This window comes from Equus caballus, chromosome 7, assembly GCF_041296265.1.
Source record: "Equus caballus isolate H_3958 breed thoroughbred chromosome 7, TB-T2T, whole genome shotgun sequence".
NCBI lineage: Eukaryota > Metazoa > Chordata > Mammalia > Perissodactyla > Equidae > Equus > Equus caballus.
The window spans coordinates 75,865,301-76,009,479 of NC_091690.1; the positions used below are offsets into that span (position 1 = coordinate 75,865,301).

The 144,179-nt window shown below is 37.2% G+C and overlaps 5 protein-coding genes and 8 pseudogenes across 5 annotated transcripts; 10 read left to right on the top strand and 3 right to left on the bottom strand.

Annotated features, from left to right (window-relative positions):
• On the top strand, positions 2,477-3,400 carry OR52AS1P (olfactory receptor family 52 subfamily AS member 1, pseudogene; annotated as a pseudogene).
• On the top strand, positions 8,206-9,150 carry OR51AJ6P (olfactory receptor family 51 subfamily AJ member 6, pseudogene; annotated as a pseudogene).
• OR52S23 (olfactory receptor family 52 subfamily S member 23) lies at positions 23,472-24,416 on the bottom strand. The gene has a single exon (NM_001391359.1). The coding sequence runs from the start codon at positions 24,414-24,416 to the stop codon at positions 23,472-23,474; it is 945 nt and encodes a 314-aa protein (NP_001378288.1).
• OR52S31P (olfactory receptor family 52 subfamily S member 31, pseudogene) lies at positions 38,144-39,093 on the top strand (annotated as a pseudogene).
• OR52S1DP (olfactory receptor family 52 subfamily S member 1D, pseudogene) lies at positions 43,880-44,242 on the top strand (annotated as a pseudogene).
• On the top strand, positions 46,104-47,057 carry OR51L28P (olfactory receptor family 51 subfamily L member 28, pseudogene; annotated as a pseudogene).
• On the top strand, positions 53,500-54,459 carry OR51L25 (olfactory receptor family 51 subfamily L member 25). Its single transcript, NM_001391360.1, has one exon. It carries the CDS (start codon positions 53,500-53,502, stop codon positions 54,457-54,459), a length of 960 nt encoding a protein of 319 aa, NP_001378289.1.
• OR51L26P (olfactory receptor family 51 subfamily L member 26, pseudogene) lies at positions 60,218-61,135 on the top strand (annotated as a pseudogene).
• OR51L4 (olfactory receptor family 51 subfamily L member 4) lies at positions 68,323-69,282 on the top strand. Its single transcript, NM_001391362.1, has one exon. The coding sequence runs from the start codon at positions 68,323-68,325 to the stop codon at positions 69,280-69,282; it is 960 nt and encodes a 319-aa protein (NP_001378291.1).
• Positions 84,306-85,009, bottom strand: OR51AJ7P (olfactory receptor family 51 subfamily AJ member 7, pseudogene; annotated as a pseudogene).
• On the top strand, positions 113,879-114,829 carry OR51V27 (olfactory receptor family 51 subfamily V member 27). Its single transcript, NM_001391668.1, has one exon. The coding sequence runs from the start codon at positions 113,879-113,881 to the stop codon at positions 114,827-114,829; it is 951 nt and encodes a 316-aa protein (NP_001378597.1).
• Positions 134,741-135,671, top strand: OR52AE15P (olfactory receptor family 52 subfamily AE member 15, pseudogene; annotated as a pseudogene).
• Positions 141,878-142,828, bottom strand: OR52A29 (olfactory receptor family 52 subfamily A member 29). Its single transcript, NM_001391363.1, has one exon. The coding sequence runs from the start codon at positions 142,826-142,828 to the stop codon at positions 141,878-141,880; it is 951 nt and encodes a 316-aa protein (NP_001378292.1).
• Between the last annotated feature and the right edge of the window lie 1,351 nt (positions 142,829-144,179).

Here is a 144,179-nt window from a genome sequence, read left to right on the forward strand (position 1 = left end):
AGCTCAGGGCTAATCTACCTAAAAAAAAAAAGGAAATTGTGCTGTTTATAACAACAGTAAAAACATAGATAAAGCTGGAGGACATTATGTAAAGTGAAATACACCAGATATAGAAAAACAAATAGACAAATACCTCATGAGCTCATATATGTGAAATCTAGAAAAGTTGGACTCATTAAAGCAGAGAGTAGAATGGTGGTTTCCAGGTGTGAGGGTTGGGGGAAATGCAGAGATGTCGGTCATGGGCCCGAAGTCTTAGTTATGGAAAATGAATAAGTCCCGGAGATCTAACGTACATGACGTATGTGTGATCTGTGTACATCACAGTAGTTAATACTACTCTATTGTATACTTGAAATTTACTAAGAGAAATCTTGTATTCTCACCACATAGAAAAATATGCAAACTATGTAAGACAATGAATGCTAATTAGCTTGATTGCAGTAATCATTTCACAATATATAAATATATCGAGTCATCATTTTGTACACCTTAAGTATATACAATTTTTATTTGTCAATTAAACATCAATAAAGCTGGAAAAAATATAAAAAGAAACAATATACATAGCTCAACACAACATGACAGAAAAAAAAAGCCATTCCACCATTCAGTCGAGCCAACTGCTTCAGGATGGTAGGGAATATGGTAAGACCATTGAATTCCATGACAAGTGGCCACCACTCCCACTTTATCAGCTGTGAAGTGAATTCCTTGATCAGAAGCAATGCTGTAGAATAACATACTGGTGGTTAGATATTCTGTGAGTCCACCGATGATAGTTTTGGCAGAAGCATTGTGTGCAGGGAACACAAACCTGTACCCAGAGTGTCTATTCCGGAAAGAACAAAGAGCTGCCCTTTCTATGATGGAAGTGGTCCAGTGTAATCAACCTACCACCCCATAGGTGTTTGATCACAATAGAGAATGATCCCATATCAGGTTCTCAAATATTGGTCTTGGCTACTAGCAAATTTGAAATTCAGCAGTGGCTGAAAGCGATAAAACCATGTTTAACTTGGTGAGTGGAAGTCCATGCATGACCTCCATCCCTGCCACCATGGCCACTTCATTCATGAGTCCATTGGCAAGAAGTGACTAGGGAAAGAGGCAAACTGGTATCCACAGAATGGGTCATCCTACCCATTTGATTATTAAAAATCCTCCTCTGCTGAGGTCATCATTTGGTGAATGATCACATGGTACACAAATATCTTCACTTTTTTGGAGGTCCTATTTCAAGAAATATATCCACAGAAATGTCCCTAAATCTTCTTATTACCAATTTTCCAATGATGTTTCTCCTAAGTTTTTGACCATTCATCCAAAACGATAACCACAGCTCATGAATGGGAAACGAATAGGACGTCTGGTCGTTTCCTTTTTCAAGCAAAATAAACAACCAGCACTCAAAGTTCTGCCCACTGGGGGAATTTCCCTTTACCACTGTCCTTCACTTATGTCCCAGAAAGTGGCTGTATTGCTGCAGCTTTTCCCTTTTGAGTAGTGCCTATGTGCATGTTGACACTTCCGTAAACGAGGTCTGAGTTTCTGTTGGTCAACTAATAGTAGGAAACTCCTCATGAGGCCATAGATGCAGACTGGAAGAAAGAAGGTGACATAGCAGAAGAGAGTGCCATGGGCATTTGTAGCTCTACCTCATGGAACTTACTTGTATCCGCATGGCCTGCTCAAACCCTGTCTCCTATATATTATTTCTATTTGATGAAGGTATGCTGTTGTATACTCTAGACTTTATGGCTTGTTACATCAGACAGCATCTAGTTCAACAGGCAGCCCAGGTTCATAGTAACTTGGTGAACCACCATTAAGCATTCAGTCTCTTCTAAAGTCAGTTAGCAAGCCAAAATTTGTTTCTCAAAAGGAGAGTAATTATCTGCAGAAGATGGTAGAGCTTTGTTCCCAAATCCTAAGGATTTATGTTGTGATTCACCTATAATGGTGTACTGAAGGTTCAAAGAGAATCTCTATCTGCCACTAATGCTTCAAGAACCATTGTATCTGTTGGATTATATGATCCAAGTCGTAGCCTGGACCTATTGAAGAGCCTTCTATTGCTCTGAACTCCACTCAAAACTAGCAGCTTTTCAGATCATTTGGTAAATGGACTGGAGTAGCACACCCCAGAGAAATATGTTGTCCCCCAAATCCAAACGTCCCTCTTTTTGGTAGTAGGAGGGTCAGATGCAACAATGTATTTACCTTAGAAGAGATATCTTGACATATTCCCACACCACTGGATCACTAGAAATTTCCCTGATCTAGAAAGCCCTTGAATTTTTGTTGGATTTATTTCCTCCCCTCTGATATGCAAGTGTCTAACCAATAAGTCTAGAGTAGTTTCTATATCTTGCTCGTTAGGTCCAATCAGCATGAATTCACCAATGTCATGGATGAGTGTGTTATCTTGTGGAAGAGAAAGATGATCAAAGTCCTTACAGGCTAATTTATGATCAGCCAATAAATCTCAGATTTCTCTAAAGAACTTCTTGCTGATGGGCCTCCCAGGACTAGAGCACCTGCATGTCTGGATCAGGATTTCCTTCTACTCTATATGCGTGGTGGCTGTGGTGCAGAATGTGATCATCCTGGCCATGATGAGGGAGAGTGAAGCCTTCATGAGCCTATGTTCCTTTTTCTGTGCATGTTGTCAGTCACTGACCTGGTGCTTTCCATATCTACATTGCCCCCACCACCCCCACGTACTTTGTCTCTTCTGGATCAGAGTTCATGACATCACCTTTGATGCTTGCCTAGCCCATATGTTCTTGATTCACAGCTATTGCCATGGAACTGGGCTTCTTCCTGCCAATAGCCATGGACCACAATGTGGACATCTGTGATCCCCTACACCATAACACCATTTTCATCCATGCTCACATTGTCAAAATGGTAGCATCTGTGGTATTCCAGGGAGTGGCTTTGTTTTCCCACATCCCATCCTGCTCATGCAGCTGCTCTTATCTGCAGGACTTTAAACATAGCCCACACATGCTATGAGTTCATAGCTGTAGTGAAGCTGGCATGCAGAGTCATGGAAGCCACCAAGCATTATAGTCTCAGTATGACCTCTGTGATTGGTTCCTGTGATGGCTTTTTCATTGCTGTCTCATTTCCTAATCCTACATGCACTCTTTTGTCCTCCATCATGGGAAGCAAGTTTTAGAGCTCTAGGCAAGTATGACACCTATGTTTGTGTCATCCTCATTTTCTACTCAAGCTGTCTTTACCTTCTTCACCTATCACTTTGACATAATGCCAACCCTTCCCCCCAAATTCATATCTTAATTGCCAACATGTACCAGTACCACCTTTTCTTTACCCCACTGTTTACAGTCTTAGGACCAAAATATCCAAGACCATGTCCTTAGTTTTGTAAGGGAATCTTATTTTAGGAAAACTGTTTTCAGAGATGGAATTAGAATTGGTGGTGGTCTAGGAAGTAAAAGGTGTAAATAATTGATCCCTTTCTCATAACTGACATGAAATTTTCTCCTATAAAAATCAGATATTTTATCAGATTTTAATGGGAAAGAGTGACTGCATGTAATAGAAATTCCATTAGTCTAGTAAAACTAGTAGGTATAGTACTATTTTTTGTGTACCTAATGATTAAGGAAATTTCTTAGAACTTGATTAATAGGAAAGACATTTCCTTCTATTCCTTGCCACTAGTGATCTTCTGCAGTGTAACTGAGGTTGGTAGTGTTTTCCAAATAGGAGTGATATGAAAAGGAAAGAAACCCAGGAAAACTCAAAAAATTCTCCAAGGAGATGCTGCAACTCAAAAATTAATAATCATCAACAATATTCTACACAAGAGGAAGTACAACAAGGGTAGTGTCCTCTAAAGACATTGAATAAGTTTGTATTGTAGGCACAAGAACTGACACTTAGGAAGAGCTGTCAAACAGAAAATGGAGAAGGAAACACATGAAAAATTTTAACATTGCAAATAAATCAATCCATAACTCTTTAAATACTGTATTGCTCATAAAATGTTTCCTCTCCTCAAACAAGAACTGGTACCTGCTATTGTTTTGCTACCTGAAATAACATAATATGGAATCAAGTTCCTTAGATTTATTGAACAATAAATTGTAGCAATAATATTACTTACCAGAATTGGTTATTTGGAGGACTAACTAAATTTATATATGAAGGACTTGGTACAAAGTATGAAGGAAAGTAACCACTCAATATATAATAGCAAGTGCTTGTCAGAACCTGTAGAGAACCTCTGTGAAAAGAGAAATCAGTACTTCCTTCTTGAGGAAATGTAAAAGAAAAACAGAGAAATTTAGGAAACTTCCTGAAGAAAGAACTGATAACAATGTCATTAAAAGAATTTTCTAGATCTGAATGACTTCTCTATATATCCTCATCCATAAGATTGCACATCCATGTAAGGATTAACATATGATCACTATCACTATAGAAATGTGACATCCCAATCATATACAGATCTTTTTGGAGTCAATAAATTTCACTTATTTAAATTAACCTTGCCTCTCCAACTGAGAAATTTTATCCTGCTTTAAAGATTGTGGGTAGATGAGAAATGTATGAATGGGACCATCAATTTTCTGAAAGAGTTTAAGTTCAAAATAGCTTCTGTGAAAGCAGAAGTATATATTTTGTGCAATGTAGCTCTCTCTGATACTCAGATAAGAAAATATTCATTCCTGTTCTTGAAGTGGAAGAAAAGAGTGGGATAGGGAGTTTTTGAATGAAGACACGGTAAAGTGTAATTAACTGAGATGTGTCCATTCAGTTTTCTTCATATGAAATTTAGATGATGGCATTAGATTATCTCTGCATTTCTTCTATCTCTAAATGATATGAGTCTGACTGACCTCTCATTTTACTGTTAAAGAAATCTGGGTACAGAGAAAGTAGTTGTCACGCCAAAGGACATTTTATTACTGAGAGATGCAGAATTAAGACGTTCTGATTCTCTGTCCTTTCTACTTTGCGTTAAAATTTACTACAATTAGAGACTTTCAATCATACGCAGGTCCTGGTTCATGGAAAAGAAACTTACCTAGAACGATTGATCACTAGCTGGAATGTAAGGACAACGAACAGAACAGTTCTTTTCTGCCAGACTTTGGATTTTGGAAAGGTATTAACAACTAAGTTTCTTTCATCCTCTGCTGTTAGCTTTCGCTTTTCTTGGGCTCTCTTAGAATCTGAGCTGACCCCAGGATGATAATACAGACCTGGCCCCTGCAGAGGTCATTATACTTTTGAGACGGAATAATAAAGAATTTGGATAGCTTTGTCCCAGGTTCCTAGGAAGTATACTCTAAACCCTAGGTGTTTCCCGAATGATAATAGTGTCTTTTCTATTCATGATGGACCCCTAGATAGTTTATGCTAATGAGATAACTCAAGAGGGGTCTGGTGATGCCAGAAAGCCCAAGCTTGTGAATAAAGGTTTAGGGCTTTTAGCAACATGATATCAGTCAATCACCACGGATGGAAAAAGGGCTGGAGATTGAGTCACCTGGATAATGATTCTATCAATCAGGCCTACATAATCAAACAAGGAAACAAAAACTACAGACACTGAAGCTTGGGTGAGTTTCCCTGTTTGGCAACGGTCTGAATTGTCACACATTGATAAGCTGGGTGAAGAACACATATCTGAGGATGACAGAAGTTTTGAGTTTGGTCCCCTCCTAGACTTCGGTCTGTGCATCTTTCCCTTTGGGGGGCTCTGTTTTATGTCCTTTTGCAATATTAAAACTTTAATCATAAGTATACCACTTACCTGAGTACTGAGTCATTCTAGCAAATTACTGAACTTGAGAGAGTTCATGGGGACCCCCAAATTCATAATCAGCTGGTTAGAAGTGAAAGTGGCATTGGAGTCCTATGACTGATTGTGACTGGTTTCTGAAGTCTAGGTCATATTTGGCAGCCTCGGAAGACTTGGCTCCTAACTCAAGTTTGTCAAACTCTGCGTAGAGACCCAGCCCTCCTTCGCAGGAAAAAGATAGCCTTTCCTAAGGACACATAGCAAAAAGGCACTCAGTTACCCAATGAGAAGTATGAGAACCAGAAAATCTCAGTCATGGACCACTTTCAGACCATGATGGATCTTAGATCGTTAGGAGTGGGAGAAAAGAAGATTTGAAAACTGGAGAATTCTTAGACTAGAAAAGATGTAAGACATTTAGTCAAGTTTCTGGCCTACGAACAGAGTGATAGCTTATGGTAAAAAACCAGTAATTACACTCTCCAGTGTGCCATATCCTTCTTAACCTCTATTATTGTATCTGAATATACTCACTACAGAAAGTAATGTTGCTGGTACCTGTTTTGATTTATACATTATAAGCGTGGCCCCAGTTCATGTAACTTTGATATGAATTAAGGAAACAAAGAGTGTATTCTCAATATGAATAAGACAGTTTCCTAGAATACTTTGATACATTAATTTTTAATTGGAAAAGCAATGTAAGCAAAATAACATTTCTACAGTTTTACCAAGTAGGAAACAAAAGCCCAGAGTTTACAAATAATGCACCAGTACCATAGAAAGAGTGGCCAAGACGCCAGAATTCTAATACAACTCTGAATGCTTACAAACTTCATGCTATTTCCATTATGACAACCTCAATCTATTACTGTTACAGACGTTAATTTCATAGCCAAATGTAACTGACAAATAATTAGCAACATTTTAAGATTTCTCGAGATAAGTAAATGATGAAAAAATTGGATTTCGCATTTACATTTGATAAATTGTTTTGTACCATTTTAGACAATACTTTAAAATATTTATTTTTTTATTTTATTTTTTTTCGAGGAAGATTAGCCCTGAGCTAACTGCTGCCAGTCCTCCTCTTTTTGCTGAGGAAGACTAGCCCTGAGATAACATCCGTGCCCATCTTCCTCTACTTTATATGTTGGACACCTACCACAGCATGGAACAATACTTTAAAATAATCATTATCATGTTTCTCTATTATTACTAAACATTTAGCACTGTTAATATTTTGAGTTTAATCATAGTGTTATCTGCTGACAAAGCCTGGCTCTGGTTTGTTCTTGCTCAAATGACCACCACAATAAAAAGACACATTTTTTTTTACCTGACTCCTAAATATTCTTCATCCTAGGAAAGTTGTCATGATTGACCAAAGTCTAATGCTGAATGGGAGGAAACTGAGCATTCTTTGCTTATAGCTATCTGACTCCAAAGCCTGTCTCGATCAAACAGCTTTATCCAATGCTATTTAAATTTTAATTTGAAGTGTCTATAAACCTACTCTCGCTATATTTAATCAACAACTAACTGCATTTCATCACTTATGAAAGAAAGTGTCCTTTTGTCCTTCGTAGTAAATATCTATGACCTTATTTTTTTTCAATTTTATTTATTTGTTTTAATTGCAGTAACATTGGGTTATAACACTATATAGCTTTTGGATGTACATCATAATATATTTCGAATTCTGTATGGATTACATCATGTTCACCACCCAAAAACTAATTATAGTCCATCCCCTCACATGTGAGCCTCATCACCCCTTTTGCCCTCCCTCCTTCCCCCATGGAAACCACCAATCCATTCTCCATTGCTATGTGTTTGTTTGTTGTTGTTTTTATCTTCTACTTATGAGTGAGATCATACAGTATTTGACTTTATCCCTCTGACTAATTTCACTCAGCATAATACTCTCAAGATCCATCCATGTTGTCACAAATGGCTGGATTTCATCATTTCTTATGGCTGAGTAGTATTCCATTGCGTTTAAATACCACATCTTCTTTATCCATTCGTCCCTTGATGGGCACCTAGGTTGCTTCCAAGTCTTGGCTACTGCATCAAATAGTTTTGCTTGCCATTACCTTAAATAGATAGTACAATATAGGGCTGTTTTTCAACATGGGTTTCTTAAGAAGGACCATATACCCCAAACTGTAAGTTATGATTTGTGATTAGATTTATACAATGTTTCTAAAACCAATGCTCATTTTTTAGTGTCAAGTCCCTTTGATGATAGATTGTATAGGTGTTATTATAAATTGATTTTAAGTAATCAGAATAAGGCAGACAGAACAAATAGAATAAAAAACGATAACGGTTTTTTATGATAATCATGATGATAATGTAACAGTCTATTCTTTGTAATTCTAAGGGTGAAGATTTAGTACTTCAGCACGTCTATTATGAGCCTTTTCAACAGCAGTGATTTCCAACATTTGCTGCTTTCTGGTTTCTCAGGCTTAGAAGCTTATCATCCTCACATTTCTGTCCTCTTTTGTATCATATACCTAATTGCCATTATGGGTAATAGTACCATATTGACAGTAATCTGGGTGGAACAATCACTTCATGAACCCATGTACATTTTTCTTTCCATGCTGGTAGTCAGTGACCTGGGTCTCTGTGCCACCACCTTACCTACAATGTTTAAGCTTTACTTGTTCAATGTTCGTGAAATAGACTTTGATGCATGCCTTGCCCAGATGTCCTTTATCCACATCTTCTCCATGATAGAGTCAGGTATCCTACTGTCTATGGCTTTTGACCGCTATATAGCCATATCCAATCCTCGCAGATACACTGCCATCCTGAACAGTTCTACCATTGTAAAAATTTCTGTAGGGTTTGTGTTCCAGGCCATCATTAATCTCATCCCAGCCCCTGTCCTCATTAAGCATCTCAAATTTTGTGAAGCCAATGTACTTTCCCATCCTTACTGTTTACACCCAGATATTATTAAGCTTTCCTGCTCTGACCACCATATTAACAGCTTCTTAGGACTCACTGTCATTATTATCACATTTGGAGTTGATTCTGTGCTTATCCTGTTCTCCTATGTGAAGATCCTGACAACAGTTGTGGGTATCGCCTCCCAGGAAGAATGAGTCAAGGCCCTTAACACCTGTGTCTCCCATACCTGTGCTGTGCTGCTGGTCTACGTCCCCATGCTGGAAGTGCCCATCATTCACCGCTTTGGGAAGCAGGCCCCACATTTGGTTCATGTCATCATGGGCTGTGTCTACTTGTTGGTGCCTCCTGTGCTCAACCCAGTTGTCTATTGCATCAAGACCCGTGAGATACAAACTCATCTTCTGGATATTTTTAAGAAAATATCGGAAAAAGTATAATAATTATGATTTATATTTATCCTTTACTGATTTTGAGACCTACTTCTAAGATACAACATCTCTACTAAACAACAATAAATGAAGAGATATTCAGGCCAAGAAAAAGTATCTTCATCTGTTAAGTCTGCGTACAAATGACTCAAAAAACCTGGAAAGGAAAAAAGTTATGGTAAAAAGAATAATATCTAATACTATGTACTCTGTTCTACAGAATCAATAATACAAAAAGTCAATATTCTAACAGAACTCTTCTTGTACTAACAATCTGATTGTCAGCAAAGACACCCACAACTGATCAAATTCTACTCTGATTCTCCAAGAGCAGTGGTTAAAACTCACCCTTAATTTAATTAAATGTGAACTTACTTGTCATGTCTTTTTAGATGTGAAAAGTTCTCTCTGCACTTGACTGCAAGATCTCCACAGGAAGGAGACACTAAATCATTATCCAGTAAACTTAATATTTTTCAAATTGCTAGCATTCATTCGACAATGATTCATCTCTTACGACTAGACACATTAAAAACACTAGAGTAGAACAATGTGAATAAAATAGGCAAAATCACTACTTTATTAACGCTATATTAAACTGAATTCAGAAAATATCTTGGAATTAAGTGTCAATGGCAAAAGTTCCTTGCTCTTTTGCCCTGCTCTGAATGAACACGGTGTCCAGGGTCACCTCAGAAGCAACAAATACGTCTGAGTTGGTTTGTGGTCAAGGCCAAACTGTGCATAGTTCCCAGCGTCAAGCCTGTGATATCTGAGGTTCTTCCAGACACGCTGGCAATGCTCTCTGGCCATCATGGGAATATTACTTGACTTTTTACACAGTTCAGTACTGTCCTCACTTATTAAAAGGCTAGGCTATTTTAGATTACCTAGTCTCAAGGACACAGCTTGCTAGAATACACACCAGAGTTAGGAAAAAAGTAGCATTCTGCTAAGTGTTTACTATGCAACAGCAGCCTTGGAAAGTGCTTTGAATTAGTTACTTTGTTTAAATGTGACCCCCAAATTGGTATGGTTTATCATACCCAATCAAGAGTAGAGGCAATTAAGTCTCAGAGGACCATTCATTCTTAAGCATACAGCTTTGATTACCCGTTATGTTTCTCAATTACAAAGTTTATTCTTTTTACACAAAAGCATGTTGAAACTAAGAAGTTATTTTTTATTATACTGGATTAGTTTAAGTCAGTGCCCAAGCAAAGTATGCTTTTTCCTACATATCTACTTAAAAATAAAATTCCTCATACAATATTTATTAAAATATTTAGAAAACTAGAGTACAATTAATGTTTAATGAAACTGAAATTCAAATATGAAGATGTGAATTTTTTTTGAGATAATTAGTACATTAGGCAAATGAACATGTGGCGCATAATGCAACCATTTTTGAAACTCTTAAAATGTAATTTCACAAGTGTAGAAGCTCTGGATGTTTTATTCACTTCTGCATATTCAGTACTTGAAACAGTGCATGGCTGGATATGACACCAAAAGCAGAAGCAACAAAAGAAAAAATGAGTAAACTGAACTTACAATTAAAACAGTTGAGTATCAAATGACACTATCAAGTGAGTGAAAAGACAATCCACAGAACGAGAGAAAATATTTGCAGAGTATAGTTCATAGGAGTTTAGTATCCAGACTATATAAACAATTCCTGAAGCTTAACAACAACAAAACAATTTGCATATTAACAATAGGCAAATGATCTAAGAATGTAAAATGGTGCATCTGCTGTGGAAAACATTTGGCAGTCCTTCAAAAGTTTAAAAATAGAATTAATATACGATCCAGAAATTTCACTTCTAGTTATATATTCAAAGGAATTGAATGCAAGGACTGGAACAGATGCTTGTATGTCAATTTTCATGGCAGCATTATTCACAATATCTAGAAGACAGACACAAACCAAGTGTCCATCAACAGATTAAAAATAAAGGTTATTTGGTATATACATACAACAGAAAATTATTCAATCATATAAATGAAGTTTTGATACATGCTACATCTTTGGATCTTTTAGACATTATGCTAAGTAAAATAAGCCAGACACAAAAAAACAAGTACTGTATGATTCCATTTATAGGAAGTACATAGAATAGACACATTTCATAGAGATGGAAAGTAGATTAGACGTTACAAAGGGGTGAGAGGGAGGGGGCATGGGGAGTTATTGCTTCAGGGCTACAGAAATTCTGTTTGGAGTAAGGACAGAATTTGGAAGTTGATAGTGATGATGTTGCACATTGTGTATGCAGTCATTTGCTGATGATGTGATCTTATATATAGAAAATCCTAAAGACTCAACAAAAAATGTGTTGGAACCAATAAAAGAATTCAGTAAAGTTGTAGGATACAAAATCAACATACAAAAATCAGTTGCATTTTTATACAGAAACAACAATATGTCTGAAAAAAAATAAAACTACCCCATTCACAATAGCATCAAAAATAATAAAATACTTAGGAATAAATTAACCAAGGAAGTGAAAGATCTGTATAAGAAAAACCATAAGACTTTGATGAAAGAAATTAAGGAAGACACAGCAAATGTAAAGCTATCTCATGTGCATAGATGGGAAGAATTAATATTACTAAAATGTATGTAATATCCAAGGCCATCAATAGATTCAAAGCAATTCTTATCAAAATTGCAATGGCATTTTCCACAGAAATAGAAAAGAACAATCCTAAAATTTGTATGGAACCACAAAAGACCCCACATAGCCAAAGCAATGCTGAGAAAAAAAGAACAAAGCCAGAGGCATCACACTTCCCATTTCAAACTATACTAAAATGCTATAACAAATTAATTAAAACAGTATGGTATTGGCATAAAAATAGACACACAGACTAATGACACATCATAGAAAGCCCAGAAATAAACTCTCACATATATGGTCAATTGATATTTGACAAAGGAGCCAAGAACACTACATGGGGAAAGAAAAGTCTCTTCAATTAATGGTGTTGGGAAAACTGGATAACCACACGCAGAAAAATGAAATTGGTTATCTATCCATTCACAAAAATTAACTCAAAATTGATTAAAGACTTAAACATAAGACCTAGATACCATAAAACTTCCAGAAGAAAACATAGGAAAGAAAGCCCTTGACATGGGTCATGGTAATGACTTTTTGGATATGACACCAAAAGCACAAACAATAAAAGCAAAAATTAACATGTAAGACTACACCAAACTAAAAAGCTTCTGCACTTCAAAAAGTATCAATCAATAAATTAAAATGGCAACCTACAGAATGGGAGAAAATATTTGCAAACCAGGTATAGGGTTAACATTCAAAATATATACCCATACAACTGAATGACAACAAAAAACATAAAACTAAACAAAGGGCTGAGGAACTGAATAGACAGTTTTCCAAATAAGACATCCAATTAGCCAACAGATACATGAAAAGATGCTCAACACCACAGATCATCAGGAAAATACAAATTAAAATGGCTTGAGATATCACCTCACACTTGTTAGAATGTCTATCATCAAGAAGGCAAGAGATAACAAATGTTGGCCAGGATGTAGAGAAAAGGGAAGTCATGTGCACCTTGTTGATGGAAACGCAAATTGGTTCAGCCACTATGGAAAACAGTATTGGGACTCCTCAAAAAATTAAAAATCCAACTATCATATGATCCAGAAATCCCCCTCCTGGATAACATCTAAAGGAAATGAAAACAGGACATCAAAAAGATATCTGCACTCTCATGTTTATTGCGGCATTATTCACAATAGCCAAGATAGGGAAACAAACTGTTTGTCAATGGATGAATGGAAAAAGATGTGGTATATGTATATACACAATGGAATATTACTCAGCCATGAGAAAGAACGAAATTCTATCATTTGTTACAACATGGATAGACCTTGAGGAAATTAGGCTTAGTGAGGTAAGCCGGAGAGAGAAAGACAGATACTGTATCATTTATATGTGGAATCTGAAAAAACTAACTCATAGAAAAAGAGTAGAATAGTCATTACCAGGGGTTGCTGGGGGTGGAGGGTGGGCAAACTGGGGAGATGTTGTTAAAGGGTACAAATTTGCAACTACAAGATCAATAAGTTCTAGAGATCTAATGCACAGCGCAGTGATTACAGTCAACAATATTGTATTACATACTTTTAAATTGCTAAGAGACTAGATCTTAAATGATCTCATCACAAAAAAAGGAATGTTAATTGTGTCACATGACAGAGGTATTAGCTAAATCTATGGTGATGATCACATTGCAATATATAAATGTATCAAATCAACAGGTTGTATACCTTAAACTAACACAATGTTACAGGTAAATTAAATCAATTTGAAAAAAAAGGAAGGAAGAGATTTCCCTCCCCTCCCTTTTCTTTGAGCACACACATTAGAAAACTTGTAATGTTATGTTCTTTCTCCATCTCTTTGAAATTTTTGTGGATCTTTTTAAAAGCTAGATAAGTCATTCACCAGCTTTAGGACCCAGGAATGTCTTTTTCAAGGACCAGGGAACCATCTCCCCATCTCCCAATTTCTCCGGACCTGTGGCGGGGGGGGGGGGGGGGGGGGGGGGGGGGGGGGGGGGGGGGAGGAGGGGGGGAGCTGGAGACTAACATCAGCTGGCTCCTGAAGCCAAGCAGCAAAACTACCTCCTGTCATAAACATGTGAAGAGTTTATTTTTCCTTTGAATAAAGCCAAATGACTAACACAGATGGTCACGCCAATAATCAAGTGAATTTAGACTGAATTATCTGTGACAAACAGTGCTGTCAAGTCCTCTTACCTAAGGACTAGTTACTGTTTACCTTGAGAACATGTATGTAATGGGTTGTATCTGCTTGGCTATGTAAAAGGGGGAAATTTCTCTCTATCTGCAATCTTTCTATCTTAGTTGATTGGCTGTGATGCACATCACATTCTGCTTTAATGCTTATTCAATAAGAAAATTGTTTCCTTTCTCTTCCACCTTTGTGGAGAGGTTTCCTGGGTTGGAAGGAGATTTTATTTTTAACTATATTTCCCAAACACTGAGAAAATTCTGCAGCCTGAATCTTTCTCTTCTTGGTTCTATTTCATCCTGAGCTTGTGCTTATTCGAGTATGAGTAATGTAAAAACTTTTGCATAGCACTTTAAATTTCAATGATATTTCAACCATTATCTTCAAGGGTTTGAATGAGAGTCAGATAAGTATAAAACTTTTTAAAATATTATTACCACATAAAAAATAGGCTATGGAACATACTCCTACATTCAGTATGAGGAGGAGAAATTGGAATTTTCATGCCGTCTCCCCTTATCCATCAGTCTACTGTGCAATCCATATTTTCTCCTTCATCTAGTCCACAGAAATTTGGCAAATTTATTTTCAGCCTTCTATTCAGTGTTATGGGGAAAAATAAGGAGAAATCACTTTTATAAATACTTTTAAATTTTAGGCTTGTTTTAGATTTGCAGAAAAGTTGCAACAACAGTAGTTTCCATATAGTCATCACCTAGGTTTTCATATTGTTTCTTTCTCCCCAGTTCTATTGAGACCTAAATGATATACAGCACTGTATAAGTTTACGTTGTATAGCATAATGATTTGACTTACATAAATTATGAAATGATTACCACAGTAAGTTTAACTAACATTCGCCATCTCATAAAGATACAAAAAAAAGGAGAAAACGTTTTTTCCTTGTGAGAAGTACTCTTGGGGTTTACTCTCTTAACAACTTTCAAATATACTATACAGCAGTGTTAACTACAGTCACCATGTTATACATTACATCCCTTACTTACTTATCTTATAACAGGAAGTTTGTACCTTTTTCCCACCTTCAGCTAATGATCCAGTTTTCCTCCACCCAGACTCCTGACCAGTTAGCCTTTCACAACTTCCTAGGAGTCTATATATAGTCTTACCTCAGGTGACTTTTTTTTTTTTTTAAAGATTTTATTTTTTTCCTTTTTCTCTCCAAAGCCCCCCAGTACATAGCTGTACATTCTTCGTTGTGGGTCCTTCTAGTTGTGGCATGTGGGACGCCGCCTCAGCGTGGTTTGATGAGCAGTGCCATGTCCGCACCCAGGATTCCAACCAACGAAACACTGGGCTGCCTGCAGCGGAGCGCCCGAACTTAACCACTCGGCCACGGGGCCAGCCCCCTCAGGTCACTTCTTTTGTAACGCAAAACAGATGATCAAGTACACCACTTGGAGCCATAAATATTGGGTGCATTTGCCTTTGCCAGAAGTTCCAAATATCAGGTAAATTTCCCTTCACTATTTCCCTTTACTGTAGCGTAAAGGTAGTCTATTTTAAGGTTGCACTGATATACTCAGTCGAGCTTTACTTGTTTCTTTTTCCTTCAGCTGGTCATTAGAAACCATCGTGCAGCAATAGGTGTGACTTGAAGGATAAGTGATGGTACCAGAGTGATAGGTGACATAGGGGCCTATGACACGGGCTTGTGGAGATTATTTGTGCCTTCTGGCCATGCTTGTAACTGATCCATGGTGAATGATTTCCATTTTACAATGAACTGTGATGGGCCACATGATTTTGTTGATCTGACAGAATATAGGTAACAATGGGCAGTCTGGCCCCCTAGTCACACTATACTCCATAGTCAGGTGCTCTGTACCTCTGTACATACCAGGGTTAAGTAAAATAACAAAAAAATGTTTCTTTGTTTCATGTTACAGTAACTCCTAGTTGAGTAAGGATTACTATATCTGTTTTTTTCCAGGTCAGCTTAGAAATTGCTTTAAATGAATCAGAAAATGGTGCCTATTTCCAAAATAGAGTACATGGGAAGGGAGATTCTTCTTGATGCAAATGACAAAATACCTTCTTAAGTCTCCCAACTCATTTTGTGATGGGGGAAACAAAAGAAAAACATCAGTAAAAGATTTCAAGAAGTAGGTAATGGAAAACATAGGGTGGAAACTTTGTTTCCTTACCACTAAAAATATACATATAAAGTAGAAAAACAGAACTAGGATCACAGCAAGAAATATCCGACCAGACCATCTGAAAACCCTTCTAACACATTCTCCACACTGTCACATTAAATAGCATGTTTAAACATGAATCTTTACTGACTCTCTTAAGAATCTTAAAATGCGTAAGTTTCTACAGTAGAACTCACTGAAACCTGGTAAATGCTGTTATCTAAAAGTCCAGCAATATAGAGGAAGAAGTTCCCAGGCTGGACGTAACGAGTAGGAGGGCAAGGTTGTTTCTTGCAGATTGGAGAATTTTGCCTGTGGTAAATTTTGCCTCATAGTCTAGGTCCTTGCTAGGCTGTGAACAGTAAGGGAAAGGCAATGAACAGAGTTGTACATCACAGGCCTCAGACATGCAGCTCCTGTAGCCCCACCACCTCTCCTCAGGCTGGCTTCAGAGAGGGCCAGATCCCTACTACAGGCAGAGCTGAGGGTGTGTGGGCACACTAGGAGCTGACTTGGAGGGGAACGTAGAACTGGCACTTACCTTCCTTGGCTCCTATTTTCTGTCACCTGTTTTAGCCATGTTTAGTCTTTTGCATGTGCCTGGAACATACCAGTAGCATAACAATGTGTCATTATTTACCCCCAACATGAACACTGTAACTTTACCAAGAGTAAGTTTAACTGAAAGTCTTGGCAAGAAAGGGGCCAGCTTGGGGCAAGCCCCATGGCATAGTTGGTTAAGTCTTGCTCACTCATCTTGAGCAGCCTGGGTTTGAGAGGTCAGATCCCTAGTGCAGACTTACACCACTTATCAAGGCATGTTGTGGCCATGACCCACATACAAGATAGAGGAAGACGGGCACAGATGTTAGCTGAGGGCTAATCTTCCTCATCCAAAACAAAAAACAAGAAAGGGGACATCCCACAGCCTTTGGAAATACAAAGTCAGCCAGCAAATGGCTGTTTTTGGGGAAAACCTACCGTAGACCTCTAGAAAGAGATTGAAAGTTCATTCACTGACCCTCGTCCCTCCTGTGCCCCTCCTACCTTTACCTCACATTACAGAAAATGTTGTAGGGGGGGAGAAGGGAACAATCTGGATGGTCCCGGCAGGAGAAAGGGTTCTAAGAAAGGTGCCCAGAAAGGGCAGTTTTAGGGGAGAGAGGTGGTTGAAGCAGACATGAAAGGGAAAGACAGAAGATAGTGCAGGGCCTGAGAGACGGGAGGGCAAGAGAGTGACAGCAGGGACGGGGCAGGGCTGGAGGAGGACAGCGGGCCAGAGCCTGAAACGAGGAGGCTCAGGAGGGTGATAGTCCAGGGTTGGATCCAATGGTGGTGACAGATGTGGAGTGAGGGTGGGACAGGGTCACGCTGGTAAGATGGGAAAAGGTATGTTGGCCAAGAAGAGTCAGAGAGTGAACAGAAAAGACCCAATTTTTAGCTTCACCATGCCTCAGTGCCACCCTCACTTGCCGGTAGTATCGCAGCCGCTCTGCCACTTCCACCGCCGCCATGGTTCTTGGCTGCCTCTAGCTTGCCTCCCCCATCTACCTCCCAGCACTTCCCGAAGTGCTAAGCGGCGCGGCCTCACCCTGCCATCCTGCCGCACCTCCTCATTGGTGGGCAGGATTATTTCCTCTAGCCAATCACTCGCCCTAACACCTGACTCCACCCTTCGATCCAAGTCCTGGGGACATGCCATTGGTCAGAAGTGAAAGAGCTCTTCCCCCTCTCACCTTAGCAGGTTCTGTAGGCTGAGGCGGGGCAAAAGCGTCTGACTTGGATACTGTATATTGAGCACACGCGAAAGATCCCGATAACCGGGACCCCTTGGCTACAGGTGCATCAAGGGCTTGTGTGTTTTGTTTTTGTGGGGTTTTTAGTTTTAATGGTGTATAAATCTCTGCTGCGTACGGCATGGCTTTGCTCTCGAGCTCTAGAGGTCTATGATGTGATTCTCGTGTTCTAGTTAACCATGAATTCTACGTGGTATCTTTTCATCACTAATATTCTAATAGCGCGGAGACTGCCAGGTCGTCTGACCCAAAGTGGTGGGCTGTGTACTCTGCAGCCAAGACCTGCTTTCTTGCATTGGATCAAAGTCAAAGCTGGAAGTCTTTCCTGTCACTTGATAAATGGTTTGGAGATGTAATTTTATTTTATTTATTTATTTGTTGATTTTTTGAGGAAGATTAGCCCTGAGCTAACATCTGCTACCAATCCTCCTCTTTTTGCTGAGGAAGACTGGCCCTGAGCTAAGATCCATGCCCATCTTCCTCCACTTTTTTATATGTGGGACACCTGCCACAGCATGGCTTGCCAAGCTATACCATGTCTGCACCCGGGATCCGAACCAGTGAACCCCGGGGCCACCGAAGCAGAATGTGCGCATTTAACTGCTGTGCCACTGGGGTGACCCCTGGAGGTGTAATTTCAAATACTACATACGTTGTCTCTAGTAGAGAGAAAGGTATGCTATACCACAAGTTGCGCTTCATTTTTGTGGTGGGAGATATGAGATGCACACATCCTTTATTTTGTAACATGTCTGGACCAACAGCCTCTTTAAAATTTTGCTGATGCAAGAGGCCACTTCTCTTTCATAAGGTTGATTTCCTACTCTTTGGGGCATACGTGGCTTACAAAGGCCTCCAACAAACTTTCCACTTATGGCTCAACTAGTCTCATTAAGTGAACCAATAGGATGTTCTCCAGAATATATGGATTTCCTGGGGTCTTTTGACCTATATGTGGACACTTGGAAAATTAACAATGTCCTAGGCATGACTGTATTTATATACCATTTTTATTGTTGTTGTGTTGTTCCATGTGAGTGTGAACTGTTTATGAACTTTCTTCATGATAGAATTGGAAAATAATGCGTCTACCAGATCAATGTCCGCGTCATGTACCTGAGGAATCTAGCTAGCAAAAAAACTAGCACAGCAGCTGCAATTGGTGCCATCAGTTGGTTGTTTTTCAGTAGTCTGCTAACCCATTGTTCACCTCCATGGTTTGCTTAAATAGAGACAAAACATTTAGCTACATTAGACTTGTGTAGGGGACAGATTGATGAATTAAGTGAGAATATAAAAGGGGTGATCACCTTTGCAGCCTTTGGATTTTTAGCGGTTGTTTTGCACTCTACCAATCCCAGCAAGAAGCAATATTGTTTTTATTTACTATCTGGAGGGCAGAGACAATTGGAAAGTCTCCCACTTAGCCTTCTCTTCTAAAATGCTCTTACCCTCTGGCCAAGAAATGAATGTGGAGTGTCTGCTAAATGCTATGTAGGTACTTTACAGTATACTTTTGAGAAGCAGATAAATTATTGTTGGATTTTGTTAAACCATTGTAAATCAAAGTTGAAACAGAACTCCATTTTAACCTCTCCCCCATTTTAACTCATTATAATAAGAGGATATCATGATACTTTGGGTTTCTGGTATTATGTCAATTTAGAACACAAGTCCAAATGTCTTTGTAGAAGGACTGGGAGATTAACTTCCAAATATACTTACAATGCTGTTGCAGTATTCTTCCTCTTGGGGAGAAGATTTCTCCTTTAGTCAGGGAATTCTGGATCTGAAAACTTGTCTCAAGTTGGAAACTGTGCAAAGTATCATGACTTTTCTATTGAGGTAGCTGCCCTCAACCTCCTGAGGACCTACCTTTGGTCTTTTTTTATTTGTATATATTGAGAAATGCGTTTGTTGGCTGACATTTGTCTGGGCCCCTAGAAATGCCATATTCTATTAACCATGTCATCTCTCTCTGTTCATCAGGCCTCTTGGCCGCTACTCTGGCCTTGACATTCATTACAAAAAGTCTTCTCACCTTTTCTCAGATGATTAAGTATTGTCACCCTATTCTGATTATTTTTGTGCCTTGTACTTCCCAATTCTATAACAGTACCTGCTACCTTTAGCCTAGGCTATGGAGGCCAGTCACCACCAGACTTCTCAATGGTGCTGGCACCTCTCTCATCAGGGCATTCCTTCTGTCTTCACTTAATAAAATGTCTTCTAGCGCCTTCTATGGAACATCGTTGGCTAGTGGTTTATTGGCATTTCATAATCTGTCCGTTCCATCATATCCAGCTCTCTGAGCATTTTGATAAATTCGTTGTATGATGTGAGAGGGCATTTCTAGCATTTTTATTTCACTTAGCGTGAATCCTCAGTTTACAAGCTTCAAAGAGTCAAACTAGACACATATTAGAATCACCTCCCAAAGTTCTTGCAAAATAGTTAAATCTTGTCATAAGGGATTGATCCCATATCAATAAACTTTTCCCATCTGACTTTCAATTCACTCCCACCATTGCTGTTGTCATCATTTTGTTTTCTAAACTGAGCTTTCAAAATTTTCAGGTGTGCCAACTCAGACGTCTCCCTTCTATGTCTCAGTGTCCCACTCTTTCCCAAGCGGGACCCTGAACGTGGCTAGAAGACTTACGAGGTTTGAGAATTTCACCTTTCTTGGAGCTTTACTACTCCTAAGTCTTCTCCGCTCTCCAAATGTGACAGATGATCATCAAGTACATTCTTCCAAGGAGATCCTCTGTCTTTTGAGCTATATCTTACATTAGTGGTTAATAATGGTCTCATTTCATTGTCTTTCTTAATTGTGTCAGTGGTCCCCAGCATGGTCGTAGAATTCTATGGTCTTGAGAATATGGGTACTGTTTTTGGTTTGTGAAGCCTTCTCCAAATGCATCTGTTATAATTTTCTCCTTTGTCCATTTTGTTCCAAACACACTGCTTTTCTAACTGTCCTTAAATAACCTGAGCTTTTATTTACCTACAAGATTTTTTTTTATTTACTCTGTCCTATGCATGGACTTTTCTTTCCCCAGCTTTTCAAAAAATGCTTTTATTATATTTCAGATCTCTACTCAGAGATAATATGATCACACTGTCTAAAGTAGCCCCCATCCTCTGTTCTCTCAGACTCCCTCATCCATTTTTAAATCACATTTTAAGAATGTGAAATTACTTGCTCAATTAATATGTTACTTTATTTTATACCACTTCCCAAATGCCCCCTCCCCACTAGATACACATTATATGAAGCAAGGGACTTATCAAACTTGTTTGTTACTGCATCCATCCTTGGCACCTTGTGTCATGCCTGGGCCATAATAGAATTCTAGTACACATTAATTGATTGAGTCTTTTTTTAATTAAGCAACTGGCTGAGCTATTGTGTGATTAGTAGCCTAGGTTCCTTACTACTTCAGAATATGGGTTGTCATTGGTCTAGAAATAATTGAAAATACTTCTTCACTATTAACTAAAATTTACATGCACAAAAAGTCTTTACCTATGAGAGTGGGACCATTAGCCAAAGGCATCACTTTTATCTTAACTAGGCCGGTGTAGACTCAGTATATACATAACTATGAAGATGATTCTCAGAACTCATCAATCTGGCTTAACTAATTAGATTCTTTTTTCTTTCTTAAATCTTTCTCCTTTCTATGTTCACTGACAGATCTTCATTATTTATCATCAGAATTAATGAAAATAGACATTTGACCTAAATGGTCAAATTTTTTTCATTTTACCCATCCAGATTCCAATTTAAACACCACCATTGTTGTTGTCGTCATTTTGTGGCTGCTGGATAATTCTTTAAATTCCAGGCTTTAACTTTCCAAGTTTCTGATAAAAGAACCCCAAAAGAACAAAATCAGATGTAGGAAATTATTTTTAAATTGTGAAATTTATTTTCTCAAGTTGCTACTATCAATATATTCATTTTGCCATTCAGGAAACTTAGGAAAAGATAACATAACTTGATGAGGATAAACACAGCTAGTCAGTGATTGCTTTGGGATTCAAAACTGAGCAGTAAGGCTTGGCAGCCAGTTGTCTTAAACATTACATTTTATTGCCTCTCTTAGAATTTTAGACATGTAAGTATATTCCATCTTAACTAGGGCAATGTGAAATAGAAGACTATAAAATAAGTTTAGGCTATCAGAAATATGAGCACACAGTTAACACTTTCCTTTCAAGGGAGAATGTGTGAAATCATATGGCCGTCAGCAAAAAAGGGGTCATGTAGTACCTAACACCTGACAACCCACTTGTCCAGAAAGAAGAAATAAAAAATTCAAAGGAAAAAGTGACATGATACTGTATAACTACATATTGAGAGAGATACTGTAGCGGTAGAAGAGATTGGTAAAATTTGCTGCTATGGCCTAATGACAAAACTATATTGGTCTGGAAATAGTGTAGATCTTAAAGAAACCAATCATTGTATTATATATCAAATATGACTTATCCTATACAATATTCCATACAAGTAAGAGTCACTGAACTTCCAAAAAAGAAAGAAAGGGCAATGTCACAGTCAAGAGTTGTTAGAAAGATGAATTATAAGGAAATACCAGAACAGAATGTTTTTCTCTTTTATAATATAGATTGGGAGAAGGTAGAATTAGAGTATGAAAGTCATCAGAAAATGAGAGTGGAAGCTGTAGATACTTTCAAAGAATCAACTGAATCAACTTGAACCACACTGAGGAAACAGAAAAAGGAAAAATGGTAGGATAATTGTGGATGTCATTAAGTCTTCTGGAGAAGTGTTCATGGGAATAGATATTATATAGAAACTTTAAGATAATGTTAGCTAGACAGAATAAAATAAGACTATGTCACGAAAAATTGCAGGAAGGCCGTTGGAAAGCATATCATGATGATTTGCTCAACTATCTATTCAGAGAACATTTTGCTAGAACCATCTCAATTTCCAGGTTACAAATTGAAAATTCTTTCAGTCTTAGCGTGCAGAAGATATAAACAATCCCACTAATTGAGACCTGAAAATGCACTGCACTCTAGTGAAAGTCAGAGAAAATGAGTCAATAAAACCACTGCTGGGCCAGCCCCAGTGGCCTAGTGATCGAGTTCAGTGTGCTCTATTTTGGGGGCCTGGATTCAGTTCCTGGGTGCAGACCTACACCACTCATCTATCAGTGGCCACATTGTGATGGTGGCTCATATGCAAAAAGAGGAAGATTTGCAGCATATGTTGACTCAGGACGAATCTTCCTCAGGAAAAAAGAATCTCTGATTAAGCTGATAAGACTGAACCACAGAATAGTCTTCTGGAAGTAAACATAATGAATAAGATCACATAACAGTAAAGATATTTTATCATCAAGCAAATATATTAAGAATAAATCACCTAAGTCAGCCATCTCCCCAGCAAGTTTCTGGAGAAGAACAAAATCTAATCAATGCTAATTAATATTTTAAATATTACAAATAGAAGATGTAGGGATTTAGGCTTCTAGAAAAAGGGTTAATGTCTTTTTCCCCCCATAAGTCATAAAAACTCGTTAAGTGAAGAGTTGTTTGTTTTAGAATTTGTGAGATGTCAAAACTTGGAGGAATCGTTCTCTGATCCTCTTAGTTCTTACGCCATAGATCATTGGGTTCACCATGGGTGGAACAAGGAGGTAGATGTTAGCCACGAAGATATGAATATGAGGAGCCACATGGTGCCCAAACCTGTGAATGAGGAAGGAGAAAAAGGCTGGAGTATAAGCCACTAAGATCACACACACATGGGATCCACAAGTGCCCAAGGTCTTGAGTTGAGCAGCCTTGGATGGAAGACGGAAGACTGTATAGAGGATGACAACGTAAGAACATAAGATTAGTATGAAATCTATACCTCCAGTAAGGAAGGCAGCAGTCAGGCTGTATATTCTGTAGGTCCTTGTCTCCGAACAAGCAAGCTTGATCAGAGCCATAAATTCACAGTAAGTGTGAGGGACGACATTAGTTCTGCAGTAAGGAAGCCAGCAAAGCATGAAGGGTTGAGGACTGAAGAGCAAAGCCCCACGGAAGACAATAGCCAGCCCCAAGTTCTTGATGACTCTATGTGTCAGGATAGTAGAATGTCTCAGAGGATTGCAGATTGCCACATATCGGTCAAAGGCCATGGCCAAGATGAACCCTGAGGCCATGCTGCAGAGGGAATGAATGAGAAACACTTGTACAAGGCAGGCTTCAAAATAGATCTCCCTGTCATGGAACCAAAAATTGCTGAGGATTTTGGGCATAGCAGTAGTGGAGATGATCAAGTCAGCCACAATGAGCATGCAAAGGAAGAAGTACATGGGCTCATGCAGGTTGGAATCTGTTCTGATAATAAATAAAATCGAGAAATTTCCCAGGAGAGCACTCAAGTAGATGAGGCAGAAGGGCACTGATAGCCAAGAGTGGATGGCCTCCATCCCTGGAATGCCAAGGAGAACAAATGTACTGGGATGAAGATTGGTATCATTTGACAAAGACATGATGAAAACTACTGGCTGCTTTCAGTTGTGCAGTGGTGTAGATTCTTTCATACCCATTTGTCCATTACTTTACTGATGCCTTTATCTACTGATTTACATAAAATGTTCAGCAATTTTTTACACCCTAAGGATACAATGATACATAGGACCCATCCCTAAATTTAGATATTAATATTCTAATAGGGGAGAAACTGATGCAAACCAGTGATTAAATTCCCAAGAGATTAATGCAGTAAAAGTTATATGAATAAACAGTTTTATGACTTTCATGACTCAATATGTAGGGAGATCTATTCCACTTGTATGAGTCAAAGGATTCACAGATAATCTTGGTTCTGAAGCATTCTGGACCTTTAAAATAAAGAGAATATTATAACTTAAATAAAGTTCGCAATCAGAAGACATCAGTGTCTGATGTCTGAGAAAGTTAAGGAATTTTGGGGGTTTGTATGTGGGAGAAGTTGGAATACGTATTTGAGAAATAAGCTTTTGTCTGTGACTGCCTTCTTGTGTTATAAAACACATAGGTGAGGCCCTCATGATATACTGTTAATTGATGAGAGAAAGTTCCCATTTATTATATGTTACTCTGGTAGCCTAAAAAATATCCTTTATACGTGTCTCTGCATGGTGTAAAGTCTGAATCATTACAAGCTCATCTGTTAGCAGAGATAGGGAGTCGCACATTAAGGGAAATAGAAACAAAATATTGCTTCTTTATAGCAATCTTTGGAAAAAATGTTTTATAACAAATGAGCATTGTTTTTCCTTGTTAAAAAAGTAGTGCTTTAGTATTTTCTCACTAATTCTAATATGTTTTGTTTCATTTTCACTCATTTCAAACTACTTTCTAGTGTTTCTTTTAATTTCTTGATCCATAGGCTATTTAGTAATATGTTAATATTTTTCAAATATTTGGGGGATTTTCAAAGAAAATTGCAATTGTATTTGAATGACCCTTGAAGAACTCTACATTTAATTGTCTCACCTAAGTATCAAATTTATCTTTTGAGTATTTTTAAAATATATTAAAATGGTAATGAAATTGTAGAATGAAGAGAACAGATGATTCTTTCCTAAATTTCACTTGAATGTCCACTATGCCACACCGAATTAGCATGTATGGATAAATAATTCTAATGGCACATATTTTAGATGATTTTTCCAAGAAATGAGAGCTATAAAAGTGAAAGCTGAAAATTTATTTTGAATAATAGCTTTACTTCAGCAGATCAAATAGAAGTTTATGAACTAGATATTTGTAGGCAAAGGGTAGGTAAAGCACACTCACAATTATGCAATTTGATTTGCTTTTTAGAACAACTCTTCTATTAATGATTAAGTCAAGCTCAAAGGAATACCCCCTTATAAAATTATAAAATATGAGAACATATGCCATTTGTGTGGCATAATTCTAATTCAAACTTTGCAGTAAATTTACAGACTGCTTTGCTTTTATTATATGAATGATAAAGAGAAAATCAACAAAGAAACTTTGAATTTAGAATTTTAAAATAACACCAACAATAATCCCTAGAAAAATAGAAGACAGGAAGTGATGAAAATAAGAAAAAAGTGGGATTTAGCAGAATAGTAAAAAAATAAGAGGATGCCATTTAAAAGAGGACAAAACCTAAGAAAATTCTACCAAATTAAAGAAAAACAATAGAGATAAACTAAGCAAATTTAGAAATGCAAAATAGCGAACAATGTACTTACAAAGGAATTTTGCATACGTTGCACATTGAGGGATTAACTGGCCCATACAATAGGCCCATTAACTCTTCTGCCAAGAGGACAACCTTTTGTGCAGAGACATTTTTTACAAGTTCGTCAGCACCTGGGCTCACTGTTCTTTGATCTTCACTTTCTTCTGGAGACTTAGTGACCAAGGCCTGAATTAGAAATTTAGATGGCCTTAGAGTTTTTTGCAGTATAGTGTAGCAAAGTGAAGGAGTCAGACAGCTTGAATCCTATTTGGGACACCATCCTTTAGTCTATTTCCCCAGAAGACACATGGGCACAATACTTGCCTGGAATTTCCTTCTCTTTGTCCCATTGCCACTACAGGAACTGACTTTTCTTCAGTAGGTCACAAAGCTCCTGCTTCTCACTTCAGCAACAATGATACATACTTCAGACATGACATGTGCAGGTAGCGTTCCTGAGTGTGCAGAAGTGGAAAGGAGAGTAAGCTCATGTAATCCCTCTCCTTCCAGGTGCTTCTTTCTGTACTTCAGCCTAGAACACTTCGCTCTCAGTTCCTTGATAAATATCTTAACCTGGGTTATCCTTGGGTCTTTTGTACATATCAAATGTCCTTTGCCCTAGGATTTGACTAAACAGGGGGTCAAAGGGTTGTTACTTTTATGTCTCCTCTTTTCACTGGCATTAGTTATTCTTAGAAAACCTCAATGGGTCGCATGCATTTCCTGGAGACAAGATCAGATGGGAAGACTATAAAGCTACTAGGAAAAGGGAAAATCCTAAAGAGAAGTAAGATCTGGTGGTTTGAGAAATATCACAGTTGATTCAGATCATGAATTGATAGAAATAAGAAGGATGTAATAAAAAAGATTTTATACATCTTGTCAATTTGGTGAGGTGGTTCCTTTATAGAAGATAGTAATCATTACCCCATCATTTCCTCACCGCCTGCTACCCTAGAGCACTCATTTTAATCTTCCAATGTCATTCTATTTTTTCATCCCTTTGGCCTTGATGAAGTATCCAGGGCCTCCTCCTCTGTATCTTTGGTGGTGAAGGGAGATATTCAGGAGATTCTGTTATCCTTGACCTCACCTGTCCTATATCACCAGAAGCTTCTGGCCTGTCTTTATTATAACCAGCTAACCTCAACTATATTAATAGTTCTAGAATGAAGTCTCCCAGGAGCCAAGAAAGTGGCCCAGGTGTGCATGGGTTCCCTGTGGAGCCCAGCATATGCCAGAGCAGAGGCTCTTTGGCAGAAGATAACACCAAACTCCTCAGAGTTGTTCTCCCACTGTTTTTATTAACAATCCAAGGACAGGGGAAGAAAACAGATAATTTCTTTAATGGAATCTGTCTCATTATAAAACTCTTTTCAATGGGGACATACTTGTTGGCCAAAACCACTTAGTCAACAGATACACTTCTTACACTAAAATCTTTCGAATTTATAACCACATTGGTTTTCCATAATGATTTTTGACTTGGTTAAGTATACATAATTCCCAATTTCCTAGAAAATATAGTGCAACAAAGACCTTTCTCTTAATGCTACACTTTTCATAATTATAACTTTAATGGTCACAAAAGGTATCGTTAATTTTATATTCCATAATTCACTTAAGACTTCTCCGGTTCCTGGATATATGTGTGATTTTCATTGCTCCATTGATTAGAAAAAGTATAAATGTCCATTCTATATGCATAATAATATTTTAGAATTAAAGAGAAAAATACATAAAACTATGCACACCTACTGTTCTGAACATTACCCTGCAAAGAAGCTTTATGATCCCTTACTATTCCACCATGCACGTGGAATTTTTTCACATTCCTAGATTTATTCATTAAATGAGCTCTGTCATCAAATTAACTCTTCTCTAGGAACTAGGTAATAGGTAATATTCTAGGGACTGGAAATGTAATAAACAAAGTAGACAAGATCCATGATGTTATGAATAATTGTTTTAGTGGGATAAATCAACAACAAACTTAAAAAACATAATGTTTCAGAAAATTAAAAAGTTCTTTGATGGAAGATAAGAGGTGGATGTGATGGATACTGACTAGAGGTAGGAAGAACTTAGAAAAAGGAGGTCAAGGAAGATCTCTGTGAGGAGATAATATTTGAATTAAGACCTGAATGGTAAGAATAAACCAGCAATTAAAAGAACTAAGGAAGAGTATTGCAAGAAAAAGATATCAGAACATGATCCAAAGACTATTTTCCACACTGGGAGAAAATTCTTGCTAAGTATTGAGGAAGAGAAAAAGGGTAAATTAGTTGGACAAGGTAAGCAAAGGGAAAGAGTGGTATAGAGAAGGTTAAAGAGCGGTGCAGACCAGGTCATTTAGGACCATATAGATCAATAAGAAAAGCTTAAATTCAGTCTAAGTGCCATAGGAAACTGTTATTTTCTGAACTTGGTAATTTGATCTCCTCTCTAGACAACTGTTGTAGAATGTCAAGATTGGAAACAAGGTCAATTCTAAGGCTATTTTCAAAGATAACATTTACGATGATGTCAGATTTTCTAAGGTAGCTAAAATATAAATAATGAAACAAGATTGGGTTATGCATATATTTTAGAGGTGAATTTATGAAATGATTGTGAAGAACAAAAAGGAACGAAAGATGACTACTATGTCTGCAGTAGGAGCAAATAGATAATTGACTCGTGGACTATGGCAGAAGAAATCTAATACTGGCTTGGATTCAGACTACGCTTATCAAGATAAAATGAATTAAAAGATTTCAGACGAATTAAAGGTAGAATCAGCAGAGCTTGCTCTTGGATGGATGTGGAGGGTGAGGATAATCAGGCCATCAGTGAAGATACTTTGTGTCATCTACTTCCTTACACGTTTCTCCAGTTTCTCCTTCTCTCTTGGATGTATTTTTTGTTCTACCATAATCTTCTGCACATTTATAGTCTCCCCTTCTATGATCACAATTATTCCTATGGCTACAAATAGAATGTATGTGCTGAAAATTTCCAATTTCCTATCACCATCCCTGCCCAATATACTAAATAAAACTTCTTTACACACTCAACAACTTGGTATCTCCGTCTGGGTGTTTAATATGAGTTTTAATTGAGTACTTCTAAAATAGAATTCTTAAACTCCAATCTCCTCAATCCTATTCTTTCTCTAGTTCTCTCCTTCTCAGTAGGTTGCATGAAAATATGCCAGCTGCACAAGAAATCATTATGGGAGTCAGGTCTGTTTGGAGGTAATCCAGGAGAATTTTTTGATAGGTAAGCACACATAATATTTATTGGAAAATAATGAAATTATTTGTATAGAATAATTCTGGAAGATGTAGTTCAAGGAAGATAAAAAACATCATTGTTTCATTGTCAATATTATGATTATATCATTGGAGCAAGCCCTCAAGAGGATTTGACCTCTGGTTGACATGCGAGCTAGACCTGGGCAATCACAGGCTCCTCACCCTATTCCCTGTCCTGGGAATGTATATTTCACTCACCATTCCCCCACTAGGATCTATTCCAAAGATGTAACCTTGAGAGAGCAATGCGTTGTTGAGGTCATTTGGACAGCAAACGAGACTGACCCCAATTAATGACTCTATATAAACATTTAGGATTCTGGCTGCTGGGTGCAGATATCTACTCATCTTGTGGGTGCCCAAAACAAACCTTGTATGTAAATTCCTCTGCTTATTAAGCCTGACACCTACTAATCTGGAGTGGTCTGCCTCTTTCTTCAGTCTCTCCCTGCCTTCCCTCTAAGTGGGCCAGTTTGGGAACCAACAATTGGCAAGCCAGCCATCAGACAGAAGAAACAAGCTTTGGAAAAGAGGCATCCATCGGCGAAATCCTGAGTAGGACATCGACCTCTACGTGGGGAGGGGTGACCTGTATGTTACATGCTTGTAGACCACCACATGAGTACAGGAACATGCTAAAAATTATGGCTGGTTTCATGGGTTTGTTTGAGGAAATGTCCATAGCGCACTGTGGCAAAGAAAGGAAATGAATGGTTGCCACAGTGGGCTGGCCTCTGTTGTGGGCAGTTCAGGTGGCCTCCAACAACCAACACAGAGGCCGAAGCTCAAGTTAGAAAGTTGCAAGAGCTAAGGTTAGAGAAGGGTGTGTAGTTGTCACTGTTCTGCTAACTTCGGGGCTGGCAGACAAGGTGGGAGAGCAGGATAATAAATTGGAGACCTTAGCATGCCGTTTGCCATTTTGCAAAACTAGGAGGGCAAGCCACCATGAATTAAGTTCAAAACATTTGTAACAAAGTCTGATTGAGACACTAAGTGTTGGAATCCTGGGAAACTGATAAGAACAAAGAGGAGGATGTTGTGGTGATTGACAATGAAATGGACATAGAGCCCCATTAAGTCCAACCCTTAATACAAAGGAAAAGTTAAAATAGTAATTAGACTTCTGATAATAAGTCAATAGGGCTATTCTAAAGGGATTAACCCTATGGTCTAGACAATGGAAAGCCAAAAAACTGATGATTATGAATAAACCCTTGAGGGCTCAGGCTATATGGAAAGACATTTGGGTTTGCCTGCAAGAGCCTGAGGCAGTCCTTGCAGTTTCCACCTCTCAGCTCATAACACCCCTGGCAATCAGGAAACTAATGCCCTAGTTCAGGTACAAACCTAACAATTGCCCCTTCAGTAGATACAACACGTAGGGTCCATAAGAAGAGCAGTCACCCTTGCATCCAGGTGGGATGGTGTATTGCCACTAATGCCAGAGTGTCCTTGAAAAATCGTTACCTGGTTGATACAGTAACAACATGTCCTGTGTGTTCTAAACAATATCCAATGCAGCTGCCAAAGGATTCTGGGGCCATCTACCTGAGAAGAGATTTTCACATATTAAGGTATATAGGGTAATTAGTTGGGTTCAAATCTGAGTCGGCTTGAACTAAAGAAGCCTGACTCATGGCCTATCAAACATACATTGTGCATCTGCTTTAACCTTTAGAGGAAGAATGTAGTCTCTTAAGATAAGAATCCTTACTTCCCCTCCGACACCCTATTAGTAAGCCCCTTTTTGTAAAACCCTGTTGGTAATGCCTTTATTAGTCCCTTTCCCAGCTTCAAGGTCATGTTTACCTGATAATGTGTAACTGACTACCTCTTTGAAACTTTGATGGAAATGTATCCTGGGCATGTTTAACGTATGTTCTCTGTTCTGAAAAGATATAAGAGTGTGCTGAAAACCAAGCTTCTCTGGAAAGCTCTCTTCCTTTCTGGAAAAGGCCTTCCTGGACTATAATCCTCGCTCTGGCTCAAGTAAAACTCTCCTATCTCCCTTATCTATAGAATGGTTTTTGGTTATTTCGTGTTGACACACTGGAGTTCCGGAACAGTGAGGGACTAACAAGTTTATTATATTTGACCCCTTCCTCTTAGTGAGGGTTCTAAATGTGCCTTCGTTCATATGGACCCTGCATCTGGCCTAACCCAAGCTTTCTCTTGTTGCAGTACAAACCAAGCTGCCACCATTAGGGGATTAAGGAAGCTGAGGACCATGTACAAATATCCTCATCAAATAGACAATGATCAGGTACCACATTTTAAAGGTCATGATATGGAAGACTAAACAAAAGAACATAACATTGAATAGAGATTCCAACTCCACTATAACCTGCAAGTAGCATGGTTGATCGAAAAGAAGAGTGGAATATTAAAACAGCAGATTAAATTATTAATAAGTGAAACCACCTTGGACAAGTGGACTAAAGTACTATCCTAAGCTTTAATACATTTGAGTAATCAACTAGCACGGCATGTTGCCCCATATGCCAGACTGAGGACCCCTGTCAAGACACCCAACACCAGGGGGCGGGCCCCGTGGCTCAGTGGTTAAGTGTGCGCATTCCGCTTTAGCTGCCCAGGGTTCAAAGTTTCAGATCCTGGGTGTGGACATGGCGCCACTTGGCAAGCCATGCTGTGGTAGGCATCCCACATATAAACTAGAGGAAGATGGGCGTGAATGTTAGCTCAGGGCCAGTCTTCCTCAGCAAAAGAGGAGGATTGGCAGCAGATGTTAGGTCAGGGCTGATCTTCCTCACAAAAAAGGAAAAGAAATGTGAAAAGAAAAAAAAGAGACACCCAACACCATAAAGGTTTGGAAATTGTAAGAGGCAGCTTCTGCCCCAATTCTCATGGAGGATCAATGTGCTATGCTGCTGAAAACGCCAAGCCTCTTCCAGCCTGGGAAATGTGTTTTCTGCTGGAATTTACAATGAGATGTCCCCCCAGGATGGGTGAGTTATTTTGTACCCCTGAGTGAAGGGGAACTACTCAATTTCCACTGGAATCCCATTGTCTTTCTGCAAGCCAGAACTGTTGAAACGTACGATCCCTGGAATGAAACTCCCACCACTGAAAGAAGGGTGAAAATGGGGGTCCTGGTCTGGCATATTCTGCCCGTAGTTCATCTCCTCACACCTGTGTTTGATATGCACAACCAGGTTAAGTTCCTAAAGTTGCCAACCTCCCTCTTCCCAAGACCCGGTGAGCACACTCTGTTTTCTACTGGTACAATCATTTGGCCACCATCTTTGTTTCCTCCATTGACCTGGAGGGCAGTATAACATCCATAGAAACCTTTACTAAATTCACCAAGCAAGCCTTAAATTAAAAAAAAAAAAAGCCAGCAAAGCTTGTCTTTACTGAGCACTGAAATGTCTCTAATGAGAAAAGCTGTCCTCCAAGATAAAATGGCTTTGGACATTCTTACTACCTTGCCAGGAGGTACCTGTGCAATTATCCAAGCAGAATATTGTGTGTTCATACCTGATGAGTCTGCTAATATATCATCTTTATCATATCACATGAAGCCACAAGTGAAGTCCCTGAGTGATCTGATCCCTAGTTTAGAGGAATTAACAAATCAATGGTTTGGATTGTGGGGCTCTTGGTGGAAAACATTGTTACTTATTTTGGGAAATACTATCTTAATCTGTGTTTTCTCTTGTATGTGAATGTAGTGTTGCTCTGGCATCTGCCTCCAATGCATCCAGCCAGTCACCAAAGGAGCTGCTTCCATGCTGGTAAACCCCTTGCTGACAGCTCAGGGCACGCTAAAGAAGGGGGAGGCATATAAGATTTTAACAGTCGGTCAAGAGGGATGGAATGTTGGAGGAGGTCATCAAGAGGACATGATTGCCTGCTGACCCTGCAGCTAGATCCAGGTGATCACAGGTTCCTTACCCCCTCCCCTGTCTTTGGAATGTATGTTCTGCTCATGATTCCCAGGTTAGGAGCTATTCCAAGGACGAAGCCTTTAGTGAGTAAGATGTTGTTAAGCCCATCTGGATGATGTACATGATTCAACACAGTTAAGGCCTCTACATAAACTTTTAAGATCCTGATGGGTGGGTGCAGACATCTACTGTACTAAAAATAAAAAGGATTATGTAAAACAAAGGGACTATTTTCCAATACACACATATGATATTTTTAAACACCTGAAATCCTGAGACTCAGACAATCCTGCTGAGAGGCAAATTCCAGAGACAGTTGAGGAAGACTCACTTCCCCAAGCCCCCCATCCTGGATACTACGTGTTGTTAAGATGTTAATAACTCTAAAGACTTAGAACCTGCGTTCTGAACGCAAATCTCCAATTCCCAATGGATTGATTCCCTTCCACCACAGGGAGGCCATGCCCATTCCATGCCCATGGGAACCTTAGACATCAGAAAACATGCCTATGACTGAGCTCATTTCGAAAAGCTGTAAGTCGTGAGAGAACTGAAGGCTTCCACAGGAGAGATGGGTGCTCCTCCTCACCCCCACAGAACCCCTGAGGTTTCAGGGCTCTAGTTAGAGCAGACAGGTTCTGAAAAACAGGCTCGTGCAAGATTTCTTGAAGTAACTGAACCCATTTGGAATTGTGGCCCCCGAAAAGATTGTCTGTCTTATAAGCTACAACATCACTACCCTGTCACAGGTTGGAACTAGGGTATACAACATTTTTTGAAAATAAATTTGTACGTGATCTTCTCTACTTAGTTCAGTTCATCGGAGGAAGGCTGATGAAGCAAAAATGGAAGTGTAGGTGTATCAGCCCTATAATCTGAAGAAACCTTAGAAATCTATGATATCCGAACAATGATTCATGCGGCTGAAAGCAGACTTAAATGCCTTATATCATCTTATATTTACAAAAGCCTGTGGAGTACTCATTTCCTAACGGTTAATATAAAGGTTACAAACTTTGTAATTATACTCAGGTTCAAATTCCAATGCAATGATTTCATAGTAGAATAGCTTTAGGCAAAGGAATGGAACATTTTTAACTTGCTTTCTATCTGTGTCTTGTATGATTACCTGCCCACAAACTTCCTTAAGGATTAAATGGCATAATGTCTGCAATGCCACTAATATAGTGCAAATACATGCTCAATTCATGTTTGTTTTTTTGTTTGCTTATTGTAAAGAGGTGGATAGAAGATGTAGGATTTAGCCAGAGACATCATAGGCCATTTATTTTATTTTTCCTAAAAAGCAGATCTGAGTTTCTTTCCTCTATTCCCCGTTTTTCCCCATCTTGTAGTCAAATAAGGAACAAAGTGTTGACAGAATTCAATTTTGTTGGAGACTGATTCCTAGGTGGGTCTTAAAAATTTAGTATCAAAATCAGGAAACTGTTGACACACTACAGTGTTTGGGGACTGGTGTAGATTATAATATATTTATAGTGATTCACTGTCTTAAATGTATATTGAAATTATTTACCAGAAAAATAATAACACTCCCTTCTTTTTTCTTTTATTTGCCTTTTTCTTCACTAGCTCATTGGAACAATAGCAAATATGTGAAAAGACATGATCACTGCCAAGTATCAGTGCAATATAATAAAGGAGAAAGACATGCAGAAGTATAAGATACAATACGACAAGACATAGAAGAGAGGTAAGTGCACGTGTCATAAAGACACTGAAGAGAGGCATCAATGGTGGTTCAAGGTAGCTAGAAAAGTAGTCTCAGAGGAGCTGGTATGTGAGTAGTCTTTAATACTAAGCAAGTTACTGAGAGTTTTTATGTGTGAAGAAATATCATGAAGAACAAAGACACAGGGTCAGCACCTTCATGAATTGAGTAGGTGACCAGTTCTCTAGGCAAATACATATGGGAAAAGGTATTTTGAGAGATTAGAAAACTTTCTTAATATTTTGTTTATTTATTTATTCATTTATTTATTTGTTTATTTATTCTTTGCTGAGGAAGTTTCACCCTGAGCTAACATCCACTGCCAATCTTCCTCTTTTTGTATGTGAGCCACTGCCACAGCAAGGCCGCTGACGAAGAAGTGGTTTAGGTCCATGCCCAGGAACCAAACCTGGGCCCCTGAAGCAGAGCTCACCAAAATTAACCACTAGGCCACTAGGGTTGACCCCCTTAATATTTTATTAATATGGAAGGTCAGATCTCATTTGTGTTTTATTGGTTTGTATTTTTTTTCTGATGAATACAATTGTAGCTCTGCATTATTTATTTCCTTAGTTAAACTATACAGATAACCCATAACTATATTGGGCACATTGGCACTGTTAAAAAGTCAAACCATAGTGATACAGCCCCATTATACTGTGTCTATATTCCTTTACATCTGTTATCCATTTTAGACTCTTAATTGGGTGTGAATCCTGTTTCTTTCTTTTTTCTTTTCTTTTAAAGAGTGCCCCTGAACTAACATCTGTTGCCAATCTTCCTTTTCTTTTTTTCCACCTTTCTCCCCAAAGCCCCAGTACATAGTTGTATACCCTAGTTGCAAGTCATTCTAGCTCTTTTATGTGCAATTTCACCACAACATGGCTTCATGAGCAGTGTGTAGGTCCTTGGCCAGGATCCAAACTGGTTGGTGACCCCTGGGCTGCCAAAGTGGAGTGTGCGAACTTAACCACTCAGCCACAGGGCCAAACCGCCTCAATGTGTTGTTTTTTTTTTTAAATTATGGTAACATTGGTTTATAATATTATATAAATTTCTAATGTACATCATTATATTTTGATTCCTGTGTAGATTACGTTATGTTCTCCACCCAAAGACTAATTATAATCCATCACCACACACATGTGCATAATCGCCCCTTTTGCCCTCCTACCTTTCCCCTTCCCCTCTGGTAACCACCAATCCAATCTCTGTCTCTAAGTGCTTGCTGTTGCTTTTATCTTCTGGTTATGAATGAGATCATACGGTATTTGACTTTTTCCCCCTGACTTATTTCACTTAGCATAATACCCAGTGGTCCAGATGATGGTGTTTTCTACCATTATGTCCAGAATAATCCCCATCCACTCTCTCACAGATACAAATCTGAAAAAACCGTCACATCATTAAGACAATTTGTCATAACAATTAAGAATGAGGGCTCTAGATTTAGTGTCTAGGGTAGAAACCAGGTCTACCACTTACCAGTTGTTTAACCTTATACAAGTTATCTTAATTATTAGGATTAAAATTTATGTGAAAAGTTCTCAGAAAAACAACTGACTCACAGTAAACATTTAGAAATTACAAATTATGACATAAATTCCCAATAATCTGGTTTCCTTGTATTCCTCATCTGTCCCAATTTATATCACCATTCAGAAATGTCATTCTCTAGAATTTTTAAAGTTCCTTGACTCACATATTCAGCTGTTTCCATGCTCAAAAGAGAACATATGTCTCTAGCGACCTTGAAGGCTAAAAAGACAAAGTAAGCAGAAATTGTGGGTATGAAACTTCAACAACAGATTAAGAGGCAAAAACGTGTTATCATTGTAATTCAGTATTGATGCCCAGTGTGCTATATATTGTCCAATCTCTACTTTAGTGGACATTGATTTAAGGATAATTTTTCCTGATCACAAAGACTGCATAATCGACAAGTATCTATAATAGTGGGTAAAGTAAAATGAGTGTCTCAGGAACAGCGTTAATTCTGTTTCTGAAAAGAAGAAAATGAAAAACAAACTGTTTATTAGGGTAGTAGTATTGACTTTTAAAACGTTGCTTTAATAGTCTTAAGAAATGGAACATGTATGATCAGCAAATCACATTATGACGCAGGACAAGGAATCAGTCAATACAGGAGAAGTATGTAGAGAAAAGGAAAGGTCATGCATGAAAGCTAGATGAAGTAGACTGTCTGTAGAGTGAACTTAATTGAGAGCAAGTCATAAAGTTATTTCACTAATTGGACACGTGTAAGGAAGTGAAGGAAGCTCAGAATGCAGGTTAGAGTCAGATTGTTGTAATTCTTGCTTGTAAGATCGGGAGTAAACACAAATTCTGGTCCAAATGCACAGTCATGGGCAATGCATTGAGCTGTTCATTTTCTGACACACTGAGTGGGTCATCAAACTTGCTCTTATCATCATCCTGAAAGAGTTCCACGTTGGTGTGCATGAAACTTCTTCTGGTCATTCCACAACAATCAACACTTCCTCCCATATTTTGGTATGTCAGTCTCAAAGCTATATCCTGTAACTTGGCATGTCCCCAAACTCTTATAAATAAAGTCTATTAAGTAAATAGATTAAATTTATTAACTAAATAGATTTTATAATTAAAATCTAGAAAAATTGGAGTCTGTTTTCTATTGAAATCATCCTGTCATCCTTCCTGTCTCATTCTAACTTGTGTCTTACAAGTGCACTTTTCTGACTAAGGCATCCAAACTCATGACTTTCACATTCTTCAGATTTCAATTAGTATCACTTTCTTCTCAATGGATGGAAGATTTTGGATCTTTATACGTTTAATGCTGATTTTTGTACCTAGATATTTTCCCTCATTTAGCATCTATATATCAGCCACATTGTAATTTATGACTCTGAACTAATGTCTGAGACTCAGTCAGATGATGAAATAATTTCTATCTAAATATTTACAAACATTGTAATTTCTCCATAGCCTAAAATTTCCTGCAGTTTGGTTTGCTTAAATCATCAGGAGATTCAAAATTTATAAGTTATCATTTACTTGCTTTAGAGGAAAACCCATGAAACGAAAGTTAAAATATCTGATGCTTATTATGTCAGCATACAATAAGACAGATGTCCATCCATCAGCCTTCATTCTCATTGGCATTCCTGGGTTGGAGGCTACCCACATATGGATCTCCATCCCCTTTTGTATGGTCGACCTTTTGGACTTACTGGGAAATTTCTCTCTTCTCTTTATCATCACAATAGACCCCAGACTCTATGACTCAATGTACCTCTTCCTCTGCAGGCTGGCTGTGGCTGACCTTATTGTGTGTGCTACCTCTGTGCCCAAATTTCTCAGCTTCTTCTGGTTCCGTGATGGAGAAATTTACTTTGAAGTCTGCCTCATCCAAGTGTTCCTGATTCTCTATTGCTCCACCGTGGAATCTGGCTTCTTCCTGGCCATGGCTTTTGATCGTTATGTAGCCATTTGTAATCCATTAAGACATTCAGCTGTTCTGACACATTCTGTAACTGGCAGTTTGGGTCTAGCTATTGTATTCCGGGGCACAGCACTTCTCAGTCCTCACCCCTTCCTGCTACGTTGGCTTGCCTACTGCAGAACCAATATTATTTCCCACACATACTGTGAGTTCATGGCCCTCATCCAGATTGCCTGTGCTGAGACAAGAATCTGCAGAGCCTATAGACTCATTGTTGGCTTTCTTAAAGGAGGAGTGGTGTTTATACTGATTGTTTGTTCTTATGTCCTCATACTCCACACTGTCTTCCACCTACCCTCCGAGGATGCCTGAGTGAAGAGCTTGGGCACCTGTGGCTCCCATGTCTGTGTCATCTAAGTATCCTTTACTCCAGCCTTCTTCTCTTTTTCATCCACAGGTTTGAACACTATGTGGCTCCCCATGTCGACATATTTGTGGCCAACATCTATCTCCTGGTTTCACTCATGGTGAACTCTGTTATCTGTGGGGTAAGAACCAAGAAGATATGAGAGAGGTTCCTGAAATTTTTCAGTTTTTCAAAGCCTTTGAACTAAATCCTTTCCATTGGTGAGTAAAATATGAACAAATATTATATTATCTGTGTGCATTTTTCATTAATAACCCTCTTTCAATAGTCAGAAGGCCAAGGTTTTTCTGTGGGTAGGTAGCGCATCCAAAGATATATTCTATGTTGTAACAATGATTACATTGAGGCAAATATCTTATCAAGTAGGACTGTTTAGCAAAATATTAAAATATTGCTTCCTTAACAAAATACAAAACAAATGAAAATATCCATGCAGAATCATCCAAGGCTAAAAACGAGAGATATCTAAAATCAATAGGATATATCATCACCTATCTTTGATTTACCATTTAAGACTTATGACCAGATTTAGGAATTTCCCTTTTTTTCACCTCGGGCCTTCCTTCTTGACTAAATGTCATTCTTTCTCAAATACATACTTCAACATTTTCTTAGTGAGATTATTTTGGTGCTGTCTTCTCTGTTATCTGTTACTCCGAAGTTTTCTTTATTTCTCCCTCTTCTAGAATACTTTTTTAGATACACAATTCCATTCTCCAATTATTACATTTTCTTAACCCTTTGAAGTAATTATCCTAGACTCTTCTGGGATCTATTATTACTTTGAAGAAGTCTGGTTTTGGCAAAATTATCAAAAATTTGGAGGTAATTATCTTTTCTCTCTGTCATTAAATTCTCTTGCTTTCTTTGGTGTTCTGTAGTTTCACTCAAATAAATCTCGTGGGTATTGATAAAAATTGATAAAAATCAAACAAAAAAGACTACATTCTGTATAATTTGATTTAAATGAAACTTTGGAGAAGGCAAAAGTATAGTGTGGGGAGTGTTCAAGCATCTATACTTTAAAGACCCTAGGTGATTCTTAGATTCATGTGAAATTGAGCTTCTGCTGTGCATTTTGAGGCACCGAGAAATTAGCTTACCACCAGGAAAATGTTTTAGTCAAGTACTTCACCCCTCAAGCTAAAAATGTGAAGAGAATCAACATTTATTGAACATTTAATAGGTTCCAAGTTCTTTATTTTGTGTTCTGTATACATAATCACTTAACAGTTGCAATATTTTTTAGAGTTACTTATCATGAATATCCATATGATAAATAGGTCAACAAGCTCATATTCAATGGGCTAGTGAGTAGAAGAGCTAGGATTTGAAGTCTGTCTAGCTCTAAAGCCATAATTTTTCTATAATCTCTCGATGATTCTATATACAGCCAAATCTCACTGAATGAAGCTCTCGAGAACAGAGCTTCTCACAGGTTCAGGTGTCAAAATTGTTGCTACTGCTTATTTCATCCTCCATAATCACACTCCATTTAGATCCATTACCCAATGTTTAATTACTAACCAGAATTCACTGGGGATACAGAGATGCTTAAGGCAAGATTTGTAATTAGTTTCAGAGTCTCAGAGATGTGTACAATAAATATATCTTTTCTTTCTCATATGATTCTTGAAAAGATTGAGATTAAAAAACTATTGCATGTGATTTCAAAATGTCATCTTCCTTAGTGGTAAAGACTACTTTGGAGGACTTAGTTTGGCTTGAGAGCCAATGAACACTTTAACTAAACCCCAAATACATGGAGGGGTATCGAGAACATGGGGTTTCTTTAGAAAGTCTCACTGCCAGGAAGTGTGTGAGTCTACTTGTGTGTGTGGCAGAGGAAGTGTCTTCATTAAACTTACTCAGTTTATTTTTACCAAATTTTCGAATCTATAACAGCTTCTTCCCAGCATATAGTAAATAAGAGTGCAGAAAAAGGATGGGCTTTACAACCATGAATATTAAGTAGAGAAAACACATTTTGCTCTAGTAGTTTGATAAAGCTGATTTAGACATACAAACATTCTTTTCAGGATAATAACATCTAACACTTATATAGTGTTTATGTTCTCATAGTCCCTCCTGTTAATACATTAACTCATAAAATTCTCATGCAGAGTATAAAAAATTTGTGGTATTAATATCCTCATTTTACAAATACATTTCCTAAAGAAATTGGGGAATAGAGAAATTAATTGAGTTTCCTGTGGTCACAGAGATTGTTAGAATTCAAGCCAGGATTTGAACCCAGGATGATTGGCACCAGGTTTGCATTCTTAAGCACTACATTGTTATTAGTAACATTACACTATGATATATCAATGTGACAAGTGCTATGACAAAAGTAGGAAATCTATAATTAGCCAAGGCTGTGAAGTTTAGAAAGTGAGAAACCAGTTTCAGAAGATAGGACATTAGGAACATCAGATAGCTAATGAAACAAAGTTCCCTGTGAATTAGTTCAAGTCAGGTGTGTGTGAGTGTTTGGGGTGTGTGTGTGTGTGTGTGTGTGTGTGTTGAGGGGAGGGTGGTGTCCAGTTTTGAGTTAGCCAATTCTGCATTCAACCATCCCACTTCCTAAAGATTATCCCATTTTCTCCATCCACCAGTTTGATTAATAATCAAGTCTCAACTTTCCAGAATGATAGCTCTCAAAATTTAGATTTGAAACCTCTTAAAAATGCAGATTGCTCAGGCCCACGTTAAGATCATCAGATTCAAAAACTTCCATGGTGTATCCCATAAATAAAATTCTATTTGCTTTTCATCATCATCCTGGATATTTGTGATTCAGTGGCCCACAGTCCGTGCTTTGACAAACACAGTAATAGGAAGCTGAGAATGGACACATAGATATCCTTCTACTCAGAGGACACAACATGATTTAAAATCCCTACCAGGACTTAAAACTTTTACTTAGAATGTAGAAAGTTGGAAAAACTCTCAGAGATCTTATGACGAAAAAAAAAAATACTGGATAATCAAAACACTCACCATTTTCTTGAACCTGTCAGATAGTTGAAATCACAGAGCAACTGTTTAACCCAAAATCTAAGGAAAGACAGTGAACTCCTAAGAGAGCTGGAACAGCAGCCCATGCTCACCAGGGGCAGATGCCAGATGCCACACAAGCCAGTAGAAAGAATTTGTTGAAATTGTTAAACAAATTCTTCAAAGCTGAGTGTGAACCTATGTGAGAACATAGCATGGCTGGGAGCCAAATGTGTGTGACACAAAGGAGAATTCACACACACTCAGGTTTTTCTCCCCAGACTTGGACCAGGTACTCATGAGAAAGTCTGAGGGCAGAACTAGAGGCCTGAGGAGGCATTCATCATGGAACAGACCTGGTAGAGGGAATAGCAACCTCTGCAGGATGGGAACAACATCTCACCTAGGTCCTTTCCCCTAAGGAACAAAAACCTTCAGCCTCTGGAGGAAGAGCACAAGTGAAGCCTCCTTGGTGCTAAGGGAAAGGAGCAAAAACAAACTCTATAAATCCAGGCTGAGATGGGTTCATCAGAAGTCCCCCACAGCACTCGAGGAGGGCCAGAATCAGCAAGAAGATCCAGGAACACAGCACTAAGACAGGCTAGACCAGCACAATCAGTGATAGAATATCCCCCAGCTCCCACCACCAGACTAGCTGGGCTCAAGAGACAAGTAACAGAGTTCTACTCCTGAGGGAGTGTCAAGAACATGGAGAGCGGCCTATCTGTGGCACAGAAACAAATGGAAGATCTAAAGCTGATGGTGGGGTAGACTTGAGAAAAAACCTTCTGACTCATCAACCCACAGCCTAAAGGCAAGGTAAAGTGAATGTGAATCCTGTGATGCATTCACTGAGGACATTTACAGCAACAGCAGGAAGAAATGGATGACCTGGATGGTCCTTTACCTACAAAAGAAATTGAATTTGTAGTTAGCAACCTGCTAACACAGAAAACTTCAGGCCCACTTGGCAGCTGTGGTGAATTCCACCAAACTTTTAGAGACTAAATACCAATGCTACACAATTAGCCAAAACATAAAGAGAGTAAATGCTTTCCAAATTATTCAAGATCTAATTGGGGCCATATAAATTAGAGGCCGTTTCATAAGTAGAATAAATGGATAGGTAAGGGATGAGTTCAATGTCACAACAAGATTCTAGGAAAAGCTACTTTTGCCTCTAATTATACAGCTTAACTGATGAATTGTCAAAGAATTACAGGTTCAGGGTGTGATTTTAATTAATACAAACTTTAAAAATTTGTGACATCATATTTTTCTATTGCAATAAAAATGAGTAGGTTCTTTCTAAAGTGCATTCTACAGAATGTGAGTGTCATGGGATGGTCTAAGGAGTATTCTGAAGCCAATATTGTCTTAAAGTTTCAAATTAGTATTTGTTAACTGAAAGATCTGAGACATCTTTAAATAAACATATAGCTAAAAATTTAGCCTATTGGCCAAGATTTACATATTTTCCCTTGAATCTTTTATAGACATACTATCAGTATTGTCACATAAAACTGTAGAAAACTGAGTGATGTCACACGGAACTAGAGTCGCATCTTAAACAGACACGCACGCACGTACACACACACACAGATATCCTTGGGTAATACTGGACTTGGAGCATCACTAAGACTTCCAATATTCCACAAAAGTGAAACTCCTCTATTAAAGTGGCAAAAGAAGACACAGAGACAAAACTGTTTGAGAAAGAATTGTTTCTTTGAAGAGAGTTATCAGTCAATTAGACTCTATAAATACTCATCCATCAGATAAGTAACATAACACAGGTTTAAACAAAAACATTACAAGTTTACGAAGATTGCCAAGTCCTGTATTTCTATTCATGGTGGAAAATCTCCACCTTTCTCACATGACATATTCACAGTATCAATTTCATATCTTCCAACATTAACAGGGCAAAGTCAAGAATAACATTCTTTGTGATAGGGAGTCCAGGCATGTGAGAAGCGCTTAGCATCATTGCTGTCTTCCTTACAGGGGAGGTGGACTTCATCCTGATCATTTGTTCTTATGCTCTGATGCTCCACACTGTCTTCCACCCCCCATCCGAGGATGTCCAACTCAAGACTTTGGACACCTGTGGTTCCCATCTCTGTATCATCTTAATGTCCTATACTCCAGCCTTCTCTTTTCTCACTCACAGGTTTGGGCATCATGTGGCTCCACATGCCTACATTTTTGTGGTCAAGATCTATGCTCTGGTCCCACCCATGGTGAAAACCATCATCTATGGAGTAAAGACCAAGAGGATATACAACAGGTTCCTCAAAGTTTTCAGCTTTTCAAAACCTATGGACTAAGTCCTTTTCTGTGATGAGTAATATTTGAAAAAATATTTATGTTGTCTATCTTAGAATGTGTAGTTTCTCCACCAAGCACCTCTTTAATGGTCAGATGACTAGAGTTTTTCTGTGGGAAGTAACTCATTCAAAGATACATTGTATGTTCAAATACATGTAACTGTAAACTATCAATGTGTTGCAGAAATATTTTCCCAGTCAATAGTGGGATTACTCTAAAATGAAAATCTCACTGTATTGCACAAAAATAACTGTTTGTACTTAATCACTAAGACTACTGTGCAGTGTATTTAAAAGTTCCATTTAGCATAAATGCTTGAATTTGTCATTACGGAAAACATGAGTCCAAACATTTCTGTCTTGGAGATGAGGGTTATAGATGAGCAGGAAGCTATGAGAAAATCTCACTTTGACTTATCTTTTTCTGGGCCATTTTGACAACTCCGGAGTTCATTCTAGTATGTTGTGATTGTTTTCTTATTTATTCTTACATTACTGTCTATTTCTCATTTTGTGAGGGAGTGCTACTTTATCATCCATACTTTCTGACATATGATGTGGAGCTTAATTGCGCCCAAACTACTTATCTTTCACATAGTAAGAGAAATGTATTGTTCTTTTTAAGACTTTATTTTTTAGATCACTTTTAGGTTCATAACAAAGTTAAGAGGAAGGTACAGAGATTTCCATACATCCCTTGCTCTCACACATATATGGAGTCACCCTTTAGCAACATCTCCCACCAAACTGGTACATCTGTTGCAATTATAATGGGCCACTAGGTCACAGTGTAGGTGGGAGCTAACTTCATTCTAATACCCTAGGGATGAGGAGGCTGTGATTGCTGATCTTTTTCTTATCTGTCAGAGGTGACCTAAGGCCATGTATATAGGTGGAAGCACTAGAAAACCATTTGTGAGTTCCACTGACAAGAAGAGGGAGGCTCTAGGATCATCAATGTTGATATAACTCACAAATCAATTATATTCATGGAGCAAATTATAACAATTCACTTTAGTAAAACTCTGACCTCATATGCAGTGCAGGTAGATGTTGATGAACTTTAGTGGAGAATATGAAAGAGAAACCAAACTCCTAATCCCCAAGATTTAGTAAATGAGGTAAGTGCTATTTACTCCTGGATGCTTGTGGACTTCTGGTTCACATTTAAGCCACTTTGAGAGCTAGATTTTCTACCTCTCTAATTGGCAACCACAATCACTGCGTATCCAATGTTTTTTGAAAGATCCATTCATATCCTATTATATGACTTGATTAGTCTTGTGACTTTCTGTATTGGAGAAAAGTAACTCTATACATTTATTGCCTATGTGCTTTCTGACATTCATTCTAAAACGTTTCCACCAAGTATCCTTGTTAGAGCAGAATGGGCTCAACATGGACAGGTCAGGATCTTGGAAATATCTTTACTTAACATCATACACTAAAATAAATGTCAAATAAATGATGAGTCTAAATGTAAATAAAAACAAACCAACCTATCCAAACATTAGTAGAGGACATATGAAAGTATATTATAAACTTAGCAGAAGGAAGAGCATCCTATGAAAGACTCAAAATCAAGAACCAATAGAGTAAAACATTGATAGATAACTACATAACAACCATAAACCATTTTAAGAATTAAACAGTAATATATTAAAAGAAGGTGGTGATTTTGGATAATTTTTCAAAGTCATTTTCCAAACATTGTAGATAATGTAACTACAAAGCAGTAAGATTTAAGTAAAAACCTAATAGAGAAACATGAGTTGTTATCTTCTCAATGTTGTGTGATTTTCTTCCTTCAAAGAGTGTACATTTCTATGGTAGGAAAATGGCTACTTGGGACAGCCTCTTGACAGGCTCTAATGCCAGTATTGGACAGTCTGCTTCATTCTACCTCACTGGGCTTCCTGGTTACGAGAATGTTCACCATTTTATTTCCATCCCCTTTTGTGTGTTCTACCTGATTGGAATAGTGAGCAACTGCACAATTCTTCACTTCATCTGCACTGACGAGAGTCTCCATGAGCCCATGTACTACTTCCTGGCCATTCTGTCCTTCACTGACATGGACACGTCCCATCTCAACCTTGCCCACAGTACTAAAAACCTTCTGGTTTGAGACTAGGGAGGTTGAGGTGAATTCTTGTGTAGCCCAGATGTATATTGTTCATAGTTTTTCTGTGAAGGAGTTATCTGTGCTCCTAGCCATGGCTTTTGACTGCTTTGTTACCATTTGTGATCCTCTGAGGTCTTCCAGCAAACTTACCCCACAGCCTATTGTCTACATGTGGGCCTTCAATGTAATCAGATGCTCCATTGTCCTCACTGTTGTTCTTGCTTGTATTCCCACATTTCCTTCTGTTACTCCAATGATCTCCCTGCCTATTTTACTTCCATCAAGATCTCATCCAGTTGGTGTACGCAGATATCTCATTCAACGTTGTGTATGCCTTGTTTGTTGTTGAATTTTACTGGGGTTTAGATTTTCTAGGGATCTTTTTATCTTATGCTTTCATCCACCACTCTGTGCCAAGCATTGCATCTTAGGGAAAGAATCAAATCCCTCAATACATATGCCTCTCACATTTGTGCTGTGCTCATTCTGTATGCGCCAATGATAAGGCTATTCTTAGTGCATTGTTTTGCAAAATACTCCTCCCCCATTATCCACATAAGCATGGCCAATATTTACCTGTAAGTTCCACCAGTACTCAACCCAATTATTTATAGTACCAAAACAAAGCGGATTTCCTGAGGCTGTCTGAGCTTGTTGTCACCCAAAACAGTTGGGCTCGCTCACACTTAGACGTTATAAGATTCCCTATTATTTTGACCTTTGCATCAATTTTATTCATCTTGAAGGTAGCTTGTACATAACTGCATGGACATATTTTGTGCATAAAATTCCATAATAGCTAATAAGTTCTATACATCCCTTCAAGAAAAATATTGTTCTTCTTTCTGTCATTACTTCCTAGCTTTAAAGTATCTCAAAATCTTGGTGCCAGGAGGTTTAGTAAGAGGAAATTTATCTCATTCAAATAATTTATGGAGATAATTTCCATTCAGGTTTGAAGAGAAGTCCAATTTTCCATCTTAACACTTAGAGAAGTTAATTTGTTATTCAAAGATAGCAGAGATAAAATGTAATAATGTTGGCATTGGTAACTACAGGTACAATCTTTCTCCATTGAGGGAAATAGACCTCATTATCCTGATGTTGGGCAAAACTATAATCAATTGACTCTTTGAGGTTAGAGATGGAATAAATGAAAAGATTGCATTTCTTTGTTTCCTTTAATTCTATCTTTTTTTTTTTTTTTGAGGAAGATTAACCCTGAGCTACCATCTGCCACCAATCTTCCTCCTTTTGCTGAGGAACACTGGCCCTGAGCTACCATTCATGCCCATCTTCCTCTACTTTATATGTGGGATGACTGCCACAGCATGGCTTGACAAGTGGTGTGTAGGTCCACACCCGGGATCCCACTTGGTGAACCCCCGGCCGCTGAAGCAGAATGTGCAAACTTAACGCTATGCCACTGGGCCAGCCCCTCCTTTAATTCTATTGGAATGACTGTCAGATACAAGTTGGGCAAAAAATGCATAGACTTAGTTTTCTCCAAAAACTCACTTACAAGACAAAGACATTATTTGGTCTTATTTTCTACAACGAGTCCAAGCTCTGGGGCAAATCATAGGTGATTCCCATCTACTCTGTCCCATGCAAATTGCTACTTACGGGATTTATTCAACTTTGCTTTGTAAAAAGGCCTCTTTTCTGCTTTCTGTATAGACTGACTTGCTCTCTGTCTTCTCCTTACCCTTCCTCAGCCCCATATTTTTCTCATTTTTGTATGTAGAAAAACTAAATATGCAAAGACTTACATGTGATAAACACTGAGACAGCGACAGAAAGTGACAGAGAGATGTATACATGTACATGAGGCAGACATTTCTCCTTTGAATTAATTAAGGTTAGTCAGGAAACAGATTCCATACTTGAACTGGATAATGAATAATTTGATAAAGGGTCAGAGGTCATTGAAAATACATGAACAGGATTTAGGAATACCAAGTGGGGAGAATATATATATTTCAGATGGGAATTTGCTGCCATCAATATTCCTGAAGTGTAAAGGGAAAAAGAGTTTACCAGAACTTAGAAAGGGCAGCATGTGGAGAAGGACACCTGTGGAGACTTGCAGCCCCCATGAGGGACCAAAATTGAGGCTTTGGTGGGGAGCCAAAGGAGTAAACACCTTAACCAAATGTTGTTCTGTGTTCCTGTTTCCTGTGAGTTCCATCATTGACCAAGTCAAACCAGAACCCAGAGAGCAAAAGGAAGTGTTGTTGCAGTTGATTGTGGTGCGACACAGAGCAGGGTAGATCTGGAAAATAGACTAAGCCTGGCCTTCTCCCAGAAATCACTCTGACTTTCATATTTTTATCCATTATCAAGCTTTGTGGTCTAGGTAGTGCTCTAGCCATAGCTCTAAATGTGCATCTTTGTCTGTCATATTCTCGCCATCCTAGTGAATCATTCAAAATCGAGTTTATGACCTAAGATTGCCAAAGAATTTGGTAGTGGGAGGTGAAAGTTCTTTTTTATCTTATCTATTGTATATGTCAGAAATATATAGATCATATGACAAAGGAATACAGTTGGATTGACTAATGATAATCCTCTAAATTTGGGATTCTTGATCATATCAAACTTAGGTGATGTTAAAGTGATTTAACTTAAGATTAAAGGAATTAAGGTATAAGGAGAATTCTGAGGCATCCCATGCCGGTGAAAGCAGCAAGTTCAAATCATGTCTCTGATTCTTCACAAGGAGACCTCTGATGATGGAGTTGTGAGGATCTTTCTAGTAGTATGGCATAAATACTCTCTCGTTTTCATAGACTATCAATGGATGGTGAATTTCTTTAGTAATGGAGTAAATTCTCTTTATGAGAACTGTTACTTCTATTGGGGTCGTCAATTCAAAAAATCCCAATTCTCAGTTGACTGTGTTAAATATAAAAGTGCCTGAAGATTAGTAAGCTATAACATATTTGCAATAAACAATATTTTAGTTGAGTAAATAGATGATAGATTCGTTGTGTTATAATTAAACCAGTATTGCCAAGATCAAAACTTTTTTTTACATTAGTTTCTGTACTAAGCAGGACTGACATTACAAATGCAACTTCCTCCCTGATTAGAGATTTCTTATCATTTACTAGCCCGCATTCCAGTCTTGCTACATGGCTCAAACCACTAACTGACATTTAGAAGTCAATATTTTTGATAAACATAGGGAAATGTTATTCATTGAGTGAAAGCTTCTGTTTATAGTCAGATGAAATATATCTAATCTGTTTCATGAGGAAGAACTCTATGGCACAGTGAAGAAAGTACCACTCTAGACGAACAGGTTTGAGTGATACTGTTGCCTTTATTGCATATCGTATGATGTTTTAAACAGATTTTATTTGTTAGAGTAGTTTTAGATTCAAGCAAAATTGAGTAGAAGGTGCAGAGATTTCCCAGATGCATACTCCCTACTGTATGATTTTGAGGGAGGCAAATCACATAACAGATACTTGTTTTATCTAGTATATAATACTAGAACTGAATCGGAGTCCCTTCCAGCTTTTATATTATAGATGCTATGTCCCTCTCATTGGCTACAAGAGGTCTAAAATTCTTTACTATCCTATTATATTCTGGATATAAACTAATATTTCATCTCATGTTGCACAACATCATTTGTTCCAGATGGTGAGGAAATAAATATTTGAGACTCTCTGTTGCCTTCTTGCCCCTGTATTCCCAAAGAACAATATTCTGCTGCAACCTTAGTGATGGAGAGAGGTGCTTAGGAAGGGCCTTAAACTGAAATGGTGGCACTGATAGGGTTACATGCACTGTCTTGCATTTATCCTGGGGCCTCATATCTCTAAGGGCTGGAGGAAGATTTATTGACTCATCCTTCTTGCTCTAAGCTTTAGAACCATCTCTCATGACAAGAGGAACAACTCTACCAAGTATGTGAAACCTGGGAAAAATAAAAATGGGAGGTAATATAAAAATACAAAGGGGGACTTGAGAGACAAAACGGAAGGGGGTGGGTACACAAAGGGTGAGAAGGAGGACCAGTAGATTGGTTCAGGAAGGGAGAGGTTGCCAGTTCATCACAGGGCACAATTATCATCAAAATATCTTCATTGCTCATGCCCATGCTCTTAGCATTCTAGCCAGACTCAGACTTTTCAGATAGGACTTGCTTAATATTCACTGTAGCTGGTCTCTTCTCTGTCCATGGGTGTGATACTTAATACAAGGTAAAGGACTATTTCTAGACAGAGAAGAAAAGGAATTCCAGAATAATATTGGGGTTACACCAGACAATGTTCAAGATCCCTTCCAATACCAAGTATCAGTGATTTTTAACATGACATTTATTACAGCTCAGAGCTCTAAACTCTACATTATAAGTCCTTCATATTTTTGAGTTTATAAATGAATTCCACAAAATCCGTCCTCCTCCTCTGGGGAATGGTGGAAGACATCACAAGGCCATGTGAATGAATGAAATTATAGGATCAGGGGCAATAGGAGTTGGACTGTCAAAATGAACCAGTGCTATAATGTAAGGGGTTGTAGAATAATAGGTGGACCAGATACTAGTGGATATTTATCTGGTTGTAACTTCAGAATAGTAACGTACCTGCTAGATTCCTAGCTCATTGAAGTTACAAAGATCTCTTTCTTTTTCTTGGTGCGACTTCCCGTTCTAACTAGACTCTGTTGTTTTTTTTTTTTTTTTAAATTAAAATATTCACTGAATAAAATGGAAAATATATAGGTAGAGTCATTATAATTGTCAAAGAAATTTTGAGGTAGGAAGAAGATTAAGAGTAATTCATATTTCTTCCTAAACTGAATCTTCACTGGATGAAAGAGAGACGAAATAGATATAATTCACTTCCCAACCCTCAGCTTACCTAGGTCATTTTATGAGTTGACTGCTCTTGGTGTTTTCCTCTACAGAAGGATACTCTATAGTCTCCCCATATCTTCCTCTCTCTCATTAAACTTCAAAGAATTGTTTTCCTCATTGTCTTCTTCATCATTATCATCACCACCACCATTATTTTGTGGTCACTGTATGTAAGGCTCTATGCTAGGTATTTCACCTATAATATCTCCTTTAACTCTTAGCACAATCCTGTCAAACTGTTGTTATCTTCAGTTTACAGAGGAGGCAACTTTGATACAGAGAGAAAGAAATCATTTGCCTACGATAAACAGTGAGCAAGCGTTGGAACCAGAATATAACCTAGGTAAATGTCGTAGTAGAACTAGGGGAACAGTGTGCACAAGGAAGACGGCGGACAGCTGTCTCCTTGAAACCTCAAGAAAAAGTATTGAGAGGAATGAAGGTATTTCAGACTGGCCTCCAGATCAGACATCTTACAGTTTTCAGTTAAACTTCATGTTTTCTCTTTCTCGGCAGTAGGAGAGAGAGGTTATACAATCAGAAAAATGGTTTGGACTGACTAAGCAGTGAAGTGAAAAGAAGGCGGATTTCTAAGTTTGGATTATGGAACAGAATGAGGAAGGAATCAACACAAGGAATGGATAATAATGGAAAATGTGGGTATTGAAGGTAACAATGAGTGCAAATGTAGGAAAGAGGGTGAAGTAGAAAAGCAGGGATTTTAAGAGGTAACAAGCCAGGCATATTGAGGGAAAGAGCAGGGCCGTAATTATCAGTTCATAGGATATGTGGGTAGAATTTAATCGTGATGTCAACAGTCGGAAACACTAAATTTATCTCTGGAATGTCCTTGTTTGATTTCTTGATTATAGGTCTTTCATTTCCTAGAAAATTGTCCTTATTAACCATCCCAGGAAAATATCTTCTGCATTCAGGCTTTATCTACATGGAATTGTAGGCAAGAAGATTTGGAGGAAATTGGAAGGGGATTTGATGTCCCAAAGGGCCAAAGTAGACTTTACAAGACAGGAAGATGCTGATTTTTTAATTTCCAGTGGGATGAAACCTATCCCATAGATTCAAACTTCTCGAAACAGCATTGGGTGAGCATGTATACTCAGCAAGAGATGGGCAAGGGATTTTGAGACGTGGCTCGTCTTTCTTACTTCTGAGATGTTTTGTTTTTTTCTTTTGATTTGACCACAGAAGAAACACTAGAATCTAATGAGGGGAAATGTGTTTTCTCATTTGGTCTTAGTAGGAAACACTTAGTGTCAATGTCAGATGCCAATAGGCTTTTTCTCAGCAATAAAATTTTCTGTTATTTGGCTTTCTTTTGTTTTTGTTTTTTTTGTTTTTGCTATTGTGAGTTTCTATTCTACTTTCCAGAAGCCCTATCTATCTATTGTTTTGCATTTTTTTGAGAAAGAACTAGTCTCTAAATTATTGATCAGTTCTTAAATGTGATAGAAAGAAGGTTCTGTATCTTTAAAATGAGACAGTCAATTGTACTTTGATTAAATTATATAGTTTAGGACAATAAGAGCGTTGCATATAAATATTACATTTTATTGCTAAAATTTTTTAAATTCACATATTCTTCAATCTTAACCTCTATTTAACTCTTGGGAATACTGGCCCAAGACCAAATTGATATTAGAATTGACTATATGTAGATATCATGCCTGTGCCACCAGTTGTATAGTTGGAGAAATGTTACTAAGAACAAGAAGCATACTGACCAAAACTTACCTGAATTCTGTAAAGATATCTTCCACAGTGTTCTAGTATTATTGAAAAATCTATCAAGGGAGACAGATAAAGGCATTTAATGTGAGCCACTGCAGGAGTCATTTAAAATAAAGCTAAGGTTAGACCAATAACCCTGGCCAGGAAAGTTCCTAAAGAAAATCATAAAATAAAAATTGCCATCTAGAAAAGATTGTGTGTGTCCTGCTCAGGTAGTATCTTTATAAGAAGAAAATCCATATTCAGAAAAGATGTTTATGGTTCTGCATCTGGGAAGCAGAAGAGAAGGTGTTTGCGGTTTTAAAGTGGATAGTTTACTTAACTGACAGCACTCGGCAATGCAGTGAAGAAAGACTAAGCAAAAATGTGGGGACGCATTTAGCAGTGATTATAGGTAAGGACTAAAGTTTTGTTTTGTTTTCTTCCTGACACAGATGCAAATCTTATCACTGCCTTCCCCAGTGGAGTGTGATCGTGAAACTGGATTGTGGTTTAACAGTAAATGCTATGGCAACCTTGAACTCCAGCAATTCCCTGTCTTCCACATTCTATCTCACAGGTATCCCTGGATATGAGGAATTTCACCACTGGATTTCCATCCCATTCTGTCTCCTCTACCTGGGTGGAATAATGGGTAACTGCACCATCCTGCATATCGTGCGGAGAGACCCCAGGCTCCATGAGCCCATGTACTACTTCCTGGCCATGCTTTCTCTCACTGACATGGGCATGTCCATTCCCACAATGTTATCACTTTTCAGGGTGTTGTGGTCCATTTCCAGGGAGATCCAGTTCAACATCTGTGTGGTCCAAATGTTTTTCATTCACACTTTCTCCTTCACTGAATCATCTGTGCTGTTGGCCATGGCCCTTGACCGCTATGTGGCCATCTGCCACCCTCTGAGATATGTGACCATTCTCACCCCAAGACTTACCACTAAAATTGGAATTGCAGCTTTTCTTAGGAGTGCCTTACCCATGATTCCACTTCTGGCTCGGCTGCCCTTCTTTCCCTTCTGCCACTCCCACATCCTTTCTCATTCCTATTGTCTGCACCAAGACATTATTTGCCTTGCCTGTGCTGACACCAAGTTTAATGTTATATACGGGATGATCGTGATCACTATGCTGTGGGGCATGGACTCTCTGGGTATTTTTGTTTCTTATGTGTTCATCTTTCACTCAGTATTAAAGATTTCATCTCGTGAGGGGAGATTTAAGTCCCTCAACACATGTGCATCCCATATCTGTGCTGTCCTCATTCTATATGTGCCTATGATTGGGCTATCTATCATCCATCGTTTTGGCAAACACTCTTCCCCACTCAGTCTCATCCTCATGGGTCATATCTACTTATTAGTTCCACCTGTGCTCAACCCAATCATCTATAGTGTGAAGACTAAGCAGATACGCCAAGGAGTTCTCCACCTTTTTCTCCCACAAAAGATCAGTTCTGCTGTGATATAGTTACGTCCTCAAGAGAATGATGGCATCAGTCTTAACCAAGGAAATATATAGTCGTTTCTCTCTTCTGGGCATGTTGGCATCAGAATTACCAAGGAAAGACCACTCAAAGAGCAGAAAGAGCCAACACAGCATCACAAAAAAGTCCTACAGGAGAGAGTTGGTGTCCACTGAGACTATACAGCTTGCCTTAATTTGAGCTTCGTAAATCTCCTTTAAGTATGAATATGTTGTAGTGAAGTGTGTGGGAAATCATTTCCATCTATTCTCTCTCATTTCTAATCTGAGCTGTTATTTAAGATCACTTATTCATGAAGTTTTCCTTAAATATGCTAAACCCATATTTCTTTGCATCTTGACATTCTGTGTTTGTCAGGAAATCTTATATTACCTTTGTCATTATATAAATGTATTTGTAAATCTGCTTATTTTATCTTCCTTAAAGATGTAAAAAATCGTATCTTGATATAAGAGCATATTAGGACTCAAAGTAGAAGTTATCAGCCCTGATGTTTCATCAGTATCATCTTTTAAAAGTTTATACACATACTCTGCCCTTCTTTTCCTAAAGAGGTTTAGACTCCTCAGGAATAGAAATGGGCCATATGTACATTTTTTTACTTAATTTTTAGAAGTAATTTTAATCTTGTAGAAAGTTGAGACTCAGTAATTTTTGAAAGCCCCCAGATATTGTCATTAAAACCAATAATTATAATTCCTATAATAAACGTATCTTAATACTAATATGCAATATACTATATATTTAAATGTAAAAAAAATATGACTCACTGAGGTATAGCTACTTATAAGTTTGTGGTAGCAGGAAACAGTCATTTAAGTCTCTTAATCTTTATCCAGAACACTTTTCAATATACAAAACTGTCTTTCTTATCACTCTGAAATTGTCTAGCACGTGGCAGTGAATAGAGTTACATAAAAAAACTTGCAAGGTTAATTGAATTTTCTTAGTTCACATCTGCACAGTTGTTCAAAGACGAAAAATAAATGAGGAGAAAAGAAGAAGACTTTAAGAATGCTTTATAGCTCCCCCAAATTTTGTCAGTCTTAAACGTAAATAATATGTTTCCCTTATCTCATTTTAGCTATTACAATGACCTGGGCCTCTAACACGTTACTCCCTGGAAGAACCAATGCTATGCTTGGTGTAGCAGAGGCACTTAATGATTATTGAATGTATAAATGGTAAAGAATGAAATCAACCACTGAGTGAAGAACGACTAGTTTAGATATTAAAAAAAGCCTTGGTGGAAAAGATTTGACCTCTCCTGAGCCCACATTTCGTACAATAAACGAGATCTTACTCACTTAAAAGTAGGATTTCAATTCAGGCATATGGAGCACATCTAGTTTCCATTCGCTTATTTCTGCTTTCTGGTTTTAATTCAACTGTGTCTGTTTCCACCTCTCATTGTCCTATTTCTTGATTCTACTTCTAATTACCTCTCTCCTTCAGAATATTCATTTGACCAAACGCATATCCACTGAAATTAAGCCAGATATAGGAACATCAAAATTAGTTAATATTCAGTATAATAAAGTAGTAAAGCAAAATTGATAGGAAAAAAAAATTTTAAGGAGAATGTGAACATTACTATCAGCTGTATGTTGTACAATTAGCATAACTATTTATATAATCTTTAAAATAAGATCTTCAAACACAAAATATATTTTCAACCTATGGATGCTGAACATACCTTTCCTAGTACTCGTATGCCAAAAAAGAAAAAGTTTTATCAAATTTTTTCTGATAGAAATATATTTAAAATATTGCATCTTCTATTTTGCATTTCACGTATCTGTAAAACTATTTCAAATGGACACCTACATAGATAACCCACTTTTGAGTTTACAAATTATTATCTACTATACTAGATCCTAAATTTACTACTAGAGTTACAAAATAGTCATAAAATATATTTCATCAAAAACATTTAGAAACATATATTTTCAAAATTAAGATAGTTCTTCCCAGTAAAATATAGTTGGTGAAGAGATCAGTGATTGAATACATGAATGAATGAATGAATGAGTGAATGGATGGATGATAAGGTGGTGTTATGAATTCAGAACAGATGCCTTATCTTGTTTTTGGAATCTTTTTTTTTTTTTTTTGAGGAAGATTAACCCTGAGCTAACTGCTGCCAATTCTCCTCTTTTTTCTGAGGAACAGTGGCCCTGAGCTAGCATTCATGCCCATCTTCCTCTACTTTATATGTGGGACGCCTACCACAGCATGGCTTGCCAAGTGGTGCCATGTCCACACCCGGGATCTGAACCAGTGAACCCTGGGCTGCCAAAGCAGAACGTGAGCACTTAACCACTGCACCACTGGGCTGGCCCCTGGAATCTTAATGCAAGCTAGAGTCCAGTCCTCTCGCAAGCAGCTAGTGCTCCTAAAACAAGAAATCCTCTTATTCCTGCCTACATTTCAATAATATAATTGAAGCATCTATTGTTTCCATGTGGATTTATAAATTAGGAGACACTGTTACTCATATTACCTTGTTTTATATAAAGTCAGGAGTATTTATTTCCCTTTTGAAAGCATTCTCTTCCTTCCTGCCGATTCTGTAAGATATCCAGAAGCCCAAATAATTTATTTTGTCTTCCAATCCCTTATCAACAGGAAAAATGCAATGCAATTGTTTTCATAATGTCAAATGTTATCCTTTGAATTAAGCATTGATTATCTTTATGCTGCAGAAGGTCTTTTGTGGCAAAAGACAATGGCGAGAAGAAATAATAGCAGAGAAGATCGGTATTTCCTTTACCATCTAAGTGTTTGGCATTTTCTTCTATACAAAGCACTGTTGCAAAATACTTCACTATTCCATTTAGTCATTCATGTTCAATCTAATAACTTAAATAATAAAAACACAATTTCATTAAAAACAGTGCAGCATGGATAACCACCTGATTACACAAAGAATACAGAAACAGCCATATGCATTTATAAAGAGAATGATAACAATCGAAACATTTTCAAGGAACTCAATCTAAATAATTCAAACACTAGACCATGTAAGTATTTATATTATGTTCATGATACCCTTCTTTATTGTCTGACGCCAGGGAACTATTTTAGCTCTTTTATTAGTCAAAAGTTGAATGTTTTCTAGTGGAGAAAAGGAATTACATTGCAGGAATTATGGCAGATAGATGATAAAGTATGTCCCAGGTCCTATAATGCAATTAGCAGGAATTCTCGCTAGACTGGGTTAGCTAATTAGAGGTCATTCAAAGTTACAGTATGGTTTCTTTTCTACAATATGGCTTCCCTTATGTCAACCTTGTGTTGAGCTGGTATCACTAACACTTTGTGGACCAAACAACTTCCTAAGGCAGCATTCTTGTGGCAGAGATTCTCACAACGTTTCCCCTGGGGACTCCTTTCTCTGCTCTGTGAAAGCTTTTGCTTTTCAGGCCTTGACTCCTTCAGTTTTCTTCTAGGGCTATCTTTTTGGTAAAATGCTAAAGAAAAGTGAGAAGGCAACACATGTTCAGCTAAAACTTGGAGGCATTTGCAGGAGAGGACAAGGGTATTACTCAGGGGAGCCCGGCGAAAACGTCCTGCTGTCCTAGTGTGAAGGGCAGTTTATGAATTATACCCACCACTCTAATCCCTAGTCTGTGATGGAGGGTGATTACAGTACAGAACTGAAGTTAGTTTCTGAACATAGAGTTAAAATGTTTAGTAGAATTTACGGAAGCTTTAGGAGCAAGAGCTAGAATTCTAATTATAACCGTTCTTTAGTTTGTTCAGAGATATTTCTGAACCTCAGACTATTAATGTGTCATACAGCCTCTTTTGATCTCATATAGATATTTAGTATTTAAAATATGATTAAAAATATAGAAATAATTTTAGGGAGTCTGAAATTATTGTTAGATATTAGGATATGAATATGATTCATGAATAAACTTAAGGCATTGGATAATAGTATCTGTCTTTTTTGACTATGTAGAGATCTCCATTAATTGCCAAATTATTCTTATGAAAAGACCACTAAGTCATGGGGGATAAGCCAAAGATGGGTAAAAGACAGAGGCTGTAGTAACAGACCTCAGATGCTTTATGGCTGTTGTGACAAGAAGAAAGAATGACAGTACAAGTATAAATTAGTAAAATTTTGAGATAGTTAAGAGTCTGAAAGAACTGCTTTTGTAGTTTGTTTTAACATTGCTGTGGCTTTAGGGATTGCGCGTGACAGTAGGCGTATGGCTGGCACTTCAACTGCTGACCAAGCTAGTCACATTGCTGCAGAAGCCAGATGGGTAAGGCAACCACTATTCTTGGAAATCTCCATCTACATGAGCAGAGCACTGAAAGTGATATTTATTAAAGTTATTATCTTGCCTATGTGCTTTTGGGCAAACCATTGAAATCTCTAAGCCTCAGTCTACTTTTCTATAATGTACCTTTCTGTCAATGGCATTGAGGTATTTCATGGTAAAAATATGATAATTAAAACATAAAAATTCAAATTGAAAGAGGACTGTGGCATTTTCATACATTCTTTGATTATTTTTACAATATCGTGAGATAGAGCTTATTCTCTTTGTAACTGAAATGCATTAAAACTTCATGAGCAAAGGAGCAAGAACAAGAAAATCAAGAGAATGGCACCAGATTGTTGGAATTATAATGGGCCATGGGATCACAGTAGGGGGATGCTAACTTAACTCTAATACCCTCCAGATGATGAGGCTGTGAGTGCTGATATATTATTGATCTGTCAGAGATGGCCCAAGGCCATGTCCACAGATGGGAACATTAGAAAAGCAGTTGTGAGTTCCAGTGACAAGAGAAGCTCCAGGATCAACAAGGCTGATATAGCTCACGAATCAATTATATCCAATGATCAAATGATAACAATTGTCTCAAGTAAAACTTGGCTTCACTGCAGTGTAGATACACATAAATGAACCTTGGTGGAGAATGTGAAAGAGAAACCAAACTCCAAATAACCAAGATTCAGTAAATGAGGTAAGTGCTATTTACCCTTGGATCCTTTTGGAATTATGCTTTCCATTCATACCAGTTTGAGGGATGATTTATCTACCTCTATAATTGGTAACTACACTCACTGCTTAGACAGTGCTTTTTGAAGTGTCCATTCTCATCCTGTGATAAAACTTGGTTAATCTTGTGGATTTTCATGATTGGAGAAAACTAACTTTATGGATTTATTGCCTAAGCTTTTTCTGACATTATTCCAAAAAGTTTCCACCAAGTTTCCTGGTCAGAGGAAAATTAATGCTTAACACAGAAAGGTCAGGGTCTGGGAAAATATCCTTACTTAATATCATATGCAAAAATAAATGATACGTAACAATGAATCAAAAAGTAAATAAAAACTAACCAACGTATCCAAATATTAGTAGAAAACATAGAAGAATATGTTATAAATTTAGAGAAGAGAAGAGCATCCTATGAAGGACTCACAATCTATAATCAACAGGATAAGAGATTGACAGATAACTACATAAATGACCGTAAACTGAGTCAAGGATTAAATGGTAATATACTAAAATAAGGTAGTGAATTCAGGTAATTTTTAAAAATCATTTACACACTTTATGGATAATGTCCTAACAAAGAATTAAAAATTAAGAAAAAATGTTATAGAGAAACATGAATTGCTATCTTCTCGATGTTGTGTGCTTTTCTTCCTTCTAGCAATCGACATTCTTATGGTAGGAAAATGGCTACTTGGGACAGCCTCCTGACAAGTTCTAATCCAGTATTGGACAGTCCGCTTCATTCTACCTCACTGGGATTCCTGGCTATGAGAATGTTCATCACTTTATTTTCATCCCTTTTGTGTATTCTACCTGATTGGAACAGCAGGCAACTGCACAATTCTTCACATAATCCACACTGACAAGAGTTTCCATAAGCCCACGTACTGCTCCCTAGCCATGCTGTACCTCACTGATATGGGCATATCCATCTCCACCCTGCCTACAGAACTGAGAGTCTTCTGGTTTGAAGCTAGGGAGATTGAGGTGAATGCTTGTGCAGCCCAGACGTATTTTATTCAGACTTTTTCTCTAATGGAGTCAGTTATGCTCCTAGCCATAGCTCTTGATTGGTGTGTTGCCATTTGCAATCCTTGAGGTATTCCAGCAAATCTACCCCACAACTCATTATTTATATAGGGGTCTTCCTTGTAATTAGATGTTCCATTGTCTTCCCTGTTGTTCTAGTTCATATTCCCACATTTTCCTTCTGTCATTCCCCTGTTGTCTCTCATTCTTTCTGCTTGCATCAAGATGTCATCCAATTGACCTGTGCTGACTTCCCATTCAACGTCTTGTACGGCTTGTTTGTTGTTCCATTTCATTGGGGTGTAGGTTCTCTAGGAATCTTTGTATCTTATGCCTTTCCTCCACTCTGTGCTAGGCATTACATCCCAGGGAGGGAAGCTCAAAGCCCTCAATATGTGTGTCCCCCACATTGGTGCTGTGCTCATTCTGTATATGTCCATGATAGGGCTCTCCTTAGTGCAATGGTTTGCAAAACAATCCTTCTCCATTATCCATATAACCATGACCAATATTCACTAGTACTCAACCAGTTATTTATAGCATCAAGAAAAAGCTGATTCACCAAGGCCTCCTAGGGATATTATCACTCAAAAGAGTTGGGCTTGCTCACACTTAGAAGGCATAAAATTCCCTATTATTGTGACCCTTTCATCAATTTTCTTCATCCTGAAGATAACCTGTTTAGAACTTCTTTGACACATTGGATGCATAATAATTCTCTGATAGATCATAAATCCTTTCAAGAAAAATATTGCAATCATTTCTATCATTACTTCCTAGCTTTAAAGTATGTCCAAATCCTGGTGCCCAAATGTTTAATAAAAGGAAACTTATTTCATTCAGATAATTTATGGAGATATTTTCCATTCAGATTTGAAGAGATTCCAATTTTCCACGTTAAAACTGGCTTAGAGAAGTTAATTTACTATTCAAAAATAACAGAGATAATATATAGCAGAGTTGGCATTGGTAACTAGGCACATTCGCCTTCCTTTTAGGTAAAGTAGACATCATTCTCCAGACTTTGAGTCAAATCATAATAAAATGGATGTTTGACTTTAGAGATGGCATAATTGAAAAGATTGCATTTGTTTGTTTCCTTTACTTCTATTGGAGTGAATGTCAGAAAATATTTGGACAATAAATGCATAGAGTTAGTTTTCTTCAATGCAGGAAACTCACAGGACAAATCAAAACTTGACACCAAAGGGGCTGTATACTCATCATGAAATGGGATAAAAATAATATATATCAAAATCTCTTGTTTAGTGTGCACCTCTACTAGGCAAAATGTCACATGTGCAACAATTTAAACAAAAATAGTGCAAGAGAGATGCCAAAAAATCGCCATTAACCGTAAATGCCCATGACTCTTGGTGCCTCACACAATTCCCTATGAAATAATAGGAAACAAACAAACAAATTTTCAGCACTCAAATTTAAAGTCAACATTTAATAGGAGAATAGAAATGGGTCTGAGTAACTATAAAGAGAGTTCAAAGAGAACCCAAGCTAATTATTTTTATGCAAATACTATTTTAAATCAACCCTACCCCCCCAAAAAACTCCCCTTGGTTAAATAATAGGAAACGGAATAACACAAATAAACACATTTTTTTTGCAATATTATGGCTAGGATTACCTCAAAAGAAGAAGTATCATTCAAAATAATGAAAAGAATGAAAGACTATACAGAACCATAGTTGAAAAAATTGATCTAGGGAATAAACTTATCTCAAGAAACATAACAAAAAAAAAAGACAACAAACTTTGAGTTTCAAATGAATTTAAAAGATCAAAAACTCTGTGAAAATATAGTTTAAAGATAAATTGAGATAAGAAGGCAGATTTTATAGCAAAGAGGACCAGTGAATGCTAGAGAATACCAAAAAAGAATAAATAAATACATGCAGTTATATTAATCAATGGATGTTTGACTTTAGAGATGAAATCAATGAGAAGATTGCATTCTTTTAGCTTCCTTTACTTCTATTGGAATGAATCTTAGGAAAAGCTTGGGCAATAAAAGCATAGAGTTAGTTTTTTCCAGACACTCACAAGAACAAGGCATTATTTCTTCCATTCTGACTATGGGGTCTTATTGTTCACAACAAGAATCCAAGTTTCAGGGCAGATAAAAGGTGGTTTCCGTCTACTTTATTCTTCCCCTTATCCTTTCTCACTCCCAGCTTTTGTTCATTGTTGCGTGTAGAAAAACTAAATATGGAAAGGCTTATCTGAAGCTTTCTCTCTTATCCTTCGGCAACTGACTTCTTTGAAGTCACTCCCCAATTTGGGGGGAAAAAAGGCCTTTTGCATGATTAATCAAAAAATGAACAGAAAGCTTTTTGTAAAAATTACAATGAAGAAAAATGTTACACGTATTAAAACTTCATAAACTTGCAGATAGTGATAGCGATGATGATAAACACAGAGATAGAGATAGAAATTGACAGAGATGCATACATGCATATAAGGCAGACATGTCTCCTGAACTAAGGTTCTTTCAGGAAACAGATGTCATGCACAGACTGGATAATGAAGAATTTGATAAACACGTCATCGAAAATATGTGGGCAGGATTGAGGAAATCCAAGAAGGGGGAATATATATGTGTGTGTGTGTGTGTGTGTGTACAAAATTTCAGATGGGAGTCTGTTGCCATCAGCAGTCCTGAAGTGAAAAGGGAAAAAGAGTTTACCAGAACTTGGAAAAGGCAGCATGTGGAGGAAGACACCTGTAGAGAGATGCAGCCACCATAAGGAAGCCAGAATGAGGGCTTGGTGGGGAGTAAACCCCCCAAATGAATGTTTTTCTGTATTCCTGTCAGTTCCCATCATTGACCAAGTCAAACAAGAAGCTAGAGAGCAAAAGGACCTTTTGATGCAGTCCTGTATGGTCAAGGCACAGACCAAGGTATATCTGGAAAATAGACTAAGCCTGCCCTTCTCCCAGAAACCACTCTGACTCATGTTTTGATTCTCTCTCATGCTTTGTGGTCTAGGTAGTGTTCTATCTATATCTATATGTGGATATTTGTCCATCACATTCACCCTATTTTAGTACACCATTCAAAATTGAGCTTGTGACCTAAGGTTGCTGAAGAATTTGGCAGTGGTAAGTGAAATTTCTTTTTTATCCTTCTATTTTATACATGAGAAATATGTACACTGTTTGGAAAAGGAGTATGGTTGCATTGACTAATAATCCTCTAAGTTTGGGAACCTTGATCATATCAAACTTAGATGATGTCAAAATGATTTAAATTAATGTTAAAGAAATTAAAGTATAAGGAGAATTCTGAGGCACCCCTTGGCAGTGAAGCAAGTAAGTTCAAATCATTTCTCTGGTATGTTCAGAAGGAGACTTCTGACAATGGAGTTGTGGGATTTTTCTAGTAGCATGGTATAAATAGCCTCTCAATTTCATAGACTATCAGTAGACGGTGAATTTCTTTAGTAAAGAAGAAAATTTTCTTTGTGAGAACTATCACTTCTATTGGGGTCATCAATTTCTAAAAACACCGATTCTCACTTGAATGTATTAAATTTAATGGTGCCTGAACATTAGAAAGCTATAACACATATGCAATAAACAATATCTGAGTTGAGTGAAAAGATGATAGATTCGTTGTGTTATAATTAAAACAATATTGCCGAGATCAAATGCACAGTTGAAAAGATTAACAACTGACCACATTATAAAAGTAATTTCTGTACTAAACAGGACTGACATTAGAAATGGAACTTCTACCCTGCTTAGAGATGTCTCATCATTTACCAGTCCGCGTGCCAATCCTGCTGCATGGTTCAATCACCATTAGACATTTAGAAGTCAATATTGTTGACAAAGATAGGGAATTTTATTCATTGACTAAATGCTTCTATTTATAGTAAGATCAGATGTGTCTAATCTGTTTCATGAAGAAATCTTTGGCACAGTGAAGAAAGTACCACTCTAAAGAAACAGACTTGAATGATAACATTGCCTTTATTGAATATTGTTTGATTTTTTTGAAGAGATTTTATTTTGTAGAACAATTTAGGTTCATAGCAAAATTGAATGGAAGTTACAGAGATTTCCCATATACATACTCCCTACTGTATGATTTTGAGGGAGCAAATCAATAAGTGAGTCTCGTTTTGATCTGGTATATAATAATAGAACTGAACTAGAGTCACTTCCAGCTTTTAGGTAATGAATGCTATGTACTTTGGCTACACCATGTTTAAAATTATTTACTACCCTATTGTATTCTTGATACAAACAAATATTTTATCTCATGCTACATCATTTGTTCCAGAAGTTGAGGCAATAAATATTTGAGAATCTCTGTTGGTTTCTTGCCTCTGTATTCCCAAGCTGCAATATGATGCTGCAATCTGAGTGGTGGAGAGAGGTGCTTGGGAAGGGCCATAAACTGAAATCATGGCACTGACAGGGTTACATACACTCTCTTGCATTTATCCTGGGGCCTCATATCTCTAAGGACTGGAGAAAGACTTACTAACTCATCTTTCTGTCTCTGAGCATTAGAGTCATCTCTTACAGCAAGAGGAAGAATTCTACAAGTATGTGACACCTGGGAAAAATAAAAGCGGGAGGTAATAGGAAAATACAAAGGGAGACTTCAGAGACAAAAGAGAGGAGGGAAGACATCCAAAGTGTGAGAAGGAGGATTAGGAGACTGGTTCAAGAAGGAAGAAGTTCTCAGTCCATCACAGGACATAATTTTCATCCAAATGTCTTTATTGTTCATCCCCATGCTCGTAGCATTCAAGCAAGATTCAGTTGTTTTCAGATAGGACTTGCCTGAGATGTCCTAGACTTTATGGTTAGTGTTCTCCTCTGTGCCCATTGGCATGATGCTTTCATAGGATGAAGGACTATTTTCAGACATAACAGAAGAGGAATTCCAGAGTGAGATTGGGAGTACACCAGACAACATCCAAGGTCCCTTCCAATTCCAAGTATCTGATTTTTAATGTGACTTGAATTGCATCTCAGAGGTCTAAACCGTACACTATAAGTCCTTCAGATTTTGGAGCTTATAAACTAACTCCACAACTAACTAACTCCATTCCTCCTCCTCTGGGGAATGGTGGAAGGCATCAGAAGGCTGTGTGAATGAGATTGAAATTATAGGATCAGGAGCAACAGCAGCTGGACTGCAAAAATGAACAAGTGCTACAATATAAGGGGTTTGGGAATAATAGGTAGATCAGATCCTAGTGAAGATATGGAATATAGTGAATTTTTATGTTGGGGTAGCTTCAGAATACTGATGTTGCTGCTCAGATTCCTATCTGACTGAAGTCCTAAAGATCTCATTCCTTTTCTTGATGAGACTTCCTACTCTACCCTAGAGTCTTTTCTTCCCTCACCCCCCAAATTGGGAGTGAACAAAAAGAAAGTATACAGGTAGGGTTATTATAATTATCAGAGTAATTTTGGAGAAGAGAAAAACATCAAGAAGAAATTCATATCTCTGGCTAAACTGAATCATCACTGGATGAAAGGGAGCTGAAACAGATATAATTCACTTCTGACCCTCAGCCTACCTAGGTTATTTTGTGAGATGCCTGCTCATGGGGCTTTCCTCTATGGAAGAATACTCTTTAGTGTCCCCATATCTTAATCACTCCCATTATATTTCAAAGATTTACTGTTGATATTATTGTTGTTGTCATCATCATTGTAGTCTTCACCATCATCATCGTCACCATTATTTTACAGTCACTGGATGTAAGGCTCTACGCTAAGTATTTTACCTACAATATCTCTTTTAATCCTTAGCACAAACCTGTCGAGTTGTTATCTTCAGTTTACAGAGGAGGCAACTTTGGTACAGAGAGAAATAAATCATTTGTCTAAAATTTAAAAATTAGCAAGCAGTGGAATCAGAATATAACCTAGGTTGATGCGATAGCAGAAGCAGAGGAACAGAGTCTGAACAAGGGAGATGGTGGACAGTTGTCTCCTGAAAACCTCAATAAAAAGTCATTGAGATGATTTAAGTTGTTCGGACCGGCCCCCACATCAGATACTTACCAGTTTTCAATTAAACTTCATGTTTGCTCCTTTTTGGCAGTGGAAGAAAGAGGTTATAAGACCAGAGAAATGGTCTGAACTGATTAAGCAGTGAAGTGAAAGGAAGGTAGGTTTCTAAGTTTGGACTGTGGACGAGAAATTGGAAAAGAATCAACAAAAAGAACAGAAAATATAGGAAAATCTAGGTATTGAAGGTAACAATGAGTCCAAAAATAGAAAGGAGGGTAAGCAGATAAGCAGGAATTTGGGGAGGTAATAAGCCAGGCAGATTGAGGAAATTAGCAGGGCCAGAAGTATCAGTTCATACAAAATATGGGTAAAATTTAATTATGAGCTGAACCATCAGAAAGACTGAATTTATCTCTGGAGTTTGCTTATTTGCTTCCTTGATTATGGGTCTTTAATTTCCTAGAAAATAGTCCTTATTAAGCATTCTAGGCAAAAAATATTCTGCATTCTAAGTTTGTCTGCATGGGACTAGAAGAAATTTAAGAGAATTTGATGATTCAAAGGGCTAAAGTAAACTTTATAAGACAAGAAGATACTGATTTATTAATATACAGTGTGAAGCAATCTATCCTATGGATTGTAAATTCTCAAAACACCATTTTGGTGAGAATGGATGTTTGGCAAGTGATGAATTTGTGGAATTTTGAGAGAGAGGCTCATCCTTCTTACTTCAGAGATGTTGCTCTTGACCACAGAAGTACTGGAGTCTACTCGGGGGAAATATATTTTCTCACTCGGTCTGAGTAGAAAGGATTTAATGCCAAAGTCAGATGTCAATAGGCTTTTTCTGAGCATTATAATTTTTTTGTTATTTTGCTTTCTCTTGTTTTTGCTTTGAATCATTAGTTTCTACTCTATCTTTACACGATGCTATGTATCGTTTTGCATTTTTTCATATAAAGAAACTGTCTCTAAATGATCATTTCTGAAAGATAATAGGAAGAGGTTTCTAAATCTTTAAAATTAGAATCAGAGTCTAATGTATGTTTCTTAAATTATACAAACCATTAGTCTAAGAGCATTACATATAAAAATATATATTTTATTATTATAATTTTAAAAATTCACATATTCTTCAAATATATATTAACCTGTCTTTATATTTTGGGGATGCTGGTCCAAGACCAAACTGATATTAGAGTTCACTATTTGTGGATACCAGGCCTGTGGCATCAATTATATAGTGGCAGATATGTTAGTAACAACAAGAACCATGTAGACCAAAACTTGCCTGAATTCTGTAAAGATACTCTGCATGGTGATCTAGTAATATTGTAAATGCTACCAGGCTCAGAAAAATGAAAGTATTTCATGTAAAACTGCAGGATGCAGTTAAAACAAAGCCTATTTTAAGACCAGTAACACCGGCCAAGAAAGTTACTAAAGAAAATTATAAAATCAAAAATGTATTCTAGAGGAGGTTGTGTGTGTGGTGCTTGGTAGTGTCTTCAGAAGAGGATCATCCATGTTCACAGACGATGTTGATGGGTCTGCATCTGGAAGCAGAAGGGAAAGTACTTGTGGTTAAAAAGCAGATATTTTACTTAACTGACAACACTGAGCAATGCAATGAAGAAAGACTAAGAAAAAATGTGGGGATAAATTTAGGAGTGATTATAGATAAGGATTGAAGCCTTGTTTTGTTTTTTTTCCTGACATAGATGGTGATCTTGTCACTGCCTTCTCCAGTGGAGTGTGATTGTGAAACTGGATTGTGGTTTACCAGTAAGCCCCATGGCAACGTTAAACTCCAGCAATTCCCTGTCCTCCACATTCTATCTCACAGGTATCCCTGGATATGAGGAATTTCACCACTGGATTTCCATCCCATTCTGTCTCCTCTACCTGGGTGGAATAATGGGTAACTGCACCATCCTGCATATCGTGCGGACAGACCCCAGGCTCCATGAGCCCATGTACTACTTCCTGGCCATGCTTTCTCTCACTGACATGGGCATGTCTATGCCCACAATGATATCACTCTTCAGGGTGTTGTGGTCCATTTCCAGGGAGATCCAGTTCAACATCTGTGTGGTCCAAATGTTTTTCATTCACACTTTCTCCTTCACTGAATCATCTGTGCTGTTGGCCATGGCCCTTGACCGCTATGTGGCCATCTGCCACCCTCTGAGATATGTGACCATTCTCACCCCAAGACTTATCACTAAAATTGGAATTGCAGCTCTTCTTAGGAATGCCTTTGCAGTGATTCCACTTCTGGCCCGGCTGCCCTTCTTTCCCTTCTGCCACTCCCACATCCTTTCTCATTCCTATTGTCTGCACCAAGACATTATTCGCCTTGCCTGTGCTGATACCAAATTTAATATTATATATGGGATGATTGTGATCACTATGCTGTGGGGCATGGACTCTCTGGGTATTTTTGTTTCTTATGTGTTCATCCTTCACTCAGTATTAAAGATTTCATCTCGTGAGGGGAGATTTAAGTCCCTCAACACATGTGCATCCCATATCTGTGCTGTCCTCATTCTATATGTGCCTATGATTGGGCTATCTATCATCCATCGTTTTGGCAAACACTCTTCCCCACTCAGTCTCATCCTCATGGGTCATATCTACTTATTAGTTCCACCTGTGCTCAACCCAATCATCTATAGTGTGAAGACTAAGCAGATACGCCAAGGAATTCTCCACCTGCTTCTCCCCCCAAAAATCACTCGTGCTGTGATGTAATCATGGCCTCAAGACACTGATGGTATCAGTCTTAATGATGTAAATACATAGTGTTTGCCTTAGGTGTGTTGGCACCATAGAGTTACCAGAGAAAGACTTCTTAAAGAGCAGAAAGAGAGCCAACAAGCATCACAAAAATGTCCTACAGGAGAGCATTGGTGTCCACTGAGATTATATAGCCCTCCTTAACATATGTTTCATAAATCTCCTTTAAGTATGAATATGTTGTAGTGAAGTGTGTGGGAAATCATTTCCATCGGTTCTCCTCCATCTCTAATCACATCCCTTATTCATGGTCACTTATCCATGAAGTTTTCCTTAAATATACTAAACCCACGTTTCTTTGCTTGTTGACATTCCATCTTTTCTCAAGAATCTTATATTGTTTTTCTTGTTATTTAAGTGTGTTTGTAAACCTGCTTATTTTATATTTTTTCAAGATGGAAAAACTCTTTTCTTGATATAAGAGCATATTAGGGTTAAAAGCAGAAGTCATCAATCCTCATGGTGCATTAATATTATCTTTTAAAAGTTTATACACATCTTCTGCCCTTTTATTCTTGAGGAGATTTAGTTTCCTCAGGAATAAAAAGGGGCCCTCTCCATATTTATTTTTCTTTTACTTAATTATTACAAATAATTTTTATCTTATAGAAAGCTGAGACTCCGTAATTTTTGAAAGCTCCCAGATATTGTCATGTGAAGCCAGGGATTATAGCATTGAAATAAATGTATCTTAATAACAATGTAAGTTATACTATTTGTTTAAATGTAAAAAAAAATATGACTCACTGAGTTATAGCTACTTACAAGTTTGTGGTAGCAGGAAACAGATAATTCAGGAGTCTTAATTTTTATCTAGAAATCTGTTCAATATACAACACTGTCTTTTCTTATAACTCTAAAATTACCTCTCATGTGGCAGTGCATAGAGTTGTATAAAAAGCTTGCAAAGTTAATTGAATTTTCTTAGTTTGCTTATGTACACTTGTTCAAAGACAAAAAATAAGCAAAGAGTAAAAAAGAAGACTTTAAGAATGCTTTATAGCTCCAATAATTTATGTAAATCTCAATAATAAGAAATATGTTTTCACATATCTTATTTTAGCTACTGTAATAAGTGTGCCTCCAAAAATTTGCTCGCTGTAATAATCAGCACTATGCTTGATGTAAAAAAAGTCAGTTATTAATTATTGAATGTATAAATGATAAAGAAAGGAATAAATCATTGAATATAGAAGGACTAGTTTGGATATTCAAAAAACATATTGCCAGAAAAGATTTGACCTGTCTTGAGCCTACATTTCATATAATAAAAGAGATCTCATTGACTTAAAGTTAGGATTACAAATTTCAGGCATATGGAGTACATATAGAATTTGCATGAACTTATTTCTACTCTCTGATTTCATTCAACTATGTCTGTCCCTACCCCACTTTGTCCTATTTCTTGATTTTATTCTCATTGCATCTCCTTCAGCACATTCACCTTGATCAAAGGCATATCAACTAAAACTAAAGCCTGTTATAGGGACATCAAATTTAGATATTATTCAGTGTAATACACTAGCCAAGTAAAATTTATAGGAAAAAGGAGAATTTTGAGGAGAATGTGAACATTATCATCAGCTGTACATTTTACAAGTAACATTTAAGAATATATATCATGTTTAAAATGATATTAAAATACAAAATATATTTTCAACCTATGTATGCTGAACATACCTTTCCTAGTGCTTGTGCTCCAAAAAATAAAAACCTTTATCAAATTTGCTAACAGAAATATATTTAAACTTTTGAATCCTAGATTTTGCATTTCACATATCAGAAAAACTATTTCAAGTGGATCTATACACAGATAACCCAGCTTTTGATACACAGATAACCCAACTTTGGAGTTTATAAATTATAGTCTACTATACTAGCTCCTCAAATTTAATTACTAGAGTCACATTACATTCATAAAATATATTTTACCAAAATATTTAGAAAACACATATTCTCAAAATAAGGTCATTCTTCCCAGTAAAATACAGTTGGTGAAGAGATCAAGCATTGAATATATGAATGAATGAATAAATGGAAGGGAAGGTTGTGTTATGAAATGAGAAAAGATACATTATCGTGTTTTAGGAGTCTTAGTGAAAGCTGGAGTACATTCCTCCGACAAGCAGCTAGTGCTCTTAAAACAAGAAGCCCTCTTATTCTTGCCTAGGATTATAGTAATATGATTGGAGCATCTATCTCATTTGTATACGGATTTATAAATTAGGAGACACTCTTATTCATGTTAGCTTGTTTGGTAAAGTCGTGAGTATTTATTTGCCTTCTGAAAGCATTCTCTGCCTTCCTACAGATTCTGTAAGATATCCAGAAGCCCAAATAATAATTCATTTTTGTATTCAAATCCTTTATCACTAGGCAAAAGTGCAATGCAGTTGTTTTCATAATGTCAAATGCTACTCTTTGGAATATGCACTGATTATCTTTCTGCTGCAGAAGGTCCTTTGTGACAAAACACATTGGCAAGAAAAAATAATAGTAGAGAAGATCATCATTTCCTTTACCATCTAAATGTTTGGCATTTTCTTTATACAAAGCATTGTTGCAAAATACCTCATTGTCCCATTTAGTCATTCAGTCATTCGATTTGATAAATAATAAAAATATAATTTCCTAAAAAAAATTACAGCATGCATAACCACCTAATTACACACAGAATATAGAAACAGCCATATGCATTTATAAAGAGGATGATAACCATGTAAATATTTTCAAGGCGCTCAGTCTAATTAACTCAACCACTTGACCAGGTATATGTTATGTTCATGATGTGCTTTTTTATTGTGTGATGCCAGGGAAATATTTAGCTCTTTCATTAATCAAGAGGTGAGTGTTTTCCAGTGGAGAAAAGAGATTACATTGCAGGAATTACGGCAGATAGATTTACAGACGATAAAGTATCTCCCAGGTCCTATAGACACAATCAACAATAATGCTTGCTGTGCGAAGAGCTAAACCAGGAAAATTGCATGTGTGTATACAAAAGTACCAAATGAATCAAGTGAACATAATTCTGACCATTTGCCATGATTTTCTTTTCCTTTTCCTAAGAATTATCCTGATACAATTTCATCCCCATTAAATCAGAATGTTAAGAGGTATAGCAGATTGATTTAGGTTCAGCAGTTTGACCCACTATTAGGTTATTGTACTTTCTGTCCCATAATCATTGCAACTGAGACACCGAATCCACTAAAGAAGCTTAGGCTCTCCTGCTGTTGAGGTCCTAAGGCAACCTGGCTTTTGTCCTTCTTGAGTTATAGATATTCAAGTTATCCTTGGTTATCATGGCATAACTCAGAATGCTTCCATGAAATATCCTGTTTTTTGTTTACCTAATCTAACCAAAGTAATTTTTCTATTGTTGGTAAGTGAAAGTCTCTATTACACCAAGATATTACAGGAGATAAGAAATAGATATTTTCTGGAAGCTAAAGGAAAGGTTTTTGAGAGAAAACAGAAAGAAGTATTTTACTTATAGGTCCTATATAATATATAAGGACCTATCAGGGAGTTCAAATCATTAGCATTTATTATTTGGTTAAGGAAGACATTTATCCTTCCGACAGATATTTATTAAATTATTTGTTTATTCCGAGTCCTCTAGGTGTTATGGTGAGACCAGATTCAGAGCTAATCCCTGAACATATGGAGTTGACATTTTGTCCTGTCTATAGCAAATTGATGTAAAAGAGACATTGTGTATTACAAAAAGGATATTTAAGTCCCTTGTGCTATTACAGTGATATTCCATTAATTATTACTTTACTATTTTGAGATACTCTTCAATGGTGAGTGAGCAGTTCCTGTTTATCCCATGTCAGGAATACAGTATTTGTAAATATGAATTTTTAAAGCTCTATTCAGAGGTTAAGGGCTGTGGGGACAGATCTGCCAAGATTGATTCAAATTTGACGTTTGGGCCTCTTCCTCCATGGTGGACTCTGCTGTTCATTGTTGCTTCATTACCCTTGGGTCATTTTGTTTGGCTACAGAGTCCTAGTACTCTCATCTTTATCTCTTTTGTCTTCACTCCATAAACAATGGGATTCATGGTAGGTGGCACCAGTAAGTAGAGGTTTGCCAGGAGGATAAGGGCATGCCTGGGCACATGCTTTCCAAAGTGATGGGTAAAGAAAGAAAAGAAGGCCAGAGTATAGAATATTAAGATGACACATATATGAGCTCCACAGGTCCCAAAGGCCTTTGTCCGGGCTTCCCTAGAAGGTAGTCGGAAGACTGTTCTCAGAATTAGCCAGTAGGACAGGGAGATGAGGAGAAAGTCCAGCCCTGTGGTGAGGAGAGCAGCAGTGAGCCCATAAATGCTATTAAGGGCAATGCTATTGCAGGCCAACTTGGCGATGCCCATGTTCTCACAGTAGGTATGGTGGATGATATTGCTCTGGCAGAAGTGTAGCCGGAGAATGAGGAGGACACCTGGGGTGACCACAGCCACACTTCGAGCCACCAGAGCCAGGCCCACCTTGCTAATGAGAGAGCCTGTAAGTAGGGTTGCATAATGGAGAGGTGAACAGATAGCCACATAGCGATCAAAAGCCATGGCCAGTAGAACAGCAGATTCAGAGAGGAAGAGAGCGTGAACAAAAAACATCTGTGTGAGGCAGGCAGGAAAGGTGGACAGGGAAGAGCCCTGCGAGAAGATGAGAAGCATTTTGGGTACTGTGACAGTACAAAGGAGGACGTCGTTGAATGCCAGCATCCCCAGGAAGACATACATGGGTTCATGGAGGCTTCTGTCCCAGGCTACCACCGCCACAACCAGGCCATTGCCTATCACAGCCAAAAGATACATGAAGCTGAAAGGGATGGAGATCCAGATTTGGAAGTCTTCTAAGCCTGGGATACCAGTCAGCAGAAAGGCAGTGAGATGTGTGGATGTACAGTTGGATGTTGTTATAGAGACGTGGCCAAAGTCTATTACGTGAAAGAGTAGAGAGCTAGAGTAAATAATAACAGAATATGAGTACATATTTCTTCATCCTAGTCAAATTCTAACCATTAATTTTGGCTAGAGAATTAGATGGAAAATGAAATAGTCTGAGAAATGTTACTAAATAACTGAAGGATAATGGGAAAATCACTTCCTGTTTATGGGGCATCTTATTCTCTCTGAAAACAACTTGTGAAGCAGAAAAACTAATAGTTGAATACTTTATTTCTTGTAATGTCAGTTGGTATAACTACCTAATTTATGATATGTCTTTTGAACTTGTAACTGTTATATGTATATATTTTTGCCTTTCTAAATTGATAATAAATTATTAAATACAAAAAAAGTAATTTTCCTTTTTTCTTTTCTCTCTGTAATACTGAATAGAAGATTGGAGAGAATTAATATTCCATTCTTCACTGGACAAACTGAATGAGCAGAGATGGGTTAGATGATAGACTGATGCATAACTGGAGGCAGCATGAAGACTCCAATTCTTCTTCCTCATCCTGAGGGTGTGAGATATGTTACCTTGGCCTATTTTTTCTATGACAAGGAAAAAAATTCACTCATCTGGCTCTCATTTGAATCGTTGAAGTTAATGATTGATTTAAGATGAAATTTGAACTGCTGCGCAAAAGTTGTGATTATTCATACCCTAGTAAGCACTAACTCTCGAGGATCGTGAAATGGAGTTATAGAAAACAAATAAAAATTCAGAGTACAGAATTTTCTCATTCAGAACAAGAAAGTCACTGAAGAATGTCAATGCCCCTAATTCTTCAATATCTATCATTGAAAGAGCCTTCTATGACGTAAAGTGACTTCAGTTTTCATGTTCACTACCACAGAATAAGATCAAACTTTAGCAACTTTTTAAAATAGCAGTAGTTCTTGCTTTTATTATATCAAAAGTTATAAAATAAAAATAGCTTTTCTAAAAAAACCCCTCAAATATAAAATTATTGTTTGTCCAGGCCTATAAAACATTAGATCAATTAGTCAAGATTGTAATCAAATGCAGTGCTTTTGGCAAAGGCACCATGTATGTTTATAAACACTTTTGACTTCAAGTCTTTGGCAGTTTCAAAGTCATGGATAATAAATGCTATTTCATCTAAAAAGAGCTACAAAATATAGAATCTGAACACGCTGCACTTTTCATGGGGAGCTGTCACACCATCAAGCAGATGGGAAACCGCCCTGTTTCAAGATATCTATTGTCCCTTGAGGTAACTGAAATCCTTTTAAGATGATCCCAATGCTTAACAAGGAAGCAGGAAAAATTACCACATTATGAACACAAATTTATCTTATTCTCCCTCATACTGCCCTTTCTCTCTCTTTCACAAAATTCAGATGAAGAATAAAAGACAAAATGTCCCACCAAAAGGCAACACATAAAATAGAGGAAGTGACTTTTAATGAAACTCCAAGAGAAAGATTTTTTGAATGTTTTTTTTGTTAAAAATATGGAGGTATAACTATAATTTTATTAGCCCCCTAAGACTGAGGCTTTGCTTCATATTTTTGGTTGTCTTCCAGAAGAGGCTGGTTTTGCTGTGTGACAACTACACACAATATATCAGTGTATTAAAATAGAAGACATCTCACATGTCATTACAAGAGTGGGAAATATAGCAGTAATGGTAAAAATAATAATTGCAAATATTTATAAATGCTTATAATGTGCTAAGAATTTTCCTAAAAAATATTCTAATCACTTTACGTGGATTACCAATTTAATGGTCAAAACTAATATATAAAATAGCTATTGTTGATATCCTAATTGTGAATGCAAGGGAACTCAGGCACTGAAGGGCCTTCCCAATGTCACATCACTAATGTGTATGTAAATTGTTGGAAATCCAGGGATCCTAATTGAAAAACTCACACTTTTAACCGCTAAACTATTCTAACTTACCTCTTAGATGCATGATTTTTCTAAACCATTTGGAACGTAAAAGAGCAGACCTTGAATTTCCTCTTAGTACCTCCCACAATGATATTTGTAGGTGTTAAGTAAAAAGTCCTGTCCAGCTGATAAGGATTCAGGAAAGATATGCATATGTACATTTATATATTCATTAGTATTGTACACCGATATCTGTAAAGACAACTTAGGGAATAACCTCAGGGCTGCGAAATCTTTTGGGTATTTTACAATTGAGTGAGGGCTTTTACACCTGAGACCCACAGTCAGTATTTGGATTAGCTGGCTAAACTTATCTTCTGTTCTTGTAAAATTATATTTTCCCTATTTCCATACTTGTAAAATTGTATTTTCCACTTTTGAACTGCATTTGATAATTTTCCATCCCAAATGAAGTCTCTGAGCAACATCTCTGCACTTTTTGCCAGCTCAGTATGTATTCCTTGGAGAATACTCTAACAAAAAAGGAGGTTTCCTATTGCACGACACTTCTGGAACATCCACATGTTTTATGACAAAGCCAAACTGTAGAGGCTATTTTAATATGTGTAAATACATTACCAGGTGTCCTTTAGTGACATATTTTGAGGTTTTACAAGGGAAAGGCATTACAGAATATTTGAAGATCCCCCCCACTTTTGAAATGAAGCTTTGTTATTAGTACATATTACTTTATAAAGCAGTTGTAGGTTTACAGAAAAATTAAGCAGAAAGCGTAGAGTTCACAAATATCCCCTTAACCTCACCCACCTAGTTTCCCCTCTTATTGTGTTGCATTAGTGTAATTCCTTTCTTACAATTGATGAGCCAATAGTGACATATTTTTATAAGCTAGAGGCCACAGTTTCCATTAGACGTCACCATTCATGTTGTATATTATATGGTTTTGAGAAATGTGTAATGGCGTGGATCCACCATTACAGTATCATACACGATTGTTTCACTGCCCTACAAATCCACTATGTGTTACCTATTTGTCCCTCCTTCTCTGTAACCCCTCTGACAACCGCTGATATGTCTCTGTCTCCGTAGTTTTATTTTCTTCCACAATGTCATATAGCTGGAATCATGCATTACGGTAGCCCTTTCACATTGCCTTCTTTCACTTAGTAAAAAGCATTTAAGATTCCTCCATGCCTTTTTGTGGCTTGATAGCTCATTTATTTTCATCGCTAAATAATATTCCGATGTCTGGATATACCACAGTTTATGTATTCACCTAGTGAAGGGCATAGTGGTTGCTTTCAAATTTTGACAGTTATACATAAAGCTGCTATAAATATCCATGTGCAAGTTTTTGTGTGATAATAAGTTTTCAAATCATCTGGGCAAACACAAGGGAGTATGATTTCTGGCTCACATGTAAGAATATGTTTAATTTTGCAAAAAACTGCCAAGCTATCTTCCAAAGTGATTATAGTGACATGACTATCAAAACAGATGTCCCTCTGCTTGCATTGTAAGGGATGGAGGACAGTCTGAAAAGTAAATACTTCGCTGAAATACACACTATATCAAAGATAAAAGGCTTTCATGATTAATATTCTCACAGCTTAGTTGTTCCCAAGGATACTTGCTCTGGGGATAATTGACTTTGTTTTTATTTGATATAGGACCTTGTCTGAATGGCTATTCAAATGCTCCCTGAATCTAGTCATTTATCCAAGGGAGGGTTTTATAGAATCAAATACTTCTTCTTCCTCAAAATGTCAACTTCCTTACCCAAGGGATGAGGACAAGAAGCATACACATCTTATCTACTGGTCACTGGTTTTTTCAATTGTCCTATTCAGTTTATCAAAATGTGACTCTGAAATATCATTTTCAATTCCACATACTCACTAAAATCTTTGATTTTGGATACAAAAACTGAGACAATTGGAATCAACCTCAGAAGCACGATCAGGACTTTTTCCTTGATTGATACTTTTCCATTTGTATTATTTTAGATAAAGAAAATGAATAAGAGGACGCACTTCGCCACCATTCCACAAGAGAAAATTTTAGCAATTCCAAACACAGTACCATTCCCATCTATGGGCTCTTAACATTCTCTGAATCTACTCCATCTGGTCTCAGGGTGTGTTAGTGTTCGGGGATGAGGCTGGTCAAAATTTCCATAGAACTGGATACCCTATTCCTCTCTTTCCTTGGGATTCTTACAGAAATTCTTTTCCTTTTGAGTCAGCACCATTCTCCAAAACAACTAGTGTTGACTTTGGGAGAGAAAACACTAATATCTTCACATGAAAAGTTCATAAAACAGATATTGGTAGTTTCTTGTAGTACATGCTAGAATTTAACTATTTTGATATTTGTCCCACTTATCTTTGATCTTATTTCTGTATCCAACCTCAGCTAAATCTTGATTTTCTTCTCACCTGACATCTCAAAGCAACTTGGCTGCTAGAGTCCTTCATTGGTAGCTTTCTTTCACTACTACAAAGCCCAAATCACTTGTGACCCAGTTTGGGCTCCTTTATTGTTCATGAATAGCTACCTTAAGGGACAGGAATCTTCTGGGAATTTCTCGTCTTTTGATTAATTTAAAGTTATTAACTCTTGACTACTCCATAGGAATGCTCTAGGAATAACCCTGGTGGTCTAGTAGCTAAGCTTTGGCACTCTCACCTCTGTGGCTGGGGTTCATTTCCTTGTCAGGGAACCACAGCACCTCTCTGTTGGTTGTCCTAACTGTGGCAGCTGCGTGTTGCTGTGATACTGAAAGCTATGCCCCCAGTATTTCAAACACCAGCAGAGTCAATAATGGTGAACAGCTTTCAACGGAGCTGTCAGACTAGGAAGAAGGACTGACCACATGACATTATCTTTAGCTAGAATCTTTTGAGATGCAGACTTGAAATATAATTGATTGTATAGCAGATTATCTAAGAATTCTGAAGCGATATTCTGAAAGTATCCCTCTTTCATGGCATGATCTTCTCTCCTCCGCTCTATAAACACAGAATTAAGTCAGGGGACCATTGGAGTCATGGTGTACAGGAAAGCACTGAGTCATGAACCTTTGGGATTTCCAGATACAAGGACAAACCCTGAGATATGGAGGCATTCTGTGAAGTAGTGAAAATTCAGTGGAAGCACCCAGTGACTGTAATCGAACCCATTGAATCAGGTTATATTTCTCGTTTTTTTCTTATCCAAACATCAAAGTTCAGGGCTTCTTATTTGATATATTTCAGTTGATATAAGGAAGGCTTTTCATCTCTCTGATGGGGCAGTATACATTGAGGTATATTAGCAAAGATGTTTCCTGGTAGCAGGCAACAGATTCTTCAACTCCAATTAGCTTTTTAAAAAAGTAATTTACTGGCTCATGTAACCATAAAATCAAAAGGTAGATTTATTTAAGAAGGTATTTGAGTCGGTAGTGTGACCCGATCTCTCTCGTTCTCTTCCACTTCTCAGTTTTGCTTCTTTACCTTTGATGCCATTATTAGCAGGCATTCATTTCATGAATTCAAGAAGGCAGTTCTTAAAAGTGTATATTTCCTCATTCATATCTAGCAGGAAAAACATAATCAGTACAATATTTTGAATAAAATCTAAGAGCTGAATTCTGTTGATGTTAATTGGCCTGGAGTGCATTATGTGTTTCTTGAATTAATAACTGTGGCTAGGTGAAATGTATATGCTGATATTATTAAAACAATCAGAGACTACCCTGAAAGTGTGGCCAATCTCACTTGAACTCCATGACTGAGAAATTTGGAGTAGTATTGGGAAGAGGGAAGGGGAGATGACTGCTGAAGAGACAATTAACAAATGTATATCAACGAAATTTATAGGGAGAGACGGTGATTAAAGTTGAGGAGTTAGTTTTCTACGGTTAGGAAAGGGGCAGGGAGGAGACTGATTCAGCCCAGTCTACCTCCTTCTTATCTGGCTTATTTACGTCCAGGGTGATTTTAGCAGCATCTAGAGGAGCCCCACATAAGGAAGAGCTTTCAGAATGAATTACAAAGAACACCTGGTATGGTGCAGTAGATCCTGCTATCTCTACACCGAAAATAGGGGTAGTCAGGCTGGTGAAAAATTATTGATAATATTGGAGTGGGAATTTCAATGTTGGGTGAAGATTGAAACACATTAACTTCAGGGTGCATTTAATCCCCAGATTAGGATCATTGTTATTGCCTAACAGTTTCTACCATTCACATTGCATTTGTGCAGGCTCAAAGAAATACTATGACCTTGACAAGTAGATACAATATGTTAAAACATAATGGATATTGACACTCATAGATTCAGTATAACAAGAGATGTAAAACAAACCAGAAAATCAAGAAAGGGAGATTTCCCATAGGTAGTTTGGAAATTCTAATTTTATTAAACTAACATAGAAGACCTTCTGGTATTTCTAAAGGGTCCATATTGCTGGCGTGTACAGCAATGCAGATTGGTAGTCACACAATAACAGTCAACTTTTGAAAGATGAAAGTCAAGAAGATGTTTCTAGATCTGGTTTTTGTGAGCCTTAATTGGGGAAAAAATGTTCTTAGCTTTATTTGGGGTTCCTGACTCGTCCCCTGCTAGAGGTCTATTTCACTTATGTCAAGTGCTTCTGCCTCAATGCTGGTGCTGCAATCAGTTTTCACTCCCAAGATGGCTTAGCAGAGTCTCCCAAGTTCATCTCTCTTATTTAACATACACAGGAGAATAAAAAGAAGAGATGATTGTGAGGGCTAATGGCCTCCCTAAGTTGCTATTAAAATTGATGAGCAACTCCAATAATGTTCTTTCTTGTGATCATTCTCATTAGTGCATATAATTCCAGTTCCAAGGTAATAGATTCCAGTGGAAAAATAATAACAGCTCATGTGTAGGGAAACACCACTTTCATAGGAGAGAAGTATATAAAGCTGTGGTTACAAGCTATGATTTTTGGTGGAGATTGTACAACAATAAGATTAAAGAAAAATACAAACACATTATGAATTAAAAGGAATTTATGGACATATTTTTACCTGAAGGGAAAACAAAAATTGACTCATTAAATGTTTAATAGCCAGAGAATTGAGGCAGTTGGATTGCAAATCTGAGAGAATACCAGTTAAATAAGAAGATTCCTTTAGTGGAGATAAATAATTATGATACTCCGTGGTTAGAGATGTAAATCAATGCAGATTGTCTTTGTGCGTAATTTTATTTTCAAAGTTAATTATATTTTTACCTTCATGTACTCCTAAACTCGGAAATCACAAATCCCCTTAGCTCAAAGCAATCTAATAATCACTTATTTTAACTCACTCATCTGAATTTATTATGAATTTCTTCTATTGTCACCCACTATCTCATTCATTACCAGTGTTGAGAAATTTTTAAATATCAGTCAGAAAACACTGAATAATACAAAACTATGCTACTTTTTCCACAGAAAAAGATTCAAGGTAGGGTTCAATAATATGATACTCGTTTAGAATTTTCCTACATGCTAAGTACAGGTCTCAGTCTTATCTTTGTAGTTGATTTCACAAGATGGCCACTAATCTTAAATATCCATTTTGCTCCAAAGCAAAATCATCTACACAATTGGTTTTCTCTATTACCTAAAAGACTGATGTCATTTTTCCTGGTTTAGATTATGGCCTTCATTTTTTTGTCTGCTTTGTGGTCTATGTCCCCAATAATTTGCTATCATTCATTTATGTCTTTATTCTTTCAATACCTATTTTGTAGGTCACATGTATGCAAGTTTCCTTGTTAGCATGAATATCAGTTAAAAGAATAGATGCGTTTCCTGTTTTAAGGAAATAGACACTTCACAATGAAAAAAAAAGAAATTGTTTCCCAGGTAAGATAAGGGCATTGAGTTCCAAAACTAGAGAGTTCTGGAATTATATCAAAGACGAGAATGATAAATGAGAAACTAAAAGTAACTATGGCAGAAAATGTCCATTGGTTTCTCAGAAAGTCTAGACTGAGGGTGACATGGGCTGGCAATATACTGTTTAGATGCACAGGTCGGGAAATGAGTTATATTTGCAAGCTCTCATTTACGATACGGCTTTTAGAAGTGTTAGTAATTTCCTATGCATGTCCAGAAGTCTAGGCTTTGTAAGCATAATATTGTGGAAATTTTTGGTGTTTATTCTTTTTTGTTCCTGTAGTAGGTCTATGAAAGCCTTAGAAAACAGTAAATTGTGGGAGTGAGGAATATGTAAGGCCCTATACAGTTTCTCAGAAGTTTATGTACTGGCTCATGAAGGATCTCCTTTTCATTCTTGACAGGGCATTCTGCAAATGAAACTTACCTAAAGCATTGCTGTTATTTCTCTATTGTAATGTTATTTTGATGACTCATTGGAGACAAAAATTATTTAAAGAGGGTGCCCTCCAAATAAAATGTATCTTTCCTCTATCGCATCTTCTTCGGGACACACTCTCCAACAGCTACTGAGCTAATAGCCTACATTTATTTGTTTGGTTACATAATTTCATAAATCAGCAGAACACTAACCAGCAAACAAAAATTTGAGACAACGAGTACTACTCAGCATGCCAATACACCAGTTAATGGCTCATTGCAATCTTTTCCATGATTTTCTGCCTAGTTTTCCAAGTTTTAAACTGTACCTATCAATAGATGTCAAAGGAGTGTGGACATGTACATGGTAAACTAGAAGAATATACTTGTAAAGTAATGTCTAAACAAGACAAAAGTCTCACAAGTAAAAACTGAGAAAATTCGATGTAATTTTAAGGATAGATAGTAAAAAATCATAGAGGAGACATTTGTGGAAGATGTTCATCAGAAGTTACATTGTAGTCAGGTTACAACATGCCCTATACTTGATGCCTTATGTTTTGATTACAAATCTTCCAACAAATTCATGGATATTCAGGGATATTGAGGGATTTCTGACAACGCAGATTATTTTGAACTCACGCTTTATTTGTACAATTATTTGTCGTCTATTTTAGTTGAGTTACTTAAGGAAAATGAGGATATTGTTGCGCTTCTCAAAAACTTTCAGAAAAGTGAGAGACAAACGTGCATGAGGATTGTGAACATAGAAATATTTCTTAGTGATATGCTTCACCCAAATTAGAAATTAATTTCTTAAGGATTATTCCAGATATATATAAATAATCCTAAAGTCCTCTCTTCTATAATTTCAGTAGATTACCCAGAATACGGGTGCATATCTCCTGAATTTTAATGCAGTATACAACAGAGTTGAGAAAAGGAGGGCTCAGTAGGTATATATAACCCATGATAATGTGCACCGTGGGTGGAACATGTTTCCCAAAGCGATGGATAATGGATACCCCCAGCATGGGAACGTAGACCAGCAGCACAGCACAGATGTGGGAAACACAAGTGTTAAGGGCCTTGAATTGTTCTTCCTGCTGTGGGGAACTGGTCTTGGCCACATGAAGATAGTCTCTTTGGCATGAGGATTATTTGAGGCTGGTTTCTTTGCAGACAGGAAAGCAACTGAAAAGTAGAACTTGCTTACCCTTTTGTTAAGAGACATTTACATTGTAAAGGAAATCTCCATCTGTAAAAATATCTCCCTCTGTACCAGGAAGAAGGGGAGATGACCTTATCTCCAGAAACTCTTAATCAATGGGGAAGGCAAGGACTCAAATCTGCATTTTATTGTGCTTGTCTGGTAACCTCCTGTAACTGACTTCCCTTCCCCTCCCAAATTGGCATTTCTTTAAGGATTAAGCACCTTTCCTTAGGCTAGGAACTGATTGCTGCACCCACCTGTGACCACCCAGCTCAAGACAATAGATTTGCCTCCTGCTACGCCAGCCCTCTGAGGTAGCAGACCAATTACCTGCTGTGTCCATCAAGCGCTGTGCCGACAGGGCAATCTTGTGACTATTGTGGGAGGGACATTTCAATCATATGTGAAATACCCTGTTTGGGGGTATATAACCACTCTGTATACCTCACTTCTTTGGTGCCCTTTCTTCCTTTGGGAAGAAAGGCCCCAGGCCATGGTCCTCATAAAGCTTTGTTTAATTTTCTCCTGCTATTCTGTCTCATGTGAATTTAATTCATTCTCTGGCCAGAATAACCCAGAGAAGGTAGAGGAAATGTCTTCCTCCCCTACACTGGGAAGCAATGACTAGTACAGTCATCAGAATCTTCAAATAAGAGAGAAGAATGAGTAGAGAGTCCACTCCAAAGGTAATGAGAATGATGGTGATGCCATAGATGCTATTGATATGGTGGTCAGAACAGGAGAGTTTGATGATATCTGGGTGCAGGCAGTATGAGTGGGAGAGCACATGGGCCTTACAAAACCTCAGTTGCTTAATGAGAAAGGGTCCTGGGAAGATGATAGCCACAGCCAGTAGCAAAAGCCGCACACCTATCTTGGCAATGGTAGAATTAGTCAAAATAGTAGTATACCTGAGTGGATCGGAGATGGCCATATAGCAGTCAAAAGACATGGTGAGCAGAATGCCTGACTCCATTAGGAAGAAAACATGGATGAAGAACATCTGAATTGGGCAGGCATCAAAGTCTATTTCACAGGCATTGAACCAGAAAAGCTTGAGTAGTGTGGACAGAGTGGCAGCAGAGAGTTCTAGGTCACTAACAGCCAGCATGGAGAGAAAAAGATACATGGGTGCATGAAATGACTATTCCATCTGAATAATTGCTAAGATGATGATGTTACCCATAAGGGTAATTAGGTACATGGCACAAAACAAAATGGAATCACCAAATGTGAATCCTCCAACCCAGGGAAACCAGTCAGAAGAAAGGGTCTGTAGCTACTATTGTTGAAAAAGACGATGATGTCCAATATCAGGGACAGGAGTCAATGGTCTTTTGTCTCTAGAGCAAGAGAGTCTTGATTAGCACACCATCACCATTATCCTCATTTAATGAAGAAACCTACATAATTTGTTTATGCTGGGTGTTACATAAATCTCTTTCACTACCTTTCCAAAGTTCTAGTCAGAGAAACATGTGGACACTAATAAACTTTTATACAAGAAAGCATAATATGAAAATCATATCAACTATTTAATCTTCTCACACAACAATATTTTAATCAAGACTTGAAATGTCATATAAAAACAGTGTCCCTGAATTTTTCTTCTATTTATTCATAGAAAATTTGATATGGTTGACAGGAGAGGACAACCTAAAACTAGTTTAAGATTAAAGTCTAGGGGAAGAGATAGGAAGTGGAAAACTCTCTCCTTTATTCTTATGTTTGTTATGGCCAGCTCAATTTCTTCACAGCCAGTAAGGCAATTGAGTGAGAGAAATATAGGGGATATAGGGAAGTCTGAATATCATCCATACAGAGTCCTTATTCTTACAGAGAGAACAGCCTCATATCCCTGATTAAATTAGAATCTTCCTTTACTGATACATAACCACAGGCTCATATTAGGATAAATTCTGTCTCCATTATTTTCATATTTTTTTCTCTATCAATTTAATCTTAAAAGCGTGGACTAAAGAACAAGACTTTGGTTCAGTAAATCCATATTCTATTCCTCCATCTGACACTAGCTGCATAATGTTGTCTAAATTGTTTCTCCTCTCTGAACTAAGTTTTTTTCTTTTTAATTTTTAAAATACTTTAATGATATGGAGTTAAGCAAATGATCTTCTAAGTTCTCTTGCCATGAGTATCTATGTTGTTAAATTTATAAATTGATTTTTCGCAAATATATATTTTTAAAAATGACTATGTGCTTACAAAACTGCCTATTCCAGGCACTGTACTTTGTAGTCAAAATATAAACCGGGTCAAATTCCTGATTAATGCTATGGAAACTACATGTCTCATACATCAGGGAAAGTTCCCTGGGAGGTAATGTTGAAGCTGTGATCTTAAGAGTGAGAAAAAAATTCCCATACAGTATTGTGTGGTGCAAAAGGAATATATCAGAAAGAAAGAAAAACCATAAGGCAAAGGAGAAGATGAAAAGTTTTGGAATTTGTAATAATTTGCAGAATATATTTTCAATGTGGATAAAGGCTTGATTTGAGAGGTATTATTAAATAAGACTGGAGAGGTAATCAATTTTAAGAAGCTCTTATGTAAATCCCAAATCAATAAATGTAAGATTACTAATTTTGAATGTGCGTATATATGTTTGTGTTTTGAGATGATCAATGGCATGATCCTGTTCACATTTTTAAAGCTGACTCTAGTTGCATTGTGGTCAATTAATTGCATGAGACATTTTACTATATTCAATAAGGTTATTTCTCTGTTTTACGGAAGCTGTGATTTATAATATTAGCAGCCTTCTACTGAAAGGAATAATATTATACCCCTGGGGTTATAACACTTTTTTAAGATCATCTCCATAAAATTTGTGATATTCCTGTGTAAAAATTTTTAGTTTATTCTTATTTTTCAGATGAAGTATCAGACTTAAAAAAATGAAGTGACTTTACTCAGAAACACCTAATAAGCAGCAGGGCAGAGCTGGACTCAGTGGAGAAAAGAAAGTGTTCAATCCATGAATTTTGCCGTACTGGGTATTGATTCCTTTAATTAACCATGTCATTATATAAGAATGAAAAACATAAGTTCGTCTTGGGTTCAATAACTGCATGGCTTTGGGCAATTAATTAAATCTTTTTAGGCATAGGTTTTATATCTAGAAATTGTGGACAAGAATAGTAATAATGTCTGTAACATATGAGTTCTGTGAGGATTAAATTAAATGATTCATATCAATAATTAAAAATCCAGCCTGATACATAGAATCTTCTCAGAAATATTGGTTATTAATAATAATATTTCTCAGGAGAGTGCTATATATTTCTTTGATATATTTAAAAACAAAATAAGTTGCCTAAATCTGTTTTGCTGGCCACAGAGTTAGTTAAGAGAAATTTGTGGGCCATAAATTTCACAAATAAGATCCTGAGAATTCTTCCTATAATGATGACATGACATTCCATATCAATTAACTGATGATCTGTTTCTTCCCTTTAATATCTCCATTGCTCATTTCAGAACTCTGGTGAATCAGAAAGAAATTTACATCTTTAGAAAGTATATAGTGAATCAAATTCCTCAAAAGAAAGCAGTCTTCCACAGGCCTTGGTCTAACGATACAAACAAACGTGAAGAGAAAATAAAATCTAATGAAAGAGTTACCTTTCAAAACCTCTTTTTTCCTGGAATTGCACTTAGGAACAGAGGTGATACCTGATTTTCCACTGTAAATAGTAGATCAGTACTTAAGGAGCGTAAGCATAAAGGAAATCTTCCAAATCCCATCTCTAGGAGCAGTCAGTTACTTATCTGTGTGAGTGTGTGTTTGTGTGTGTGTGTTTACCAGCCTGTATCTGGATTCTTTTGAGGTTTCCCCTTGAGAATCATGTGTGCTGGGACAAAGTTGCCATGAGTGGTTCCCAACATCCATAAAATTCAGGAGACTATATTCTTCTACCACTTTATAAGGCATAGAAAATCTTATTTTTAAATTATTATTCAAAATATTTTTCTCTCAAAACTAGGGTTTTAATCCTTATCACTTGTGAGAAATTTTATGCAATAATGTCCTGATTCTGTAGATAGTAGCATATTAACTATATACATTTGTTTTTATTACACTATTTAACTAATTATAGAATATATGAGCAAGATTTTTGATTGATTTTTTAACATGTTAACCTATTTCCTTCACTGTAGCTGTATTTTATGGTAAAGAGGAGGGTTAACCGACCCCATAAGCAAAAACAAAAACAAAAAACAAACCACAGAGATACGTACAGTATTACTGGATAAATTTGATGCTGAGCTGATAATATATTAATTTAGGAAGACTGCAATTCAAAAATTTAAATACTATGGAGATGATTGAAAAAACTTTAAATGTGAATTGATATGGACAATAATAGTGGTCACAGTGTTGATGTGGATGATGATAATCACAGTGACAATATAGATTATGTCTAAATAAGAAAAAGAAACCCTTAACAAGAGTTTAATTTTAAGTTGCCTTCTTTTTGTGCCTATATTATAACATGAGGCAGGAAGATGTGTGTTATTGCAGATGAAGTGTTGATTATTGGCCCACAAGAAAAGATTGAGGAAAAAGTAGGGAATGGATAGTAAATCTGGTGATTGATTGGATATACGCTTGTGTGAGCAGGAAAGGCCCGAGAAGTACGTTGCCTAAGCACAGTACACTGCAAAGTGATTCATTGTTAAATAAATAAGTAATCAGAATGGGCATCAGTACGTGATTAAGAAAACGATAGATATTAACTGCTGTGGTACTTAGGAATTTCAAATTAAAGATGATACACCATTATATACTAATGTATGCATAATCAGAAGACAAAAGGAGGAGATACCACCTTGGAACAATAGCAAGTAAACTTAGACAAAGAAATCTATACTTTAAAAATAGCTAATGTATCATTTGCCTGGAAAAGTGCAATAATCATCCTTACATGACTCCCTGGCTTAGAGATTTTAGATGCCATCTTCATTAACTTACATAGTTGATAAAATGTATCTAAAAATTCCAAAATTTAAAGATTTCCTCAGGAGAACAAGTTCAAGTTGACACTCTTACAGTATCTTTGGATTAGAGAAGACACAGACTGGCTAATATTTTATTGGATTAATTAGCGCTGTTAAAAATGACATTATTATCTTGGGGTCCTGGAGTTATTCAGACTAACAATCATGTCATTTATATCCTTTACATCTGGATGATTATTTCTGCAGAATGAAGCACACCATCAATATTTCATTGGTACACCTGAGTACATTTGAACATGGGTTATCCTGAAGTGGTCCAATCTAGTCTGGCATATAAGTGTGCTTCCTGTTAGTTTACTGTGTAGAACTGGGAAAAGGCAGGGAAGAGAGCCTTCAAGATATGGATCAGAATCAAACTAAATATTAATGTACTGAATGGAATAAGCATTTGAATTAAAGTAATAAATAAACATGACACACTCACAAAAATAATTATAACTAACATCAAAAGTTTTAATATGGCTTCCCAGACTCTGAATATTAGCTGTCACAGAGGCAACTTACATGATAAAGTTGAAGGAGATCTTTAGCTCAAAAAGAGAGTGGTCAAGACCATAAAGGCAGAGAAAAAAATATTTGCAAATCATGTAACTGATGAGGGACTTATATCCAGAATATGTAAAAAACTCTTAAAACTCAATAACAAAAAGGCAAATAAAACCACAACATCATTAGTTAACAGTCATTAAGGATATGCAAATCGTAACCACCAGACCACTCACACCCACTAGAATGGCTACACTCAAAGGACAGAGAAAAAGTGTTGATGAGACCATAGAGAAATCTCAACCATCATATGTTGATGGTGGGAACATAAATATTGCATCATCTTTGGAAAATGGCAGTTTCTTAAAATGTTAAATAATAGTGTTACCATATGACCCACTCGTAGGTACCTACCCAAGAGAACTGAAACATATGTCCACATGAAGATTTGTATATGAACACTCATCACAGCTTTATTCATGACCACCAAAAAAATGGGAAAACAATGTCCATCAATTAATGACTAGATGGCAGCCTTGGAGTTAAAGAAGAGCAGCAGTAGAATGTGGATGTGAAATACAATGCTCTGTGCATGCAGGTCCTGGGAAAGGTCAAGAAAAGTCACCCTGTACATTTTAACCATAGTATAATCTATGAGAGTTTCATTGCTTTTGATGAATAAATATTAATTCTTTAATCATTTAAAATATAACAAAGATTTTCATATACATCTAATAGCAGACTTTTTAGCACTATAAAGGAGTGAAGTGCTACTATTATATGCTACAATATGGATAAAACTCAAAAACATTATGCTCAAAGAAGTTAAACACAAAAGAGCACATCTTGTGTGGTTTTATTGTATGAGATTGGAAAATCTATAGAGACAGAATGTAGATAAGTTGTTGCCTAGAATAGGGAGTTGAAATAGAGAGTGATTCTAAAGAGGCACAAGGTTTCTTTTTGGGGTGATTGAGATCTTCTAAAATTAGATTGTGGTTATGGTTATACAACTCTGAAAATATACTAAGAATGGGTGAATTCTAAGCTGTGTTAATTATATTTCAACAAGTTTCATAGATAGAAAACAATTTTATGATGTGCAGAATACCTGATTCAATGGACTGGGTGAGCAAACTCATTTGTTGTTCAATATCAATTATAAAGTAGTGACTTTGACTTTCAAGGCAACAATCTATTTGTGAAGATGCCTCATTACAATAAAAAGTGAAGTATCTCCATGTTCAAGATAAGAAAACGTCACATTATTACAATGTCATTTATTGCCAACTTGATATATAGATAAAATTAAATCCAATCAAAACCCCAGCAGATTATTTTGCGTATATGTACAAATTGTTCTTCAGCTTATGTGGAAAGGCAAATACTTAGAATACTCTATACAATATTGAAGAACAAAGCCAGAGGACTGACACCACCCAACTTCAAAACTTGCTATAAAAGCTATAGTGATCATGAGAGTGTGGTAGTGCAGAAGAATAGACTAATTGATCAGTGGAACAGAACTGACAGCCCACAAACAGACACACACATGTAGTCAACCAATCTTTGACAAAGGAGGAAAGGCAATTTAATGGAGAAAAAATAGTCTTTTCCACAAATGGTGCTGGAACAAGTGCACATCCACATTCAAAAATAAATGAATGTAAACAAAGACCTTACACCTTTCACAATAATTAACTCAGATATATCATAAACCCCCTTGATTTAAAATGTAAGACTATACAAACTTTAGAAGATAGCAAAGGGGAAACTCTAGGATACCTTGGGCTTAGCAATGACCTTTTAGTTAATACCAAATGCATGATCCATGAAAAAAGAAATTGAAAAGTTGAACTTCATTAAAATGGAAAAAGTCTTCTCTGTGAAAGACACTCAAGAGAATATAAAGACATGACACAATGAGAGGAAAATATTTTCAAAACTTGTATATGATAAAAGGAATTTTACTCTAAAATATACAAAGAAATCTTAAAATTCAACAATGAGAAATCAACCAATGGCCAGCCCTGATGACCAGTGATTAAAGTTTGGTGCGCTCTGCTTCAGTGGTCCAGGTTCAGTGCCCAGGAACAGAACCATACTGCTCATCTCTCGCTAGCCGTGCTGTGGTGGTGGCTCACATAGAAGAACTAGAAGGATCTACAGCCAACATATACAACTATGTCTTGGGGGCCCTTGGGAAGGGAAAAGAAAAAGAGAGGAAAATTGGCAACAGTTCAGGGTGAATCTTTCCCAGCAAAAAAAAAGAAAGAAAAGAAAGAAAACGATCAGCCCAATTAAAAATGGGTAAAAGGTCTAAACAGACAGCTCACCAAAGATATACAGATGACAAATAAACACACAAACAACCTTTAATATCATACGTCATTAGAGAATTGAAAATTGACTCAACAATGCAATACTGCTATACACCTATTAAAATAGCTAAAGTACAAGACTCTGATATACCAAATGCTGGTGATGAAGTGGAGCAACAAGAATTCTCATTCATTAACGGTGAGGATGCAAAATGACACTGATACTTTGGAAGACAATTTGCCAGTTTCTTACAAAGTTAAATATAGGCTTATCACACAGTCCAGCAGTTGTGCTCATAGGTATTAAGCCAAATGAGTTGAAAATTTATGTCTACACAAAAAGCTGCACATGCATATTGATAGCATATTTATTCACAATTGCTAAACCTTGGAAGCCATCAAGATGTCTTTCTATAGGTGAATGTATAAACAAATTGTGGTGCTTCTGTAGATGAAAGAGTATTTAGTGATAAAAAGAAATGAACTATCAAATTACAAAAAGATATGGAGGAACCTTAAATGTATATTGCTCAGTGAATGAAGCTGTCCTGAAAAAGTCTCATACTATGTGATTCCTACTACGTGATATTCTGGAAAGGTAAAACTGTAGAGACAATAAAAAGATTAGTATTTGCGAGGGTTCATGGAAAAGGCAGAGAGATGAATACGTGGACCACAGGACATTTTTAAGGCAGAAGAACTATTCTGCATGACACTCTAATGATGGATACACGACACTGTGCATCCACCCAAACCCATTGAAATGTGCAATACAAAGGATGAGCTCCAATGTAAATTATGCACTTTAGTTAATAATAAAGTATCAACTTGCTCATCAATTTAGCAAATGCACTACACTAATGCAAGAGGTTAATTGTCAGAGAAAATGTAAGATAGGAGAGAGAGTGTACATGGAAACTATGCTTCCTGTACAATTTTTCTGCAAACCTAAAACTGATCTTTTTTTTTTTTTGGAGGGAGATTAGCCCTGAGCTAACTACTGCCAGTCCTCCTCTTTTTTTTTTTTTTTTTTTTTTGCTGAGGAAGACTGGCCCTGAGCTAACATCCATGCCCATCTTCCTCTACTTTATATGTGGGACACCTACCACAGCCTGGCTTGCCAAGCAGTGCCATGTCCACACCCGGGATCTGAACCGGTGAACCCTGGGGCCACCGAGAAGCAGAACGTGTGAACTTAACCACTGTGCCACTGGGTCGGCCCTAAAACTGATCTAAAAATGAAATCTACTAATAAAAAAGTGAAATACATGCATGTAAGGGTCTATAGTAGAAATTGTGCCATGGTTTTCTTGAACAAGTGTTTATCCCAGAGGTGGACTCTAGGGAAAAATTCCCCACTGCCCCAGATCAAATTAGATACTTTAGAGACAAACAGTATGAAATAAAATCAGTGATGTCAAATGGCAAATAAGACAGATTTAAAATGAATAAAACTTGAAGCAGAAATAAAATCTTAATGTGAATATTCAGATCTACAAATTATATACTGAAAATTTTACTTGATAGAATAATGGCATATACTGAAAAGTCATAATATTTTGTATTTTTCCTGGAAAACTTTCTCATTTCAGTATCCGATCACTAAATAATATCTTTTTAGAGAACATATGGTAATTACTGATCCTGAACAGAATAATTTTAGTAAAATAAATTTGAAAATCTGACATATCATAAGTATGTCAAATATAGTAGAAAATATTGAAAATACATTTAATAAAATTCAGTTCATGATATGATTTATTGATGACAAAACACTTTTCAAATATTTCTAATTAAAGTGATTATATTTTTTATATAAAATCTAATTGTTCTCTTGTTTGATGAGTGTGATAAACAAGTCTTGAACAAACAACTGGCATTTATCCCACCCGGAGAAGAGATTAAGTTGTCTTGAACCAGGTAAGGATCAATCAGAAAATTAAAATTTTTTTAAACTATCCTCTTTAATCAGAGTAGTATTTTCCTGAGGTCATCTCATCAAGATGGTGGCATAAGCAGACTCTGAACTCATCTCCTCCCACAAACACAGCCAGGTTACAACTATTTTTGGCAAAATTACCCTGGAGAGAAAACTGAAAACACCCACAAAAAGGGACAGTCCTGACTAAGGCAGAAGAGGTAGAAATTCCTGCTGGAGAGGAAAACATCCACCTTTGGGAGCAGCAGAGCTTTTCAGCTGGCCCGGCAGGAGCCACCCTAAGGTACACAGCCCTCCCTGGAGGAGTGAGGTCAGGAGCAGGGGCCAATACTGCTATAAGCATCCTTCAGACTCAGCCCAACTGAGACAAGGGTCTTACTGTTTGGCTTCACTGGCTATTAACTGCAGTGAGGATACCCACAGAAAAGCTATCAGCCGAAACCCCAAAAGACCCGGGGCTTAAAGGGCCCACGCACAAACTCACTCACTGCAGCAAGCTAAAGTGACCAGAGAGAAGGCTGACTGTCCTTTGGTGAAACGAGACTCACCTGGTTGGCTCTGGGGGAATCTTGGTGAGAGGAGGGACCTCTCCAGAGACTGATACATTGGTGGGGGGCGTTGTTCTGGCCTGGCCCAGGCAGGCTGACGCAGACCCAGTGGGTGCCATTGAGGTTCTTCCCTTGGCCTGTTAGCCCAGCGGTCTACAACACCCGCTAGAGCACACATTTAATCCAGTTCAGCCAGGGCAGGCAGGCCACCCTAAGGACTGGCCCCACTTAACAGCAAGTCCTCAGGCTACTTTTTGGCCTGCATTGGACTGGGTGCCTTGATCCTCTACAGGCAGAGGAGTGTGTCCTCCTCTGTGGGGCAGGGCCTATGTGAGGACCAGATGAACTCTGGGGGGCATTGGTGGAGAGCTGGGGGCCTCTGCAGTGCAGCATCTGGGTACACTCCAGGGGGTTGGGAAGTGTGTAAGGACCAAGACTATGTCGACAGTGTGTGTGGTCCTGTGGGAGGTGAGGTGTATCAGTGGCAGAAGACCTGTGCTTCACATATAGCCATAAAAGGGATCAGCCCCACTTTCCAAAGCCTGAAACAATTGAGTGCTCCCTGCATAGGGCCAGCCCCACTCAGATGCACTCCTAAGAGAACTGACAACAGCCTTGTAGGTCTGAGGCCTATTGCAACTGTAAGCCCCTGAGCCTAGTAACCAACTACACTGGGTACCAACCCAATTAAGAGGAAAGCTGCAATAGGATTGTGCTGATAGGCTTTGTAACCAACAGTTCTGAGGCTCCCCAAACTGGATTTACAAACAGCTGGCCAGGGAAGGAAAGACTAGACTCCCTGGGCACCTGCAGTGGGAGCAACCCTGCCACAGCAGAAAGACACAAGTAGCCCACAAAGGGGTCACTCCTGGATCATTTGGACTGGTGAAGAGAGGGAAGCACACTGCTGGCCCTCAAAAGGCATCTCATACATAAGGCCACTTCTCCAAGATCAGGAGACATAGCCAACTAACCTAATATATAGAAATAAGAAAAGAGAAAGAGGCATAATGAGGAGACAAAGGAATACTTTCAAAACAAGGGAACAGGACTAAATGAAACAGAAATAAGCCACCTACTTGACAAAGAGTTCAAATAAGATATCATGAGGATGCTCACAGATATGTGGAGAGGACTGGATGAAGACAGTGAGCTCATCAGCAAAGAGCTGGAAGATATAAAAAAGAACTGATCAGAAATGAAGAATACTGGAAACGAAAAATTCACTAGAGGGACTGAATAGCAGAGCAGAGGATGCAGAAGAACGGATCAGTGAGCTAGACAAAAGGCTAGAGGAAATTACTCAAGCAGAACAGAAAAAATAATTAGACAGAATGGAAACAGTCTAAGGGAACTCTGGGACAATATCAAGTGTACTAACATTCAGATTATAGGTGTCCCAGAAGGAGAAGAGAGAGACAAAGGGGCAGAAAATTTATTTGAAGAAATAGTAGAGGAAAACTTTCCTAACCTGTGGAAGGAAACAGACATCTAAGTACAGGAAGCACAGAGCGCTCCAAACAACATAAGCCCAAAGAGGTCTACACCAAGACACATTATAATTAAAATGTCCAAAATTAAAGACAGAGAGAATCCTAAAAGCAGCAAGAGAAAGGCCACAAGTGACTTCAAAGGAAAGCCCATAAGGCCATCAGCAGACTTCTCAGCCGAGACTCTACAGGCAAGAAGAGAATGGCACAATGATTTAAAGTACTAAAAGGAAAAAAGCTACAGCCAAGAATATTCTATCCATCAAGGTTGTCATTCAGAATGGAAGGAGAAATAAAGAGCTTCCCAGAGAAGCAAAAATTAAAGGAGTTCATCACCAAGAAACCAGTTCTACAAGAAACGCTGAAGGGGCTTATTTAAGTGAGAAAGTGATGACCACAAATAGAGATTAAAAAAATTATCAATAAAACCCACAAACAACAACAACAAAAAGGCAATAAAATCACTTCTAAAGGCAAAAATATAGTAAAGGTAGCAGATCAATTACCTGTGAAGATAATATGAAGGTTAAAAGACAAACATACTAAAATCACCTATTTCAATGATAAGAGGGTAATGGATAGACACACACTAAACAAGAGACTAGATATGATTTCAAAAACATAAAATGTGGGAGGAGCGGAGTAAAAAATGAAGCTTTTAGAAAGAGGTAAAGCTAAAGAGTCTAGAAACTCGATATAGACTGTTATATGCATAGAATATTAAATAGGATCCTCATGGTAATCACAAATCAGAAACGTATAATAAATAAGCAAAAAAGTAAGACAAAAGAAATCAGACATGTTACTAAAGATAGCCATCAAACCACAAGGGAAGACAGCAAGAGAAAAAGAAAGGAACAGAGAAGAACTACTAAAACACCCAGAAAAAAAAGTAACAAAATGGCAATAAATACATATTTATCAATAGCTACTTTAAATGGCAATGAACTAAATACTCCAAGCAAATACCATAGGGTGGCAATTGGATAAAAAAAAACAAGACTCATGTATATGCTGCATACAAGAGACACACTTCAGACCTAAAGACACTCACAAACTGAAAGTGAAAGGATGGAAAAAGATATTCCACGCAAATGGCAAAGAAAAGAAAGCGGGGGTAGCAATACTTATATCAGACAAACTTGATGTTAAAACAAAAACTGTAACAAGAGACAAAGACAGGCACTACATAATGATAAAGGGAACAATCCAACAAGAAAATATAACACTTGTAAACATCTATGCACCCAACATAGAAGCACCTAAATATATAAAGCAACTATTAACACACATCAGAGGAGAAATAGACAGTAACACAATAATAGCAGGGGACTTTAACACTCCACTTACACCAATGGATAGATCATCCAAACAGAAGATCAATAAGGAAACACTTGCCTTAAAGGACACATTAGACCAGATAGACTTAGTAGATATATATAGAACATTCCAGCCAAAAACCACAGAATACACATTCTTTTCAAATGCACATGGAACATTCTCCACTACTGATCACATATTAGGCCACAAAACAAGTCTCAATAAATTTAAGATTGAAATAATACCTTGCATCTTTTCTGACCACAAAGGTGTGAAACTAGAAATCAACTAGAGGAAGAAAACCAGAAAAGCCACAAAAATATGGAGATGAAACAAAATGCAACTGAACAACGATTGGGTCAATGGAGAAATCGAAGAAGAAATCAAAAAATTCCTGGAGACAAATGAAAATGAAAATATGACATGCCAAAATCTGTGGGATAAAGCAAAAGCAGTTCTACGAAGGAAGTTTATAGCAATTCAGGCCTACCTCAACAAAGAAGAAAAATCCCAAATAGACAATCTAAAAGCCCATCTAAAGGTACTGGAAAAAGAACAACAAACAAAGCCCAAAATCAGCAGAAGGAAGGAAATAATAAAAATCAGAGCAGAAATAAATCAAATAGAGACTAAAAAAACAATAGAAAAAATTAATGAAACCAAGATTTGGTTCTTTGAAAAGATAAAAATTGACAAACCCTTAGCTAGACTCACCAAGACAAAAAGAGAGAAGGCTCAAATAAATAAAATCAGAAATGAAAAATGAGAGATTACAACGGACATCTCAGAAATACAAAACATAAGAGAATACTATGAAAAGCTATACACCAATGAATTGGATAATCTAGAAGAAATGGATAAATTCTTAGAAACATACAACCTTCCAAAACTGGACTAAGAAGAAGTAGTGAATTTGAATAGACCAATCACCAGTAAGGAGATCGAAACAGCAATCAAAAATCTCCCCCAAAATAAAAGTCTAGGACCAGATGGCTTCCATGGTGCATTCTAGCAAACGCTCAAAGACTTAATACCTATCCTTCTCAAACTCTTCCAAAAAACTGAAGAGGAAGGGAGGCTTCCTAACTCATTCTACAAAGCCAACATTATCCTAATACTAAAACCAGACAAGGATAACACAAAACAAAGAAAATGAATTGCCAATATCACTAATGAACATCAATGCAAAAATCCTCAACAAAAGTCTAGCAAATCGAATACAATAATACATTAAAAAGATCATACATCATGATCAAATGGGTTTCATTCCAGGGATGCAGGGATGGTTCAACATCCACAAATCTATCAACATGATACACCACAATAACAAAATGAAGAATAAAAACCACAGGATCATCTCAATAGATGCAGAGAAAGCATTTGACAAGGTACAGCATCCATTTACGATAAAAACTCTAAATAAAATGGGTATAGAAGGAAAATACCTCAACATAATAAAGGCCATATATGACAAACCAATGGCAAATATCATTCTCAATGGAGAAAAACTGAAAGCTATTCCTCTAAGAACAGGAACCAGACAAGGATGCCCATTGCCACCACTCTTATTTAACATAGTATTGGAAGTCCTAGCCAGAGCAATCAGGCAAGAAAAATAAATAAAAGGGATCCATATTGGAAAAGAAGAAGTGAAACTGTCACTCTTTGCAGACAACATGATTTTATATCTAGAAAACCCTAAGGAATCCACTAAAAAGATTTTAGAAACAATTAATGAATACACTCGAGTCATGGGATAAAAAATCAACATACAAAAATAGGTTAAATTTCTATACACTAACAACAAAGTAGCAGAAAGAGAAATTAAGAATGCAATCCCATTTACAATTGCAACAAAGAGAATAAAATACCTAGGAATAAACTTAATCAAAAAGGTGAAAGATCTGTAGACTGAAAACTATTAAACATTGTTGAAAGAAATCGAAGAAGACACAAAGAAATGGAAAGATATTCCGTGCTCTTGGATTGGAAGAATTAACATTAAAATGTCCATACTTCCTAAAGCAAACTATAGATTCAAGGCAATCCCTATCAAAGTTCCAACAACATTTTTCATAGAAATAGAACAAAGAATCCTAAAATTCATATGGAACAACAAAGGATCCCGAATAGCCAAAGGATTCCTGAGAAAAAAGAACAAAGCTGGAGGTATAACACTCCCTGATTTCAAAATGTACCACAAAGACATAGTAAACAAAACAGCATGGTACTGGCACAAAAACAGACACACAGATCAATGGATCAGAATCAAGAGCCCAGAAATAAACCCACAAATTTATGGACAGCTAATATTTGACAAGGGAGCCAAGAGCATATGATGGAGAAAGGAGAGTCCCTTCAGTAAATGGTGTTGGGAAAACTGGACAGCCACATGCAAAAGAATGAAAGTAGACCATTCCCTTACACCATGCACAAAAATCAATTCAAAATGGATTAAGGACTTGAATGTAATGCCCCAAACCATGAAACTTCTAGAAGAAAACACAGGCAGTATGCTCTTTGACATCAGTCTTAGCAGCATATTTTCAAGTACCATATCTGATCGGGCAAGGGAAACAAAAGAAAAAAATGAACCAATGGGGCTACATCAAACTAAAAAGCTTCTGCACAGCAAAGGAAACCATCAACAAAATGAAAAGACAACCTAACAATTGGGAGAAGATATTGCAAACCATATATCAGATAAGGGGTTAATATCCAAAATATACAAAGAACTCGTACATCTCAACAACAAAAAAACCAACAACCCTTTTAAAAAATGGGCAAAAGATCTGAAGAGAGATTTCTCCAAAGAAGATATACGGATGGCCAACAGACATATGAAAAGATGCTCAGCATCATTAGCTATCAGGGAAATGTAAATCAAAACTACAGTAAGGTATCACCTCACTCCGGTCAGAATGGCTATAATTAACAAGACAGGAGAGAACAAATGTTGGAGAGGATGTGGAGAGAAGGGAACACTTGATCACTGTTGGTGGGAGTGCAAACTAGTGCAGCCACTATGGAAAGCAGTATGGAGTATCCTCAGAAAACTAAGAATAGATCTACAATATGATCCAGCTCTCCCACTGCTGGGCATTTATTCAAAGAACTTGAAAACACAAAGGCATAAAGATACATCACCCCTATGTTCACTGCAGCATTATACACCATAGCCAAGACTTGGAAGCAACCTTGGTGCCCATCAAGGGACAAATGGATAAAGAAGATGTGGTGTTTATACACAATGGAATACTACTCAGCCATAAGAAATGATGAAATCCTGCCATTTGTGACAACATGGATGGTCCTTGAAGGTATTATGCTGAGTGAAATTAATCAGAGGGAGAAAGCCAAATACCATATGATCTCACTCATGAGTAGAAGATAAAAACAACAAGGAAAAAATGAATTTATCTTGGAGGAAATTTATTATTATTCATGGAAATATTGTTGTAGATATTTCACTCTCACTTCCCAAGCTATTTACCATTTAAGAAAAACCTACTGGATTTGGTGGAGGAGGGTTGAAGGATATAAAAGATTGGATATCCTGGAGATCTAAATATAATTCAAGATGTTTCTGGGGAACTGATATGATATAGGTGATGACTTCTCTCTCTAAGGAACTGAGAAGGTCTTAGACTGGGAACAGAAGAAAGGAAGCTTGAAACAGAACAGATTGCATGTTCTAAACTTATTTCACATATCGTCTGGAGAGTTGGCAGAGACTCACAAGGATTAGCAATAGACAGCTCTGGCTGGCACATCTGATGCTTCTCTGAGAGCCTATACCACAGAGATTGGATATAAGCCACCAGGGAGACCTGGAACCAGTGCCTTATAAACCTGGTCCCTTGGCGCTATGTTCAAGGCAGGGAGCCTCAAGAGGCCCCAGCTGCATCACGATCCATCCAGCTTATCCCTGCCCTCAGGTCTGGTGAGTGATAGAAACATCTCTGGCTAGGTTAGCTCAAATCATGTTGCATGTGTACTTGGGATGGAAGTCAAGAGAAGTCATGGGCTACCCTAGGTCTGGCTTCAAACTCTGTGTGAGGATGTCTGCGGCAGGAAGGACAACTGTTGGAGGTATACAGCACCTCTAAGCCTCTTATATGATATATTCTATAGTTTTGGAAAATAATCCCTGGCCCCTCTTTCCTCACCCAACAATCACTCAGTTCTTGCCCTTAAAGTTTAAGATCAACTGTAAGTCAAACTACATTTTATGTGTGATACATATTAGATAATTGGTGAATAATTGACGAAAGAAAGAAAAAATTGGAAGAAGGAAGGAAGGAAAGCTGGAAATATGATTTCTAATTTTCACACAACATTGTGATAGAGGGCACACCAAACATTTACCGATGAACCTCCTACGATGAAGAGCTATGTAGAGTTCTTCCTTAAAAGAGATAAAGGACTGTTAATGAACCTAGGCTGTAATATTGTTTTTAAACGTATAATAACTCTGCATTTACTTTCTGAAGAGCTGACATGGCTTAGTTTATGTAGTTTCTCAGGGCAGTGTAGGAAATCCCAGGGCTTCGTTCTTGTAGCTTTAGTGCTTATAACAATGTTAACAAGTTTAAAGATCTGTGTTGCCAAAGAGCCATGTAGGGGATAAGCAATGTAGCAATGTTTCTCAGAAGGTGGTACATCTTCAAAAAGAGACTTCTCAAATTCAAAGTTTCATGATCTTCTGGAAATATTAGACAGTGTTCAACAAGATGTAATAAGCACTTGGTTTATAATGATGAGATACATACGGAAGAAACTGTGGAGGGAATTGTTATCAAGAGAGAAGCATGCATTGGTTTGCACTGCAAGCTCTGGCCTTTGTCCACAAGTCTCCTGTCTTCCATTCTTTGTTAGCTGCTGCCATTTTGGCATTTCTTTATGAGAAAATCCAGAGATTTGTAACGTGCATCTCTTCTCCATGTGTAGATGAATGTCAAAATTGTATAGCTTCTCCTTGCTAAATATTAAACATACAAAAATTTTTTAAGACTATGGAAGGAAAGAAGATACTCAGGTGGCTCATTTTATCAGACAAGAATGCAGGCTGGAATGCTTTAGCACAGGTAAAATCTAGACACTCAATTATTAAGTGGGACTTAGAACACTTCTCCAGCATACACACAAGGCAATGCAGGAAGGTAGATTCCTTAATTACTTAAATATCACAGTAGAATGAATTTTTTTCTGAGACATGGAGTTTCACATTCTTTTGATGGATGTTGCAGAGTTAATTTATCAGGAGTTGGACAAGATGACCTTGAAAAATATTAAAATTTTGTTTCTATGGATTTTTCTGACAAAGCTCAAATAAAGATAGCATTTTGGCTGCTCACTTTGTGCTTGAAAACATTTTGTCAAAGGTCCGTGGGGGAGGGATAATTTGCCCATCTGCTCCCAGTTAGCAGTGGACAGCCTGAGGAGAGATAGACAGAGAAATACATGCTTCTAACCTCTGCTTGATATTGTTTAGTCAGTTCTTAAACACCTAGAGCCATGACTGGCCCTCCTGCGAGTACCTCTCTCCCCTCTCGTCATTGAGCACCACAGCTAACTCTGATGAAATGCTGCTCTTTGGACAACTCTGTTTAATCAGAATTTTTTTTATACACCATTGCCTCTCTGCAAAGTCCAGCTATGTGGCAGATCCATAATAGTCACTGAATTATGCAGAAAGAATTAGTTCATACAATTCACAAAATTCAGTGCCCACCGCTGATTTTCTTTCTTCGTTTTGCTGTCTCAGGTAAGTCCCTGCATCTCTACTGTCCCTGATTCTTCCCACCCAGCCTAATATTCTGGGGGATCCCTTCTCCTTAGGAAGATGGAAGTTGCATTTCTGATGTGACTGGGGACTTGTACGGTTCAATACCTACCTGTGGACAGACTCAGGAGCATGGGCTGGATCTATTCTCTCTGTCTAAGCTTAAGAGTCTGAGAGTAGCAGGTTCTCCTTTCTTACATCTCTACAAGGTGGAGTCAAGACAAAGACTTCCAGTAGCCCCCTAGACTCTTCTCATCTGTGAATTGATCACCACTTTGTCACATATCACCTTGGGCTTGTCTTCTGAATATAAAATTATCTTTTTCTCCTACTATTCTCATCTTTCAACAATGGATTTGTTATTTTAATCACAGCAGTTTGTCAAATATTCTCCCAGAAATATTAATGCTGAATGTCAAATTTTTTATTTTTATTAATAATGATAAGCTTCCTACATTTATGAGAATTTCAGTCTATTATGTTGGGAGGTGGAAATGCTTTTTCTTTCTTTTGAAAACACACTGTAATTAACAGCCTATAAGTAAAACTCATCAGAGGCAGGTTGATGGATGCAACATCTATTCACTGCCCACCTCCTCCTCTGTAACCAAAATTCAGAGACGGTTTTTATTAGAACAACATTGATGACTCCTGGTACTCATCCACCCTCACCTCTCCAGAGGTATACCCACACTAAAACCGAGTTCTCTTTCTGCTACAGATGTTTTCTCAACTCTGATAGGCCTGCCTCTGATTTTTGCCTTCCTTACAGGTGGCTGTTATTTTTCTTCCTCCATGACTTGTCCTATAATTACTGCCCATGTCGGTTTACTGTTCAGTTACCACGCTTGCTTCAAATCTGGCACCATTACTCATCCTTCCCAGAATTTCTTCTGTGGATTTTCCTTAGACTAACAGTTAACATGTGGAATGGGGATTGTAGGTATTCTTCACAGCTTTATAAGGAAATATTATAGTCAGTTTGTGAAACAGAATTAGAATAAAACAAAACTGCCACATAAATGACAGCCCAAGATGATGTAAAGGTCTCCATTGTTAAGTGAAATTTCCCAAGATATTGAGAAAGGAAATCATCATCCAATGTGGACCTTAGATATGTGACCAAAGTTTCCTTTAAACTCTACGTACTCAGATTTCACACTTTATTACTTTCTTTAATAATTGTCCTTGAAGCTATCCAGGATCATTCTTTAAAAGGGAAGTCATGGAAAACAGGATGTGGATTCTCCATTGGGAGTTTTCATCTGTCCTGTGGTCAATGCCCTCATGAACTGGTCCTAATTAGAAAGTAAAAAGTATATCTGTCCACAGATAACATGATCCTATATACAGAAAACCTCAAAGAATTAACAAGAAAGTTACAAAAGCTAGTAAATAATTTTAGCAAAGTAGCAGAGTATACAATCAACAGTCAGAAATCAGTCATGTTTCTATACACCCGCAGTGAATAGTCTGAAGAGGAAATTAAGAAGACCATTCTACTTGTAGAAACATCTAAAAATAATAAAATATTTAGAAATAAATTTAACCAAGAAGGTGACATATTTGTGCACTGAAAACAACAAAATATTGATGAAAGAAATTTAAAAAGACTTAACTCAAAGGCAAGACATCCTGTGTCCAAGGGTATAATGACTTAATATGCTTAAGACCTCAGTACTACCCAAGGTGATCTACAGATTCAATGCCATCCTTCACAAAATTCCAAGAGCATTTTTTTACCCTCTGAAATGGAAAGCCAGTCCTCAAATTCATGTGGAATTGCTAGGGGCTCCAAATACCCAAAACAATCTTAAAAAAGAAGAACAGAACAAAGTTATGAGACTCATGCATCTCGATTTCAAAATGTACTGCAAAGGTACAGCAATCAAAAAAATGTGGCACTGGCGTAAGGATGAGCATAGAGATCAACGGAAGGGAATTGAGAGTTCAGAAATAAACTCTTACATCTGTGGCCAATTTCCTTTTTTCTTTTTTAAAAGTTGGCGCCTGAGCTAACAATTGTTGCCAATCTTCTGTTTTTTTGCTGCTGCTGCTGCTGCTGCTTCTCCCCAAAGCCTCCGGGTACACAGCTGTGCATTCTAGTTGTGAGTGCCTCAGGTTGTGCTGTGTGGGATGCTGCTTCAGTATCGCCTGATGAGCAGTGCCATGTCTGCATCCAGGATCCGAACCATTGAAACACTGGGCCACCACAGCAGAGCTCGCAAACTTAACCACTCGGCCACGGGGCCGGCCCCATGCTTATTTATTATTATTACATTTTGGGGTTTGCTAAAATCTGCATCTGCATTTCTCCTTAATATTTGAAGAATATTTTCACTGAAAATGAAATTCTGGGTTGGTGGGGTTTTTTTCTTTAAATATGTGAAATATTTCATTCCACTCTCCTCTTGCTTGCATTGTTTCTGAAGAAGATTTTGCTATAAATCTTCTTCTTCTTCCTTTATCGGTAAGTCTTCCCTCCACACAATGGATTCTTTCAAGATTTTTCTCTTTGTCTTTGAATTCTTCACTTGAATAAACTTTGACTGACGCATTTATTTCAGCATTCTTCCTTCTTCTGTCGGATGGGATTCCTGGATCTGTGGTTTGTTCTCAGTCACTAACCATGGAAAATTCTCCACCATTATTGCTTCATATATTTCTTCTACTTTGTTCTCTTTTTCTTCTTCTGGCATTCAAATTACATATATGTTACATCCTCTACATTGTTCTGTAGGTCTTGAGTGTTCTAGTTTTCATTCATTTTTTTCTCTTTTCACTTTAGTTTGGGAAGTTTCTACCGACTGACCTTCAAGTTGATTTATTCTTTTTTATTCTTGTTTAAATCCATCAATTAGTTCATCAAAGGCATTCTTCATTTCTATAACAGTGGTTTTTCAAGTCTAGCCTGTCCTTTTGATTCTGTCTTAGCATTTCTGTCTCTCTGCTTACAATGCCATTCGTTTTTTTCATGTTTACTGTTTCCATTAGAGTCCATAACGTTTTATTCATAGACACATAAATTCCCATTTGATAGTTACATATTCTGTGAGATATATCTGATTCCATGTGATGAATTGCTTTGTCTCCTAGGAGTGTGTTTTCATCTTTCCTTTTTGCACACCTTATAATTTTTGTTGACAATAAGGCATGTTTTATTGCACAATAGGAGGTAGGTCGTTATGCCTTTAGCATGAGAATTTATGTTAATCTGACTAGAAGTAGGGTTGTGTTTGTTGTAGCTGAAGATAGGAGAAGGTACTGTCCTTGTTCTTTAGTCTCCCTTGACTTTAGTTATCCCAATATATTCTCCTTCAGAGAAAATCTGTGTTTTGCAGCTCCTTTAGCTGCAATCCATTATTATTATACTGGAAACTTTTTGGGTTAGTGGTAAGGTATGGTACGTGGAAGAGGCAAGCATACAATAATCTACTAATTAAACCTTAGTGGGTCTAAGATTTTACTGGATCTATTTCCCAGAGCTGTGACCTTCACAAGGATTTCTACAGAGGTCTTGCCCCCCACACCAGGCTCCTTTCCTTCCCTGATGGCAGCATTCTCAATCTATTGAATTGTGATCCATTTTCCCCCTTAGATGAGACAGGAAGAATGAAGCAGCTGGAGAGGAGAGGAATGCCCTTCCTTCAGTTGGGATAAGGTTCTGGCTGTCTTTTTTCTAGAAACCTTCATTTGTGTTATGGAGAGGCCTCTGGGTATATTTCGTGATGGTTGCCCCTGCTTTCTCTTGGCCAGAGCCACAAGTATATCTTTCTTTGTTTCTCATCTATACTATATCGAAGTTTATGGAGCAAAGAGATATTGTGGATGACCTGGGAATGGAGACTACTCCTTCAGAATTTTAGTTGCAAGAAATAAAACATAGTTAAAAAAAGATTAAGCAACACATAGAAAATTATTTTAATTGTATGAGGGCAGGCTGTGAAAGACAAGAGCAGGGATTCAGCCTGACTTCCAGAGCAACAGAACGTTGGAGCAGGAGAGAAATCAGGAATGAGCTTAAGCCAAGTCCTCCCACCCCCATCCTATACACATACACATCCCCAAGGACACATAGTTTCTTTTTTCTGCATACTTTTTCATGCTTGCTTAGTTTTACTGTATCTTTAGACCTGCAGGTATACGTAAATACTGACTGGTACCCAAACATAATAGAACATCCCATTCACATTGGAGAAAGTCTGCTTTGAGCAAAATTGTGCTTGTACATGAGGGGTACTGACTCCAGGATTACTTTCTCAGTCATTAATTGTCTCATTAGAAAGGTAATAAATTTTTAGGAGAGTAAATTCACCCAGGAAAATCAAAACTCACCCATGTATTCTCTGACTTGTTCCAGGGCTGACCATACAGACAGTGGCCAGAAAATGGAATAAAATTTTTCTAAATTGAAAGATACAGACAAATAAGAAAATAGAAAATTGAAAATTCCCCACTGATGACATGGGAAAATGAGATGGATCACTCAACAGAGCTATAATTGTTTAGGGGGTTTCAAGACAGACTTTATTAATTAAATTCCATTTAAGGTAAATTTTGAATAGGTATTTCTCCAAAGAAGACACACAAATGGTCACTAGATAAATGAAAATGGGTTCAACATCAATAATCATCGGGGAAATGCAAACCAAAACCACAACAAGAGATCATCTCACACCTGTTAGTAGGGCTATTATCAAAAAAAATCCCACAACAGACAGTGAGTGTTGGCCAGTGTGTGGAGAAAAGGGAACTCTGTTCATTGTTGGGAATATAAATTTCTGCAGCCATTATGGAAAACTATGGACATCCCTCAAACATTAAAATAGAACTATCATGTGATCCAGCAATACCACTTCTGAGCATATATCCAAAGGAAATGAAGAGAGGATTTCAAAGAGGTATCTGCATTCTTATGTTCACTGAAGCATTATTCACAATAGCCAAAACAGGGAAGCCACCTAAATGTCTATCAACAAACAAATGGATAAATAAATTGTAGCATATACTTATAATGGAATGTTATTCAGTCTTAGAAAAAGAAGGAAATCTTGTCATTTGTGACATCAATGAATCTAGATGACATTATGCTAAGTTAAATATGCCAGACACGGAAGACAAATGCTGCATAATACCATTTCTATGAAGGCTGAAATTTCTTAGCATGACACACAAAATCCTTCTCTCTCATATTTCTATAATTTCTGCCTTAGATATTAATTTCCAGAAATGCAAAACTTGTCCTGTAGTGCCTCAGGTCTATCTTACTGTTTCTGGAACTTGTGCTTTATTTTATCCTGACTCACTGGCTGGAAAACCCTTCACAGTCCCAGATATTTGTTCTAACACACAGATCATAGACTTTTATCTCATGTGAGTTCTAAATGGTCAGCTCTAGCCATCAGGGTGAGAGAACTCTTTTAAGAAACTCTTTTTTACCCCAGGCACTTTAGGCTTGCCTCAGCCCAGGACGGAGCATTCAGAATCTGAAGAATTGACACTTGGACAGGGCCAAAAAGTTCTTGGTCATGAAGGAATCTTTCTATAGCCCATCACAGAACTTGTTTGGCAATGACTTCTCCTAAACCCTGGATGGAACCTTCTGTGTTCTGCAAGGCAGGGATGTTTAGAGCATTGCCCGAGATGCTGTGAAATTACTCTCCATTGAGAACTCCCTGACAGTTTCCTCATACAGAAGGAAGACATTTTCAATTTTGACATTCTTAAGGGTAAGTCAATATTGTGGGGCTTGGAAAGGAAAGAAGAAACAGCCACATGTTTGAGGATGGTACCAATAAGTTTTGTGATGAAGCCCTGCATTGGATGTCTAGAGAGATGAAAGAGGATCTGTTCTCTAAGGCTCCATTTAGGAGCCATTGGGAGACATAGTTTCCTTAAGCCTTCCCCAAGTGTACTGCTATAAGAGAGAACAACAGTAGAATGCATAATTAGGAAAGCATGGAAACCCACTGACAAATCCTCTCTTCTTAAGTAAATCTTGATGTATATGTATCTGAATCTATGTGTCGATTAATTGTCTGCCTCTCAAATAAGCCAATGTAAAATTGAGAAAGGACTGTAGGAGAGAACTGCATAGGGAGAAAGCTGTGATACGAAGAGAGTTTAAAAAGATAGAGTCTGGGGCCGGCTTCGTGGCTGAGTGGTTAAGTTTGCACCCTCCGCTGTGGCGGCCCAGGGTTCGGATCCTGGGCGTGGACATGGCACCCCTCGTCAGGCCATGTTGAGGCGGCATCCCACATCCCACAACTAGAAGGACCTGCAACTAAGATATACAACTACATCCGGGTGTTTGGGGAGATAAAGCAGAAAAAAAAAAAAAGAAGAAGATTGGCAACAGTTGTTGCTCAGGTGCCAATCTTTGGGAAAAAAAAAGATAGAGACTGTTTCCTCTTGCAAAAAAAAAAAAAGTGATAATCTAAGTCAATAGAGTCAGGTTTCTTGAGATTAAAGTGAATTATTTATAAATCATTGACTTATCAACCTTGAAAACATGCTTGAAGCTTAAAATTGTAGGAATTTGGGGCCTGCCAAGTGGCACAGTGGTTAAGTCCACATGTTCCGTGTCTCGGAAGCCTGGGCTTCGCCAGTTCGGATCCCGGTTGCAGACATGGCACCCACGTGGCGAGCCATGCTGTGGTAGGCTTCCCACATATAAAGTAGAGGAAGATGGACATGGATGTTAGTTCAGGGCCAGTCTTCCTCAGCAAAAACAGAAGGATTGGCAGATGTTATCTCAAGGCTAATGTTCCTCGGGAAAAAAACAAAAACTGTAAGAATTTGAGGAATAAATAAATGAGACTAAATTGACAAAATTGCTTGACTTTATTTTTTATTATTATTTATTTATTTTTTGAGGAAGAATTAGTCCTGAGCCAACATCTGCCATCAATCCTCCTCTAACAAGCGGTGCATGGGTTCACGCTCCGGAGCTGAACAGGCCAACCCCGGGCCACCAAAGCGGACCATGCAAACTTAACCACTGCACCACCAGCCAGCCTCTTGACTTAACTTTGTTATTAAATATTACGTCTTTTTGGTGCATGCCAGTTTGATATGGTATGCGTATATATGGTGGTGTGAAATTTATTTGGAGGATGAAAACCATCATCTTTTGACTATCAGGTAGTATGAGTTTCATTAAGCCTTTGCTGTTAATACTAATGTGGTTTCAGAAAGAATGCATACTGATTTGATCTAAGGTACAGTGCTGTTGCAATGTTGCTCTCCCTTTGATAACACTTTTGAATAGCTGTTTTACTGTCTACCTACTAGTGAACACTAAGAGCCCCTCTAAGCAATTAGCTTATAGTCTATGCTTAAAATTGTCCAAATGAACTTCTGCTCACTTCTCTCGTTGTCCAAAAATAAGAAATGATTTATTGTCTGAAGCAGACAAAATAATGTTGACAATCTCTAGGTATGGATTATATATTTCACAAAATATTTGCACTGAATAATTTCTAGGAATCTTCAAGTTAAAAAATCAGGTAAAGAGGCATGGAATTGCTATATTTACAATGTACAGAACGTCAGAATGAATAAGAGGTTTGACCAAGTTTATTCAATGAGTTTGTGATAAAGTTAGGATTAAAAGCCATACCCTTTGCTTTTTGCCCTGCAACAATTTTTATCACTTTCTATCACTAAATTTGTTTTCACAACAAATAGTCATTTATAACAATAAAAAAATCCTCTTCCAGGTACTTGGATAAATGTGAGAAATGAAAAGTAAATAGGACATGTTCCATGTATTGACGAATCTCAAATCCTTGTCACATAATACTCATTTTATTGCCCTGGTTAGGAAAATAAAAGTTGTATTACTGATTCAGTCTACCCCAAGAGCATCCCTTGTGCTTGTATCTTCATGTCAGAAGTCTTTGAGTGGACTATTTAATTAGTTATAAAAGTCTTGAAGTAGCTCTTATTAGTGTAAGATATGTGCAGGGTTGAAAGATGTGGTAGCGAAAGTGCACAGGTACCGTACATTGCTTGCATACTGTTATTCTGAAAGCAGCCTTCTCCTCAATGGGAGTCTCCAACATTTCTCTTATCTTATTCATATTATTTCTTAAACTCCCTCCATTTTTAGCACATTATTAGAAATTCATAAAACCATTTATAGAAGGAGTAAAAACAGTTGTCCAGCTTCTCACCACAGCAGAGCCAAGCTTAAAATAGAGAGTCTCTGATCAGTTGGTCTTCTTTGCATTGTATCACCACTGATAAAATGACGGCCTTGGGTTATTATGACATCCCCCTCTTTTTTTGTATTTAATGATTCTCTTTATAAACATGTTGGATCATCTCAGTATGTGTGCATTCCTGGTAATCATTGCCACCATCATTTGTCTCAAAATTTCACTTTTGAAAAGAACTTTTCCTACTTCACCTAAGGACTCAGGATTACAAACCTTGTCTCTTAATTCTTAACCCTTTCCTCTCCTCCCTTGCCCACTTTAATTGCCATTTAGAGAGCACTAACATATTTCGCTGCATAAACAGTTTTCCCTTTGAAGATCAGAATTGTGTAGGTAGTAAGCACAGATGTAGAATTCAAATTTTAAGATAGATAAGTGAACTTTTCGTAGTGATTGCTTGGGTTTTGGATTCTCTGTGTCTACTACTTTTCTTGTTGACATCCTCACGTGAGCTACAGCTGGTTTATGTCTGCCAGCTGCCCCGGGCATTAACAAGATTCTTTCCTTTCTTTTCCTGCCTGATGCTTCTCTTTGCACCTACCCCATTAAACACTCACACACACACACACGTACACACACACACAGGCCCAGGCAATGCACTCCCTCACAGTCACACACATACATACGCACATCTTCAAATGGCTGCTTTTTTTCAATTCTGATCTTACTCCAACTGTTTCCTCCTTGAGAGTTATTCCCAGAACACTTTATATAAAACACTATCACATGCACCCCTTCTATCAGCATTATTTACTTCACAATATTTATCTCTATTTGCATCCATTGTGTTCATGATGCTTCATTGTAGCTGTACTTTTGTCTATCCTGCAGATAGCTATAATGCTAGCACGTACAAATAAGGGTCCTTAACACTATTCATTTACTTAAAAAAAATATTTAAGCAAATACTAGGATTTTAAAACTGACTCTCTGACTGTATATAAGCTGACATCATATTTGAAACTTTTTAAAAATCAGAATTTTAAGGGAGCCTTTAGCTTATGCAGATATGCAGATAGAAGGCACACCATGCTTCCAACTCTCCAAAGGCTTTCCTTATCACAGCAGAGATCTTCCTCTGATTTTCTTTTCCTTTTTTTTTTTTTTTTACCATAAGCTAAAATGCTCAGAAGCTAAATAACAAACACGAAGCACTGTGTTCTCCTCGTGTATCCACTCTTTATTAAATAGGAGGCTTTGGCCAAATTATTTTCTTCATTTGCTGCAGAGTCTATTTCTTAATTTAGAAACCAGGCGTAATACAATCTGATTTCTCAGTCTTAGAGAATTGAGGTGATTATCTGAGATTATAGACGAAAAAGTGATTTTAAAGTATCTAAAGTGAAAATGCAAATATGAAGGATTACACCTGCACGTTGCTACTTTCAGAGGAGGGCAGGATCCATAAGGGGGATCTCTTTTGGAAAGGAGTTGAATACTAGTGTACATATCTCCAGACAAATTAGTTATCATCACAACAGTTTTCAACTCAAGACAATGTCTGTGAAAAACAAACAAACCCATGACTCCTCAAAATTCAGTTGCTCTTACCGGCTATTGTTATTCTTATGTTGGATCATTGTGGATTTGCAGAAAGCTCCTGGCTGGGTTTTGTTGAAGAGGGATTGAGAAATACTTTAAAATAGAGTCATCTTCTACTAGGGTCTGGGACAAAATAGCCCACAGTAGAAAATACATGGATTGGCAGCTGAGAGACCCACAAGGTTCAGGGGACAGAAAACGTGGAGGAATGGAGGACAGTGGTTGCATTCGCAAATGTGGAGTATCCTGAGGTTTACAGGAGATCTGATTCTTGACAAGTTCTTGCCTTTTTGGAGTCACTGGAACCTCATCAATACAATCCTGGGGATGCTGCAGGGTCTATAAGCTTCATTCTAATTCTAATGTACTTGAGTTTGAGTTTACACTCATGCTCTTAGATCTCCCTGCACCAGCCCACGTACTACTTTCTGTCCATGTTGGCAGTGACCGCCCTGCACCTGTGTGCCTCCATGCTGCCCACCATAAGTACATAATTAACTATGTACAACTAACACATAAGTGAATGTTTTAGCAATATGGTGTGTGTCATTTTATAGTATTTTTATGAAACCTTTTTATATACAGCTCTTATACTACACCTGTCAGAAAGGAGACACATTTCTCTGGAGTTCAAAAAAGGGAAAGAGTTTGACTGAGGAATTCAGTGAAAAATAAAAATTTCCTTAAGCGGAAAACAATAAATAAATCTTATGTAAACATTATAGTTTATTTCAGACTGAAATGGACACAAAAATTCCTCAGATTTCTGATACTATCTTTCCCATTGGATGTTTGCTTCTTAGCTTCTTCTGAGCACAGTCAGTCAATCCAGTCCATTTTCAGTCAATGCCATGAGTCACCCTCCCTCTAAGATTAGAAAAGTTGTGGACTCTGGGGAAAAGGCTGCTATTTATCCTTTCCTCAGAATCCCAGGAAACTGCTAGCCTGGAAGAACCAGGAAGCATCTTTCACTTGCATCATCCTTCACGAGAGAATAGTGCTCTCCCTGGAGCCCGGGTTCACCAGCTCCCACAATCCTCTTCATTCCTTCCTCCTAACTCTGAGCCTTCTGACTCCCTGTACACAAGGACTGGGGGAAGGAGAGAGCGTTCAGAGGTTACCCAGGAGCAGCAGAGCAGGAGCAGACTTACGCTCTCAATAACTTGAGTCACTGTCACCTGGTGTGTGTGGTGCAAAGGGCTCAGAGAGACTACAAGAGAAGGAAGTTAGAGATCAATTGCCTATAGTGGTCAGACGTTGATTTGCTTCTATAACCTCTGAGACCTGACATCAAGGACGTTCTCTGTGAAACCATCTTGTACAGTAGCTTCTCCTACAGTTGACTTCCCTGGGGTTCTACAATTAACTTAACTTGTGCTATATATGCTCTGAGCACTGTGTTATGTTAAACTGTTCTCAAAGCCAGATAATATACACAAAACTGTGAATCTTTACCTTTCCTTGGGAATTAGCTCCAAATGCTCATGTCTGCTTCTTCTGCTTCCATTATTAATTCCTCGATATTTATTCTCACAGGGTTCCCTGGTCTAGACCAGTACCATCCCTGGTTTTCAATTCCCTTCTCCTCCATCTATGCTATGGTTTTCCTGGGAAACTGCATGGTGCTCCATGTGATCCGGACTGAGTCGAGCCTGCACCAGCCCATGTTCTATTTTCTGGCCTTGCTGGCCCTCACTGACCTGTGCATGGGGCTGTCCACAGTGCACACGGTCCTGGGGATCCTCTGGGGGCTCAACCAAGAAGTCAATCTGGATGCCTGCATTGCCCAAAGTTACTTTATTCATGGACTCTCGTGCACAGAGTCTGGAGTCCTTCTCGCCATGGCCTTTGATCGCTTTATAGCAATTTGCAATCCTCTGAGGTATACGTCCATCCTGACTAATAATAGAGTCATTCATTTTATGGTGACCATTTTGATGAGAAGTGCTTTGTCTATTCTTCCCGTCATCATTCGTTTGAAGTTCTTCCCTTACTGCCGTCCCCACATCCTCTCTCACTCTTTCTGCCTTCACCAGGACCTACTCCGGCTGGCCTGCTCTGACATCCGCTTCAACAGCCTCTATGCCCTGGCTCTAGTGATTTGTACTTTGTTGTTGGATGCCGTCCTCATTCTTATCTCCTATATTTTCATCTTGCATACGGTGCTGGCAATTGCATCCCGGGAGGAGAGGCTCAAGTCCTTGCAGACCTGTGTTTCCCACATCTGTGCTGTCCTGGTTTTTTATATTCCCATCATTGGTCTCACCATGGTGCACCGCTTTGGAAAGCATCTCTCACCTTTGGTTCATGTCCTTATGGGCAATATCTATATTCTCTTTCCACCCCTGATGAATCCAATCATCTACAGTGTAAAGACCCAGCAGATCCGAAGCAGGATGAAGAAGTGGTTTTCCCTGAAAATGGGGTGAAACCCTTGGGTTTTATCAGTAAGAATGTTTTAAGGTCAAAATAATAATGCTAGTCCCCATGTGTGCAACAAGATACAATTTGAATACTATTTTCTATAATGTTTTATTCTTTTCTAAGAACTTGAGCATTAAAGAACTTAAGTGACTTGCTAATGCAAGAGAGGTAATGAACTAAGTTTTGCTGATACACAATCCAGAGCAGGTTTCTGAAAGTTTACTGTAGGATACTCAAACCATTATGGATGAAACAATAAGGGGCTTTGTATTGTATTGTATATCCTTGCAGCATGATTGCCATATGAAAATTGTGTTATCCTGAGTTAATCAATATTTTCATTCCATTTAGTCACACCTCTACCTAAAATTTCAGAGACATGCCTATTTTTTAGGTTATTCAAGTAATGGACCTTATATCAAAATATATTATACAGTGAAATTGGACTTTCCTCATTCCTACAGGTGAGTTGAGTTACTATGATGTTGAGGCTTCCCTCTGCTCTATTCTCTTTCCTCTATTACTGACTTAATGCAAGTCCATTAAAGATGTTTTGGAATAAAAAGATGTATAACCCCTCTAGTCCAAAGACTTTCTCCTAATTTTTTTCAAGGTTATGAAGCTGAGACCTTATTGCGTTCAATTTTTCACTCTACAATTTTTCACTAAATATTGTATCATTAGGACTTCTTTGCGGCATTTTAAATTATCCATAAAGTCTGCAGAGAAGAGTTTAGTTTAGAAACTATTGCAAAGGCTCAATTGAGAACTGATCGTGGCCTCTCTTAGAGTAATGGTTTTGAAAATGGAAATATGATAAGAGATATGAATGATATTTAGGATATATAAACAAACTTTAATAGCATTTTGGGTTGGTGAACTTTGTTCACCTTGAATCTTTAATATTATGCAGAAATGTGCTGTGTGTCTGTTTCATCCTTTTCCAAATAGATGGGAACCATCTCAAGGAAAAATATAATTTCTGATTCATCTCTCTGCTTCCAGTGCTTTAGAATCCAATTACCAAGTTCTCCTTGAAAATATCTTCGGGGATAGGGCTCAGTTGACATTGCACCCATTCTGGAATTGCTGCAAAGACTTAAATCTCCAAGTTTTAAAATATCTTTTATCAAGATAGCAATCTCTACAGGATTAATCTTGCCGTGTCCTGAAAGCCACACCTGCTTCCTCAGCTGATGAGAAGATATCTCTGTATTAGTTTTCTACAGCTGCTATAAAAAATAACTGCAAGTCTAGCAGCTTAATACAAATTCATTATCTTACAATTCTGAGGGTTAGAAGTCAAAATAAATCATCAGGGTTCTGTTCTTCTAGAGGATCTAAGGGTGCATCTGTTTCCCTGGCTTTTTAAGCTTCTAGAGGCTGTCTTCATTCCTTGGTTGTGGCCTCAATATGACCTCTACTTCTGTTGTCCCATTATCTTCTGTGATCTGACCCTCAGACCTCCCTCTTATAAGGACCCTGTGATTACATTAGTTCCACCTGGATAGTGCAGAAGATTCTCCTAATCTCAAGATGCTTAACTTAATCACATGTGTAAAGTCCCTTATATCAGGCAAGCTAACACATACACAGGTCCTGAAGATTAGGACATTGTAGGGCCTGGGCCTTGTTTGCTCAGCAGAAACCCCCAGGCCCATTGCAACCATGTGTCCTTCCGGCTCCCTCCTGGGCAGGCAGCTCAGCTACTGGAATTTGTGATGATTTGGGCCTGGGCAACCCGGATCCTCCCTTATCCCACAAGAAGAACAGCCCATCTTACGGGGACACAGAGCCCCTCCATGTCTTCCTGGGAACGCTGGTTGTACCAAGGGTAGGCCTCTGGCAAGCATGCAGCCTTTATTCTTCTGCCCACTTAAGCAAGCTTGTCTTGAGGGGGTTGTGGGCTTATGCATGCTTCTGTCCAGCCAGCCTCCACTGGACACTCTCCCATAAGTAGGACTCAATAAACCTATATGCCTCATTTGCAGTCTCTGGCTCGTTTCTTCGGTCTCTTGGCACAATATCCTGCAGCCCTGGCCCAGCTGGTCCTGTGGCGGAACAGACATAAACACCTTTGGGGGGTAATTATTCAGTCATCTACTATCTCTATTTTGAAATCTCTGTATTGAACTCCTTTTGCTTTGGAATCCGTAGGGTTTTTGGTTTGTTTGTTTGTTTTTAGTTTAAGGAGTATGATGTGATAAGGACTTTATTTTTCTTGTGGTAAAATATACATGACATGAAATTTATAATTTTAACCATTTTACATGCACAGTTCAGTGGCATTACTATGTTCACATTGTTGTGCAACCATCACCATCATATCTCTCCAGAACTTTTTCACCATCCTAAACTGAAACTCTGCACCAATTAAACAATTACTCTCTACCTGCTCAATTTTTCCCTACTGCCAGCCCCTGGCAACCACCATTCTACTTTTCATCTCTATGATCCTGACTGTTCTAGACACCTCATTTAAGTGGAATCATACAGTAATTTCCCCTTTTTGTCTGGTTTATTTCACTTAATATATGTCTTTGAAGTTCATTCATTCTGTAGCATGTGTCAGAATTTCATTCCTTTTTCAGATTAAATAATATTCTTTTGTATGTATAGATTACTTTTTGTTTATTCAGTCATCCTCTAATGCACTTTTGGATTGTTTTCATCTCTTAGTTATTGTGAATAACACTGCAGTGAACATTAGAGCACAAATATTTTTCAAGTCCCTACTTTCCACTCTTTTGTGTATATATCTAGAAGTGGAATTGCTAGATCACATAGCAATTCTACTTTGATTTTTTCCAGAATTGCATACTGTTTTCCACAGCATTTTACATTCCCGTTAGCAGTGTGCAGGGGTTCGGATTTTTCAACATCTTTGCCATCACCTGTTATTTTCTGGTTTTTTGGCACTAGCCATCCTAATGGTGTAAAGTAGTATCTCATTGTGGTTTTGATTTTCACTTCACTAATGGTTAGTATATCGAGAATCTTTTCATGTGATAATTGAATATCTTTTCATTATCTATCTTCTTTGGAGAAGCCTATTCAAGTCCTCTGTCGATTTTTTGATTTGCTTCTTTTTTTGTTGCTGAGTTGTAGGATAGAATGCCTAGTTTTCTTCATTCATCCTTAAATTCTCTCTCGTCTAAATCTGATGTCAAAAAGTTTCCTTTATGTTATTTTATTTTCCACTTATGTGAAATTCTGCCCCAGTATGATGATAAATTCCAAAGATGGAGCAAGGTTCTATTTTCTCCTGTGTCCAGTCTGGTACATTTGTGGTTCTCTTTGAGAGAAGTACAAGATATAAGATAAGTTGTTCTTTATCAGGTAGTAGCTTGGAGTATCTGTGACCACATTGATTAACTATAACTTGGATGATGTTTGGAAAATGTTTAACAAATTATTCAACATGCTAACCTAAAGTGGTTTGCTGTGTGGCAATGGGTAAGTAAGCAAACTTTGGGGAAATATGGTATAATGTACAGCCTAAGGAGAATAAAGACTTTACCCATTGAAGAAAAGGAATATCAGTTCAGTTCAAAAATGTCCTGTCCAAAGACATAGCAGCATGAAAATACATATTCACTTTGGAAAAAAACTAGTACAAATAATGATTTTGTTACTTTGAAGTTGAAGTAATGCTCATCAAGAATCATATATGTTCTTGGTTATATCTGTTGCTTATTTTTTGTAATGAGTCATTTAACAAAATATCTTATAAACTGATAAGTGTGAAAATAAAAGGAATTGCTTTATAAAAATTAAGTTGGCTCAATGCACCCACTGTGTCCAGGAAGAGAGGCTGCAGTGTCTGAACTCTGGCCTGAGGCACCGGGGCACCTGCATGGCACAAGTGTCAGCGTTATTCAGGGCCACTGTCCAGGATGTGAGCGAGAGCAAGCTGCGGCCCATTTGGACCACCCTCGGCCTGACATCTCTGGCGGCAAACAAGATGAAATAGCTACTTAGAGATGAACTTGAACACGTGGGTGTGAAATTTGGTGTCTACACTGAGGATCGTAATGGCCTCTCTTATGCTTTAGAATCTATGAAGACCAGAGAAGATCCTGATGAAGTTGTGCAAGATGAAATCAGAGTGTTCATAAAAAGGAAGCATAGCTGATACTTTCAGAAATAGAAAGTAGACTATGTTCAAGGCAAATTATCTGGTGATTAAATAACCCAAACCTGAAAGGAATTTGTGGTTGTAGAAAAAGATTTAATGTTTGAGACCTCAGGACCACTCCTCAGGCTGTAAGCTCCGGGAATGATCATGGAAATCTTGGGGCTTACTAAAGAAATCGTGTGACTGTCACATTCTAAAGTTTACAATGTGTGGCTACTTTAAGTAGAAAATAAAGTAGTGCATTTTGAAAGAGAAAAAAACCCACTAAGCTGAATATTTTAGAGATGTGCAAATACATCCTGATATATTTTTGTCTTTGGTGTTGAATTTTCCTGAGAGACATTATTTCAAATGATTGAGAAAAGAGATAATAAACTCTGGAAGGATTCTATACCTTGATTCAGAATGTCAGTAATTTGTATTCCACTTAAAATGAGAAAAATAATTTTGAGGACTTCATTTTCCATGCAATTTATGCATGAGAGTACATGTGTAACACCTGAAAATATTCTAAGACCAAATTTTGGCTGCCTTTATATGAACATATTGGCAAATGAATATACATTTATGTTTCAAGACAAAATACATTCTATGAGGAATATATATACGTTCTTTCAATGATTCTATACTTACTGAATCTTTATAATGACTGAGTAATAGATGGGTTTTACTTTATTAGATTACAGGTCTTCTAGGATATTCATAATTAAAGAAATGCAAATTAAAAAGGGTAGCAAGGATGACACTGAAAGATGAGAACAGCCAACATAATAGAGGATTTTAAATCCTGCATGCATTTTAGCTGCCATTTATTCTGTACTCTATGTCATGATCTTTTCATAGATTGCATGTCATTGTTTTTATAACTTTAAGGACTATTGTTTTCATAGATGAGAGAAATATTGTAACAAAATTTAAGTCATTTGGCCAATATCATACAACTGGAGGAGAACTCTAGATATAAAACACTGTTTGATAAAAAAATATAATGTTTTATTTTGCCTCCTTATCTCCATCAGAAATACAATAGATTGTTTTAAAGGAAGAATCCAAGTCTTAAAGTTCTGTTCTTGCAGTCAGTATTTTCTTCTAAGATTACCCTTCCTCTCTGACTCCAATGTCCTCACTCCATACAGAATCTAAAGCCACGTCTGTGTTCCACATCTGTTCTCTGTTTACATTAGTAACAAACAGTGGGAGTTAGGAAAAAGCAATAACCAAGGAATTTATCATTTACATAAATTTAAAAATTCAGAACGTGTTCCGTTCACACCTCCTGATCTTAAACAATGAAGATGAAGACCCTTGACTATAGACTTCTATGGCACTCCGACTGGAGAGTTCTTCTCATGTTCTTTGTGTAAAAAGTATCCATGGTCAGCTCAGAGTTATAGTTAAGACAGGCTAAGTGTTTCAAAATTAAGAAGCCAAATACTGTTACTTCACAGATAGGGAAAACAAGACCCAAGGAAGGCATGGATAATTGGAAGTACATTTACCTAAGATTTTACTAGAAATGACTCTGAATGCACAGATTAGAACAGTGCTCCCTGCCAACCAGGAAGTCAGACACATAAGTCAATTATCAGTTTGTCAGGGCTATTTCTAAAAAGAAAGGGTTTAGATAGCTGCAGAGTTCCCAATTCATAGTTTGATTGATTTTGTAGCAATATTACTAGTAATAATAATGTATTTATGAGGAAATCGTCATTGCTTGAGAAACTAGAACATACCCTCCTGAGGTCAACACCGCGTTTCCTGCATAAAACAAGAAGTTCTATGTTGATCAATCTTTGATGCTTCAGGACATTATAGGTAAAATCGTTTTAAATATACTTATTGGGGAAAGTACAGGGACTATGAATCAATGTAACTGTTTTGTGTAAATGTGTAAAATGTCACTTCTCCAGTAAACCACAGTAAAAAATGTTTGTGTGAGCCAGCTCATATGGAAGACAGAATAGTTGATTCTGATTGGGAGTCGTGTAGCATCCACTGGTCAAAACTGACAACCACCAGAGCTGATTTCTAGACATAGGGATAGTTATTTGTGAAAAAGATCATAGGATCCAGATAGGTATCTCAAGAAGTTAGATCTTCTGTTCTTGGGAGGAAGAACTAATTTCCACAGCTCACTTTCAGTTTCATGAAGTTATAAATTATGAGTCCCTGTGTATAGTGGAAATGGTGTCCCGGATTTGGAGATGATGCCTTCTCAGTATTGATACATTCAATTTTAGCAGTCATTCAAAGCCAGAAAAAATATTCTTTCACTTATTATACCATTTCTTGACCTCTCATTTATAAACTCAACTGTTAAGAGCAGTCCAAGCCCGAGACTTAGTGTCCTAAATAAAGCTTTATGGGGACAACTGGAGTCAATAAGATTTAGGAAGGGAGACCCAAGAGCCTTGCAATACTTCTTTAGTATGCTTTCTCCACACAGAAACAGTAACAATAATAATAATAATAAAGGGGGAATTGGATACAATTTGTGGCCTATAGAGAAGATAATTTCATCACTGGTCCATTCCTCAGGAGAATAGCCTCCTAGCCCTTGTCCAAGTGCTGATGCTATTTTTATTCTGTTTGCCTCTGGGAATGGCTTTCTTTATCTTCAGACAATGCTACACCAACATGAGTAGGCACATGCACAAAAGAAGGCTGTAGAATTAAACTTGTGAATATGTATTCTCACAGGTGCCTGGGAAATCTAGAGGGAAATATTTAGAGAAATATAAAGGGAGTGTAAGTAATTGAAAATGTAATTGTATAAATGGGATTAACTCCAAGTAAGTATCAGCTCTGTATAGACATTCTGAAAAGGAGATTAATATTTCATTCAGGATTTGGCCATTTGTGACAACATCGATGGTCCTTGAGGGTATTCTGCTCAGTGAAACAAGTCAGAGGGAGAAAGTCAAATACCATGTGATCTCACTCATAAGTAGAAGATAAAAACAATGACAAACAAACACATAGCATTGGAGATTGGATTAGTGGTTACCATAGGGGAAGTGTGGGAGGGCAAAAAGGATGATTAGGCTCGCATGTGAGGGGATGGACTATAATTAGTTTTTGGGTGGTGAACATGATGTAATCTACACAGAATTTGAAATATATTTCGATGCACATCTGAAAGCTATATAATGTTATAATCCAACCTTACTGCAATTAAAAACAAAACAAAAAAAGCAGTATTTTCCCGCTCCCCTAACCCAGTCCTTTCCAATTTTCTTTCTGTTTTTTTTTTTTAAAGATTGGCACCTGGGCTAACACCTGTTGCCAATCTTCCTTTTTTTTTTTTTCTTCCCCAAAGATTAGAATCTGGGCTAACAACTGTTGCCAATCTTTTTTTTTCTGCTTTATCTCCCCAACCCCCCCCGTACACAGTTGTATATCTTAGTTGCACGTCCTTCTTGTTGTGGGTTGTGGGACACTGCCTCAACGTGGCCTGTCTGCGCCCAGGATCTGAACCCTGGGACGCCGCAGCAGAGCGTGCAAACTTAACCACTCGGCCATGGAGCTGGCCCCTCTCTTTTAAATACCTACTCCTATAAAACTCACCCTTGGATGTTAATACACAGCTCAGTTGCCTGTTTAGTGTCATTCACTCTGCAATGACAGTGCAGTGTTTGTTCCAATTTGAACATTTGCTTGCTTGCTAATTTCAAAAAGAGGTAAACATCTGGGAAGTCAGTTTCTATTTTTACAAAAGAATTTAGAGAGAGAGATTATAAAATGACTTCTTTTCAAATGGACTGTAGAACTCTAATACTGCCCAGTAAGTAATTTTACTTTTTACCTGTGTTGAGTAACAATAGATTTTCTTCCTTCAATATGTTGTACAAAATTCTTTTCAGAGAGATCATGAAATTCCAATTGTACATGAGCCCAAAAGGCAGAACAATGGCCCCCACCAATGTCTCAGTCTCCGGAGAGGTCCCTCTTCTCACCAAGATGCCCCTAGAGACCACCAGGTGAGTCTCCTGTCACCAAAGGACTGTCAGCCTTCTCTCTGGTGATTTTAGCTTGTAGCAATGAGTGAGTTTGTGCGTGGGCCCTTTAAGCCCCGGGTCTTTTGGACTTTCAGCCCATAGCTTTTCTGGGGGTGTCCTCGCTGCAGTTAATAGCCAGTGAAGCCACAGTTGGGCTGAGTCTGAAGTATGCTTATAGCAGTATTGGCAGGTTACTAACTCTGTTAGACCTTTAAAGAGCGTTTAGGAGGTGAAAATTCAAAGCATTTTTTTTTATTTGTTTATTAATTCATCATTCATCCTTTCTGAATACAGAACATGTCAATCTACCTGACTATGTAACTCTCTGTCATTAATTCCCATTATCATTCCCCCACAGGCTCACAAAGTTCCCTACTACGAGGCCAGTGTGCTTAGTTTACCATCACTACCTCTTCAGTCATGCAAAATCTCCTGTGTAAAATATCATCCAGGTAAGTGATCTTCTACTCATCAATGCTTAAAACCAGTCTGTCCTGTATTTCTCCCAAAAGAAATTCATTGATCAATATAGTCCCTAAATCATTGTCTCCCTACCCACCTCAGTTCCTGTAATGTTTTTGTCCCCTCTGACTCTGTGTTGATGTATCATCCAACTAATTCTTTTGAAATTTTTCTCTCGGCAGTGTAGAGCATTTAGTTTCTTGAATGAGATCATTGACTTTGAAATTACTCTCATCTAAATTTTCTTGGTTAAAAGAGGTTAGAGAATAAAAAGACATGGCGTATTTTATAATTAGAGTACAGAAATAATAGTTTAAAAGAGATAAATATTCTTGTATTTGGATTTTATTTTTCTTTCCTGGCAGAAAAACTAGTACACTTAGCATGTTTTAGTAATCAGGATGAAGAAAACAGGTGTTTTGTTTTGTTTTGTTGTTTTGTTTAATCTCCATGAATAAAAGCTTTCATTCATGTTTCACATTAGCTATTTCTTCACAGAACTTCAACATAAACCTACATCTCACCTTGAAAATGCGCACAACAGACACTACTCATACACAAGTTACTTATAGCCGTACATTCTGACAAATAGCTCATTTTTATTTCTATATCGTGGTCACATGCTATATTTTTCTTTTATTCAGGGCCATTATCCACTCTCTTTAATTCACATTCCTTTCTCACTTTTTATTCATGGTATAATATATTAGCTACTCCTTTGTCTCATGACACAATTTCTTTGCTCTTTTTGCTACTTACCAATCTGTACCTAGAAATCTTAAGTTTTGATCAGTATGCTTAGTTTTTCCAACAGAGAAGCTCAACAATACTAGAGAAAATCTCAATTCTAGAAGCTTTCCCAATAAAATTTATGCAGCTTTGAATTCCCTGGCTGATTTCTAGACATGTTTTTCTTAAATTTTACCTGTCTCTTCAACTTTCTATGAAAACCATACTATAATCTCTTGGCCATAAAATGCGGTTAGAATACAGTACACATGCAGAAACTCTCACCTTCTCCTGTCTCTGCAGCAGGACAACCTCTTCTCCTCTTGTAGGCTAATTTCCATAGATATGTTCTGAGTTTTTCATTTGTTTATCGTCTTTCCTTGAAAATCTTGTATTTCAAGCATCTGCAATACACTTGTTCTTTCCCTACTCCAAACTATTTAGATTTTAGCACATTTTGTAATACGAGAAGCAATGATCTCCCTCTGCTAAAATTCCCTGTCTCTCATTTCATTTCTAGCTATAACCCTGAATTAATCACTATGACTTGTATTTTTCTAATTAAGCATATTTCAAACCACAATGATAGCCATTTGCATCTGTAATGTCAAGTTCACTTTTCTGGAAAAAAATAAAAATGATCCTCTTTTAACAAGCACAATACATTTTTTAAGGACTCTTCTCAATTGATAATTGTGCAGTACTTGACATTATTTTTTCCTTAAAATACATATTTTGTTTCTGTAATCACACTCTATCTTATTTTTTCTTCCGTCTCAAAATATTCTCCCTTTATTCCTTTGTCTGACTCCCTTTACACTGTTGAAACAATAAATTCCATTGGCAATTATGTTCATCTCCATGGTTCTTTTTCTACTCTTATTCCAGATGTCCTCTCCTGGCTAGATTGCCCAGTTGCATAGTTGCACTCACCACTGACAAAGAGTAAATAAACATTGACTTTCCATAAACCTAACTTGACAGCAGAACTCATATATTAAACTATCTTTTAAACAGTTCCAGCTTGATAGAAAAGAAATAAATCAGATTTGAAGTTTCTTTGAATTAAACTCACTTTTCTCCTTGCTGTTGGCAGAGACTTTCTTCCCAACCTCTTGATTCCTGTTGATGCATAAAGAAGGAAATAATGACCTTGGAATTTTGGGGAAGGCAATCCCTACCCTTGATTCCAGTTCATCATTTACTTTGCCAGCAAGATGAAGATGCAGAGCAACTCATAGGATTTACACTGAGAAAAGCGTTAGTTATATAAAAGTCATTTTGGTTTTTTTTTACCATTGGTGGTCTCTCTAAATCTTTTTCTCTCCATAAATCATTGTCTTTCTGTCTTTCTCTGTCTCTTTCCGTTTTACTTCTTATCTCTCCAACACAGTCAAGCCCAGTATGTTTGTCTGTCTACTTCTTTTATTTTTTTATTTTTATTGAGGAGGATTAGCCCTGAGCTAACTACTGCCAGTCCTCCTCTTTTTTTGCTGAGGAAGCCTGGCCCTGAGCTAACATCTGTGCCCATCTTCCTCTACTTTATATGTGGGACACCTACCACAGCATGGCCTGCCAAGCGGTGCCATGTCCACACCTGGGATCTGAAGCGGCAGGCCCTGGGTCGCTAGAAGTGGATCCTGCGAACTTAACCGCTGCGCCACAGGGCCGGCCCCATGTCTTTCTACTTCTGATGCTACGTGGTGAGTAACCCCATTGTTGAACGGCTATGGCTGGTTGAGGAAGTCTCTCTACTTCAATGAAAAGTAGTACAAAAGCTTATTTTTGCCTGATATTCTAGTATTCTGATTTAATCTGGCTTCTCCAACCTTGTATCAATATACAGGTGTCAGAACAGCTATGAGGAGAACTCTTATTGTGTGTAAACTTACATGGAAAAATTTTCTTATTTTCTCTAGAAAAAGAAAGGATAACGTACTTTTCCTTTAAAGCCAGTCATACATTCAGTGTCTAAATTATCAGCATATAGTAGATAAATTATAGAATATACTATTACTATTATTGTTTTTGCTACCTTTAACTTAACCCTGATGCAAAGCTATTATCAGTCTTAAGGAAATCTATCTTAGAATTTTAAAAACCAGTTTAGATTCTGGACTTTCTTTCATCCTTCCCTTTGCTTATAATCCTTTTTACCTTAGGTTTCCTCCTCTACCCAATGTCTTTCCCACCTGACAAATATCAGTTTATTTTTTGACTCTCAGCTCAAGCATCGTCTCCTCTGTGAAGTATCTCCTGATGGTCTTAAGCAGAATTCCAAATTCTTCCTTTGTGTCTTCAGTGTAAGACAATGACTATTTTTTGAATGAACCCTAGTGAGAACTAATTACTTTGGCAGTTTAGTTTTCCTGGATCTGTTTAATATCAAAAAGGATATCAAATTTAATGTGGATGCAAATCTATTTGTCCTGCTTCCAAGAGAGTATCTACATGGAGATGGAGTTGTTGGGAATTAGAAAACATGAAGAGACAATTTAAGAAAAATGCTAAAAATCTGATTTTTTTAGGATAGGCTTTCTTCATTTTCATTTCAGCATTATCTTTATATATTCGTCTAAGGCAACAAACCTGTTTTAATTAAAGATCTGAAGAGATTCATCATGGATAAGAGAAGGGAAAAAAAGGTGAAAAATGCTCATTAGACTAAGAGGTACTCAAGACCTAGATAGAATTCTGACAACAGAATTATTATTTTCTTTAAAGATTTCTGCTCAGAGTGACCCTTATGAACAATAACAATGTGCAATTCCCCCACACTCTTCTTGGATCCTTTCTAAATAGTTCTCTATCTAGATGCCAGAAGCATCTATTAGAACACATACTCATAAGTTTAGTTCTTCAGCTTATGTGCATTCACCTACTCATGTGGTGTGGTTATGAACAGTGCAGTTATAAACATGTAGTTATGAATGAATCACTTTCAAATAGGCAAATATAGATCAGCAGTTGGGCAGGACTATGATGCAATTCTCCTGAGGAAGAGAAAAGTGATGAATTATATTCCCTGTGGTCAATACAACGTAATCTATCTACTTTTATTAAAAAAAAAATTGGTTTGAAGATGGGATATAAAAAAATAAATCCAAGGCCCCTTGACCTCTACTCCCTACTCCCTGAATCTTTGTGATGTCTGTTCCTATCCCACAGAGCTTGACAGCAGAAATATCACTGTCTGGCTGCCTTTCAAGCCTAAGTTCGTAACAAACAGGTCAAGAAACGCCATCACATAACATATAATTTTTTTTCTGGCTTTGAATGGATTCTAAAATTGAATATATTGATGGTGGGAAGAAGAAGTCATAACCAATTTTAGGACAACATTTCAAGTATATTCAGACACTCATATCCATTTCATTAAGCTGAAGAAGAAAGGTATAAATGGGTTTTCCAACAAGAGCTGATCTAAATAATTAAACTGTTTGGACCCAAGTATTTTTTCACATGTAATTGTCCTTTAATTGTAGAAAGCACCCCTAGTGGTAGTCGATTTTGATGAGCTAATTGTAGGAAACTCCCAATATTTAGAATCAGCTATCCAGTCTTCCATTTGAGTTGGTTCATAGAAACGGATTACTGTTATTATACCAGCAAACTGTTATTTTAGACAAAACTGAATTAAACTGGTTCCTGATGGCTGTACTCCTTCCAATACATTTATTTAAAATTATTTTACGTAGACTATCCTGTACTATTAAAGTGTGGTTGATACATATTTTGCTGTTTTAAACAGGAGAAAGTTTGTTGATGTGGAATGGCCACATTTTGGTTTCTGAAGGGAAGATGATTTCCCCATAAATCTATTTTTTTGTTATTATTATTATTATTATTTTCATTTCAAAATCAACCAAACCGTAAATTTAGGAACTCTATAGTTAACATAATCCTTTCTCACTAGAAATAATCTTATTGAACTGGTAATCAATTTACACTAAACTTCTTGATTTCCTGGTCAGTGGAAGATGGAGCATTCAGAATATTCAGAGCTATTTCTAGTACAGTCTTGGGTAACTATACTTCCCATTACTCTTGACTATTTTTTGTGACTCATTTGGGCCTTACTCCTCATATCTTTAAAGTGATGGCATTGGCCTCCTTAATCTTGAAACTTTTAGCCTGTCCTACCATAACTTTCCACCAAAAATGAACTCACCAAAGATCTTCACATACACACAGAAAACCTGAAGACCTTCATGTTCTAGAAATGTGATGGAAGTGGAAGTCTTCATGAGAGAAACTTGATCTTCATTGTTGAAAGTAAAATAGATTATATATGTATTATGTATATATATATGTGTATACTACACTCAAGTATACAATTTAGGAATATATAACATCATTTATGAATACATATGAAATATACATACATGTATATTTATGTTTCATGTAGTTTATGAAAATCTTGCTTATTACTTTTTCCCACTGCCCATAGTTATTATTAATGGAAACTGAGGACAGTTCTTCAAACACCGTAGATCATACATCTGAATTTACTTCTTTGAATGGAGTGAGGTGATTGGAGGAAGAGGAAAGGCAGCTTTGGAATTAAATAAAGAATGCAAGGAGAATACTCTAAGACTAGAATTGTTGCTTTAACACTCTAAATCTCTCCTCTTTTTGTATGACATTAAACACATTATTTAAATCTAGGATGACACTTGTTTCCATTACGGAAACAATAATTCTTGGAATTATTGAAACCATGAAGTGGTTTATGAAAAGTATGGGGTATATAGCACTAAATAAATGATAGCTAATATGTATATGGATTTGAAAATTTTTAATTATTTGGTGCATCTCATCTTCCACCTGTATATTTATCACGCTGATTTCACATTTCTACAAAAGTTTCAGCAGTTTCTATGTTATGATAAGCTTTTATAAGTATAGGGAATCATTGAAAGACATATATGGAACTAATAAAATTTATTTTTATTTGAGACAGAAATTACAATCCTCCACCTTTTTTTAATGTAAAATCAGTCAAAACTCATTCTTGAAATGTTGTCATATTTCTAGGTATGATTTTTCTTTCATCAACCATAGCAAAAAGGCACTTTCCAAAATTTTTTATCTCCATTTCCTTATAGTGAAATAAGAAATTAAAAGACATTGTGAAGGAGAGCACAGAATCCTTCCAGAGCATATTGAATTTTCCCAATCACTTACAGTAATATATTATAAGTAACTTCAATTGCAGATATAAAAAATAATGTTCTGTTGTATTTAAGATTTTCTAAAATATGGAATATTTGTATTTTTATAGATAAAAATGGGATTCGTGTAATGCAATCCCATGTATTTTTTACATATTTCAGTACTTTACATCCTATTTACCTAAATGGCAGATTATAAAAATAAGAGTTAAGGAACCAGCTCCATGGCATAGTGGTTAAGTTCAGTACACTCTGCTTTGGTGGCAGCCAGGGTTCATGGGTTAGAATCCTGGGTGCAGAGCTACACCATGCTGTGGCAGTGACCTAGACACAAAATAGAGGAAGATAGGCGCTAATGTTAGCTCGGGGTCAATCTTGCTCCAGCAAAAAAAAAAAAAAAAAAAAAAAGAGGGACATTGGAAACAGATATCATCTCATGGAGAATCTTTCTGAGCAAAACAAAAAAAACACAAAAGTTAACTCATGAATACCAAAATGCAGATATTCTCTGGCTCTTGATGAGCATAGAATTGAATGGAAGGAAAAATAATATGTGGGTATAGAAAGAAGACTACAAGACATATGCCACTAGTGTAACATGGACATATAGGAATCTATTTTTTCTGTTAAATGGATGTTGGTTAAGAGAACATGCTTTTTGCAAGTTTTTCCCCCAAATCAATATGCAGTCTCACGTTGCTGTATTTTTACCCAGAATGGTTTCTCTCTCTGAAATGATATGCCTCCATCATGGGTAAAAAATTTAGTTCCCATTGGACTTAACATTCTAACAGAATACTCCCTAACAACTTTGTTTACTTTCCCTTTGCTAACATAAAAACCTACCAATAAGTAAAAGATGAAAAATGGAGTTTATTAAATTTTCCCCATTAAAATTATGCAACATACAGTGAATCAATGTCATCACAAATCCGCCAAGCTAGTACATGGTAAAGAATTGTCCTTGGTTTACATTAATAACTGTGTGCAGTGGGAAAAAGTAATAAACAAGGTTTTTATAAACTACATGAAATATATATCTAACATGTATGTATATGTTAGATGTAACATATGTCTATTTCATGTGTATTCATAAATGATGATATATATTACTAAATCATAAACTCGAGTGTAGTATACACATATATATAATTTATTTTCTTCAATCACTGTTACTTTCTACAATGAAGATAAAGACTGTCTTCGGGCGGCCCTGTGGCAGAGTGGTTAAGTGCGCGCGTTCCGATTCTCGGTGGCCCAGGGTTCGCCGGCCCGGATCCTGGGTGCGGACGTGGCACCGCTTGGCATGCCATGCTGTGGCAGGCGTCCCACATGGAAAGTAAAGGAAGATGGGCACGGACATTAGCTCAGGGTCAGGCTTCCTCAGCACAAAGAGGAGGACTGGCAGTAGTTAGCTCAGGGCTAATCATCCTCAAAAAAAAAAAAAAGACTCTCTCCTGCAGACTTCCATCACATTTCCCGAACATGAAGGTCTTCCTCAGGTTTTCTGTGTGTATGTGAAGATGTTTGGTGAGTTCATTTTTGGTGGAAAGTTAAGGCAGGACAGGTTCATAATTTCAAGATTTAGGAGGCCAATGCCATCAATTTGGAGAGAGAATGTTCATTACGGATTAAAAAGATAAGTGGAAGCTTATCAGCAGACAAGGGAAAATAGAATCAAGTTCAAAGGTAAAGTAATTTTAACATCACAGAAAACTAAAACCATGTAGTATGATCCCAAAGCTGCTAGAAGATCTCGAACACACAGAAGGGAAGTTGCGGCAAGATTGTGGTCTGGAGAGATTGGCAAAGGTTATAAAGTGAGTTAACTCCTTTTTGAATGAAAGGATGCTTTTAATGGTAAAATCTTAAGACTACTAATCATATTTGCCTTTTGAAGGATAACTGATTTTGTGAGAAGATTGGGCTTTATAAGGAAAAGCCAGAAACAGGAAAAATAGTTAGGAGGCTATGGCATAGACTATGTGGGAGTTAGGGAATATCATAGCTAAGGCAGATGGAGATGGATAAGATATGCTATATTTGATGGATATCAAATAAGTCAATTTAGCAAGCTTTAATAGCTGCCTGCTTTCACTATTAAAGTTACAGAGATGGAGACGTCAAGGATAACTCTTTGATCTAAATGACTGACTGTTGTTGCCAGCAAATGAGATACAATCAGATGGTAGGGGAGCTTTGAGGAAAAATAGAGTATTATTTGGGATATCTTGAAGAGAGATTATTTACGACATTGATGAACATATATATTTATTTCATAACAGAGAGTATGGAAAGTATCGCATGTTCTGTTAGCGTCATGCTCTCTGAAGTAGTAAATTCCAGGCAAGGGACTTTGCTAACTGACTCAGATGCAGCTTAAATGCCAAAGCCCTTGTGGCAGAAGGAGCACTGCATCTGTATGTTTCAGAAGCAGGTACAATGAAAGACCAACAGGGAGCTTGGAGAGTGTAGGCAGGTGTTCTGACTTCCTTGGCAATCTTTCTGCTGAACATAAAGGAATGAACAATCTAATAGGTTTTATTCAAAATAGACTAAGAGGAGATTGAGAAGACTCTTTAGAAGGCCATGCTCTTGGAATTGTTCTCTGCAATTCCTTGTGTTCCACGTTCTAGTACACTGAAGGGAGCCTGGTCCCTCTTTAAGTCAAAGCTACTTAACATCTTTCTCTTAGTATTATCTAAAAGTAAATTTATTGACAATTAAAGACATACATTTGTTAATAAGTATACAGATGCATCACAAAACAGTTATTTTTTATCCTAGGTAATTTTATTAAATAGAAATCATGTTTATAGTTCCAGGTGTATTATTTTGCTTGCTGCACACCTTGTTCTCTGACAAAGTCTCTTAAATTTTTGGTTCTTCCAAAAGCAGGAAAAATCATTGCACTTGGACAAATCTAGAAAGATATCAAGTACTCTTTTTATTAAACTTAAAAACCTTTCATTTTTTAAGCATTTAGAACTCCTAGTTTTTGTTTCGATTTCTTATCAGTTTCTGGGGTTATAGGCCTCACCTGTGATGGAGCAATTCTCTGAGTTTCGGCATTCTAGATAAGCTTTAAAATCTGAAGTCTCCTGAAATGTTTTTAATGAATAATTCAAATTTGAATCCTCACTTTCTAACAAGGAAATATCTCAGATACCCATGTAGGCCCGGAGTAGCATATTTTAATAGGAGAATGCACATGTCATAACCAGAAAGTTTTTCTCTATCTAGATAGTATTTGGCAATTCAAACGGAAGCATTGTTAATAGAAGTATTTATTAATATTTATTGAGTTTTATATCAGTGGAGTTCAGGAACAGGAATCTAGATATTGGAAGCAACCAGAGCTTTTTTAAAAAGGCATGTTATGAAAAACGACGTGCACATTCCAGAATTATGATACTAGGAGGAAACGGGATCCTAGGAAGGTTAGAGAGCAATTATCAGAACAAAAGGACAAGGTCAGAGCGAGATTCCTAGGAAGATACTTGTGGCAATGAGACCTAGAGGAACGGACGGTAGCAGCTCTTCTCTTCATTTCCATTAGGCAGGATGGATACTAAAGCCAGAGGTGAGGCGAGGACCCGAGTGGACAGAACACCAATCAGGCTTACGTTATCCCCCTAGCTGCAAATTTGTCCCTGACAGCAATATTTTAATTATCGCAAAGAACGGAGAGATAAAGTTTTCAAAAAAATTTTTGACGGAGGCAGCTAACTTATTTGCAACCTTTTGTTTTCATCACTTAAAATGCTAAATTAGTTTAAATGTAAATCTTTTAAAACAGATTATGTATGGCAACTTTCAGAATGTTGAATAAAGTTAACATTTCTGGAATGACTCAGAAAAACCTTATCACTTCATCCTTAATGCTTGAAATATAGTATATGTTTAGTAAAATTGGGTGGATTAAAAAATGTAGTCACATAAGTAGTACTTGTCTTTGAATTACATAGGAAGGCCAAATTGTGAAGATATAACTGATGCTGGGTCGGTGAACCGAGGAGTTGAAAGAAAGATTTCCTGGACTGTCAAGTTCTGGCAGTAGTGCTTTTTATTTAGAGAATAGTGTGGAATAGCATGGGGACAGGACCCATGGGCAGTAAGAGCTGCTACAATCATGGGTTGAAGGAAGGGTTAAATTTAAGGTGTAGGTATGTGAGTTATCTCTTTATAAGACGAAGGAAAGAATATGTAAAAAAAGTTGTTAAAATGGTATCAGTGCAGGTGGGGTCTGGCTACTGACTGGTCCTATAACTTTTAGATAAGAATCAAACCGGATTAAGTAAATGGCTGAAGCCACCACCTTAAATATTATTTTTAGCTAAAGACAAAGGAGGACGTTGGGGGTGGAGGGGGCGTCGATCATGGTTGCTTACCACACAAGGACAGTAAACAAGACGCAGATTTAAGTCCTTGCCTCTGGTGTTGATTAAGAGTTTCTAGAGGTAAGGTCATTCTCCCGTTTTCCTGGTACAGAGAGGGAGACACCTTACAGATGGAGATTTCCTTTACAATGTAAATGTCTCTTAACAAAGGGTAAGTGAATTCTACTCCTTCCTGTCTGTAGTTTTTAAAAGTAACCAGTATAAAATAATCCTCATCATAACCACTGCAAAAATGTATGTTTAGAGAATGTGCATTTAAAATTCTAAAGGATGATTTGCATTGTTCTACTGTTTTCAGCTAATATTCTTGACTTTAAAGATATGCTTTTAATATCCTGTTCATCTTCTGATTGTCTTTAAGACCTTTTCTGAAATAAGAATACACTAACCAGAGGTGAGGGTAGGAGTTTATTATTTTTAGTGTTCACAAGAATTTTGCTCACATTAAAGCTTCTTGCATTTCTTATTCTGCATTCCTGATTATCTGTTGCCTATTCACTAGTATATTGTTAAAGTTACAATTGTCTTTTGTATAACCTGATTATTATTGCGCATGTGTGTGTGTATGTGTAGTTCTTTATGTATTTCCACACTGGATCAAAAATTCCCTGAGAACAATGGCCTTTGCCTTAAGACTGTCTAAATCACACAACCCTGAAAAATCTTAGGCACAAAGAAGCAAAAATTTTATCACTACCTGCTTACTTAGTAGATAATAAAAATGAAAGAGTAGAGTAGAATAAATCTGCACAGAGAGGGTAAAATTTTAAAAGAACTTAATTCAGTCTTTTTATTTGCAGATGAAGATAATGGGTTCAAAACTGTGAAGTGATTTACCCAAGGGCTTATGGAAATTTTAGAGAAAAGCCAGCACTTCAGAGAGGCTGTTAGAGAGTGTCTAAAATCTTCATACAGAGGACCATGGAAGAATCACTCTGTCATTCTGCTTTCTGCCCATAGGGGATTAGCCTGGCTACTGGGTATATGAGCAGGTGAACTCTCCAGTTTTAACACAGCAGACAATGCTACACGTTGCTACATCTCACCGTTCTTCCTGGTGGGTATTCATGGTTTGCAAGATTTTCACTGCTGGATTGGCTTCCCTGTGTGCCTTCTGTTTGCCCTGACCCTGCTAGGGAACAGCCTAATCATCATTACCATCAAATTAGAGCTAAGCCTACACCAGCCAATGTATTTCTTCCTTTGTGTTCTGGTGACAAATGACATGGCTCTTGCCTCTTCCGCAGCCCCCATGATGCTTGGCATCTTCTGGTTGGATGCTCACAGGTTTGATTTTAATATTGAATGTATCTAGCACAAATGTATTTTATCCACGCATATTGCATATTTGAGTCAGCAGTCCTACTTGCTATGGCCTTAGACTGTTTTCTAGCTATTTGCATTCCACTGTGTTATACCACCATCCTGCCAACACCAATGGTCATTAAAATGGGTCTAGGTGGTGTGACCCAAGCTATCCTTATGGTTTTGTCCTGTCCACTTCTCATTAAGAGGCTACCAGATATGACATATTACACCAAACATGTCATTAATCATGCCTATTGTGAGCACATGGCTGTTGTGAAGTTAGCCAGTGCCAACACCCTCATTAACAGAGCATATGGAATCTCTGTAGCCCTTTCGGTGATGGTATTGGACCTAGGGCTCATAGCCACATCCTATATCAAAATCTTCCAGGCAGTCTTCCGGCTCTCCTCCCAGAATGCCCGCTCTAAAGCACTGAGCACCTGTGCTGCCCATGCCTGCACTATACTTGTCTCCTACACACCTGCACTGTTTAGGTTCCTAACTCACCACATTGGCAAGAAGGTACCTCCAAGTGTCCATATAATTTTTGCAAGTTTGTACCTTGTGGTGCCTCGCACAATCCCCTGGTGTATGGTGCCAAGACCAAGCAGATTCGTGACCGAGTGGTTGGTCTCTTCTTCCCAAACAAGGAAATTTATGAAAATTAAAATACTTAAATACAAACCTTGGTTGTTAGTATCTGTTTTATGAAGTCAGAGTGCATTAACCATGGGTGCAAACTTGTCCCCAACATGCTGTTTCTCAATTCAGCTATGCCTTATTTAACAGAAATATTAGTTGCTGCACAGTTATTTCTTTTCTCTATTTTCAATCTTTTATATATTTTCCCTTCTTTCTTTTAGAAATAAGGTGATGCATTTTCATGGGACACTTTCAGTAAATGTTGGCAATAGTTATTTATTACTGACATTGTTTCATATTCTATATTTATTCATAACATTTTCTAACATCCACAAATGTGAAATGGCTAGTCTAATTATTGAAACAATTTAAAACTTCTCAATACTTTGGACTATGCAATTTATAATAACAGGGTTTGGGTTTTTTTTTCATTTTGAATTGTTTTATGCTGTGTTTAATAATTCTGGAGTAAAAACTAATTTTTTCAAGTTTTTTTACTTATTATAAGAGGTATAATAATGGTTTAATATTCAAATAGTGGTCACTGTGTGTTTGTCTGTTTACTAAGCCTCTGACATGCAATTATTCCTTTAGTCCACAGAAGTATACTATGAGATAGGTGTTGTTATTATTCTCATTTTATCAATCAGGAAACTGAGACACTTATTGGTTATAGAAGTTGCACAAGGTGGCTCAGCTAGGAGATGGCCATGTCAAATTTGAACCCAGGGCCTCTGGGGTTAGAATGCATGCTCTGTACCACGTTATATTGTTCACCATGACAGCAGTCTCATACTAATTATTCACTTTAAGAATACGGAAACTTATCTATCTAAATATTTTATATTTTATACTCCTACATCTGTTCTTCTTTTAGATATTGTGGCGGATTTTTTGTGTCTCCCTCAAACCTTTCATACCTTATAAATTTTATGATAGTATTTTGGCAAACCTCCAAGCAAAACTTACTTCTGTTTTACTAGAGAAATGTCCAATCAGTGCAGCCAGGTAACATTATGACTATAATCTTCAGACTTGAGTAAAGCTAGAAGAGTCTGAAAATCCTACTTATCCACATGCAGTTCCCTCTTCTTTAGCTTCAGAGAATATCAAATTTTCAATCACATTCATTAAGTGCTGCAACTGAAAACCATTCACTTCTTAATTAAGAATATGAGTTTACTATGCATGGAGCACAGAGGAAACTACTTCAAGCATATCTATCAATGCTGTGTGCAAAACATCTGTTTACTTTCAGGTCATTTCGTGAGATGAGCCTTCATGGAGATGAAAATTGTTGATTTTCGACCAACGATGGTATATATTTTTCAAATATTTAATGGACATCTGTATGTTTTCAGTTGAATTAGCTCCTCAAATCTTTGACTTTTTATATATTTCTGCAATAGTCACATTCCTGTTTATTGATGACTGTATATGTACCTTATTAACTTTTGTATGTCTTATATTGCAAGTAGTTGTGTTTCCTTATAGTAATGTAATTCTTCCGTTTATTCAATAAGTAAATCTTGAATGGCTCTATCAGCTGTTTTAGAGCTAGAGTTCTGGGAAGAGAAAAGCCAAGTTCAAACACTGCTTTCATCACTAATAGCTGGGTGAGTTTCATTTTTAACTTTGTAAATTTTGAGTTTCATCTTTGATTAAATGTAGAAAACAGTTTTTATACTTTATAGTATCAGATTAAGATTAAATGAGGTAATGAATAAAACACAATCATGACAATAGTCAGCAAAATCTTCTTCCATATATACCAGTGTCAATGTAATGATAGGCATTGGAAATATGAAGACCTAACTGACTTTTGCTAGTTGCAAAGGTATTTTTCCAAATGCCTAAATAGAACTCCCAACTGGATAGCCCTACTAGGAGATCTCATTTCTTTATTCAGCATGTCCAAACGTAGACATTTTGTACTTCTTCACCCACCCAAACCGTCCTACAAAATTTCTTATCTCAGTGAATAACACATCAAGTCATTGAAATCAGTACAAGAGAATCAATTAATTGATAGATTTAGAATTTATTAAATGTCAAATATATACCAAAAAATACATGAAAAACTAAATAGTAAATAAAATGAATTAAGTAAAGAGAAAAACTCTGATATCTAGTCCAGGTAATGAGGAAAAAGATAAAGTCAATGTAATGTAGTTTAAAAATTGTGTGGATGATCATAGAACACCAAAAATAACTCTGTTCAAGAAAAATTTCTAATTAAGGCATATTGGAGGAGATATCAAGAACAGACTGAGTTGAGTCTTAAAGAAAGATGATAATATCACCAGGTAACAGGGCAAGGGTTTCCAAGAAGAAGTAACATCACAATGGAATTGAATAGACATAGTAAGAAAAGTGAAAATATATCCAGAAGAGAGTGATGTCATAAAAACAAAAGGATAATAAAGCTTCAAGGAAAAACATAATTAGGAAAGCAGCAGGGACATCCAATAAGGAGAGATCTGGCTTGTGGCACTATGAAGGTCATTGGTCACCTTAGGAAATAAAGGACAGTGCAATGGGAAGGATGGAAGGACAATACTATCTTGCATACAATGAATGACCTTGGCTCTAGGTGATAAATCTAATCCAAAGCCTGAACTTGTTTAATTAAATGGTCACACTTATTTTGCACTTATGGAGCCTAATGCTACTTTTGATCAACCACGCAGAATGCCAATCTGTCAGGTCCATGGGACAACCTATAGCACACCGGCTAAATCCAGCTTGCTGTCTCTTTCTGTAAATAAAAGTTTATTGGGGCACCACCATGTCCGTTAATTTATGTATTATCTATGGAAGCTTTTGCCCTGTGGTGTCAAAGTTAAATAATTAGGACAAATATCAAATGATCAAGAAAGCTTAAAACATTTACTGTCTGTCTCTTTACATAAAATGTTGCCTGATTTATAATTTAGAGCAACAATTCATTATATTATAATGATTTAGTCATTATATTCTTATACGATTGTCTTTATAGAACTGCCTTTAAGTTGTAACTTCTATCAAAATTTTCTATAAGAACCATGTGATAAAAGCCACAAAAATATTCACAGCTAAATTCTTGATAAGATATAGGTCTACTTTATCATTCGGTGTTTTCTATATATACACATTCATGTGTGAAATTTATTTTATAGTTTAGTTCCAAGAACACAGAAAAAATTCAGTGACCAAAACAGGCACATATAATACAGAAACAAAGTATTTCCTTTGAGGAGTTAATAGTTCTTCCCTTTAACTGATAGTTATGACATGTACTTTAAAATTCATTGTATTTGGATAGCAGATCTTAGCTCAAACAAAGTAAATATGTAAATCACTAATGAAAATATATTTATTTCATTCATTGTCCATAGAAATATTATAATTATGGTTCAAATGTATATCTATTTATCTAAATCCATCTGTCAACCTATCTTATATCTATATTGAGACATATGAATATATGTAGTAATCTGTCGAGGCGTTTAGCAGAAAAAATTGGGATTACAACACATGCAATAATTTTGGTTTCAGTTCTATCGCATAAAAACTTGGAAGTCATGACTCCCATCCTTAATAGCAAGGAAAACTGAAGAAATTAAAAAATCAATGACTTTTCTTCTATTCCTCAGAGAAATGAGTTTTCAGGACTAACTACTACCCCCAAATTTTGAGAGTCAGGCAAACACAGAGAATCATAGACAGCATCAGCCTTCTTGGAACAGACACCACTGGAAACTTTAACGGTCTTGCCCTACAAGAATGTTAAAAGAAATTCTTCACATACATTCAAAAATATATAGCTCAGAGACTCAAATCTACATAGAGAAAGATTATCTGAAAAGAATAAATGAGGATAAAATAAAATATTTGATTTTCTTATTCTTAATTAATGTGATAGATAACACATTACTCAATATAATATTAGTAACTGAATGTTAATTGATTATGGGATGTGGATAAATGAAACGGATGGCAGGAATGTTTAAGGGCTGGGAGGGAGTAATTGGAAAATCTCCATCATAAGCTACCGGAACTGCCTGTGAAGCAGTACAGCGTTATTTTTTAATTTGGCTTATATTAGCTGTAAATGTATATTTAAAACTCTAGAGCAAATATTAAGAATTTTTAAAGGTGTACAATTGACACTCTAAGACTGGAGAGAAAATTGAATCATAAAAATATTCAATTACATTCATGGAACATAAACAATAGGGAAGGAAAAATAAAAAAAGAAGGAACAAATGCAATGAATAGAAGACAGTTACAAACATGGTAGATAGTAATCCAACTACATTAATATTCACTTTAAATGTGAAGTGCCAAAATATACCAAATAAAAGACAGATTTTCAAAGTAGATAAAAAACCAGGACCCAGCTATGTATTGTACAGAAGAAACCCACTGAAATATATAGAAACCTATAGGTTAAAAGTAAAGGTAAGGAAAAAAAATCTCTTGCTCTTTCTGTTGCAAGAACTTAAAAGAAAGACAGCCAAGTAGCAAGGAGCATACCCAGGGCCCAGTTCTTCGTTTCTAAAACTATTTGCCAATAAAAAGAACAAAACTTCTTAGAGAAATGTCTAATTCTAGAACTGGTACAGAAAATATCCAAGATGAGCCTGGAGCATCTTCTAATGCCATGAAATAGGAAGTGGTACAAACATACCACACCACACAGACACACACACACACACACACACACACACACACACACACACAGAATGAGTGTTAAGGCAAAGAGGAATGAAAGCCAAATGAAAGAGCTCCTAATGGTCAAACTGGAACAACTTAAGCAATAAAATAAAGTAACATTGAATCATAACCCAAATGATAATAAAAATACCCTTAAGTCCATACTGATATAAATCATTGAATAAATTAATAGGTGGGGGAGAATAAATCCATCTGCCATGTAGAAGAATTCCAAATAACTTACTAAATTATGTAGCTACTCCACCCTCAAGGAGGAGGGACAAAATCCCTACTCCTTAATTGTGGGTTGCTTCTGGTGACTTCCTTCCCAAAAGTACAGTATGGAAATGGGAAGTTTTAAAAAATAATTCCACAGCTTAGAAATCTGACAATTACTACTTCAGACAAGTGATCAAGGTCAGCATACACAGGGGATAAATCATGTTGATAGTATGTTCCCCTGATATGATGTGATTGAAATGGCACTTTAACATCTATAATCTTCCTCCCCAAGCAAATAATCGCAGTTTAATCATGAGAATAGCAACAGATAAATTGTAATAGATAGGCTTCCTAAAAAATACTTGAATAGTACTCTTTGATACTGTAAAGGTCATTAGAAATAAGGAAAGTCTCTGAAATTGACAGCCAAGAAGAGCTTAAGGAGACATGACAATTAATGCAGTGTGGCATCCTGGGTGAGATCTTGGGAGAAAAATAGCAAACTAGGTAAAATTAAGAACTTTGAATGAAATCTGGATTTTAGTTAATTATAATGTATCAATATCTGTTCACTAATAGTAACAAATATATCATAATAATGCAAGATGATAATAAGAAGGAAAACTGGGTGTGGGGGTCTATAGGAACTCAGTACCATATATTCAAATTTCTGGAAAACCAAATCTATTTTAAAAAATAAAACATATAAAAGTACTTTCCAATACAAGATTAAAAATCTAAACCTTCTTAGTACTTAGATCATCATAAAACAGAAAATAACTTGATTTGAACCATGATGATAATTAGAATGATGATGATGATTATGATGAGAAGGGAGTGGTTGAGGAAGATCGCTGCAATCAAAATTAGAAGACAAAAAATTAGTTAGGTCATTATCATTGAAATTATCTACTTCAGATTGAATTTATTCTGTTGTTAAAGAACTCCATGCACTTCATATTTTTAATCAGAGGCTAACCATTTACATTTAGGTGTGTTGGACATTTTCCCCACTGAAGAATGGGGAAAGAGCTTCACTGACTGAATTACAAGCCAGACTTCATGATTTCTGTGTTTTATGTCATCTTTTGAGAAAGTTATTCTGAATCCATAAAAATTGAAATTGTTTAAATAGGAATTAGAGCTTAACAGTCTTGAATGGAAACTTACAACTCTATACTTCACTACAAAATGAACTTGAGGGAAGCACACACTCTCACCAAGGACAAATGTTTCACAGAGTGAAATTTTGTTATTTGATATGAAAAGCCATAATGAAAAATCAAGAAGGATTCTTAGCATAAAAAATCTTGGATACTCTATCCCGAATCTGTTTTGTCTTCACACCATAAACAATAGGATTGAGCAGAGGTGGGACAAGTAGGTAAAGGTTGGACAGAAGAATATGAATGCAGGGTGGAATATGGAACCCAAACCTGTGTGTAAAGAAGGAGAAGAAACCTAGGAGGTAAAACTCAAGGAAGACACAAATGTGGGCAATGCAGGTGTTAAAGGCTTTGAGCCTAGCTTCTTTCAGAGGCAGATTGAAGACGGTAATAAATATTTGGAAGTAGGAGAGGATGATAAAGACTATGTCCAATCCAAGTATACTGAAAGCCACAAACAGACCATAAATCTTGTTGATTCGAACATCTTCTGCTGCCAACTTCACAATGGCCGTGTGCTCACAGTATGAATGCGATACGACGGTGGTTCGATAGTATTTCAGGCGGCACTTGATGAGGATGAGACATGGAGCTGAAAGGAGGGCTGCTCTGAGTGTCACTCCAACCCCAATCTGAGTGAGAAGTTGGTGGGTAAAAATAGTTGCATGTCTCAGAGGATCACAGATTGCCACACAGCGGTCCAGGGCCATGGCCAGCAGAATACCTGACTCAATACACTGGAAGGTGTGGACGAGCCACATCTGCAAGAGACAGACGTCAAAGTATATGTCTGGCGCATGAAACCAGAATATCCCTAGCATTTTTGGTAAAATACAAGTACTGAGAGCAATGTCTATTGTTCTAAGCATTGCCAGGAAGAGATACATGGGCTCATGGAGTCTCTGCTCAGATTTGATGATGACCAGGAGAAGAAAATTCCCAAGCAGAGCAATGATGTACATGGCACAGAAAGGAATCCCAATCCAGCACTGCACAGACTCCAAGCCAGGGATCCCAATTAGTGTCAGCACTGAGGGCATGAAGACTGTGCTGTTGAACTTGAACATGTTGGCTTAGAGCTGCCTGATTAATGATTCGAGTTTTGCGTTGGGTTTCTCTTTTCTGTTAGTATTTGTTCTCACCTAGATTTATAGAAATTTTGAGAATTAGAAGTTGAATGTGGCTTTAAAGGGCATTTTTCAAGCCTACATATTTCTGATGATGTAAGTCCAGGAATGCATATACAGATTCCCAAAATTCTCTCTCTCTCTCTCTCTTTTAACACAAAGGCAAACAAATACACATACAATTCAATATTCAAAGGAGATCCACACACAACTAGTGTTTCACACCTGTCAGGCTATAATCAACAAGAGAAGAGATAACAAGTGTTGGAGAGGATGTAGAAGAAAGGGAACCCTCATACACTGCTGGAGGAATGTAAACTGGTGCAGCCACTATAGAAAACAGCATGGAGATTTCTCAAAAAATTAAAAATAAAAATATCTCTGATCCAGCCATCTCTTTACTGGGTATGTGTCCAAAGAACGTGAAGTCAATAATTTAAAGAGATTTATGCACCTCTATGTTCATTGCAGCATTATTCACAATAACCAAGATGTGGAAGCAACCCAAGTGCTCATTTATGAATGAATGCATAAAGAGGATGTAGTGGGTGTATGTATATATATATATATATATATATACACACACACATACACAATGGAATAATAGTCATAAAAAAGACAAAATTGTGCTGTTTGTGACAACACTGATTGAGGCCATTATGCTAAGCGAAATAAGATAGAGAGAGAAAGACAAACACCGTATGACTTCACTCATATGTGGAATATAAACACATGGGTAAGGAGAACAGATTAGTGGTTACCAGAAAGCAAGGGCATGGCAGAGAAGGTGAAAGCGGTAAAGGGACACGTGTATGGTGATGGATAAAAACTAGATGATTGGTGGAGAATATGGTGCTGTGTATACAGAAACTGATATATATTAATGTACACCTGAAATTTATGCAATGTTATGTCAATATAACCTCGATGTAATATTAAAAAAAAAAAAAAAAGACTTACTATAAAGCTACAGTGGCCAAGACAGTGTGGTAGTGCAGAAGAATAGGCAAATTAATCAGTGGAACAGAACTGAGAGCCCGCAAACAGACACATACACACATATAATCAATGGATCTTTGACAAAGGAGGAAAAGCAATTTAATGGAGAAAGAGTAGTGTTTCAACAAATGGTGCTGGAACAAGCGCACATCCACATACAAAAATAAATGAATCTAGACACCGATCTTACACCTTTCATGAAAATTAACTCAGAAAAGATCATAAACCTCCTTGATTTAAAATGGAAAACTATGCAAGCTCTCAAAGATAGCATAGGACAAACTTTAGGAGA

Coding starts and splice junctions, on each gene's coding strand:
- OR52S23 (NM_001391359.1), bottom strand. CDS start 24,416: ATGTCTTTGTCAAATGATACCAATCTTCATCCCAGTACATTTGTTCTC.
- OR51L25 (NM_001391360.1), top strand. CDS start 53,500: ATGGCAACCTTGAACTCCAGCAATTCCCTGTCTTCCACATTCTATCTC.
- OR51L4 (NM_001391362.1), top strand. CDS start 68,323: ATGGCAACGTTAAACTCCAGCAATTCCCTGTCCTCCACATTCTATCTC.
- OR51V27 (NM_001391668.1), top strand. CDS start 113,879: ATGCTCATGTCTGCTTCTTCTGCTTCCATTATTAATTCCTCGATATTT.
- OR52A29 (NM_001391363.1), bottom strand. CDS start 142,828: ATGTTCAAGTTCAACAGCACAGTCTTCATGCCCTCAGTGCTGACACTA.